At 41.8% G+C, this 144,179-nt stretch overlaps 1 protein-coding gene and 1 pseudogene across 24 annotated transcripts; one reads left to right on the forward strand and one right to left on the reverse strand.

Annotated features, from left to right (window-relative positions):
* Positions 1-25,870: 25,870 nt before the first annotated feature.
* On the forward strand, positions 25,871-99,495 carry LOC140688680 (uncharacterized). 24 transcript variants are annotated; one of them, XR_012063391.1, is made up of 8 exons: positions 25,871-26,054; positions 64,594-64,706; positions 67,975-68,046; positions 68,223-68,313; positions 72,129-72,178; positions 94,966-95,118; positions 98,543-98,739; positions 99,051-99,495. XR_012063391.1 is itself a non-coding variant. In XM_072948291.1 (7 exons), exons 2-6 carry the CDS (start codon positions 64,665-64,667, stop codon positions 81,776-81,778), a joined length of 525 nt encoding a protein of 174 aa, XP_072804392.1. In that variant the 5' UTR covers positions 25,871-26,054; positions 64,594-64,664; the 3' UTR covers positions 81,779-81,804; positions 82,997-83,237. The 24 variants fall into 24 exon arrangements, 6 of the variants coding, with proteins under 6 accessions (XP_072804392.1, XP_072804387.1, XP_072804388.1 ...); XR_012063382.1 differs by lacking the exons at positions 64,594-64,706; positions 67,975-68,046; positions 68,223-68,313; ... (2 more) ...; positions 98,543-98,739; positions 99,051-99,495 and adding exons at positions 30,931-31,067; positions 36,750-36,887; positions 37,436-37,526; ... (2 more) ...; positions 47,825-47,995; positions 54,067-54,879; XR_012063392.1 differs by lacking the exon at positions 25,871-26,054 and adding an exon at positions 63,115-63,203.
* Positions 70,590-71,052, reverse strand: LOC102526020 (elongin-B pseudogene; annotated as a pseudogene).
* Positions 99,496-144,179: the final 44,684 nt, after the last annotated feature.

A 144,179-nucleotide genomic window follows, 5' to 3' on the forward strand; every position in this document is an offset into this window, starting at 1 on the left:
CAGGGCCTTCCATTAGAAGTTATCAGGTCCACTTAGGACCCAAGGTCCTGGGAGTTCATCTTAAATAGAGCTCTTTTACAAATAAATGGGAGAGTAAATTTGATATATCTCATCATCATTTTTCCAACAGATCTTATTCTACTTAGCGAGGCTTTTGAGCCCAGGCCATATTCTAGGGATCAACAAAATTTATGATATGATGCAATTCCCTAAGATCTTTCACTGTGGTGCCACCCCCAAACTCTGCAAGTCATCTTTAATCAATGTAGTCATGTCAGAGTAGATGGAAATGCTTTTGTAAATATGCTTCTCACTAATTGAAGCATAACCATATACCTCAAATCTAAATGTATAGACCACATATTTTAGTAATATTTAATAAATAAGGAGAAGCTTTCCTGCCACAAAGAAACTCTCTTCCCTACATAGGACATTGGTCTACTTTAGTGTTCAGAAACTTGTATTACAAATATGACAAAGCTAAAGTGGCTAAAAATTGACATTTTTAAACTGACATAAAAAATAGGAACTCAGGTTATTTTGCATATTACAATTCTATCCATGTTCTTAAAACAACAAAATAGAACAGTCTTCCACCTAATCCTTTGCTAGTCCTGGGAAGGTTATTAGGTCTACTCACAAATCTTCCAGTATTCTTCTTTGGCACATAATTAATTGCATCTCCTGGACCCCTTGTTGAAATATATGATATTATTTTTAAAGCTTAATACTGCCGTATCTTGCAAACTATCAGTTACATTCATTAAAGACATGTTTTAAAATGTTCATCCTTACTGTTCATAGTAGTCAAATATTCACTGGCTGGATAACAGATAAACACATTTTGAAATAATCACACAATGGAGTATGATATAGCAGTGAAAATGAATCTACAACTATATTCAGTAAGCAATATAAAACTTAGTAGGGTAGTGTTGAATGAAAAAATAAAAGCAATTTCTAGAAGTTTGCATATAAGATGCTAACTTCTTTAAAATTCAGAGCCAGGAGAAAAATACATATATATATTATATATATATATATATATATAATATATATATATAATTTTTAAGATAAAATCAAGATATTGGTTACTTTTAGCATGAGGCAGGGGCAGAGAAGAAAGGGGTTATAATACACTTAATTATTAGTAATATTTTCATTCTTCAGATGGTGTAATAGAGGAGAACAAATCTGACTCTATATTGGATCTGCTCCTTAAGTTTTGACCACTGTGCCCTGTTTCCTAGGCTCAGTCTTGCCAGCTCTGCACCTTTTGGGAAACAGTGTTGCCTTTAGCCTAAAATAGACAGGACAGCCTATTCTGGGGGCTCTGGCCTTTAAGAATCTTAGCACTAATGCACTCCTATAAAGATAACAAGTTGCAGAATGGAGAATAGTGTTTGTTTTGTTGGAGGTTTACAGGGACACCATGGCCTGACCCACATGGAGAGCTGCAAGAACAAAGCATTCCTGCAGCAAGAAGTTTGCAACAACCAACAACATCCCCTCTGTTTTTTGGGGTTTTTTTTGTTTTTGGTTTGTTTTTTGTGTAAAAGGAGCCTGTATTCTGACTGGAGTAGGATGGTTCTCCAAGACTTTAGTCTGCCATCCTCTCCGTCTGCTGGCTTTCCAAATAAAGTTGCTATTCCTTGCCCCAACATCTTGTCTCCCAATTTATTGTCCTGTGATGCAGCAAAAGCAGAATGAGTTTTGACTCAGTAACAATGATAGCAAGTTTACTGGGCTTCACTTTATTATTTATATAAATATAAAAAAGCAGTAATATAAAATGAGTAAAATAAAAGATGTTAAAATAGTTCAGAAATGTGTGAAATTCTTGAGTTGAAAATTTATTATCAGAATAGGTTTCTTCTGTGTATTGGTCCTACTTACTTTTTTGTTGAGTCTATTTTCAATCAGGCTCTGTCCATGTATAGTAAGATTAAGCAGGAGTTCTGAGTCTGTACTTTCAGAAATTATTAAAGGAAAATAAAGATTTTTTTCTCAACAGTCCAAAGTATTTAGTTGCATCTCATTTGCTAATACATTCCTGATCCATCATTACAACCTGGGGAAACACCTTCTGCTCAACCATGCAACAGTCATACCCTTGAGAGAAGCACTCACTACTCCTACCTGTATACTGAAAATGGAGAAGTTCTAGATTCTCAGAGGAAAATCAGGGTTCAGAAACACAAAGAAGAAAAACTGGATTCCTGTCAGGACAAAAAAAAAAATCAGAGCCCACTAAGAGTTTTTACTGAACATAAAATACAAAACAGAAACAGACTCATAGACATAGAATACAAATTTGTGGTTGCCAGGGGCGAGGGGGGTGGGAAGGGACAGACTGGGAGTTTGAAATTTGTAGATACAGACAGGTATATATGGAATCGATAAACAAGATTATACTGTATAGCACAGAAACATATACAAGATCTTGTGGTAGCTCACAGCGAAAAAGAATGCGACAATGAATTTATATATGTTCATGTAAAACTGAAAAATTGTGCTCTACACTGGAAATTGACACAACACTGTAAACTGACTATAACTCAATTCAAAAAAAAGACAAACTAAAAAAAAAAGACAGTTTTTACAACTCATCTTTAATATTCTTATGAGGCAGGCTGGATATAGCTGCAAAAGCATTTAGATATTTTTCAGCAAAATAGCAAATGTCCTCCAAGGGTTGACTGCATCTTCCTTATTGATGCATTGATTCCACACCACATCATGAAAAAATCATACTCTATTTTGGGAACAATATGACATTTTCAAAGTCCCATCTGACATTCATTGGGAATCAATGTCCTAGTTCTGTTGATTCTAAGTACTATTGAGGCACCTCAATGAAAGAGGCTCCTGGAGGACTATGTGTTGTGTCCCAAGACCTGAGCTCACCTTGATCTGCTGTCCCAAGTTAGTAGACATAATGTAGTGCAGAAAGAATCTTCTTTGCCATTACAAAGGTAATTTTTCAGAAAAAGTAATTATACATTGTTACTCAAATTTTTTTAATTTAATTTAACTTGTTTTATTCATTCAGTAGCTAAACAATTGGTAATTCAAACAGATTTTCATAAACACTGTAGTAGATATGGTGGAGAAAAGGGTAGTCATGTTTCCTACTCAGTGAATATTTACAGTCTACAGAATGTGCTAAGAGTTTGAGGAATAAAATAGGAATTCTCTCCTGGTTTCTCACCCTTATACAAAAGGTTCCTATTTTTAATTTCTCAGTAACTGATCATTTGAATCAGGATTTGCATGTGTATGAATTTTTGACACTAGTGTTCAGGGGGCCCTCTGGTGCAGAAATTCACTCACTTCTTCCTGAAAGTCTACTCCTTTGGGGTCCATATCCCTGTCCTTCCATGATTTATTAATGATTCTTTGAGCATGCTTCTTCAGAGTCTTCAGGGATTCTTTAACTGTTGATGTAACCCTACATTTTATTGGTGCCAAACTCTCTACCTGTTTCCTTTGGATAACCTCAACTGATCTCATGATTTAAACTACTACTCACAAATAATGATTCCCAAATCTAGTTCTATAGCTCTAACTTGAAATTAATATTTAAAAACAAAACCCAGCAGCCTGCAGAACATTTTTATTTGTGTATTCTCTGACTACCTGAATTCCAACCTGCCCTCGATGTCTCATTATGAATTCTAAACTTTTCAACCTGAGATGACATTGTCAGCCATTAAAACTTTCTTTTCTTATCATCATTTTCTAGTACCTCGTGGTTTTCAATTTGAGCTGGTGTCAGGAAAATATGTGGAGAGAGGATAAATTAGAAAAAAAAAGAGTCCTTAGTACAGATAACCACACTGAACCTAGCAAATTGCCGATCTGGACAGGCTGCTTGACTTCTTTGAGTCACAGTTTTCTCTCATATGAAGTGGCGTTGTTAATGCCTCCCTCATGGAATAGTTGTGCAAATTAAAAAATATAACTTATGTGAAGTGGTAAGCAAAAAGCCTGGAATATAAAAGGCATTCAATCAATACTCAGAGGAGTAAAATTACTTCAATAAGATGTATACCTTAATAACTGTCTTTTTTACTAACATTAGTTGGCAAAACAAATGAAAATAAATTAGAAAAAAATATGAAGTATCTATTCAATATTCAGCAGACATTTTACGCCTCAGACCACTTACTACAGTCCTGTGGGTTCTCAGTGAGGGATGGTTATACCACGCAGAACAGAGCATCTGGTTTCAGGCACCACGCCTTCCCGGGATTGTCCTTGCAATTAAATGACAAGAGCCAGTGCGAACTGTCTCCTGCAGCACAGAGGGGCACCTAGAGCGCTAGGTGGGGCGGAGAAGCTTCCTGGTGATGGACTTCTCCTTTCCCCAAAGAGAATGCTGTACCTTCTTCCTGTTCTCTGTCATCCTCTCTGCCTCCCATTTGTGTTTTCCTCTTTATCTGCAATACCTCTGGTCAGCCTGAGGCGCTGACACCTCCAAAAGATTGTCTGTATTTGTTTCCTGAATACAAGGATGGTGAACTTGCTTTTCTACAAGCTGAGCGGACAAATCAAAAATTAAATTTATTACAACATCTGGATGTTTCTGATTAGCAAAGGAAGGGAAACGTTAGGGAATATACTCTCTAGGATGCTAATGTTTTACATTATTAGGTCTCAAAATATTCCCTTCTGAATGCAGAGAGGTATGGGTTTTTTTCAGTATTCTAGGGGAAAACTGCTTTCGAAAAGGGATAGAAAGATTTGACACTAATGTAGAATGTTCTGACAGGTGACTGACAGAATACTTACTGACTATATTGCTCCTACTTTCTTTCAGAAAAAAAAAAACAAAACAGAAAAAATAGACTTTGACTTCACTTCTGGAGGACACCAGCTTTTCCATATCTGAGAGACAGCTTTAAATAGATGGCTGCATATCACAGATTAAAATTATCATTCTTTGCATGTTTCTAAAATACTATTTTAAAATATAATTTGCAGTTGACACACATATGAGGTTTAGTTTGAAAAGCTGAATAACTACTCTTGATGGAAAGTTCAGAGGAAACTAGACAATGTGGAGGCCAAAACTGTGCACTGAAGCTGAGAGGGAGTGTGTGAGACATGTGGGAAGGGAGTTTATCATTCTTTAACGTGGACTTCTGAGAGGTAAAGAATCTTGGGACAATCTGTTAAACTTCCCACAGAGAAAGGTACATCTTTTTGTAGAAATAAAATTAGTGCAAAGATCCTCCCAAAGATAGAAATGTAGAGTAATCCAGTCAGGGAGGGTTGGCTAGTTTAAGGGAGTCCTAAGGAAAGCAGTGCTTCTCACTGTGCCTTTTGTAATAAAACAGATTTTTAGGGTAGAGGGATCCACCTAACAGCTTGTGGCCCACCCTCGTCTATTCGCCACCTTTTCTGTATGGTTTTCTTTCAGCTCTTCTCTGTTGGCTCCCAACTCAACATCTTCTCTCTTCATTATTGTCTTGACAAACTTAGCCATTCTAAAGTTGGCTAAACTTGTTCAAAATATTGCGATAAGTACAGCAGTTGTTAGCAGATGTGCTATCTTACCAGGGCTGCTTTGTGTCCAGATCATTGCAACACAGTTTTGTGTGTCAGATTCCTTTGAGGGCCTAGTGAAAGTTGTTAACACAGCTCTGAAAAAAGTGAAAAAATAGATATATGGTCATAGACAGACGCATGTACAAAAACATGCATAAATATTAGGAGGACAGGCAAAATGCCAAGACTTGGAAGTCATAATTACTTCTAGATCCATGGGCTGCAGAATGGATGTCATGTTAAGCATGAACACAACATTCATCTCATACATCTCCCTCAGAGCTCCTGGGTGACCAGGTCATTGTCAATGAGCAGTAATATTTTGAAAGAAATGTTTTGTTTTTGTTTTTCAAGCAGTAGTTCTCAACAGTGGGCTAAAATATTTAGTCAAGCATGTTGTAAAAAGCAACAACAACAGCAGCAAGTAAAGAAGCAATGACTTTTAAAATCACATCCAGAACAATAAAACACTTAGGAATAATCTGACCAAGGAGGTGAAAGACTTATACATGGAGAACTATAAAACATTGATTAAGGAAATTAAAGATGACCTAAAGAAATGGAAAAATATCCCATGCTCCTGGATTGAAAGAGTCAATATTGTTGAAAAGGCCATACTGCCCAAGGCAATCTACAGATTTAATGTGATCCCTATCAAATTACCCAGGACATTTTTCACAGAACTAGAATAAACAATCCTAAAATTTATGTGGAATCACAAAAAAGACCCAGAATTGCCAAAGCAATACTGAAGAAGAAGAACAAAGCTGGAGGAATAATCCTCCCAGACTTCAGACAGCGCTACAGGGCTACCGTAATCAAAACAGCCTGGTAATTGGCGCAAAAGCAGATATTCAGATCAATGGATCAGAATAGAGAGCCCAGAAATAAACCCACAGACCTACTGTTAATTAGTCTTCAACAAAGGAGGCAAGAATATACAATGGAGAAAAGACAGTCTCTTCAGCAAACAGCGCTGGGAAAGCTGTAGAGCCACATGTAAATCAGTGAAGTTAGAACACTCCCTCACTCTCCACACAAAGATAAACTCAAAATGGCTTAAAGACTTAAATACAGGACAAGACACTATAAATCTCCTAGAAGAAAACATAGGCAAAACATTCTCTGACATAAATCCTAGCAATGTTCTCCTAGCACAATTTACCCAAGCAATAGAAATAAGAGCAAAAGTAAACAAATAGAGCCTAATTAAATGTATAAGCATTTGCACAGCAAAGCAAACCATAAGCAAAACAAAAAGACAACATACGAAATGGGAGAAAATATTTGCAGAAGATGAAACCGAGAAGGGCTTAATCTCCAGAATATATAAACAGCACATACAATTTAATAAGAAAAAACCAAGCAAACCAATCCAAAAATGGGCAGAAAACCTAAACAAGTAATTCTCCAATGAAGACATACAAATGGCCAATAGACACATGAAAAAATGCTCAGTATCATTAATTATCAGAGAAATGCAAATCAAAACTACAAGGAGGTATCACCTCACACCATTCAGAATGGTCATCATTCAAAAACCCACAAATTATAAATGCTTGAGAGGCTGTGGAGAAAGGGGAACCTTCCTACACTGCTGGTGGGAATGCAGTTTGGTGCAGCCGCTGTGGAAAACAGTATGGAAATTCCTCAAAAAACAAAAAATAGGCTTACAATGTGATCCAGCAATCCCACTCCTGGGTATGTATCTGGAAGAATCTCTAATTGGAAAAGATACATGCACCCCCAAGGTTCACAGGAGCACTATGTACAATAGCCAAGACTTAGAAGCAACCTAAATGTCCATTGACAGATGACTGGGTAAAGAAGTTGTAGTATGTTTATACAATGGAATACTATTCAACCATAAAAAAGAATAAAATAATGCCATGTGTAACAACATGGATGGACCTGGAGATCATCATTCTAAGTGAAGTAAGCCAGAAAGAGAAAGTATAAAACCATTTGTCATCACCCATATGTGGAATCATAAAAAAAAAAAAGAAAGAAAAGAAAAAATAAGACACTAGTGAACTCATCTACAAAACAGAAACAGACTCGCAGATATAGTAAACAATCTTATGGTTACCAGGGGAAAGAGGATGAGAAGGGATAAATTTGGGAGCTTGAGATTTTCAAATGTTAAGCACTATATATAAAAATAGATTTTTAAAAATTTGTTCTTTATAGCACAGTGAGCTATATTTAATATCTTATAATAACCTTTAATGAAAAAGAATATGATAACAAATATATGCATATATATGCATGACTGGGACATGATGCTGTACACCAGAAATTGACATATTGTAACTGACTTTACATCAGTTAAAACAAAAAAGATTGTGTCAATCCCTAACTAAAAAAAAAAAAAAAGATTAGATGACAGTCTATAGGTGCTCTAATAATTTCTAAATCTGTTACTGAAATAAGTAAAATAAATGAATTACATTTCCAAAACTTATCACTATGAGTCTTTCTTCTTGCCTACAAATTTAATTGAATATGAATTTACTGTTTTCATAGGGTCATTAGACATTTTAAATTAAAATTTAATTTTAGGATTGTATTTTATGACTCACTAATATTTATTACTGAAACCAATAACTCTTAGAGACATTTAGAAGATCATATACATGTTAGATTGTCAATTCCTTACATGTGAAATGCTTGCCTTTGAAATATTTGGAGGCTCAGTACTGAACATGTGCCTGGCAAGTGTTGAATGAATGATTAGTAAATTAAATTGGTGACAATGAATTCCAACATTCAGGAGGTTAGAGAGTTTTAGTTATAAAAATTACAATCATTCAACTAAAAATAAATTGAATCAGAGAATAAGTAATCATTAATGGTTAGCAATATGTAGATATATATCTGCAAATCTTTTCCTTTCCTTTAAAGTCATAACTGGAAATAACTTTATAAGTGGTAAAATCCTATTGAAAAGCTGAGTTTTATTCAACTTTTTATTATGCAATGTTTTCCCCAGTGAACAATGTATTTCTTAATACTGGGAGCTGTGATTGGTCTTTGAGTGTAAAGTTGGCTTCTCTGGCCCAAGCAAAATCCTAGCAAACAAAATCCAAAAGCATATTTAAAATATTGTAAACCATTGTCACCCATGTTATGCAGCCCAGGCCTCGGGTGCAGAAACTGCTTCTAATCATACAGGCTAGTTGTGTTTTATCAACAGGATGCCACAAGGACCCAGGACAAAACCAGGCTGAGCTGGCTCTGACTTTACCACAGGAACACACCTGCACAGATGAAACCTGGAGGCGTCTGAAAGTTACTTTTGCTTCGTTACCATGTAACATGGCCCCCAAAGGGGGATTTGTATTCTGCTGGGCACAATCTGTGCCACGTGCAAGGGAGCCTGAGGGACCACGCATGCTGTGCTGGCTGTTCCCAGAAATCTCTGCCCTTCTCCCCAGTTTCTGATGAAGCATCTGCCCCTTATGCCTTAATGTCCCCCACTTTCCTTCCTTTGGGGAGAAGGTACCTTTAGAGCATAAACTCCCCTTCTCCATTCTCTGGCTACTGAATAAAAGCCTGTCTTGCTTACACCAAATGCAGTTTCATTACAGGCAGTGTGAACTGGAAGTAGGAGAGAACTCCCTGACCGAGCCAGAGGGGCTTCAGTCCGGCCAGGGCCCCGAGAGCGGGGCCTCGCACCTAATGTGATAACATCATGACCAAGTGGGATTTATCCCAGGAATGCAAGATGGTTCAACACATGCAAATCAATTAATGTAATAAACCATATTAACAGAATGAAGGGGAAAAAAACCCATATGATTATAATTTATGCAGAAAAGTGTCTGACAAAATGCAATACTCTTTCATAACAAAAACATCCACAAGCAGCTGTAGAAGATAACGTTGTCCACCTGGCCCTCACCAGGCTTCTATGGAACAGCCAAGGCTAACACCACACTCAACGGTAGAAGACCGAAATCCTTCCCCTGGTATCAGTAACAAAGCAAGAAGCAAGAATGTCTGTTCTTGTCTGCTCTCCTTGAGCTGTGAGCTCCCTGAGCTTTCCGGCCCTTGGCCTTGGCTCTGGAAGCCCCTCCCCATCTCTGCCAGTCAGATCTCAAAAGTTGAATTCAGCCTCAGAAATCTGGGGTTGGCCCTCTGAGTCCCACTGCCCTGCCTCCCCCAGGACCTTCTCTCTGGGCCCTGGATCTTGGTCTGGTCTCCTCTCTGGGCAGCTCGATCAGGCAGGACCAAGCCTTTCTCACCCAGCAGGGCCCAACCAAGAGGCCTGGGGTCACGGTGATGTTGGCTGATGGGCTACATCATTGCCTCCTGAGATCCACCAACCACGAGGCTCCCCCATGGGGCACAGGTGGACTCACCGACTTGCCTGGCTCTGTCTGGACCTCCCCCCTCCACATGGCAACAGAGCATCAGGCCTCCCGGGAAATGGCAGGTGGATCACCCCCGTCACCCCAGGTGAGCCAGCCTGCACCCAGCAACAAAGCTGCCTTGTGCCGCCCGCCCCAACCCACGACCTCAGTGGCTAATTCGCACGCCTAGATGCTCTTGAAGCATTTCTGGGGCTTGTCTTTCACGTGAATTGCAAGTAGGAACCTTGGAGCACAGAACCTCCTGGTTTCGGCTCTCGGCAGGGACTTCCGTCTGGGTCCCAGGCCAAGTGCGGGCTGATGGGACGGGTGCCAGGCTGCTCCGTACCAGGCCACCCCATGGGTTTGCAGAAGCTAAGAGCCCAGCTTCAGGGAGCCTTTGTTTGGGGGAAGCCCAGGGGCCAGGGGACCTGTGCAGCCTGTCTGGCCCGGGGCAGACGATGTCCCTCTCTGAGCCTCACGCATGAATCGCGGGGTAGGACTCCCTTCATGGTGTTCCAACATTCTGAGTAGCAGAGCCCTTTTGTCAAACTAAGCCTTCTGTGGAACCCCAGCTTGTAAAACCCGTCACAGCAGTGCTGCTCCGCAGAGGTGGGTCGGAGGGTCAGGAGCCCCTGCCCTGAGCCCAGGGCCACAGGGGACACATCCCGATGTCCTCCCTTCTCTGCCCCCACCTGGAAAAAATGTGTGAGTGGGAAAGCACTGCTGGTCTGCGGCCGCCCCTCGAGTTGGCCACACCAGTGGTTCAGGCCCCACACCCTCCTCCCTGCAAACACGCTGGCTGTCGGGGGAAGAGGGTTTGGGATTCAAACACTCCCTGGAGTTCTGTGTGGCGAGATCTCGCCTGAATATTCTGTTTGATTTGACTCAAAAGTAATCGCTGAGCCCTAGGCTGTGCTTGGCTCCTGGACGTGACAGAAGGATGTCCGGCCTCGTTTCCTCTCCCAGAAAGACCTTGTGGACCCTGAGGACGGGCTGAGGGCCTCGCCAGGGTCCCCCAGCCCAGAGAGTCCCTGGAGCCAGCACTTACTGCTCTGTTCACAGGGCAGCCGGGCAACAGCGGGAGCCCAGCAGATGCACTCGCCGGACAAAAGCTCCGCCCGAACTCCTAGTCTTGTAACAACCTGAACCCAGCCAGGGCCTGGGCCCGGGGGAGGGGCGGACCGTGTCCCAGCGTCGCTGGAACGGTCTGGCTGGATTCGTCCCGCTCGCCGGTTTGCTTTTGCTGTTGGGTGTTGTTTTCTGTTATTTGCGGCATTTTCTCATTGAACCAATGTCTGGAAAATATCCATCCATTGACTGGGTCAGCAAACATCACTGTATCCTGGGCTGTGGTGGTGACAAGCCAGCGGTGGTCCCCTCTCTGGGGCGTACGTGCCAGAGGAACCAACCAAAAGCCTGGGGGACAAGCCAGGTCTGGGGACGGGACGGACAGTGACTGGGTGGCCGCTGCAATTTAGAGCCTGGGAGGGTCTCTCTGAGCTGGTGACCCCCAAGCTGAGACTCAAAGCAACAGGGCAGCCACTCGGAGGTCTTCAGGAGACTGTCCCAGGCAGAGGGCATGTCCCCCACCCCAGAGGCAGATCGGAGGACAGGAGGGATTCCAGGGGTCTTGGGCAGCCCCTGAGGAAGACGGAGGTGAACCAGACAGTCCTGGGCAGGAAGGGCTGGGCAGGGACAGAGCAGAGTCAGGAGACTGGTAAGAGCCACGGCTTACTGGACGTTCACGCCTCACCAAGGCTCTGCTGGCGCTCAGGATGGAGGGCCCTCGGAGCCGGGGACCATGCTGACCCCGACCAGCCTCAGGCAAGTGCTTCTTGGTTGGTGCACAGCCCGCAAGTGTGAACCGAGGTGCCAGGCCCACTCCACCCCAGGGTGGTCCTCACCAGCCAGCCAGCAGTCACATCTGGTGGCCTGGGACACAGTCGTCACCTCTGCACTTCTCCCCCAAAACCCAAATTCTGGCTGCAGCAGCCGTGCTCCGCCTTGTGCGCCCCAACACCCTGCCCTCTCCTCAGAAGGAGCTGCCTCTGGGGAGCGTTGAGAAGTCCGGTGTAGCAGGATGAATAGAGGCCTCAGAGATGTCCAGGTCCTAGTGCCGAGCTCATAAGTGTTTCCTTAAACAGTACGTGTGATTAAGGGAAGGATCTCGAGATGAGAGACTACCCTGGATTGACTGTGGGCCCTAAACGCCATCACAGGTGTCCTTCTGAGAGGGAGCAGAGGGGCTGGGACACACACAGGGGAGCAGGCCACCTGAAGATGGATCAGAGAGAGGTGGGAAGATGCTGGCCTACAAGGCCAGTGTGATGTGGCCACAAGCCAGGGATGCGGGCAGCCACCAGGCACGGGAACAGCCAGGAAGCATCCACACCTAGACCCTGCGAGGGAGGCAGCCCTGCCCACACCTCAACTTTGAACTTCAGGCCTCAGAAGTGTGAGGGGCTAAATGTCTGTTGGGTGAAGCCACCCAACTGTGGTCATTCAAGCGGCCCCAGGAGAAAGGGCCCTGCCCCCTTCCCAGCCGCCAAGGAAGCCTGGGCGGCATCCTCAGTGCAGTGCAGACGTCCCTGCACCTCCCCTAGGGTGTGAGCACCTCGAAGTGTGTTCCTCATGCCCGGGACGCAGCGCAGGAGCCAACCAGACCAGAGTGGACCCCCAGATGAGGATGTCTGCCTACGACCTGGCTGATGGAGGGCCAGCCTGAGGGTGCCAGGGGATCCTGAGCAGGGGAGACATCCACAGAGGAGGTGCTCCCAGGGTCCTGCGGCTGCAGCAGGGAGAGTGGCGTGGTGCCTGGACAGGAGGCTGGAGGTGGGAAGCTGCGAACTCCCCGGTTCCGGCTCCGGAGGGGACCGCGCTGGTGGGTGGGTACCTGGGAGGTCCGGATCTCAGGGTGGGGGCCACGGAAGGGAGTGCTGGCTGGGGTGTGTGGGGACATGCAAGGCTTCCTCTGAGCTGGAGTGGCTCAGCCCAGCGTGTGTGGCGGGCCCCAAACCCACCAGCCGAGCCCTCTGAGGAATAAAAACAGATGTTTGTGTTGCCTGTTGTGTGTGTTGGGGTTTAGTTTTCTCCCAGAGGCTAAAAATAGGAGCATCTCATGTCCCCGCGGGGATTCCTGCCCCACCCGCCTGGTTGTGCCAGGCCTAGCCTGGCGCTCCAGGTCTCCTGACAAATTCTGACTTAACTGCTGGGGATGGGAGCACAGAGGTATCAGAAAGTGATGATAGAACTGATGCCAATTACAGGTGCCTGGGAGGAAGGTCAGCGCTGGGCTGGCCAGGCAAGGGGCCACATCAGGGGTGGGGGTACCCAGAGAGGCTTGGACACCGTCCCAGCCCCCCTTCACCCAGTGGTGATAATAACCCCCCTTCACCAACGCACAGACAACACTAAGACAACCAGGGGGTCCTAGAAGAAGCCACGTCCCAGCTGAGGGGTGACAGAGGCCAGTGGGGGAGGGGGAGAAACAGAGGGTGCTGGGCCTCAAAGGAGGGGTGAGGGAGGGGCTGGAGGTGGGCGAGGGTGGAGGGCAAATCTGGGAAATATGATCGGTGGGTTCAAGGGGTCTGTGAAGTTACGAGGCGTGCCGCCAGGTGGCCTGGTGCCCTGGTGCCCTGGCAGCACCAGGTGCCCTGGGCAGCGTTCCAGGGGAAGAGCTGGGATGTAAACTTGGGGGTCCGCAGGGAGGGGGGCCTGCCAGACTGTGAGGAGGAGCCCAGTGGCCCTGGGGAGTCAGTGGGGAGGGGAAGTTTGGGGGAGATACTGGGTGCCACCTGCAGGAGCCGGGGAGTGAAGGAGGTGGATGGCCACCCTGGCCAGGGAGAGAGAGATTCAGAATCACAGACACCTTGTGAGCATGAGAAGCCAGAGGAGGGAGACAGAAAGGACCCCCGGGGCCCCTGAGGCCCAGCCTCAGTCAGGGGCCAGCAAGGGGTGAGGAGCTCCCTAGTAGGAACCAGAGAGGGGGAAGGGCCCCAGCTGAGGGGGACCCCAAAGGTGAGGAGGAGATGGGGATGGGGGCTCCTGAGGCCTGAGCTGAGCCAGGTAATGGTCACAGGGAAATCTGTACACTGTAAGGAGCTGTGGGCACACCAGGGTGGGGCTTGGTATCTTTCCAGGGCCACTGGGACCTGCTCTGGTCGGGGCTGGCAGGGGTCGGTCGGCAGGGAGAATTCCCCAGGGAGATGACTGCCTTCATGAGGGGGAGGGTGGCGGGGAGGGGCCCACCCACCCCTACAGCATCCCCTAACCTTCCCGTGAGCCTCCCCAGCAAGGAGGGGGCTAGCAGGGCGAGTGTCAGAGGGGTGTCCCAGGGCCCTTGTTTGGCTGCCAGCCTTGGGGGCACATCCACCCTCTGCCCCTCACTTGGACTGGATGGTGGGGGTGAGGAGGAGGGAAAGGCTGACGTCTTCTGTGCATCACAGGCCATCTCCCCGGACCCTCCTCTCAGCCCGGAGACAGGCACTCTTGCCTTGTCTTCCAGAGGCACAGAGAACCAGGGTCACAAAGCAAAGGATCAGCCAGCCACCCACTCCACCCACAGGCCATAGGGGTGAAGAAGTGCCAGGCCCACTAAGCAGGAGGCAGGCCTGTGCCCTGGTCCCTCCCCAACCCTATGTGCCCTGGGGCAAGTCCCTGCCCCCTGCACCTGACGGGAAGCTGGGTACCCAGCCTGGCCAGGCAATCCTGGGCCTTCTCCAGCCCTCCCCTCCCCAGGGTTCCTGTCTAGGGCCTGATCAACTACAAAAATACACCCAGAATCCACGGCTTCTCCCATGATTGCAGCTCTCCCGGACGGATGCAGTAGCTTCTTGACCCGTCTCCTTGCTTCCACCCCCATCCCTTACTTTTCCCTGCACAGCAGCAGAGAGATCCTATTCAATCCTGTCAGAGATGAAGGTAGACCATGGCACTGTCTGCAGAAACCCTCTAGTGCCTGTCACCGGGGGGATGCCCAAGTCCTCACGGTGGCCCCTGGGTGCCCCAGCCTGCTGCCTGTCTTCCCACTTGTCCTCTGCCCTCCCACCCTCACTCTGTTCCGGCCTCTTGCAGCTCCTCTAACCCACCGAACATTCTGTCCCCTCCGGGCCTCTGGCCTGGCTGGTCCCTCTGCCTGGAACATCCTCAATGTCTTCCTCCCTTGTCTCCTTCAAGTGGTAGCTCAACCGTCTCACTGTGGTCCACCCTGACCACCCACCCAGCTTACATAACCTGCCCTGGCTCTTCCTTAGCCCCGATTACCTTCTTCCATGCCAAACACTTTATGGTTTATGATGTTTATTGCACTTCTAATAGATGTTTGTTTTGTTATGCCCCTCCAAACTGTCATCTCCACGTGGGCAAGACTTTTGCTAGATCCCTGGTGCCTAACATGGGTGGTGTCCAATAATATGGAGTAAATGAATAAGGGTGAGACAAAGTGCTTCTCGCCTCCAGAGGAAACTCCAGGGTCAGGCACAGGAGAAGAGGGCCTGAGTGAGGCAGCCTCCCCAGATCCCAACACCACCCATCCCCACCCAACCCAGGACCCTGGCCCAGAACTGAGAACTTTTTCCAACCACAGAACCAAGACTTCCAGAACCCTAGACAGAGAGCACAGACTCTCAGCATCTGAGAATCATGAAATCAGAACACTATGGGGGCTACACATCTCCTTCTTTATCACATAAGGATTAAACCATGCTTGAATTCCCCCAGTGACAGGGAACTCCCTCCTTCCAGGGGCTGAGGCAGTGAAAAACTCCTTCTAACGTGGCCCAAGGCCTGCCCGGCACTGGACCTCCTAGACCTGCCCTAAAGTCTCCTCAGGGGGCCACACTGCAGACCCAGATGGCCCGCAGTCCCTTCCACTGGGGTGAGATGAGGGAGTGCCCCTCCCATTAGTGGGTGCACTCCCAGCACCTGGAGATGGTCCTGGTGACTCAGATCGGTCGCTGCCAGCTGCCCTCCCTCTCCTAGGGTGTTTGCGTTGCAATTTAACCAATCCTCCTTCCCTGGGAACCCAGGAGGGGAAGGTGGCGTCAGTCACCCCTTCTGTGTCAGGACCTTTCGACAAGGTCATCCCCACTTCCTCAGTGGGCAGGGCGACCCCTTCCCAGTCTGGTTGACCAGGAGATCAATGTCCTGGCATTGGCCTTGGGAGCTCAAAGGAGGACCTGTGGGGAACCCAGGTGGCCGGCTCAGTGCCCACCAGGCCAGGCCCATCTGGGTCTGATGAGCAACTTAGGAGCAGCCAGCCGAGTAGGACAACTGACCACCCAGGCCACCAGGCCCAGTGGAGGGGTGGAGACGGGGAGGAGCAGCCTCAGGAGGGGCCCCAGCGCCCAGCCCTCCTCCCCACACCCCTCCCAGCCTGATGACTCTTGTTTGAGAGACTTTCCTACAAGGATCCACTGCAAAGTTCCCTTCTGTCCTTCCAGAACCTTCTGGAACCTGCCAGACATGGGGCAGGTCTCCAAGCTCCTCTCTCCCCACGACGCACAAGCCAGTGCCCTGCGAATTCCGTGTCCCTCCAGCAGACCCCCAGTCCAAGCCCAGACCCCCACTCTCTTCCATTCCTGAGCCTGAGGCAGCACTTTCCCTCCTGCTTCCTTCCCCACCCTACTTTTTCCTTCCTTTTCTTTAACTCCTCAGCCCAGGTGCCAGCTCCTCCAGGAAGCTTTGCTGACAGCCCCATGTTCCCCCAAGGTTGGTTCCCTGCCTTTCTGAGCTCCCAGCCCCTTCTCCCTCCATGGCAGCCTTGGGTATGACAGGGGTAGGGGGACACGAAGGGACTTGTTATTCATCCTTCTGTTCCCCATCCTGGCCTGGGGCTATGAAGGGAGGACCACACTGCAAACTCAGCTCTGGGGCTCCGCCACGCCCAGCCAAGCTCTGGGCCCTGAGGAGATCAGTGGTGATGGATAAGGGAACAAAGGAATGTGGGGATGGTCGGATGTGCTCTCCCATCCTGCTGGGTGGGAAAGCAGGCTCAGGAGCCTGAAGTGAGGGTCTGAGCCAGAAACCAGGGGAAGGACTTGGACAAAGCCCCCCACCCACTCTGGGGCTGCGGGGTGCAGCACATGGCAGGGCAGCAGAATGTCCCCAGCAGCAGCCCAGCCCCAGCAGCTCAGGCAGGGGGCTTCCAGAGCTGCAGACAGTGGAGACGCATCCACAGGGATCCTGCCCAGTGTTGCCCGCAAGACCCTCCCTCCCACTGGGCCAGTCCAGAAGGACTGGGGTCCTAGAGGCCACCCTCAGGCTGCAGGGTGGGTGGGCTGGCCACCTATGGGGGACGAGCAAGGCCACCTGTGTCCAGCCCCTGGAGGGTGGCCCAGCCCTGACTGCCCTGCTGGCCACCGGCCTCTGTCTGCAGGTGGAGGAAGAGGACTCCTGATCCTGGGCCGGCCTTGCCTGCATCTGGGCTGCTTCCTCGCGAGGCTGCGAGGGCTTTCCGTTCTCCAGCATCCCAGGAGACCGAGGATTGCAGCTGTGCTCAGGGGGGCATGGAGTCCAGACCAGAAGAGGACAAGCCAGCCAGGGGAACGGGGCACGCAGTTCTGGCCCGAGCGCTGCTCACCCCGATACCCCAGAAGCAGTGTTCCCCCAGGGCAAGCTGCAGGCGGGCCCTGAGCTCCCCTCACCAAGGACTTCTGTGGACCAGCTGCCCACCTCTCAGGCCTCTGCTGGGCACCGCCATGGGTGCCAGGCCTGTGACACCCCCGGCCCTCCAAGACCTATGAGTTCTGACTCCCAAGGGTCCGGGATGCCCAGGCAGGCAGCTCTGAGTCCCCAGGTCATGCAAGCCCAGGGGCCTGCTGAGCAGGGAGGTGGCATCACAGAGAAGGAAGGTGGGCACAAGGTCAGAGGGAGAGGAGGGAAGGCCAGGGCCGGTGGTGGGGGAGATCCAAGCTGATGTCCAGCTGAGCGTCCTGGCTCCCGGATGTCCTGCCCCAGGCTGCCTCCCATGAGCTGCACTGGCTATTCTGCCCAGGGGACCACTTTCACCGTTTGCCTGGGGGCCAGCAGCTCCAGCCCCCACTCGCCTCTCGTCCCCGTCCTGGGCCCCTCAGGCCCCCTGAACCACAGCTCCACCTGCCCCAGGTGCGCCCAAACCAGACCACAGTCCCCTCTTCCCTCTACCAGGCCCACAACCCCGTCCTCCTGACCCCTCCCCACCTTCCAGCTCTGGGAGTCATGAAGTTCACCCAGGTGTCTGACCCAGACCCCACCTGCCGACGTTTAACCCCATATTCCCTGTTCTGCCTTTGGTAGAAGATAAGTGTTGCTATCACCCCTCCCCAAGACCCACCTTGGCGGCCTCTGCCCACTCACCTCTGTGCGGCCTCGGACAGAGCCCCGGGGCATCGTTTCCCCTCGGGGAGGAGGCCTCTGACTTGGGTAGAAGGAAGACACCAGAAGGCCTGAATTCAAATCCTGGTTCTGCTTCTCACCAGCTGTGTGACCTTGAACAGAATCCTTTCTTCTCTGTGCCTGCATTTCCCATCTAGAAATTAGAGTTAGCACTGGCCTATCTGAGGAAGGGGTGTTGTGCAGGTTGTGGGTGCCCGTGGACCAGTCCCGGTGACTGGCGTGGTGAGGAGCAGTGCCCCCTGCTCTCTGCCGGGGGCCCTCAGCCTGCTGGAGGCAGGGGCAGGGCAGTCACAGCAGTGAGACCTCTGCCCGTGAGGATGAGAGCCAGGACAGAGGGTGAGGGAGGGCAGGACCCCTGGTGAGCTTGCTGGGGAAGTTGGGCATTAGAGGAAAGAGGGGGGAGGACAGGGCATCCCAGGCAGAGGGCGCAGCAGGAGCAGAGGCTGTGGGGGGGTGAGATGGGCTGCTCGGGAGAGGGGGGGCTTGCCGGCAGGGCCGGGGGCTGAGCGTGGGGGCTCGGTAGAGGTTGGCTGTAGGAGATGAGGCAGAGGGTCGGGAAGGACTTTGAAGGCCACAGCAAGGAGAGAGCTTCTGCCCACCACAGCCACAGGGCCCCCTGTAAGCTCTGGCCACGAGGCAGCAACTGAGTGGACTGCCTGGGTAGCCCTGTGTAGGGACAGGGTGGGACCCCCCGTGATGCAAAACTCAGCCTGACAGCAGAGTGTGGGCAGGGGTGTCCTCCAGATTGAGAAAGAGGGAACCTGGGCCTGGCCGGACAGAGCTTACTCCCCTGTGTCCATTCTACAGAGGGGGATGTTGAGGCTCAGAGGTCCGGAAGAGCAGGTCCAAAGCCCTCTCTTGTCTCCCAGGCTGCCTCAGTCAGCAGTTGCACCCCCAGAAGGGGCTGCCTGCTTAGGGCAGGAGTGGGACAAAGGTCTGGAGCCCCTGGAGGTGCCATGAACACCCCTTGTCCCCAGGGGCCAGACCAGGGCCTGGCCTCCAGCAAGGCTGAATGAGTGAATAAACAAGTCAATGAATGAACGGGTGACAGAGACGCACTCCCAGAACACCAGGCTCTCCGTGCTAGTGTCCCCACATCCTACTGGGGAAGCCCTTGTGACCCTTCCTGCCTCAGTGATCCTATGCTGTCTTGGAGCACAGTGGGAAGGCGAGTCTGGAGGAGGTACATCCTGGGCAAATTCAAGAGGTTGGAAGGCACCTGGCATGCCTGGGGCCAGCTGAGAGCTGAGGGGCCCAGGTGACACTCTGGAAGAATAAGCCACCGTTTTGGGGGTGCAGTGCCGCCTGGGGAAATGCTTCATTAGCCTCAGAGGGCTGGGGGTCGGGTGGGCCCCCAGGATGGGCCAGGCAGTGTAGACTCAACATCTCAGGGTGGACCCCTTGGAGGATGGGCTAGGCGGCCCCAGGAGACCGGGGCTGGGGTTGAACTGAAGCCAAAAATAAGTGCAGCCTGGGCACAGGGGCCGGGGCGTTCTCGGAGCTCCTTCCTCAGTCCTGGCCCTGCGGGAGTGGCCGGATCCCGGTGTTCCGCTGCAGCCACCACCGCGGGTTTGCTCACCATCTCGTGGGGAATAGGGGCCTCCTGCCAAACTACCGGCCCCCGCCTGGCTCAGGCCCCACCAACCCTGTCGACCACCGAGTCCTGGCCCCAGCCACCTCCCGCTCCCAGACGGGAAACTGAGGCCACACGTGGGGAGGGCCGCAGCAGAGGCTGCGGTGTCTGGTGTCAGGGCAGGGCAGGACCTGGTCTCCAAGCCCTGGGCTCTCGTCCATCTCCCCCGCACCGCAGCCTGGAAGGGTGCGACTTCCTCCAAAAGCCTGCCTGGTGGCCCCTCTGCTGAGACCTGGGTTTGGGGCCAGGCTCCGTGGATGCCCAGGCAGACAGGGGCTGTTTGATCAGCGGTTCTGCCTGATGCCAGGCTGCCTGGACAGTGGGCAGTGGCCAAACAGGCCCCGCCACAAGCCTTCCGGCCCTCGGCTGGACTGCCATTCATCCTTCCTGCTCACACGGTTACTGCAGGCGGAGGCCGGGCCTCTGGGGAGAAGCACCTAGGCCTGGTGGTCAGCTAGGGGCCGCTGAGCTCCCAGGAGCCTCCGGCTGCCTTCCCACACCTGGAGAGGACAAGGGGCACCCCTCAGGGGGCACTTGAGTCAAAACCCACCAGCCACAATGGGACAGACCCACAGGGACCCTGAGGCCAGAGCCCAGCTGGGGTCAGAAGGGGAAGGGAGGCACAGAGGGAGACAGCTGGGGCTGGGGCCTCCTGGCTGCGGGTTGCCCACCCCCGGGCTCCCCCTTCTTCTGAGAGCAGCCCCCACCCAGCCCCACGGCACCAGGCCAAGGCCCTCCCATCCCTGCAGCTTGACCCAGGCTATCTAAGGAGGCCTCAGAGTCTGGGCCTAGCCCCCAAGAGTTGCTGGAGGTAGGTGGGATAAGATTTCCCTGTGCCCCCCAAGACCACCCTCACCCATGGGACCTGGGAAAGGTGTGAGGAGTGGGGGAGGGTGGGGCAGAAAGGACCATCAGCATGGCCCAGCCCAGCCCAGCCCACAGAAGGGTGAGGAAGTCAGAAGGGCGGGAGCCACATGAGGGCTGGGGGGGTTGGGGGTATGTCCTGGAGGGAGATAGCTCCTGTGTCCCCCCTCCCAGGGGCAAGATATTGCAGGGGCTCCACACACACTCACTCCTCTGATCCCAGCTTTACTGGAGCTGAGCGCTCCCCTCCCAGGCAGGCCAGACACAGCCCATCAGAAACCCGCCAGCTCTCCTGGAGTGGGACACTGCAGGGACACGCAGCGCCTCGGCCACCACCATCCCGCCTGGACCACAGTGCCACCCCCACCCCCACCCAAGGGAAGGGCCGCTGCTGACACACTCTGCGGGGAGGGTGGGGTCTTGGCAGGGGCACCTGGTGGCCGAGGGACAGTGGGATGACTTGGTGGCATCAGGGGCCCCAAGGGTCCAAGGGTCTGTTTCAGGCAGAAGGAGGGGCCTGGCTCGGGAACAGGGTGGCCATCGCCCCCGCCCCCAGTACCCAGTGTAGGTCACAATGATATAAAAGACACTTAGACATTCCAAAACTATATAATAACATAAGTTAACCAGGTTCCTTGACAGAGGACTCTAGGTGGGGGTGTCCTAGGAGGCAGGGTTGGGGGAAAGAGGGCCCGGGGGGCATTCACAGTGGCCCAGAAGCTCCCAGGACATCAGCTTGTGGAGTGTCCTGGCATCATCAGGGCAGGCAGGGTGGACGCCAGGTCCAAGGCCCAGTGTCACTCACGCAGGCTAATGTCCAGCCCACTTGATTGATCAGTAGCCTGAGAACACATTTCCATGGGCTTCCATGAGAAAATACCCTAAATTCAGGGTGGGGACGAGTGTGTGGGCAGTGCAGGGTGCACCATAAGCTGGCTGCACTCCATCGTTTCTGGCCCCGGACATGTGGCCCCCACCTCCACCTGACCTGGAGCCCACTCCCCTCTTCCCACTGTGTGACCACGCATCAGTGCTTCCTCCTCCCTGAGCCTATATCCTTACCTGTTCAATGGGGCTCCTGGCCATAAGGCCCGACACAGAGGGCCTCATGAGGGTCAGTGAGAAGCCAGTACTTTGCAGAGCCTGGTGTACATTTATCAAATGTTTCACTCCATTCTCACCACCCTTCAGGGACCTGCGGGTTGATGCACTAATAAGGAAACTGAGGCTCAGGGGGCAGTGGAACTTGCTGCAGGTCACAGAGCAGCAGGTGGCAAAGTCAGTGTGTGCACCCATTCTGGCTCAGGGAGGCACCTCTCCATGGCACCCAGCCCAGCAACAGCAGGTGTTTAATACGTGCACATGCCCCACCCATCTCTCCCACTCCGCACCCTCATGCCTGGTGTAGGCCCTGGCATGCAGTCAGCACTTAATAAATGGCCGCTCAGTGAAAGCCCAGTATGCACGTGGAGCTCTGTGCACCTTTGCTGAAGGACAGAGAGGGGGCAAGTGGGAGGTGAGAGCACGGGTTGTTGAGGCCCAGGTGTGCTGTCTGCCAGGAAGCCAGCCTCCAACCAGTGTTGTTCTTTCTCCCCGGCTCCCCGGGGGCCCAGGATGCATGCAGGAGCCATGTATTTTCCTTGAGCCTCCTTCCTTGGGCCCGGAAGGCCGATTCCCAGAGCCAGCCCTGGCCCCAGGCACTCATTTCCCGGATCGAAAGGGCCCTGCCAGCTAGGCCTGACTGAAGCTGCACGAGGACCATTTGTCAGCTGTCCAGGCTTCCGCTGGTGTCACTTTGACAGCCCAGCTCTACAGGGGCTTGGATATCCTCTGCCCCCTTGCCCAGAACCCCAGCCCTGAACCTCGGTGAATGAATGAATGAATGAACAAATGAAATGAAAAGAGAGAGAAACATGCCAGGGGGTCGACAAACTGCCCCAATCACTTTCCCAGCCCCAACTGCATGGGGCCCTGGACCAAGGCGAGGATCTCTGGGGCTCACAGTCCAAGTGGGAAACAGAGAAGGAAACTGGCAAAGTGTTGGGTTTGTGGGAGCCCAGGAGAGCCTGACCCTGACCAGGGGGAGGCTGCCTGGGGTGGGGGGCTTCCTGGAGGAGGTGATCCCTGCACTAGGTGTTGATGGAGGAATAGGAGCTCATTAGAAAAAGGGGGGGTGTACCAGGAGGGGTACAGTATGAGCAAGGTCCAGAGAGCTGTCCCCATCATCACGAAGGGAAGATTCGGCCCAAATGAGCATGATGTGGGTGCTGGGTTGGCCCTGAGGCTGGCGGCCTGGAGTTTGGGCGGGTGAGGCTCTCTACACCTGCATGGATGATGTCCTGGGGTGAAGACAAGGGAAGCTGGGGAGGAGGGAGGACAGAGAGAGGAAAGGCTGAGGCTTCACCACCGGGAGGCCAAGGTGTGTGGGCCCCAATGTCCGGAGGAGGGAAAGGGGGTCAGATTTGGGGAATATTCAGAGTTGGAACTGCAGGGCTTGGTGACCGCGCTGCGGGGTAGTTGGGTCGAGGGCCTTGGCCAGGAGCCTGGTCTGGGTCAGGATGAAGGGTAGGACCCCCACCCCCACCCCCACCCCAGAAAAGCATATCTGGGCCTCTTCTCTGCCTCGTGCCCCTCTCCCCATTCCTGCTCATCCCAGTTAGACGTCTCTGTCCTCCCTAAACCCTGTCCCATATTCATCTTTGCTTGGACCATCCTCTCCCCCGAAAGCCCCTCCCTCCACGAATCTGCCCAGGCTTGGGAGCCATTCTTCCCTGCCTCCCTCACCCCCCAGCCACCATCCAGGTGGCTTCAGACTGCAGTTCTGTGCCCTGCGCAGCCCCCACACACATTTTCCCTCACTCTCCTCCTCCTGAGCTGGAAAGGGGAAGCCTGAAGTCCATGCCTGGCTTGACCCCTCAGCCCACTGACCCCATCCTCCACCCAAAACAACTCAAATTCCAGTGCTGCTCACATGTTCCTGGGTTTCCTGATCTTTTTGGTGGAATTTTCTTCCCCTCCATGCCCAAATTTGAACAAGCTTCCAAGGCCAGTTCCAATGCCTCCTCCAGGCAGCCTGCCCAGACCACCAGCCAGATGGAAGATCGGGCTACCTGACCTCCCTCAATGGCAGATCTAACTCTCTTGTTTCTTTTGACACTGTCCAACTGGTAACCCCTACCCCTGGAACTTCCTGGCTCCACATGGGTCAGAGGCCCCTTAGATGGATGAGTCCAGCTCTTTCTTTATTTTCCACAGCCCCCATCCTGCCATCCTGGCCCTTGTCTCTCGGGCCCCTCTTGCCTTGCCCATGAGCACAGAGGCTTCCTGCAGACCACGGCTAGGTCTGTGTGGTTCCAAGCACCTGCCACTGTGGGTACAGAGCTCAGAGATGTCGGCAGGACCAAAGCCAAGCTCTGGTGAGGGAATCCCACCGCCCTCAGCAATAGCAGGACGTGGCCCCGTCAGTCTCGGGAGGGGCCGCTAGAAACCCAAGACCCTATCCTTGCACAAGCTCTGTGCTTGTGCCCTGCAAATGCCAACAGGCCCTTCTGTGTGCTTGGCTATTTTTCCCTGTTATTGGGGACCAGTGTGATTCCCCCAGATTGCGAGATGGTTGAGGGTCAAATCAGGTCCATTCCACAAATACGCATTGAGTACCAACTGCATGCCCAGCCCTGTGCTGGGCTCTGATTGTGTTCTAGGGTCCACCTCCTCATCCACCAGTTGGCTGAAGGGGGCTCACCTTGATGGAGTCCCCATTCCCTCGGGTTGAGGGCTGGGGAGGGTCTTGGCGACCATCCTGTGTCACCCTACTAGGAGTCTGAGGCCCAGAGAGGGACAGCATGCTGCCTAAGGTCACACAGCAGCCCAGGAAGTGGGGGAGCCCAGGCCTGACATTCTGAAATGATTGACGTGAGATCATAGGTCTGGGGGCCACACAGAGTCCCAGAGATGGGGCTCAGAGACTGAGACCAAGTCAAATCCAGACTCTAAAATTGGCCAGTGGGGTGACCTTGGACCAGTCAAGGGGACTTTCCGTGTCTCAGTGCCCCCACCTTGCAAAATGAGGATAATTGCTCTGATATGGCCATGTTCCTGGGAGGCAGGCCTGGCCCCAGTACACGGGGTCGCTGAACTGTGCTTTATGCCCACATGTGTGACACACACCACACACAGGCTCTTTGCAGGTGTACACAGGTTTGGTCATCCATGAGTCCCTATGCCTGTGTCCCTGGGCATGTACCTGGACTTATGTAGAAATGCGGTTCCCATGAGTGTGAGCATGTTTGTGCACCTGTGTGTGTGTCCGGACTTGTGGCCAACACAGCCCATGCTGTCAAACCTGCCTCTCTACCAACCTGGACTTGCCCCTCTTTTAAAAAACCCACAGTTTTTCCTACAATTCACCAGTAAAAATTAAAATTGGGCAGAGGATCTGCACAGACGTTTCTCTAAAGAAGATATAAAAATGGCCCCTGAGCACACCAAAAGATGCTCAACATCACTGGCCCCCAAGAAAACGCAGATCAAAACCACGATGAGACAGCACTTCATTCCCAGTAAAATGATGGCTAAACTAAAAACGGACAGTAGCAAGTAAACTGTTTTATAAAGTTCTTTAGGACAAAATGTCTAAATGTGTTAGAAGAGACGGGAGAGAAGAACTAGCTGTTTCAGCCATTAATCTGTGCTCTGCCCTCTGCTACAGCACTCTATTTCATTCAGAGGAGATTTCAAATCCCCTCTTTTCAGCTGCATCCTCCGGGCCTCAAGTTCCTCGCTGTCTCCGCGTGATCCGCCGCTCCCCGAGCAACAGTTAGTGGGCCGGCAGGTGCGCGCGCTGCCCGAGTCCTGCCTGCCGAGCTGTGTGGACTGCCAAGGTCAAGGCGCCGGCCCGGGGTCGCGGATCCGAGGCCCAATGCTCCCCTAGGCGCCAGCCCCGCCTCTCTCGAGCTACCCCAAGGCACTAGCCACCCCCACTGTGCACGGTTCGCGGCGCCTCCCCGGGCGCGCAGTGCGCAGGCGCATCACCGGGCGCGCAGTGAGCAGGCGCGTCACCGGGAGCCCAGTGCGCAGGCGCCTTCCCCCCGGGAGCCCAGTGCGCAGGCGCCAGCCATAAAGTTCGCGGTTGCAAGCGGCCAGAACTGGTTTTCGGAGCTGTGGCAGCGGCGAGGAACCCTGGGCTGGAGGACTGAGTCGCGGACTGAGGAGCGGACGGACCAAGTCACCGGGTGTCTGCTGAACTGGAGGGCCGAAGGATGCCTGCAGTGAGGAAGGTGCGAGCCGCCGGGGCCAGAGCCACGCGGGGCCCCGGTGCGGGGCGCGGGAGCCCTTGGGGGCTGGGGGCGCGAGGGCTGCGCGGCGGGACAGACAGCTGGGGCCCGCGAGGGCGGCTGGGTGGGGGGCGGGGACGCCGGGGCAGCCTTGCGCGGGGTCCCGGCACCCGGGGCTGCCGGCGGGTGGGGAGCGAGCGGGTCTTCGCGGAGAGGTGAGATTCTCTGCTCGGCCATGCAAGCTGGGGACCCGAGGAGAGCCGGGAGGTGATTCGGGCCGGCGAGGAGCTGCCCGCCGCGCTCAGGCTAGTTACCGCGAGGGGATGGAGGCGGCAGCAGACCGCCCCCCCCCCCCGCCAGCTTGGTCAGCGGGCTGGGATGCCGACCGACCTTAGGAATGGATGGAAGGCGCCGGGAGTCTGGGCTGCGCGCGGGTGATGCGGGGTGCACGGAGGTGGGGGAGGCGCGGCTGGGAGGCAGGAGCAGTCGCTCTTGCTGGGCGTGGCTTCCGCGGCGACCAGGGGGCTGGCGGACCGCACCGTGAGGGTGGCCAGGGGCTTTCCAAGTGGAAGAGGAGCGCGGAGGCTTTTTAGGGGCGGTTGCTGAGGGAGGCTCCGGATTCTGTAAGGAGCCTCCCCAGGCAGCAGCGGCTGTTGCCGTTCTGGTCTCGCTGGCTAAGAGTAGCAGGAAGGTGTAATTATTGCGGTCTTCCCGGCGACGTGTGGGGCGGCAGGCATGGTGGGTGCCTGCCGGGCCAGGTGGGTGTTCGGCCCCCTCCCGCCGGTCGCCGGTGGCGCGTGCTGCGCGGAGAGACGTAGGGCGGAGTGCAGGCGATCCGGCGGGGTCCAGGGAGAGAATCAGGGGTGGAGATGGGCGGCAGGGCGCAGAGCCCCGGGCCCGCGGGTTTTAAGGGGGAAAGCGTCCAGAACCGGAGATGGGGTGGGGGGCGGGCGCCACCTGCGTCGGAAACTCAAGAGCGGCTCCCCTGGCGCTCGCTCTCCTCCGGAAAGTTTTCCTGCAGCCTGCGTGTCGCTTTCCCCATGAATGGCGACTAGGCCGGTCTCAGGATTTGAAATTTGGGATTTATCGGTGCCACTGGCTCCCCCCCCCCGCCTTTAGTTTTATTATACAGAATTATTATAGTTTGCACATACACAGTATATTGCGGTAAATACATATATATAGTCCATTACACATTTTTTTAGTTTACATATATGTGCTAATTATTGTTTCTAAGAACAGACTAGATCTTTAGCTTTTTAAACTTACATAGTTAGCAAAGGAATAAAACCAACTGTAAAATAAGAATCAACAGACTGCGGTCATCAGTCATAAAGGATGGTCAACTGTGCTTACATGTATTCCAGAAATCAAAATAATTAGTTCATTTGTGTCCTTTTTATTGCCATTATTTTTGAGATTCTTCATGTAAGTGATGTCCTATGGCATTTTTCTGTCTCTTTCCAGTCCACTTTACTTAGACTGACTATCTTCAGGTCCATCCATATTGCTGCAAATGGCATTATTTAATTATTTTGTATGGCTTGAGTAGTGTTCCACTGTACATGTGTATCCTACCTTCTTTATCCAGTCATCTGTTGATGGATATTTGGGTTATTTCCATGTCTTGGCCGTTATAAATAGTGTTCTGTAAACATTGGGGTGCATGTATCTTTTTGAATTTTAATTTTCTCCGGATATATGCCCAGGAGTGGAATTGCTGGATCACCTGGTAAGTCTATTTTCAGTTTTTTAAGGAACTTCTATACTGTCCTCTGTAGTGACTGCACCAATTTACACTCCCACCAACAGTGTAGGAGAGTTCCCTTTTCTCCACACCCTCTCCAGCATCTATGTGTTTGTAGACTCTTCAACGATGGCCATTCTGGTTGGTGTGAGGTGATACGTCATTGTAGTTTTGATCTGCATTTCTCTGACAATTAGGGATGCTGAGCATTTTTTGATGTGCCTGTTGACCATTTATATGTCTTCATTGGAGAATTGCTTGTTTAGGTCTTCTGCCCAGTTTTGGATTGGATTGCTTGTTTCTTTGATACTAAGGTGTGTGAGCTGTTTGTATATTTTGGAAGTTAGTCCCCTGTCAGTCACATGATTTGCAAATATTTTCTCCCATTCTGTAGGTTGTCTTTTCATTTTGTTGATGGTATCATTAGCTGTGCAAAAGCTTTTAAGTTTAATTAGATCCCATTTATTTATTTTTGCTTTTATTTCTAATAGTCCAGGAGCTGGTTTAAGAAATATGTTGCTGTAATGTACGTCCACGAGTGTTCTGCCTATGTTTTCTCCTAGGAGTCTTAAGGTATCTATTACGTTTAGGTCTTTAACCCAGTTTGAATTTATTTTTGTATATGGTGTTACAGAATGTTCCAATTTCATTCTTTTACATGTAGTTGTCCAGTTTTCCCAGCACCACTTATTGAAGAGACTGTCTTTTCTCCCTTGTGCATTCTTGCCTCGTTTGTCATAGATTAATTGGCCATAGGTGTCATATGGTGCCACTGGCTTTTATGGAGCAATAATAAAGTGATGGGCACTGATTCCTTCCTGTGATGAATCCTGCCAGCAGAGGCTGTGGGTGGTTTTGAAGCCGGAAATGTAAAGCTCACTTGTTTCTCTAGTGCTAAGTTGTAAAAGGTGCTCTCATGGTAGACTTAGTGTAAAAGGCTCTGTTTATGTAACATACATCAGTTGTACAAATACAGTGTTGTTTTTTTTTTTGTGGTTGTATGTTACAGCAGACTTGAAAGAAAACCAAAAGCGAAACGTGTGTAGACAGCCCACGAGAAGGTATAATGACCTTCTCCTCGTACTTCGGGGATGTCTGCAGGACCAGATGGGAAACTGTGTTCAGGAGCCAGTCTTTGGACTCTGGCTCTCCCCCAGTCTCCTTCAGCTTAGTGTTTGTGTGTGTCCAGTGGACAACTCGAATTTCTGGGTCTTGTGTTCCTTCTTATTTCCCACGGCGCTTTCAGGGAGATGCCCTGGAACGTGTCTCAGCTGGAGACTGGGCCTCTTGTCCTGAGTGTGACTGTTGTCCCCCCGCTGCTGCTTCCTCCCAGTCCCCCCACCCCACACCTTCGGGAGGGCGGTCCCGGTCCCCACTCCCCTGAGATGGTGCCTGCCTGCTGTGAGCCCTTTGCCTGTCTGTCTTCCCCTTCTGGAAGGATGGTTGGAGGGAGGGTGCCTGGCTGTGTCATCCCTGGGACTCCCTAACCGTCCTTGGCTGAGAAGGAACCGTGAGCCAGGGAAGGGTGGGCTCCTCCATGTGGGCTCCACGTCCCACACTGACCACTGTCTCTCCTCGCTGGTCCCTGCTGCCCCTGCCCGGTGGGAAGACTCCCTGTGTCCTGATTCGGACATGCATTGGCTGGACCCTGTGCGTTCGCTCACTTGTCACCATTTCTCTTTTCTGTGTTTTCCCTCCCAGACCTGGTTGAAGGGCAAGTTCCCTGTGGCATGAGAATGGATGCTTCAGCTTGGTCACCCCGGGGTCCTTTGTGCCTCTGAAGGACACTTTTGGGGAGATCCTGCTCCTGCTCTTTCCATGGAGAAACAGGGAACCGGACAGACTTGCCAACCTCTCCCCCCCACCCCCGTTTCCCCCAGAGTGTTTTAGATCCTATCACTGGATAGTGTTTGAGTGAATAAGCAAATCCCAAACCAGGTGACCCTCCACCCGCCTCCAGAGGTTCCTCAGCCACATGCCTTTCCTCTTCCCTGACTTGTGTGAGTCTCAGCGAGATAGGAGACCAAGGAACACATGAATGGATTTGCCTGTTTTATGAAGCTTTGGGCTCTTTAGGAATAATTTCTATTTTCTTGTGTACTTTCGAGCGGAGGGATGGACCGAGGGCGGGCGGGCACCTGGAGTGGAGGTGCGCTGGCTGCAGGGGGCCTGGGAGGGGAGGGGTGCGTGTCTGCAGGGCTTTTTCTTTCCAAAAGTTTTCTCTTGCTCTCTGCCACTCCTTTTGAACTGCAAAGATGCCTAAAAGGCTCTCAAATCATTTATTTTTCACTCATTGAATAAAGGAAGTTGACTGTATGCTTTAAATAGGTCTGTACCAGCACTATGTTAAATGCAGAGCATGCGATGTTGAATACAGCAGGGTGTCTGCACTTTTAAAGGTTTATAATGTGGCAAACACCTTGATTATCTGTTAATACGTTAGTGATAACATCCAACTCTAAGCATTAACAACAAGGTAGTCCCTTGGTTTTCCAGGAGTATGGAAGGGAATGCTTAAGATGAATTTCGATTCTAGGGAAAATTAACCTTCACCTGCCTCACCATGCTGCCAAAAGCTAGGATGGGCTGGCGTTGTATATCCAGCAGGCAGATTAAACATCCAGTTAAGACGTCAGGGGGCAGGGTCATGGAAATGGAGATACAAATATAAAAATTGATATTAAAATAAAATTTACATTAAATAAATCATATAAGCATGAGAAAAATCAAAATTCAGTTGAAAACCCCTGCAATTATCTTTTGGTTTAATTTCTTTCTTTCTTTTTTTTTTATGAGACACTGAGGGAGCTGGCCATGAGTGTCAGCATAGCACAGTAATGTTGGGGGCAGATTGCCTGGTTTTGAAACTGGCTTTGCCACTTACTGTGACTTTGGGCTTCTAACTTCTGTGTGCCTCCGTTTTCTCATTTGTGAACTGGAATAATGATAGTATATGCTAATATGATAAAGTATTTAGAGCAGTTTCTGGCATCCAATAAGCATATACAAATGTTGGCTATGATTATGACCCCTGAAAATCTTACCTGGCTGTGGCTCTGGCTTGTCACTGTCTTACATGCTATATTTGACACACTTGCTAGGAAAAGACATGCTTAATGTTTTTACCTTCAGACACTAGTGCAGGAGATGCCTTCTTGCCTGGCCCTCTTACACCCGTTGCAGAAGGGCAAGAGATTGGAATGAATACTGAGACTAGTACTTCTGCTAGGGAAAAAGAGCTCCCTCCCCCATCTGGCTTCGCTTTTAAGGTAGGTAGCATGTAAGTCTGGCCCAGCTAAACCAACTTCCTTTCTTTTGATTTTTTTTTAATATGCATGTTGCTAATTTCTTATTTCTATTTTTTTTAATTATGTAAATAAGATCTCTAGTTTTCAAAGTAATTTCTGCTAGGTGTCGTGTCCCCTAATTTTTTGAATATTCAAAATAATTTAAATGACACGTGCTTTGTTGAAATTGCTCTGTCCTATTTCTAAGTTTTAGGGTCTTTCTTAAACAGTATCATTTTTATAAAAGCTGAGATGTGAATTACAGACAAAATTTATTTAGAAACAAATATAGGTTAAAGTGACACCTGTAAAATCATTACATCAAACAGAACCTTGAAGACTCTCCAGTTTGCTCTAAATCATGGTACATCCACATTCTAAGAGCCTGGGCAGGTGAGTAGACTTTTGCTGTCACTTTTAAAGAAAAATGCAGATGTCAATTACCAGCTTAATACATTTTGAACTTTCCTAATTCTTTGCCTTGAAGACATTGCATGTCTGGAGTGAGTGTATACACAAAGAATTGTTATTGTGTTTTTAATTAAAGAGTTGAAGGAGGGAACATTTCCCATCTATGATAATCTTAACAAGAAACATTCTATTCAAAATAGATTTTATTTAGAAATTGTTCATAATTATCTTGAGAAGAATAATTTTCCTACACAGGCCAGTGTGTGTGCATGTGTGTGTATTTCTTGTTAGTTGTATTACAACTACATCAGTCATTCACTGGTAAAGATTTTTAATGACTTTTTTCAAACTAACCCTCACATATGATCTAGCAAATGATTTACTGGATGAACACATGACTGCGCTGAGAAATAGTGCCAAAAAAGTGGCACACACTAGATGACTTTGCAAATAATAAAATATAACAAACTCCCTGCCCCCACCTTGAATACCTGTTTCTCATAACTTTCTTCATCTCATGAAGGTATTTTCATTGTCTTCCATTCAGTAAGCCCATCTGCTACCTTTAGTTCCGAAGTTAATTTTGATGATGGCAGAAGTTTTCATCAATTAAGATGCTTGTGTAATTCTGTACAAATTTCAGACCTGGTCATGTGCTGGTACAATGACTCTTACAGCCCATCACATCATGACTTTTACTGCATAAAATACAATCATTCACCTAAGTAGGCCTATGACTTAAATGATGCAGAACTTCTAAAATGTGATTTCCTCTGGTTAGAAAAATCAGGCACATGAAGTTTAGTTACATTTAGTTTTCACTTTCAGTAGGAATCACTGTAAGCCCATTCTGAGGATCCTGCTTTCTAATTCTTTGGTGTTTTTTTCCTTATTAGTATAACTAGCCAAGGATAGCAAAATTTCATTTTTTTCCAATTAAAATTCATTACCACTATACACAAAAATCAGTCTTAAATTGTTAGTTACATAGCCATTATTCAACATTTGAAATTTGTAATAAATTGAGAATATTTTTATTACCAAAATTTACATAGCTAACTAATACTTAAATACTAGTTAAGTAAAACATTTTCTGTGCTCACCTGTAGTATTCTTTTGTGACTCTGTAAATAATAACTCATTAAATTTCATTGTTTCTCATATTCTGATATTCTAATATTTTTGTTCTTGCAAAATTGTAAAGACAATTTTTCTTCACCTAAAGCAGTTTTAATCAAACTTAAAGACATTTAAAACTTAAAAATTCATGTTAGCTATTTGGCAGTATAGCATTGATGTTTATGTTCAAAGATAATAGGCTTATATATTTTTGATAAGATCGCCAATTTAAAAATTAAATATACTATTGTCAAGCTCCCATTAATTAAAAATAACTCATGTAATATTTTCCTATCCTAATTCTATCTTTTATTCCCAAGTAACCTTTTTCAAGTTCTACTTAGTAATCTATTAAAAATTTAGGTTGAATTGCCAAAGTTCTATGTGTATATATTTAAAATTAGATGATTACAGAATCTTTTTCTTTGTTAGTTCCAGACAGTCATCTCTGTCAGAAAAAAAACACCAGAGCCTCCCCCCATAGCAAGGAGAAAGGTGTGTGAGAAAGCAGAAAAACCAAAGACCAAGGAACAAAAGCAGTCAGTTACTAATGCTTTTTTATCTGATAGGATGTATAAAACATCAGCGGCACTGAGATGCTGAAGGACAGCAGTGGAATTATTTTCCATATTTAGGCTGACTCTGGGGTTGTGACTGATTTGACTTAAGACAATCGAATCAGCTGTCAGCTTGTGGTCTTCTAATTTTCTTGGTCACACACATACCTGTAAATTAAATCGACCATGTACTCTGATTTATTTTTCAATTATTTGTGTATGTCATTGTGGACTTAATATACGTTTGAGGAGAGGTTTATTAAAACTAACTCAAATAGTCTTCTAGAAAAATTTGAAATTAATTCTGACTGTTATCTGATAACACAGATTGATTTCACCGCTTTAAAGTGGTTGAAAAAATCTGGTGTTAGAAGATGTGAGTTATGCTGTTTTCTTGCTGTTCTTTCATATTTAAATTGGCATTATGATTAATTTTGTTGTTGAAATCTTTTAGAAGCTATGTGTGTGTTTTGTGAGGGTTAGTCTGCCTAACAGTATATAATATAATCCAATGGTCCACTTACCTGGGCATTTGTAAATTGCAACACCACAACATGCAGAAAGTTATAAATGGGTTAGAGCCCCTGTATCCTTCTACCTGTGGCACACTCACCTTTCCCTCGGGTCACCTAATGGGCTGCAGATGGCAGGTCGATCTCTGACATGGTCTTAAGTGAGAGTATCAATGGCAATCTCTATTCAAATATTGGTAAAGCCAATTTCTTCAATATTAAATATAAAAAGAAGTTTTTGGGTATTTTCTGTACCCAAATGAATGATCTGATACCATCCCCTCCCCTGTACCATCATGCACACTCTCTACTTCGACCATTGGTTTAACTGCCTTGAATGTCATGGAAATTGCTCTAATCATCCTTGCTTCCTGTATTTAAAGATGTAATTTACCTGTTTCTACTGAATCAAATATCTCAAAGAATAACTTGGAGATAGGGGATGGAGCAAATAAGTAATTGAAAAATAAATGAATTAATCAGTTGAATAAGCAAATCCTTCTTAATCTCTCAGGGTCTGTTTCCTCATCTATAAAGTGAGCATCTTGGTCTCAAGTGTAAAATTGTATAATTTTAAATTTGCCTTGATTTATTCATACTGAGTTTAGATTTTAGCCAACAGAACTTTTTCTTTAGTGCCGTCTTTGGCCAATCTAACACAATCCAGTGGGGGGAAAATTAAATTGTTCAGAGTGCATTTTATCTTATGAAAAAGGAAGAAAGGAAGTAAGGAATTCTCTATTGAGAAGCTTTTTTTCTAAAAAGCATGTTTCTTATAACATTTCTAACAAACAAAAGTCAATTAAAGCCACCTATTTAACTTTTTTTCCTTGTAGCTCAGACTCTGGAGCCTCAGAGGCTAGTCTTTCACCCCCTTCTTCCCCACCAAGCTGGCCCTGTAATGAACTGAATGTTTTTAATCGTCTCACTGTTTCTCAGGGAAGCACATTAGTTCAGCAGGATAAGTAATTCATTATGTTAAAGAGTCCCAACTACGGGTTATAATATTCCTGAGCCTTTCCATACAATCTAGGGAGAACACTTAGCTCTCTCTCTGTGCGGGAGGTGGAGACAGACTTGTGCACTCGTGCTGTATTTTACGTGTTTTTCTAATGGGAAATGAACTATATACACAAAGTTAGATGAATTTATTTTCCTGCTGATCATCATTCCCTGCTGTAGATTTGCATTGCTCCACTGCAGCACTTGCCTTGCCTTTTCCTTTTGCAAGTCAGTTAGAATTGAAGCATTTTTGTGATCACTTGAAGTTGAAATTCCTTGGAATTCTTCATCTTCATTGAGCCCATAAAAGCCTCTAATTCGATAGCCTGCCTTGAAAAGAGGCAAATTATTTTACCTTTGGTGAATATCACAGCTGACAAAGACCATGTCACAGATGTGTAACATGTTATCATTTGCTTGTTCTGCAAATCCACCACAAAATTTGAGTCATTGTGTTCCTGAAAAAAAAAGAGTATGTGTGGAGGGGATAGAACTAAGGGTGGGCTGTTGGGGAAGAAAAGTTGGAGGGGTAGGGAAAATATAATTTTCATCAAAGTTGAAGTGAAAAAATATTCCCACATTGAGCCAGAATCTCTCTTGTAAAAATGTCATACTAAAGGTGTTGCCATAAAGTATTTATTAAGTCTGACTTGTCTGCTTTGATTTTGAATTATAACATTGTGGATGTATGTACTTGATATCCAGCCTCCCACGCCAATTTGTTTTCTATGCTGTGATCTTCCTATACATATCAACGATTTCTGAAATTACAGGATACTGTTTAAGATCTGTCTGGCATGTTTGGTAACGCTAAATGGCTCTGTAGACTTAGAAAGATACACTATTATTTTGAAGTAATCTTTAATCTACTTAATTTATGGATAAAATTCTTGATTAGATTTTAATATGGTTTAATCAGTAGATGATATGTCCTTTAAAGTGATCTAGTTAGGTGATTTTTTTTTAAATTTAAAAACAAGTATTAAAAGATTCTTGAACATTGTTAAATCATACCTCTCATTTAATTGAGAAAAGAGTAGAACATTAGGAATGCCTTTAGGAAGTCCATTTTCACTAGTGATATGAAGAATTACTAAATTTTGTCCACCTTGTATTTACAGTAGTAACATTTTGTCAGTCTTGGTAATCGTGACAGTCTAATCATAGTTCCATGTTTTTTACTGGAATAGTTTATCAGCTACCAATTGTTTAACTGCATTGCCATCTCTATAAATTAAAACTTAGAAGAACTGACTACCCCAAACCCTCACCTACCTTCTGATTCACTTTCTTTGGGCCCCTTTTTGAGACTAGCATATTTCACCTGCTAGAAGTTAGGTCCCACACATTGTTTCTGATGACATGACATGCGAGCACCCACTCTGTTCTCATCCTTCCCAAGCCTATTGTATGACACTACACGCTAAATATTCAGTATCATAATAACCAGCCTTACTGTCAGTCCTGGAGAACTGAGGGTCAGGCTGACAGGAATGGCTCAGCTATTTTTAAAATCCCACCAAAACCTCCCCGCTGTTACTGAGGGACTGGCTAGGCAGAAGGCCTCCATGTTTTTGAAATGAGTTATATCAGAGGTTATTAAGTTTTGACTGATTCGCTCCCCACACAGACATGTATTTGTGTAACTTTCATATGAGACTCTACAGTAATTATCAAGAGGAATGAAATTCATTAATGTTTAGTGAAGTGGGAAAAGTTTCCTGGTACTAGTCAGACTAAATAGCACCTTGAAGTGATGGACTTCATTTACCTGACGGTGTTCCTCTTCAGGGCCTACATTTTAGAAAGCGAGGACAGATAGGTTCCATGAATCAGTAATAGACCCCCCCAAATCTTGGTAGAAAACATAAGAACAAAATATTTTAGCTAATTTAGGTGTCTATTGAACTTGCTGATATCCAGCGCAAATAGGAAAGCAGGGCCCACTAAAGGAAATGTTTGCTGTGTTTCTATTATTCATACCATTGCATCAGCTCAGCCTCAGTGTCCACCTGTTACCATCTGCAGTCTTTCTCCTCACAGTTCTGACTCTTTCCCTGTAGGTCTGATGAGAGTGACTCTTCTCTGTCGGAGGTACATGGGGACTTTCTGCCTTTCCTACCTTCTGACCTTTCAGTGATGTTCTAAAATGCCTTCCTAGAAACTTTAAGCAAGTCCCATTTTCATTGCATTCATAACTGGTAAGTGTCAATGCACTAATATTTTTAACCATAAATTTTAATATATATATAATATATTTTTGTGATCATAACTCTCCAAGTAGTGGCAGAGTTTTTTGTATAATAACATAAAAAATTGTGCTACTTGTTTTCTGTCTATAATCTAAAAGTTTTCTTTAGAAGAAATTTAGTTCTATGGAAATTAATTTCCTCAATGAATATTGCCCCCTCAAATTGTGGGAGATGAATAAGGTAGTTTTTCATGTTGGTTTATCGATTTTAAGTAAGAAGCTTATGGCAGGGTTTGTGATGAAAAAAGGTATGCTGGGGAAAAAGGATACTATGGTACCTGAAGTATAGAAAGAAAAAGAGGTTTTAAAAAATAATAAATATTTTTAACTAGTAAATGCTATTTTAGAAACAACAATGTTGCATTTTTTCATGTTACAGATTTTTTTGGACCCTTAATTTCTTTTTCTTTCTATCATTTCCTCTTTACACTAATCATTTTGTCTCCTTTCCCTTTGCACTTTCCCCCCATGTCTTATGGCCATTTTCCTGATCATCAGTAGATCCTCCAGAAGTCAGGCAGGGGAAGGGAGAGGAAATTAATCTCATTCACAGCATTGCAAGACTTTACTGGTTTGGCATGGAACAAAAGTAAGCATTTTTTTTCCTTCACATCAGGTCTGTTGTGTAAGTTTGCAGTACTTAACCTTAACTTAAACAATTTTAAAGTTGATTTATATATTTCAGAACGTGAATAGATTAATTTTAATAGGAAAAAATAGCATGGATGTATGTTTCCAATTTCTGTATTTTTTCTATTATCTTTGATATAAGGTAATCTCTACAAAGTATTAACCCTAATATTCTGAATATATGAGAGCACTTTTAAGTATCTAATGAATAAAATTCTTTATTTAGTGCTGAAATTCTTTTTCTTCAAAGGTCTGAAAAAATAAAAACAAGTAAGAATGAAAAAAAGACATCCTGGTCTCTAGGCTTTGCCATACATTGTCACTGGAGGCAAATATTTACTTTTGTAATATTACAACCTTTGACATGACAGAATTGTGTTGGATGTTATGTCATGAGGGGAACATTTAATAGCTGCTTAGGATAAAGAGAATGATCTGAATGGAGGCAATTTTTTGGAGACATAGTATTCTGTAACTGAGAATAGTGTTTAGTTTTTTTCCCCCTTAGGGTGATTTGTGTCATTAAATGCAGATCATGCAGCTCTTAGGCTGTTAATGTGGTTTTTTTTTTCTTATAGTCAGCTTAGAATATACATACATACATACATACATATTCTGTTTTCGAAGTAACAGTAGCAGTTGACTGTGTATTAGACCATAGCTTTCAACATGTGAAGCAATAGTTACAATTTGATGGCTTCAGTTCATAGCTTTTAAATCCCCCATCAGTTAAGATTTTGAAATGGCAGATTCAGACTTTTGAGGAGGTTTTGCTCCCATTTCAGTTCTGGTTAAATTCTTAGATTACCAACAAGTTACTGAGCATTAGTTTCAAAAACCTCAAATCGATGCATGTATGCAAGTAATACTTTGGATTTTGTCATTACACGTCCATGTGATTACAGTTCCTGGTATTATTTTCTAGTAATGAGGAACTCCCTTCAGTTTGTGAAATCATTATAACTAAACCCTAAAAATAAAGGATTTTTAAAAATCCTGAGCCTAAATTTACTTCCTTTAAATTTCTATTCATTGGCCTGTCATCAGCCTTCTTGAGCCGTAGTAGAATTAATCCAGTACATCTTTTTGTAGGTATCTGACAGATCTTTTAAATATTCAGGCATTTAACTGTGCTTTTGTATGCTCTCTGTAATGAAAGCTCTCATATCATCTCAAAAGTTTTAGATTCATCTGTTCCTAATAAGATATAGTCTAGGATCTGCTTCCACAGTTTTGGAAAATCTCCCATTTTTCAGAGTTCTTCTTAGAATGTGGCATCCAGAGCTCAACCTCACTCCAGATGTGGCCTCAGCAGAATATAGTAACTCTCTTGCTTTCTTCTGAAATATTTACCTCTATTGCACAAGTCATTGAAAATGTTGGTAGGGGAATCAAAAATTGTTAAGCCACTGATCTCATATCAATTAACAAGCTTCTTTAGCTTGTAAATTGAGTTAAGTCCCTTTCCTACTTGGGGCATTCTCTTCTCTCTTCAACTTAAATTTTATGTTTAAATTTTTTCCATTGAATATTTTAGTGCTAGGTATGTACTTAAATGACCTTTGTTTGTAATTTTTTCTAGGCAGTGCATTGCTTTAATATATCAATTTAATACACAGGCCATGTCTGTCTTTGTTTCTGAGGACAGATTGACTAGGCATTGAAGGCCTCTTTCCAGACTGGCAGGAACATGGACCCTTTAGGTGTGGTTCTTCAGCCACTGGTGGGACTACCTTCCTACAATAGGGTTTTACTTACTCACTTCATCTGCAAAGATATCATTTGAAAAGCTTTTTGTATGGACCTTTTTGGAGTCAACATACGTTGTGAATATGACATTCCCCTAATATGCTGCCTGTTAATTCTACAAAGAACTTCCCCATGAGATTAGTGAGCTCATGTTATCTTATAGATGAACATCTAAGTGTTTATAATTATGTAATGTTTTCCTCTGTGAGACTCAACAAGAGTTACCCATCTGTAATCTCTGAAATCCACTATGTTTCTCCTTTCTAGAAAACTGGGTCTATGTGTTTTATCCCCTTTATTGATCCTTTTAGTGTCCCAACAATGATTTTGCCTCCACAATGGTGTATACTTTCAAAACCTTGTGACATAATGTTTCAGAAACAGAAGTACTGGAACTCATTGAACAAGTCTTCATTATCAGTTCTAACTTATCTTGGGCTTATATTTCTTCTGAATTATCCCTGCCCCTTGCATCATGAAGGTTGTTCTCACTCATCAAGAAGAAGGAAACAGACAGCTTAGTTTCATGCCTGCACCTGCCCTCATATTATGCCACCTGTCTTAGATGATGGGCATATTTCAGCATAATTTTTCTTATGCTCTGAGCAAAGTTACATTCATCTTATATACTTATCATGTCTTAATTCACACTCATCTTTAGTCTTCCTCTTACATTTATTTCAGTTCAGATCCTGTCTTAAATTCCTTTAGGATAGGGACAGTGTTTTGATAAACTTTCTATTTCCATAGTTCATAGTCCAATGGCATAAAGCAGAAACTTCAGAAATATTAAATTTATCAGAAAACTCCCTAAAGAGCCTCACTGTTCTCTTAAAATTTTACTCTTAAAATTTTTTTCTTTTACACTTTTAAGAGTTTTTAAAGTTTTTGCTATTTTTGAGCCATTCTCCCTTTAGAATTTCTGTCTATGTAAATATTCATATATTTCTTCAAATTGGTTTGAAATTTGCTTTCTTAGTATTTTAGGTGGTATGTGTTATGCTTTCTCCAGGATGTCTTTTTGGACATAGAATTATATTCCAACCTGACAGAGAGTCACATCTTCCAGTCAGCCATCATTTATACTTTCATACCTGTCAGAATTCACTATACCTGAACAGCTCCCAATATTACTTCATGAAATTTGAACAAGATGAAATTACTAATAAGAAAATCCAGATGCAGCACTGGCTTTGCTCCTTGCAGAAGGCACCTGCTAGCTGACACCTGATTAGTCAGTGCACGCCATCACTGCTTTTACTGTTTCACACTGTGTCCCTTTGCTTAAAAAATGAGACAAGGAGCAGTATGGATTTAATTACTATTACTTGGAAAGACTTCTTAAAGTCAGAGAAAAAAAATTAAAGTAGTTTCATGATACAGCTACTGAAGTAAAGCTTTGGTTTTTTTTTTTTCTCCCATCTCAGAGGCATGATCAACCCACTTCCAGCTTCAAAAGGAATTGGAACGCCCCACTTCTGTGTGGGCACGTAGCTGAAGGGCACACACAGCTGCGCTCTGTGTGAGGGCTACTGATGCTCTTCTCTTCACTGGATCAAAGGTACTGGTTGTTGTGTCATGTGGGTACATAACAGATCTTTTAAAAAATGATTACGTTGAGCTGGTTTTGAAAAAAAGTCAAACCGCTTAAGATTCATAAGAATCTGAGAGATAATCTGGTTCAATCCCTGAATTATATAAAATATAAAATCACTGCATGGTTGGTAAGAAAGTAAAACCTCTTTTGATGCACTGTGAGTAGAATGGCACGGGGATACATCTCTCTATGGTAATTGAGCATGTAATGTGTGCAACGCCCTGAGCTTAGTAATGCAGGCTGCGTAAAAATCTATGAAAGGCCATTGCAGCATACAGTGTGACAGAGAGAGTAAAGTGGGTAGCGGCCACCGTTTCTTCCCTGTATGTCAGAGGCTGTACTGGACAGTATGCAAATTACATCTCACTTATTTCTCACAACAACCCCAATGACGTACATATTGCATCCTCATTTTACAGATGAAAAAACTGAAAATTTAAGAAGTTAAATAATTTCCCCAGCTACACTTAGAAAGTGGAAGAGCCAGGATTGGAAACCTAGATCTACTCGTCTCCAAACCTGCACTCTTAACCCCTTTGGTAAAATGGCAGGCAACTAAAAAAAATCAACTATAAATGATTTGAAAATTTATAGACTAGGTTTTGGGGTTTCAGAAAAGGGAGAGATTATGCCAAGCTGTAAAAAATAAGAAAAGCTTTGATAAGGAGATGTTTAAGATGAGTCTTACAGGATTGTTGCTATTGACAGGTAAGGATGGGCAATCAAGGTCAGAGAAGAGCAGAAGCAGAGACGTGGAGGCAGAAGTGGATTTGGGGGGAGGGGGGTTGTATAGCGCAAGCGGTAGAGAGCATGCTCAACATACACAATGTCCTGGGTCCAATCCCCAGTACTTCTCCTAAGCAGAAATAAATGAATAAATCTAATCCTTAAAAAAAAAAAGGAATTTGCAAACTAAATCCAATTGAGTTGAAATGTAGAATATACATGACAATGGGCAATGAGACTAGGAAGGTGAGAAGGAAGCATGTATAAGAATTTGGGGAGCTAGTTAAAGTTTTTTAGCATTTAGGGATGTTCCAAGACTCAGTTTAATCAGAAAAATTTTTGCTCATTTTCTATGAGGGAAATAAAAGAGTCTAGCTTATGCGATGTGAATAATTGCAAGCAATTCCCCCATTAAAAAAATTTACTCTACCTAAACATAATTTTCTAATGATTCAAGTTAAATTGATTTCTCCAGTATAATTACACATTTAGCATGTCAGAAAAACAAGATAAAATAGTTTTGTGATTATGTTTTTTGAGTCAAAGATAAAATCCATCCATCAGTGACTCCTGGAAAGAAACGTATGTGTATTTATGAGTATGGAGTGTTGTCAGGAGGTAAGAGCAGATTTTGAAATGGCTGATTTAGGATGGCTGTTTAAAATTCAGGGGCAATTTGGAGCAAGACTCTTTTCACATATCTATTTCAAAATTTTGTGTAATTACTTTTTTAATACCGTGTGATGCATCCCTAGCTTTCATCCAATCCTTTACACCTGCTTTGCCCTTGAACCTGTGGCAAGTTAGAAGTTAGGAGTTAGGATGCCTGTTTCAGGTTAATGGAATAATTACTGTTCCCTTATCATTGTTTTCTCATAGAAGTCTAATTTAGTTCATATTGACAGTATTTCCTCTTTTTTTGTTTTAGATTGTACTTTTAAAGTGTGGAATCTGGTGACTGGGCAGGAGATAATGTCACTGGGGGGGTCATCCCAACAATGTCGTATCTGTAAAATACTATAATTATACAAGTTTGGCCTTCACAGCGTCGGCATCTTATATTAAGTTGTGGGATATCAGAGACTCGGCAAAGTGCATTCAAATGCTAACTTAAGTAACTTAAAGAGAAGCAGCATAAGGGGCAAATAGCCCTTGTTTATAAATATGAGAAAAGATAGGTCTGTGAATGCATTTTTGTTTATTTATACCTGTCTACTTGCAAGGAACATTACAGTGTTTACAGTAAGAATGCCAATAAAGTAAGGTGAAAAAACCTATTGAGAAAATAATATATAAGAGTTCAATATTAAACAGAAAGGGAGAAGTCCTATTTGATCTGTGACTAAGTACACATTTCATATTTCCTCCCTAACCAAATAACTAAGGAATTAAATTTTCATAGTATTTATTACTTATATAGTTACATGCTTCAAATGAATACCACTCCTTGAAAAATGGCTCAAATCACCATAGTAGATGGTGAAGAAGTACTTTCAACACTTAATTAGCATGTATTGAGTAACTGAGAGGATTTTTTTGTTGTTTTGTTTTGTTTCATTAGGACTTAACACTGCCTTGGGGTTAGCCCATATTTTATAACTTTAGGTTGTGTTGGGTGATTGGAAGATGAGTTTGTTTTCTGTGTTTCTTATCATATATGTCTTTACAATGTAGAGCAGATGATTCTTTTTGTCGTAAGATTGATGAACTGTTCTACATAATTAAAATTAAGGTGAACTCTGTTGGTAATAAGAGCAGGGAGCATAGGAGTGGTTAGTTTTTACAAATTCGTAGAGTGGGGTTATTAACATTAAATTCTATTTTGCATTTTGAGAATTACTAATTATTTGCTGTATTGAATACAAGTCTCTTGAGGGAAGTTTTGTAGAAAAAGAACACTGTTATCTTATGTTAGAAATTTACCCATCCAGTTGACTCAGTAAAATCTAATTTGAAAAGATTGATTATAACTTGATATTTTAGAAGTTTACTGAGAAAATGTTCCCAAATTTAAAAATACATTTGCTGCTTAGAACTTGGCTGAGGAAATAGAAGTAAGTTATGGTTAAGCAATAGTAACTAATCCATATATGATTGGGTTAAAGTAAACAAAAACTGAAAATAATTTTTAAATTCCTCAGTGTCTTTAACTGAAAAGGGCAAATCTTACATATGAAAGGAATATCAGTAGGCTCACCCCTCAGGGGGCTTCTGGAAACTGCAGGAGAATGAATTACCTTTGTGGCGCTGCATCACCTGTTGAGTTTTTAAATCATTGTCATCTAGTCTTTTCTGAATCATACTGAAGTCATCCTTAACTCAGGACTCAGAATTCCTAGTGTTTAAGAGACTTGCAAATTAGGAGTTTAAAGCCATGTCATCTTGTTTTCTTCATTCATTCATTTATTTATCTGTCAAAATGTTTATTTATAAGTGCCAGTCACATGTGTGTGAAGTGCTGTGCTAAGTAAGGTGCTTACAGTAACCAGATCTTGTCTGCAGCCAGTTTCCTAGGAATTTAAGGAATTCTAAGCCTAACTGTTATCCAGAAGTGTGACTTATCTTGCTGTTTCATCTCTGTTAAGGTCTTCAGGTCAAGTTCCTCTTGGAGACGCTTGTTCTGCAAGTACCAGCCAGACAGTTGCTATTCCTTCTGGGGAAACCAGATCAGTCAAGTTGCACTGAACCCAGCTGGCACCTTCCTCTATGCAGCTTCTGGAAATGCGGTCAGAATGTGAGATCCTAAAAGGCAGAATTTTAAAGGAAAATGTATTTTTTGCATACAGCAAATGTATTTTTCACTCATCATTAGTGCATGTTAAATCTAATTTTTATAACCCCATAAGTTAATATAAAATCTTAGGCTTTTCTGTTGAAAACAACAACTCCTAAATGTCTCTTCTGTCCTCACTAGCAAACTCATGATTTTCCTTCTTTAATCTCCATTGCTGGGGAAAATGTATATGAAGGAAAACAACCTTCCTTAATACATGTCTCCCAGTTGTGTTGTTTACCAAGAAGAGACCCAGACTCTCATCCTACCGGCATCAGCACCTTTGAAAGAATTATTTTTTGTAACATCAGTCATGCATCTTATATCTCAAGTTTTTCAGTTTATAAACTTTACAACTTTGCACATAAATCCTCACAGGATTTTGGTGAATATGAAATAATATATGTAAAAAATGAAGTATTAAGAAGATGAAGTGAGTAAAAAGAGAAAAAGGATAAATTGAAGTATGAACTTTTATCCTTCATTTGAGTGTTTAGTTCTTTAAATCTTGGGAGCAATAGAATATCAATTTATTAGTTAACAAATAGTTATTCAAGATCAATTATGGCAGATGCTGTACCAACACCATGATAGACACTGGGGATAAAGACTAAGCCAGACAAACGTGGGGTCCACCTTCTTAGAACTCATCTCATAATGGAGGATAAAGGCCATTGAACAAGCAATTACAGGATACTGAGTTAAGTTTGCAATTCAGGAAATTCAGGTAATAATCCAATCTAGAAGGAATTTGTTAGTGGTTAATAAAAGGGAAATTTATTTTAGAAATTTTCAGAATAACTAGTTATAGCTTGTAATAATTTAATGCATGACTGAAAAGTATAATAAACCTAATTTATATATAAATAAATGAGAGAGAAAGAGAAAGAAGAAACACAGCCCTGAGTACTGTTTTAAAAATGAAAAGTAGAAAAATAAAGATTGCTTGTTTAAGAAAATTAGGAAAGAGAGGAAGACTTGGTTTATTCTTGGAGTCAGAGTACTGTGGAGGAAGAAACTTAGTCATAACATGAGGCAGAGAAGATCAGCTTTTGAAAATCTTTACAATTTCTTTTCTGCTGAAGAGTTAGATCCTTTGAAACCTGCTTGATTTCAGCAACATGATTAAATACAGATTCATCTTAAAAAGTAACTAAGAAAAAAGTTGTCAAGAAATGGTAATGTTCTGGAAGTGAAATATATCTCTGCATCCCATCAGCTTGATTTGAGGCAGGGCTACGAAACAAAGTTTCACTGTCACCCCTGGATAATTGACATCATGTGTTTTCCTACCAGTCAGATACATTCCTGGTCATTTTCATATCTTTAAAATAACTGATGAAATGGACTACCTATTTACTGCTGCACATGTGTACACACATAATGCCCATACATGTGTGTGTATATGTGTACACATGTGTATATAAGATGGGTGTACATATACGTGCATGTGTATATATGAAAATATATGTGTGTAAAAAATAACCTTACATTTTCCATATTGTTATTTTCTAGTTATATCAGTGATGTAGTTGTTTTAATCCAATTTCACACTGGGTCTGATAACATCAGTCATATGTCTATAACATGTGTGGACATTTAACTGGTTAAAGTTTACCTGGACTTAGGTGGGAGTTAAAATTAACCTGTAGCAAGTTTTTGGACTTTTGGTGCCTTTTTGTTTACTACCTGAATCACATTAGTCACTTTGGAATAACTTGTTTAGTACTCCTGATGCTTCCATCATAGTTTGGCCAGTTTTTGACTGTTAATTTGAACAGAGTTGTATAGAGGTGGAGTTAAATCAAGTAGAAAATGATGAGCAGTTTTATCAAAGAATATAGATTATTTTTGTTGAGGATTAGCCTTAGCACGCTAAGAAATATTTCCAAACAAAATTATTTTTATTTTATTTTTTAAGGTCTCAGTCCACAGGAAAGTTACAGGACACCTAGCCCTGTTACATGTCTTACTGTAGATCAGATTTCCAATGGACAAGATCGAATCATCACTGGCTCCAAGGGTCATTACATCAAAGTGTGTGTGATAGAGCTGTTGAAATATATTCTCCTATTAAATGATAGAGTTAAAGTATTTGGATACACCTAGGACTCTTTTTTCTTAATCAGTTTTCTGTTTTCTCATTTCTAGCCTTTGCTTCCTCTCCCTGATCTTCCTCACTCATAGTTCCTGATTTTGTTGTCTTAGTATTTATACATATATGATCACTTGTCATAGAAGTGGGAGGGATTTTAAAGACTTGTTGGCTCAGTCATCCAAGTACTGCTTAAGTCCCATTATCACCATCTTTTATATTGAACATATTATGGGCTTCAGGTTTTACACAAGTAGCAGATAAGATGAGGAGAGATGCATAGTTTTATTCTGGAGATGGTAAGTTTGAGGATTTCCTTGTGAAGCCCAGTAGGCCATTTGAAAGACAAGTCCAGGGCTCATGATAAGCTATAACTAGACTGTGTGTTTCAGAGCCAGTCAGATAGAAGCAGGTGTTCAAGGAGTTAGAGTAGTTGACACGGCCAAAGGAGCAAGAAGTTGACATGACTCAGCCTTGGGGAATCCTACAAGAACCAACGGGAATAAAAGAGAATACAGTGATAGAGCTAGGAAGCATATACGTGCTCCTTTTCAAGGAACTTTGATTAAGAGATGAGAAATGGGTTAGTGACTTGAAAAGAGAGTGGTTAGGGAGAGAGGATTCTGTATTCTATAGACTTGAGTGTGTTTAAATGCTTAGGAGATGGGCTCAGTGGAGAGGGAAGGTGTGAACAGAAAAGGGGTGGCAATTGATGAATCAGACAAAAAAGAGATCAAAGATGTGAACCTTGGAAAGAAGTAAGGACACTTTAGCAACTGAAAAGAAGGAATGAGTAAAAAAATGTTTGAGGATAAAAGGAAATTTTTTAACTAGAAGGAGGGTCCAGAAAGTTTATTTTTGATCACACTAGCCTTTGCAGAACATTACAAGGTCAACAGCTGAGAGATGAAGGCAACTGAAGGGAGTGAAAAGTTCTTAACAGCAGCTCTGGGGTATTTGCGATGACCACCAGGAGAGGTACCTAACAGTGGTGAAATAACCATCATGTCACTTATTTGAACTGCAACTGGATTGATATTCAGTATTTTTAGAATTGAACATACCATTTGTGCACTCATACATGAAAAAAATTGTTACCTTTAAATGCCTAACATGTAAGCAAAAGTAATGTGAAAATGGGCTCAGGTTCATTCTGAGTCATTCTTAGCAGGTTTTTTAAATTAACTTAGTCAAATATCACAACAAAACAAATCATGTCTGGTTAATATGCATCTCATGTATCTCAATAAATGAACACATATGGGTACTTATTTGTAAGTTAAATAGGATGACTGCTTTCTTTCTGCTTTCATTTAGATGTTTGATGTAACTGAAGGGGCTCTTGGAACTGTGAGTCCCACCCACAGTTTCGAGCCCCCTCATTATGATGGCATTGAAGCACTAACCATACAAGAGGATAACCTACTTACTGGGTCCAGAGACAATAGAATCAAGAAATGGAATCTGGCTCAAAAAGACCTTCTACAGGTAATGCACTGGATAGACTGGGTACTTCAAATTCACCAGTATTCTCTATAAGAACTTGAAGAGCCTCTAAGTATAACTTCATCATTTAAAGATGATATCAGTCAGGTCTTCCTCTTCAAGAGTGTTTCATTGTTACCCACCAGAGTTATTAATTATGAAAAGGGCAACATTCAACACTTAATGATAACCTCTTAGATAAGAATAGGCCCTGATAAGAATTGGGAGATCTGGGATTGCCCTGTGCATTTGCTTATTAAATTAAATCAGTCTCAGAGCAAAGCAGTTACAGTTTCTCATTTTGTTTTGTTTTTGCTTTAGGTATGCACAGTCCAAAGAAATCTAAGTGTAGCTCAAGTCAGAGCAGTGTAAATGGTGCCTCCTCTGCAGGAGCATGTTCATACCTCCACGAGTGGTGGTTCTCTCACTTCCTGTAGAATGGTGGTTGGGTTGAAGCATTTTGTCAGTAGAATCAAATATTAGTGGCTTTCCTTAATTCCCAGAGGAAAAAATGATTTAACACATGAACTTGTTCTCAGGTTCCAGTTTTCTCTTCTATTCATGTGGGCACGTTTGTCCTGCTGTTGCTGTCACTTTCCTGTGACAACCAGATGGAAAGCAAATGAACAAGTAGCCTGAATGTTGATAGAAAAAACCTGGCAACAGATGCAGACATTACATTCAAAAGCATTTCTTTTATAGATATACATTCTTGGATGTAACTTCTATATTATGCATAGAAATATATTTATGCATAAAGTATGATCATAATGTCTGAGCTTATAATTATTGTCTACTCATTTTGAAATGTATAGTTTAGCTGCAGCCTTCAACAGAAAGTTTTAGGCCTCTATGTTCTTGCTCAAAATTTAGGGCAGTGATTTTATGAGATAATCCCTAGAGCATACCAGGTTAAAGTGTTCAAACGTGCATAAACTATGTGTTAGAGAAAGGTGAGATAGTTACTCCTTTGAAGAGGAAGTGATATTTGAAAAATCCTGTATACTTTCCAGGTCTTTTAGATTCTATAGATTTTTAATATTCTAGCTCTTTAATACTGATAAGACTGATGATAACTAGTGAGGCAAATTGCAGAGCAAATTATAGATTTATTTCTTTAAATCACTAAGAGTGATTGCATATCAACTGATTTTTATAGTTTCCAGGCCAATTCAGTGTTCCAAATATTGAATTTTGTCAGTAAAAACATTTGTAACTTGTTTTCATACAAAAATTTTGTTTGGGAGGCTCCTCTTATGCGGATAATTTTTCTTTTTTCTCTCAGCAAGTTCCAAACGCACATAAGGATTGGGTCTGTGCCCGGGAATGGTGGCAGGCCACCCGGTTTTGCTCAGTGGCTGCAGAGGGGGCATTTTGAAACTCTGGAATGTGGATAACTTTGTGCCCGTCAGAGAGACAGAAGGTCATGATGGCCCCAGCAAAGCCATAGGTGTTAGTTCCACCCACACTTTTACTGCAGCTGAGTCACTTTTTCTGTGTGATCTTTCTCTACATTTGTTGCTTGTGTTCAGATTTAATAAATTCTGTAAGTTGTCAATATCTGGGAATGTAGAACATGCAAAATCCTTCTTTTATTACAGTCACTCTAATGGCTGGCCATGCTGTCTGATTTCTATTTTCTGAGGTCCATTGTGGGCTCTGAGTTCAGGCTCCCCAGGCACATGATAATAATGTTACTCCTGTATCAGCTCTCTGCTTATACTGTGAAGTCTACTGCCAGATCTTCTTCTGGTGATTTTAGTATTTTTTAGTCATTCATAGGTGACTAATTTCTACAGATTTTTTTTCTGCAGAAAGTTGACAAACTTGCCATTCTTCATATTTAGAACAGATTATTTTTTAAAAACCTCTTTTTACCTCTCCCACCTCTTTTAAAATACATGGTATTAATATTTGCTCCCTCCCTCTTAGGATGGCTGGATTGATTAACTTATTTGCTCTTTCATGATGAGTCTCCTGTGTGCCAGGCACTGTCCTAGGCTGTTGGGAATAGCAAAGTGAGCAAAACATAAACAAACCCCAGTTTTATTCTAAGGAGATGAAAAGAAAATAAATAAGTAAAATACGTCAGTTGGTGATGGGCGCTATGGGGAAAAATAAAGCAAGGGAGAGAGTATTGGGGGGGCGGCGGGATTGCACAGTGAGAGTGGTCAGTGAGGACCTCACTGGGAACATGACATTTAAGAAGGTGCTTGAAGGAGGTTTAGAGATGAGACTGTACATATAACATCATATGTGTATAAGCACTTTGGAAAGGAGAGCATATGTACTGTAGCATGAGGTGCTTGTCTCCTTCAAATAAAATGTCATTTCCCCTGAATGTCTATCTTGAAAACCTTCCTATGTCATTCAGGCACCAATCACGTTACTTAATTTAACTTAAGCACCTTCTTGATTCTTTTATCCTAAGTGCATGATAACTCTGATTTTATTTTGAAGCCTCTTATTATTTGTGATGTTTTCCTCAAATCCCTCTTCATTTAGATTTGCTTTCTCTCATCTTTAAAGAACATCAAAGCCAATTTGTTTTGTGTTTCTCTAAGGTGCTTACTTTGGTGCTTCACTGATGCAATTTCCAAGATGCGTGACTTTCTTAAGAGTCACCACTTTTGTTTATCCCCTTGGAAACTTGTTGTGTCCTTGACAATTTACTGGAAATAACTTAATACCCCTCAAAGTCATAGGACACTTAAGATAAGACTATAGAAGAATTGTGCGTCCCTGAGGCCTGTCCAGTGAGGTGTGAGAGTGCTGCAGTTCCTCTCCTCCATGACCCAGTGTTATTTTTGAAGAACTGAAATTTCCCTCAGTTTACTCCCGGTGCATCCGGTGCAGATGCATTTACCACATAACTTCAAATCAGGAAAACAGACAATAAAATCAGATTGGCTATTTTCAAATTAGTTCTATGTGTTTGCTATTTAACAAACATGTGTACAGGGCTTAGTATCCGCCAGGCATTGTTTTAAGAGCTTTCAGGTGCTAACTCATTTTGTCTCCATGAGAACCCTAGGAGGGGAGCATTGTCATCATCCCTTTATACAGGAGGGAAAACTGAGGCACTGTGTAATCCCCAGTCCTTGTAGAAGTGATTCCACCATATCTGATTCCTGGATCTGTTGTCAGTGATTTTTCTTAAGACTATGGGTCTCATTTTTCCTCCTTTTCAATGTCAAGTAATATTTTATTGACTGTTGAGCATGACAGTGTTGTGTTGGAGCATCAGGACTGTATTTTATTCCTTTAGAGAGGGTTGGGCTTTGTCTGCCAGGCACTTAAGTTACTTGTGGCTCAGCTTCATCTTTCTGAGACTTGTTCTGAGCTCTTCTTGGATCCCTATTGACTGTCTTAGGTGTGTGATGACACTCTCTGCTTTACTGGTCAGAACCTGAGCCTCTCCCAGCCCTCAGTGCACCTTGGGAGTCGTTTGACTTATACTTACTAGTAACTGGTGTTTGGCCTGGCCTTACAGTTGTTGCTCATGTGCAGCTTCGCCTTCAGTCAGAGACATTGGAGGCCCTCTATGTATTTATGGGAGTTTTTCCCCGTAGCTCCATAGTTGTTTTTGCATGCTCTCTCCTCTTCTCTACTTGATCTTGCAAATTCCAATGACTTCATACTTCCCAGGTGTTTCTTACTATTTCTTCACCTCCCATTCTGTGATTTTTCTGTTTGGTTCCCCTGCCCCCTGATGCAGTCTGGAAAGTGCTTCCAGGACCAGAACCAAGTCCATCACAGAGCTTACCTTCTCTGTTCCCCTTTTCTCAGGGATTACATGCCTGAACTACCCATTGCCCAGTGTCTGAAAATAGTTGTTCCATTTTTTCAAGTTTCCACTTTGTTTACAACAGGAGAGAGAACCTGGCACAAGTTTTTCTCTCCTGACTAGTAGTGGTGATTATCTTACATTTCATATGCCAAAAATTGAACTCCCAACCTTTCTGAGGGTCACTCTGTACCCTTCTCCATCTCAGTTAATGGCTTCTGTATCTTCTCTGTTCCTCAGACCTGAAACTTTCATTCCTCCCTTTCTTTCACACTCCATAACAGCAAATTCTGTTGGTGTTGTCCCTTTAAATTACATCTAGAATCCGACCACTTCTCACCATGTCTTTTGCTGCCTCACTGACCCTAGTCACCATCAGCTTCTGGATAACCACAGCGGCCTCCTAAACACAGTCCCTTGCCCATATGTGGTCTCTTCTCAGCACAGAAGCCAGAATAATTTTTCTATAACACAAGTCAGATCATGTTTCTCCTCAGCTGACAAGCTTGTGGTTGTTGTCCATCTCATGTAGAGACGAGTCCATACTGGGCCTGGCCCTCTGAGCATCTGTTCTCTCTCATGCCACCTTCCAGTGCCCTCTGCTGGGCTCCTCCTCTGACAACACCAATCACCTCTCTGCTGGTCTTTGAGCAGAGCAGGCACATTCCAGCCTTAGGGCATTTGTCCTGGCTGATCTCTTTGCCTGCAATGCTTTGCCTTCAGACCTTCTAAGTTCTTACTTACTCAAGAAGAATCACCTTGCCATTTTATTTAAAACTGTGATTGTTCCTGTGACCTGATATTCCTGCTCCCCTTTGCCATGCTCTTTTATTTTTCTATAACATTTATCACTTTCTAATATACTTTATAATCTAATTATTTATTGTTGTTTATTGTCTGTCTCCTTTTGCTAGAAAGTATGATCTATAAAGGCAGAAAATTCTATTTTTTATTTATTTGTTTATTTTATGTTTATCCCAGGCACCTAAAATAGTGCCTAAAGCACAGCAAGTTCTCAGTGAAAATGTGCTGAGTGGATGGTTGAATGGGATAAATGAGATGGATAAATGGGTAAATGAATGAGCATAGATAGCCCCTTACTGTTTTCAATGTGCATGTGCTGTGTAGGTGGATGAGATTATTATTTGTCCCCAAGTTTTATTGAGATATAATTAACATACAGCACTGTATAAGGTGTACAGCATAATGATTTGACTTACATGTATGATGAAATTATTGCCATAATAAATTTAGGAGTTAACATTCATCATCTGATGTAGATACAAAAAAAAAGAACAAAGAAAAAAGGGTGATTTTTATTCCCGTGATGAGAACTCTTACAGGAGAGAAGACTATTGATTAAGAACTGGAAACCCTGGATTCTAGGCTCTGCTCTGTGCTCCACTGTGTTACACTGGACAAGTCATTAAATGTTTGTTATCCTTGAAATGGACTGCATAACATTTGAAATGCTTTTTAACTATAAAATTCCATGGCAACCCTTTCTTTTCTGCTTTGGATTTATTAGGAAATCAGAGAAAAGCAACTCTCCCTTTTTAGAGCCATGAGAGACATGGCAGAAAAATGTGACTGTCTAATGACTGGTCCCCAATACCCACATGTTGGGTGAACAAAAATGAGTTTTCTCAGAAAAAATTTGCATCCTCTGTGTTCTCTGATAGGCAGAGTGGTGGTCCACTTCTTAATAGCCTCGTTTTCCCTGTGGGCTTCTGCTGATTCCACCAGAACATAACCCTTCCTGACTGTTGACAGAGTCACCAACTCCCTGGAGTCCCTGCCCGGCCCCCGGACTCTGACCTTACTCTGGGCTCTTATGCCTAAGAACCTCTGACCTTGTCATATCAGTGTGATATTTAGGAGACAGGGTCCTGGAGCCAGACTGCCTAGATTCAGATCATGCCTTTATCACTTACTTTATGATCTTGGGCAAATTACTTAACTTCTTTAGACCTCAGTTTCCTCATCAGTAAATAGGGGATAATAGCATTATCTGTATCTTATGGTAGGCAAGGAGAAGTAAATTCATTCGTCTATGTAAGGTGCACATAGTGACAATGCTGGCACATAGTAAGCCCTTGATAATAGGAGCTATTTTAAATTTCATTATTATGGGTAACTGTTTGATATACTTATAGGACAATGTATATTTTACTTACATCTATTAAAGAACTTTTCAGAAGATGTTTCCATGATAAGTAAGTCAAAGAACTTGTTTCTTTATCTTTCCACCTCTTTTCATGTTTGTTTTTAATTTATTATTTTGTAGTCATCGAACTGTGAGAATTTGGAAGGCTCAAAATTTGCAAGATGGTCAAATGTCTGACACAGGAGATCTGGGGGAAGATATCACCAGTTATAAAACATGAATGAAGATAGTCATTGAATACTGTGATAATACACTAAGTTCTTTACAGAAAATGTCATCTTGCATTTATTAGGCCAAATTGTGAATGGGATTAACTGGGAAATATATTTGAGTCCAACTACTGAATATAAATGGTATTCTAATAAAATTGTATACTATCCTGTGTGCTTAATTTTAATATTCACCAATGCATATATAGCCTGTAATTGATATACTGCTTGATTCACATTTTTATTGTGGCTGGATTTTTGTGCCTAGCTATTAAAAAACACCTTCAAATTAAGATGTCTGCTTTTGTGACAGTCAGAAAATACACCTGGAATACAATGCAACCCACTGTTTACTGTTCAGATGATTTACATATTTAAACATGTCAAGAATGTTAGTCAAACTGTGATCTGTTTGCCTGGTATTTGTATCAGTCTATAGAGGGTTCCTGAATTTGAAAGCTCTTTTAATGTAATGGAAAAGAGATGTGAGAGGATTATTAATACTTTTTCAGAAAATGGAGTTGACCTTAATCTACTAACAAAGAATGGTAAGCAGTTTGTGCTAAATGCTGCTGTTTACTTGTAGTGACCAAAGTTGTGCAGCTGAGCTCTACTCTGTGCTCAGGACTAAACTGCGGTTACATTGTTTCATTACTGCTGTGCATGCATTCTGTGATGGGAAACTTTTTTGATGTCCTAACAGAAATATATTTTGATCTATTTATCTGTGGAGTTATTTCTATTATCACCTTTTAATTTCAGTTTTATTAAATAGGAGTATTTCTTTCCCTTTATATCTTAATTGTTAGGGAGAGGCAGGCCTGTCTGAAGCACTGGGACCTACAGACCAGTGACCCCCTTGGCCCCCATCATCCTGGCTCACTGTTCAGAAAGCACGTTCATCACACTGGTATCGCCTCCAAGTTCCAGGTGGCAAAGGGGAGGGGTTGGGGGCGCACACTTAGACACCAGACTAGTTACCTCCAGACCCAGGCCCTCCCACCCCCTGGCTCTGTGGCCTCCAGAACTTTGTTCTCCCTGCCCATTTCCTGATTTGTAAGTGGAGGTAAATGCGGTGCCTCTTTCAAGAGCTACTGTGAAATCAAATTAATATTAGGGCGATCAGCTGCCCTGCTTTGCCCAGGACTGTCCCAGATTTAACATGGGACATCTGGCATCCCAGGAGACCTGAGTTCCCGGACAGCCAACAGGGAGGGTCACCCTCATCAAAAATCTATTCATGACCTACACGTGGTAAGTATGAAACAGTATGATTTTCTAAAAACTTGAATTGGTACCAGTGACAGCACTTGCCCAGATATGCCACCAGCTTGCCCTCTCTCTCACCCCTGGCAGGCTCACAACACTGAACAGGGAAAGGGTGCCTGGAGAAGGTCTTTCCAAGCCCCTGTATGAAGCAACCCCTTCCCACAATGGCCAGGGATGCCTGGAGGGGCCCCCCACCTGGAAACATCCTGTCCTGTGTCCCCTCTTCTGGTGCCAAAGTCTTTCTGCTCCAAACATATGGCCCCTGGGGGGCCACCCTCACATCCCTGGAAGCCCCAGGAGCTGCTGCTCGGCCAGGCCCCCGTCCCTTTCACACTCAGGTAAACCTTTACCCAGAGGCCTTTGGCGGCAGCACTGGGCCCTGAAAAGCCCTGCTTTCTGTCTCCCTCCCTTTCAGGCCACCAACTTCTTCCCTCTTAAGCCACCGGGCATCACTCACATGTCACCCTGTGCTGAATGCCCCCTAGTCAGGAACCCCTGCTCCCTCTGCCCCCTGCCTCCCACCTGCCCGTCCCCTCCCCCTTTTCCTTGGGTCTCTTTCCTCACCCCCTCCATCCTCTCCTTCTTCCCTCTTCCTCCTCCCCAAGTTCTCTCCTCTTCCCTCCCCATCCCTTTCCTCTCCTCCCCATCCCCCATCCTCTAGCCCTGCCTGACTTGTCCCATCCCAGGCTCTGGATGAGGGAAGCTCATGCTCTGGTCCCTGTCACCTGTGCTGTCACCACCAGGATGGGGGATCACAGATGGAGGAACTGGTTGGTAACCCCTGTGTCTCACCATCACTCTGTCTTGGGCATAGGCACGAGTGCAGCCCTAAAAGGAAGGAAGGCAACACCAAACAGGGACCCCAAAAAGGAAATGAAAAGAGAGCCATCTCATAGTACCCTAATCTAAGGGGTTTTACCCCAAATGCCAGGGATACTATATCTGTGTAAGTGTGGGTTGTGTTTCTCTGGGAAGAGGAATCAAAGATTCCATCTGGCCCCCAAAATAGACCAAGAACTGTCACTCAAAGGCTCTGCTCATCCCAAGGTGGCCCAACAGCCCTGGGAATCCCAAACTAACTCCACACTGTGGGTACCAAAGCTGTGCGGCTGGGACAGATAAGCCCTGAGTCTGAAGCCTCGGCTCAAAGGTCTTCCCTTCCTTCACCCACAGCTTTTTCTGCCTTAAGAAGGAGCCTCCCAAAACAGAAACAGACTCACAGACATAGAAAACAAACTATGCTTACCAGAGGGGGAAAGGGGGCAGGAAGGGATAAATTGGGAGTTTGAGATTTGCAGATATTAACTACTATATACAAAATAGATAAACAAGTTTCTAGTGTATAGCACAGGGAACTATATTCAATATCCTGTAGTAACCTATAATGAAAAAGAATATGAAAGGGAATATATGTTACGTATATGTATGACTGAAACATTACACCAGAAACTGACACAACATTGTAAACTGACTATACTTCAATTTAAAAAAAAATGGGGGGAGGATATAGCTCAGTGGTAAAGTATGTGCCTAGCACGTACGAGGTCCTTGGTTCCATCTTCAATACTGCAATTAAATATATATATGTGTGTGTGTGTGTGTGTATATATGTATAAAATAAATTAATACATAAATAAACCTGATTGCCTCCCCCCACCAAAAAAAAGACAAAAACCAAAAAACAAACACACAAAAAAATAAATTAACTAAACTTGTTGTTAGCCCAGGAAATTATATTCAATATCTTGTAGTAACCCATAATGAAAAAGAATATGAAAAGGAATACACACAACTCACACAGGGCAGGAGGAAAGGTGGGGCCCCACTCGCTGCACAGGGCCTGCCCTCCACCTCTAACAGGAGAGGTGCCAGCCACGGATCCACCACAGGACACGGGTGGCCACATGTGGCTCCCCTAACACAGACCTAAGGCAGTAGACACAGGCCCATAAAATGCCCTCCAAAGTAGGACTCTAGGGTCAACGATACCAAAGAACTCCCACTTGATAATATGCCTTTCTTAGGTGGGTGCAATAAGATTAGCTTATTCAAGGCTCTGAGGAATCCTACAGCCAACCAGCTTAACTCAGAGCTTCCCAGACTTACTTGGCCAACAGCTGAGTCCCTGTGAGTGCAGAATTAACATTCCTGGAAACACTGTCTTCCCTGAGGCATGCTACCTGCCTGACCTCACTCTACTGATAACAACCCCAGGAGGTGAGTGTGATTATTACCCCATTAGACAGATGAGGACCATGAGGATCTAGAGGAACTTGCACTCAAGGACAGGGATTTATTCTCTACCTTTTGAAGAGAGGCATGCCAAAGAGTTTCCATTCATATTTTAAAACCACTCCATCTCCTCTTTCCCTTGATTGCACCTCTTAAACTCTGAGATGGAGTCTAGTTCCTTCTAGCTTTTCATCCCTTGACATAAGCAATTTCCTCATCCAAAAAGCCAGTTGGAATTTGATTGTTACTTGCAGCCGAAGGACTTCTTACAGACACAGATTTTTAAACAGATTATTATGACACAATGTGGCAAGTGCCTTAATCAACATATTCACACTTTTCTGCTGGGACAGAAAAGAGAGAGAGAGAAAATCAGCTAGCTTGGCTTGTGGGAGGACCACAAAAGGTGATCCCTGAACAAAATCCACAAAGGTTTGTTCCCCAAACAGCAAGGTGGGGAAGCATGAACCACGACAGGAGCAAAGCACCCTGGAGCATGTGCTAGATGTAACACCTTCAGATACATCCCTCTGATGGGAAAACAGAGTGAGACAGACAGTGCCCAAGGGGCCATCTCTGCTGATTGGCTGGGCCCAAATTTGAGCCTGGGTCTGTTTTACGTCAAAGTCCCAGTAAGTATCCCCAAAGCGTGCCACCTCATCGCCAAACACCTAGCAACAAAATGGACACCTGCTGCCTCTGTGAACAGACACCCCTTCAGTGGCCCAGAGCTGTGGCTTTTCCTGGATTTAGTAAGGAGAATTTAACTCTAGTGGCACCAGAGGCTGTAACAGCAGGAGGAAAGGCCCTGAGAAGCTTCTGAGAGATCTGCGCTTGCACATAGAAGGCGTCTTCCACAGGCACAGATTCTCTGAGCTTTGAGGGACTGTGAGATCTTCCGTTCCACCTATTACTTAAAGAGCTTCTGTGATTTTTATTATATTCTCAATGCCCAAGTTTCACCCTGCTCTCACTGAATTTTAGTGAATAATTTCCATGTCTTCATTTAACCCTTTGTGCTGGGGGAAAAAAAAGGCAGGAAATTTAGAAAAACAAGCCCTATGCTGAAGTTCTGCTCCACCACTTGATAGCCTGGGGAACATCTCTCACTCCCAGTTACTTGGTTACTTGATTCTACACACATTATTTTATAGCTCCTGGTTTCCTCAGCTGGGAAATAAGGGTAATATTCCCAACCTTGTATGACTTGGAGGATTCACTAAGATAACAACTAGTCTACATAAGGTTCCAGAGGCCTATAGGTTCCTACCTTCAATCCCTACAGTCTTTTCTTCTTACTTTCTCAAGACTATGTCAAATCAAAGGCAAACGATCTTTTGTTTGACTCATCAGGAGTTCTCCACACAAGGGCAATGTTAAAAATGCTTAACAACCAATACCACGCAGGCATCATCAATCACACTACAGATAATCGATCAAAAGCCAAATTACAATCAAGACTGCTTAAGTATTTTTTCCATTCCTGGAAAAGAAAAGGAATTCTCCCTCCTGACTCTACACTCTCCAACTAGAAATGGAAAACTGGCCACCAGGGAGACAATGATGCTGGCACACACAGTTATAAATCTGGGATAGAGCGCAAGCCAAAGAATAATAACAGCTTGAACCAAACCATAAGCCAGGCCAGCACGCACTGGGTGCTTGCCATGTGCCAGCACGTACCCAGCGCTGCACACGCACGTGCTTCCTTCACTCTCATCACTTCACATGCACGTGCTTCCTTCACTCTCATAACCATCCCATGGAGCAGGTGTGACCATTATCTCTATTTTTCAGAGGAGAAAACTCAGATCTAAAGAGGGTATGCAAATTGCCCAAAGCCACAGGGAGAGGGTAAGTGACAGAGCCGGGACAGCAACATGGGTCTGCCTGATAAAGCCTGTAACCACAGCCATCAAGTTCTAGCATCTGGATTTTTCCATGATGAGAAGCTGAGGCTTTTACTTCCCCCCTCCCCACCCCATGGCTGGACACCTGCATCTCAGATAACACAAACTCTTCACAGAGGCAGCCCCAATCCTCCATCAATGCCCATGTCTTAGGTCAGGTTCCAAACAGGCAGACCTCAAGACAAGGATTTGGGTGCATGTGACTTATTAGCAGAGTGCACCCAGAAGAAATCCGTAAAGGACAGAGAGAAGCAGGTCAGAGAAGGGCAGGAAGCCACTCAAGGGTGTGATCAAAGACAAAGGCCCCACCAAGGGTAGCGTTGCCCTGACTCTATAGGGGCAGAAGTTGCATCTCAGGGTGGTCCTGACCCAAGACAGGCGAGCTCCACCAGGAGAATGATGAGGATGTAAGCTGTAGGTTCCCAGGAATCTTCTGCTGTCTGTGCACTTGAGCAAAGTGGCTCCAGGAGCCTAAAGGCAATTCTCCAAAGAAGAGAGAAGAGACACAAGGGTTGGCCTTTGAAAACACACCCAATGGTCTCGGGGGGCAGAAGGTTGGGATTAGCAATGAAATAATAAGAAAGGTCCCAAAGGGATTGGGACAGATCTCAAAGCTGCTGCAGGTGGGGCTGACGATAGATCCTGTTCTTTTGAACTCTGTCAGCCATCATGACCGCATCACTTGAGCTGTGCTGGAACAAGGAGGTGGAGAGCAGACAGCTTTCAGGCAGAGAGCTGACTGCAACAAAAAAGTATGTCTCCTCTTTCTGAGGAAGTGACGACTCTGGGCCAGGACAGCACATGGGGCTCCTCACTCAGTGAGTGGGTGCTGAAGGACCAGCCAAAGCAGACTGGTAAGTGTGGATGCTTTTAGGCAGGCGCCCTGAGACTGCAGTCAGACTCGGGGGCTGGTAGTGCTGACTGATTTTATTTTACAAGAAGAGTTGGCTTCTATGTCTAGACTGTGGCCTTAAGATGAAACATTCATGGTCTATCCTATTGTCATTGATCTGCAATATATATTTTGTTCAAAGTCAAGTTTCCATACATGCATGGGATATTTCTAGGCTATTTTTTCAGTTCCATTTATCTTTTAAAATCTATTGTCATACCAACAGCATTTTGTCTCAGTCATCATTTCTTTTTTTAAAATGAGTCCTAAGTCTTTGTATCAGATAAGTTTTGATTAAAACTCCATCTCCATCTTTCTTTTAGGATTTCCTTTGATTATTTTGGCATTTTGTTTTTCCATATAGAGTCTATCTATGGTACTTTTATTATTTATTCCTAAAGGACTTATTTTTAAATTGTTGTTTTAACTGATTTTTGCTGATGTAAAAAAAACTACTTTTTAATATTAATTTTGTATACAGTTCCTTTCTAGATTCACCTATTAATAGTTTATCATCTCAGTTCACAAAGCAGATAGTCATATCATGTATAAATGACAGATTTGTTCCTTTCTTTTCAATCTCTGTATCTGTCCAAATCTTCTAATATGATGTTAAATAAAAGTGGTCACAGTGAAAACTGTTTGTGATCTTAAAGGATTCTTTCAATATTTTATACTAAATAAGATATATACACTATTCATTTCTGTGTAGATACTCTTAATAGATAAAGTGGTGCTTTTCCAATCTTAATTTTATATTTTTTAAACCATCATGAATCATTAGTCAGTTTTATCTATTTCTTTTCCTGACTCTTATTGCAATAGTTTTCCCCCCCTCCTTTAATCAGTCAATATTGTCAATTACTTAAACTAATTCTTAAATATTAAACCAACATTGAACTCTTGTGATAAAAGCAAAATGGCCAGTTTAGTTTTACCATTTTTCTACATTATGAATTCTGATTGTGCTTTGGTTGGGAAGTTTGCATCTATTTTCACAAGTTAGTTTGGATGGAGATTTCCTTTTTCAAAGCCCCTGATTTCATACATATCAAGCCATATACAATTACTTGAGTAGTCCTCATGATTCTGTTCTCTGGAAAGCTTGTGTAAGATTGTGGAATTTTTTAAGGTTTAAATATCAATTGAACTCAACTGTAAACAAAATAGACCTAATGTTATCTTCATGAGAAGATTTTTTTTTTGGACTACTGATTCAATTGCTCTTAAAGTTCATGTGACTTTTAGATTTTTTCTCCTTGGAATCAATTTTATTAATTTTCATTATTCTAGAAATTTACTTATTTCTATAAGTATATTCATTGTGTGTCAAGTTTTCATTTTTCTTATTTTTTAATTTTCTGGAGCAATTTTAGTTATATTCAAATTTGTACTTCTAAAATTATGTGTAACTGTATCCACTTTTTTCTCTATTAATCTTGCCAGAGCTTGTAATCTTTATGAAACCAAGTTTTTGGTTTCGAGTTCTCTGTATTGATATTCATTTTATGTTTCCTTAATTTGCATATGTAGAAATTCACGTCTTTGTTGATGTCTTTCTTATGCTTTCTTCTGGCTAAGTTGTTCAAGGCTTTCTATTTCAAAGCTAAATGCTTACAAGAACTAATAAACATAATTAAATGAAAAAATAATTAATGAGAAATAGCTAGAAGCATCTGAATTCGTCATGACTCTATCTCTTACTAGTTGGTTTATCCTGGTTAGCTGATGACTTGGTAATGTATCTTAACCCCAATGAAAACAGAAATTCACAAGTAAGTTGAATATTTTAGGTGACCTGCTTTATGCAGAATCTGTATAACCATTACCTCCTTGATCTGGCCAGTAAATTCTTACCACGGTAAGCCTAGATTATGTTAGTTTTGTTTGCAACCACACCGCAAAATCAACTCAGATTTAAAATACTGTTAAGCAAATGCCTCAACTTTTTCCACCAAATTGTTGTTAGCCTGAATATTCCCCTATTTAGTACTTTTAAAGTCATCAACTTTAAAAACTGATCTTTGTTCTCATTGTACCTTATTACAAGGCATTGCAAACAGAATAACGCATATGAACATGAAATGTTCTTTTATATAATTTGCAAAATAAAAATTAGCTCTGGGAGTTACTTCCCCACGGAGCTTCACCAATAACTGTCACAGGCCATGAAGAGGGCCTCCAAGGCGGTGGAGGCAGGGGCCTGGAGAGAGCGCGGAGGCGATCCATGGAAACCCCAGACCGCACGTCCATCCACCACCTCCATCAGGCTCCGCAGACACTCCTTGGCCAACGTAATTCTAAAGTCCAAATAAAAATTTTGAAAGGGGTGGGGTTCCGGGTGTACACTCTTCGGCCATCAGAAGGTTTTCATGAAGTCTTTGGTTGCGCAACCCCCTCTTGCAACCACATTAACTGGCCACAGCCGCCGCCCGCTCCAGCCTTCAGGCGGGCGGGAAGATGCGATGCCTGGGGCCGGCAGAACTGTGCCTGGACCACGACCGGGCGACGATGGGCCGCTGTCAGGTCCTGCCTGCCCCGGACCCGCACCAACCGCGGAGGCAACACCGCCGACACCAGGGCGGGAAGCCCCCGAGAAGAGGCGGGGGGACTGAGCGGGCGCCAGGCGGGGTGGGCGCGTCCGTGGGCGGGGCTCTGGCGCGGCAGCGCGGGCGGGGGAGACCGCGGAGCCCACGCCGTAGGGGCTGTGGCACCCGGTACCGGGGTGGCTGCCTGAAGCTTTGGGTGAGCGCGGGCGCCAGGCGGAGTGGGCGCGTCCGTGGGCGGGGCTCTGGCGCGGCAGCGGGGGCGGGGGAGACCGCGGCGCCCATGCCGTAGGGGCTGTGGCACCCGGTACCGGGGAGGCTGCCTGAAGCTTTGGGTGAGCGCGGGCGCCAGGCGGAGTGGGCGCGTCCGTGGGCGGGGCTCTGGCGCGGCAGCAGGGGCGGGGGAGACCGCGGCGCCCACGGCGTAGGGGCTGTGGCACCCGGTACCGGGGTGGCTGCCTGAAGCTCTGGGTGGGCGCGGGCGCCAGGCGGAGTGGGCGTGGCCGTGAGTGGGGCTCTGGCGCGGCGGCGCGCAGGCGGAGAGGCCGCTGCGCTCGGTCCCCGGGTCGCTGCCTGAGGCGCAGGCGCGTGGACGCAGCCCGCCGTGGCCTCTCATCGCTGGGGGCTTCCCCTGACGAAGCAGCAGAGGCCTTTCCGCCTGGCGGTGATCGGCCCCTCTGGCTTCACCGGCCAGCCCATGACAGAGCGGGCGTCCCGGAGCGGACTTCCCACCTGCCGTGGGCCGCGCGGGCCGCTCCCCGGAGAAGCTGCGGCGAGTGCCGGAGAGGCTGCCGTGAAGCCCGGGCTCGGCCCCGCCGCCACCGCCGCCGCTCGCTCCCAGGGGCCCCCTTCTCGGGACTGAGGGGTTCAGGGCCTCGGAAATGGGCGTCCCTCCTCCCGCGGCGCCCCTCCAGCTTCCCGGCCCTGCTGGAGGCCGGGAGGAGGGGAGCGGTGCTTCAGTAGTGTCAGCTTTGTTTCGCTCCCTACATTAAACAGAAAAACAAATTAAATCTCCCAGCTTGAGTTTCTCCTTTACTTGGGGAGCCCCACTGGGGAAATAGAACTTTAGGTTTTCCTCTCCCAGCTCCATCCCATTTAGTAACTGGTGGGGCTGGAGTTCTCTTGACGTTTGATGGAAACCAAAGTGGAGCGCTGGCTTCTTTGGAATTGTTTGTACTTTGCCTTGTGTTTTGGAGGTGGAAGAGAATGCTTCAGAGTTTTACTGATAACATTCCTGAAGCTTTATTTTTAATTTATTTTTTGCTTGTAAGAAGTCTCCAGCAGACCCACTGTTAGCCGATAGCGAGAGCTCTAAATTAGAAGGCCCGTCATTTACATGTTCCTTGTGTTAGATTTTCTTTTAAAGGTTAGTAGTGTTTTTTAGCAATCCTTAGAATTAACTCCATTTTCCTTATAGTCTTTTTCTTTTTTATTACCTGGTTAAAAACCCTTTCGTCTTTTGTTTGAGAGGAAGAGTTAGCTTTCAATATATTTAGTAAATTTACCATCACTGGTTACTATGAAAAGAAGATCGGGGAAATGTAATACTGTATCAGGATTTGCTTAAGACAATTTATTTCTTATTTTAGGAAGACCAACGCTGTCATCTGAAGTTGGAATAATAATTTGTGATGTCACTAATCCAGCCTCACTTGATGAAATGGCTAAACCGGCAACATTTGTCCTCAATTGTGTACGACCGGTAAGTTATCAGCCTCTCTTTGCATCAGAACAACCTATTCATTTCTAGCAGAATCTGGTAATTTATATTCCAGAGAAATGTAAGGGCAGGGACAGAAGAGTTGATTCAGGGCCATAACCCCATATGGGGAATTCTCACTTCTTGTGACAAGCAAATGGATATGACCAAGGTCTCCTGAGAGAGAGAATGACACCAGACTCAAGGAATGCATGCTGGTTTATTTAGTGGTTACAGCTATAATTGCCAGACTTTTTAAAAACTGTATGCTCCTTAAAGAAAAAAGTTTGAGCATGTACCCTTAATCTAAATTTATTTGTTTTTAATTACATTCTGTATTACTGTACCAGTATATATGTTAAAACTTGTACAGAGGTTCAAAAAGGACTTGTTTATTTATTCAACAAATATTTCTTGAATGTTTATTATATGAACACTGCGTGAGTCTAGGAACATCATGTGCCTAAAACCAAAAGTCCCTCACAGAGCCTTCAGTCAGTGGGAGAGACAGAGAAATAAGGTTGAAGCTGCAGGTAGTGACAAGTGCTTTGGAGAAAAATAAAACAGGGAAAGGAGGTAAAGAGATTGGTGCATCAGTCTCTGTAGATGGATGGTCAGGGAAGGTCTCTGTGAGGAATTGAAATTTGCATGTGGACCAGAATGAAGTGAGGGAGAAAACCACCTGAGTGTCTGAAGAGAAGGGTCTTCCAGGAAAGAGCAGATACAAAGGTCCTGAGGCGAGCATTTTCTTGGCAAGACCGAGGAATGTGCCAGAGGCCAGTGTGGTTGGGTGAGCTGGGCAGAAAGGTGGGAAGTTAGATGGAGAGGTACCCTGGAGCTAGGTCATTAGGTCTGAAAGGTCAAGATCAGGGTTTGAACTGTCTTCTAAATATGACAGACTCATTGAATGGTTGATGCAAGGGCATGATCTGATCTACAGTTTTGAGATTCTTTGGCTTTTGAGAGGAAAAATAGATGGTAGAGGACCAAGAGTGGATAGTCGAAGCAAGCCAAGCACAGGGTAGGAGTGTTAGAGGTGCTGAGAAGTGGCTGAGTTCAGGTGTTTTGAGAGGACAATCATAGCTTCTGCTATTGGACTGGATGTGAGGGGGACACTTGGTCCATGGAACAGGGTGAATGTTGGTGACGTTTACTTTTCTGAGGAGGCTAACACAAGTGGCAAAACATTTGAAAACTAAGCATCTGAAAGTTATTGATAATTTGAAAAAAGTAAGCAGAAAGGTCTTTATGATTGTTATCAAGTAAAAATGTATTTAAATTGTTGTTTACTTTGATTTATTTCATTCTTAACTAGTTTAGGCTGTGATTCTGTAGTTTGTTGCTCGAATCACTGTCTTACGTACCTTCTCAGCCAACTCCCTAGTCCTTCCCTTCCCAGTGCCCTGGAAAAGCCCCAGACCTGGTTATTCCAGCTCCCTGCTCACTCTGTACCTGCACATCCCCCTGCTGACTGGCCCCACTTTAAATACGTGGGGACAAGCCTCCCCCAGGGCCTCAGCACCGCCAGCAGTCCTGCTCTGTTTCTCTAGGCGATTCTCCCCTACTCTCTGAAGCAGCAGTTTTATAACTTCTTTTCCCCACACTTTTAGCATCCTGTTTCTTTTTCTGCACTCTTATCCGGTGATTTTCTTTCTTTCTTTTCACTGTGACAGTAGAAGCTGTCGGAAGAGACCTTCTTTTCCCACCACAGGTCTTCCTACACACCCACTTGCGTCGCACCCTGACTCCTCTCACCTCTCATCGCAGGGCGCTGCCCCTGCTTCTACTGGGTGTGGGACTCAAAGCCTTCATGTTCACAGGTTTACAGTTATCATCATGTTTTCCCTCTCAATTGGGTTATTTCCCTCAACATACAAACATGGGATTATCTCTCCCATCGTAAGAAAAACCTCCCTTAGTTCTCCATACTCCTTCCACTGCTGCCATCTAGCAAACACCTGGAAAGAGCTCCCTTTACTTACTGTCTCTCCTTCCCCACCTCCTCCATCTCAAAGGAGTCTTGTGAGGCTTTTTTCCTTCCTCCTCAAATGAAACTGCTCTTCCCAGGTCCCCCTGTCACATCCCATCAGCAGTTCTCTGTCCTCTTCTGAGTCCTGTCTCCTCACATTGCGCTCGCATTGCGCCCAGTCCATCACCCTCCCCTTTCCTCACATGGCCCTGAATTCTCGCCCTCTCCTAGCTATTTTTTATCCACCAGCTTTGCCTCAGTCTCCTCTTTTGGATCTTTTTATCCTCCTCCAAATGCCGGAGACTTCAGAGCTTAAGCCTTAGAAACTCTTCTCTGTTTATATTTCCTGACCACTTTTTTTATATTATTATTATTACTATTATTGCTGCAGTAAAATATATATAAAACAAAATTACCTTTTTAACCATTTTTGAGTATACACTTCAGTGACATTAAGTGCATTCATAATGCTGTGTTAACTGTCACCACTTTATTTCCAGAACTTTTTCAGACAAAGAAACTGTAACTGGGCCAGTATTTTTAAAAATTTTTTAAATGTTTTTTTCCTGAATGGAGGCACTGGGAATTGAACCCAGGACCTCATGCATGGTAAGCACATGCTCGATCACTGAGCTGTACCCTCCCTGCCGAGCCAGTAATTTTTAAACTGTGAAATCAAGTCAGTGGGTTGAGATCAGGCATTAAAAAGGAAGTATCAGATAAACTGAAATAGAAAATAGAGTGAATTACACATAATACTGGTAAATGACTGGCTCATGAACACTTTGTTTCAGCTAGGTATAGTCGTGCATGGAGCTGCTATGTGAAATGCATTTCTTAGGATTATGTCAGAAAGATCTGAAAGCCTTGGCTGTAAATACTGTATGTCAGTGAGGCCACATTAAGTTATTCCCAGTGAGAACCTGCCCCCTAAACTCCAGACTGGTGGATCTAGCTACCGTCGTCTGGCTGGTTCCATGTGGATGATTCATGAGCATCTCTAGCTTTTGCCCCCTAAATCTGCTCACCCCTAAGTCCTAGTTGCATGGCTGTTTTCACTTTGTGATATGAATTATACTCCCAGGGGTAGATGTGCTAACTTTGCCAGGTGGGGGCCATAATTTGGTTTTTTGCAGATTTTTTTTTTTACTCATTTCTCTAATCTGCAACAGTTTAATTAGTGAGAATCAAATGATATCTGTAAACCTGGTCAGGCATATGTAAACAAGCATTCTATCACAAAATACAGAAATGATTGAATGATTGCTTTTAAACATTATTCTTTATTGTCTCCTATGCCAGGAACTGGAGGAGAAAAAAACTGGTTTTGAGAGAAAGATGATGAATCTGATTTTGGACTGAGGTGAAACTGAGGTATCTGCTAGATATTTTTGAATTAAGACAGGAAATACTTACAAAATAGTGGAATTATTTTTTTAAGTAAGTGAGGAAATCCGAGTGAAGAGAAAATAGTGGAGGGAAAATGAAGCCGAAGTGAAGTTGGTTTTGCCGCATGTCCTGTGCTCTGTGTGTCCTGACTTTTATAACAGAGGCCACAGCTACAGCACCTGCATCCCTGTGCAGCTCTGGAGAGAGAAGCCAGAAGCCATCGGCATGATGCAGCTGGAGTCAGGACAGTAGGTGAGGTTTTCCAGGGAGCATGTCTCGGGGGGCAAATCTCCTCCTCTAATGGACAAAGAAGCACCTGTGGGGCCCACTGCACATGCAGGTTACTGGCATCTACCCCAGAAAACCTGTTCCTGGGGAATCTGGGGGGACTGAGTAACCAGCGTGTTTAATGAGTGGCACAGGTGATTCTAGCACAGGCGGACTGCTGGCCAATTTGGGATATTTGGAGGTAAAATGACCAAGAGAAAGGCCAAGGAAACCCCTAAATGAGTTTCAAATGGTTCTGTGTAAAGATTACCCAAAGGGATCTATTGGGTACAGAAAGAAAATAGAATTTTGAGTTGTATTTATTTTAATCTCAACTTTGTTTCCATTATATGTATGTTTAAATGTATATTAATATAGTAGTCCATGTAAGTGATTTGTAAATAAATTCTATAGTTTAGTAGATGATGGATTTAAGCTGTGAACTTCAGTCTTGCTACCTTGAAAGCCCTTTTTTTTTTTTTTTTTGCTGCAGAGCCATTTTGGTTAGCATTTTAAAAGTTTAATTGCTTTGTTCTTAAATATTTTAATATTGGTCTAGATGTTTCTGTATAGCTCTGACTCAAATTTTTTTTCTTGAATGTTTAGTTTCTGGAACTAATATATTGAAATTATCATGTATCAGTATCATCAAGCTGCAGAATAGGAGGTTTATATCATTGGAAGCAGTGGCTCTGACTGCATTCCAGCAGATCTGGGAGTAATAGGTCCCAAAAATAGAATGAATGGTAATTATTGATTAATAAGCAGTCACGGAATTTGAAATAGAAAGACTTCATGTTTGTAACTGTGATGAAATAAAATCTGCTTGGCAAAAGAAACGTAACTATAAAAGGGGAGTGTTAAACACATGCTCTGTGTTTAATATAGCTACACTTATTAGAAATACTATTGACACTATTGTTTTTTGAGATATGGTTAGTCCTATAAGTGTTCGAATTAAGGAATTATCCATTGTTTCAATTTGGTTGTGGTTACAGCTGTAAAGTTTCTGGAAAAAAATTCAGCAGAGATTATGAATTCTAACTTGCTTTGTTTAGGAATTAATACATCTTAAAGTATACTTTATATAGATACTATAATTAGAAGTTTTAGTTTTTTTAGCCAACAAAGCTAGAAAGTATTGAACAAAGTTTTTGACATCTTTTTTCCTCATTTATAAAATGGAGACAATTTTAAAATGGAAAAAATCAAAACAGAATGAAAAAATTACTATGACAGTAAAAATAATGGATATTAGTAATGTGCATATGTAAAAAGTGTCCATCTAGAAAATGACTTGAAGCAAGAAAGTCCAGCTCTGTATAAATGATACTAGAGCTTGAGAAGATGATAACTGTTCCAATTTATATTGAAAAGACTGGCAAAGATAGCATGGTACACACGCGCACATGCACACACACACACACACGCATAAAGAAGAAAGCCACAAATCAGTCTTGCTTGTGAAATTAATAGTAAAAAGAATGTGCTAAATAGAATTTTAATAAATTCCAATGGCATTTTAAAAGAATAATATATCAAGGCCGAGGTTTATTAGGAAGTTACATAATCACATCAGAATATCAAAGGCAAAAAGCTATATGCACATTTCAATAAATGATTTGAAAATTCATGCCATTTGCTAACTTTTGATTTTTAGAAATTGAGTAATAGAATACTTTCCTAACACAATCAATGTCAGAAAGTTGTGGCCAAGATCATACTTAATGAAACACTGCAACCATGCCCAGTAAAGAGAAGGGCATGAATTGAACATCTTTAAAATATTTATTTAGTCTTCCAATCCATGGATCTGGTATATTTCCATTTATTAAAAATCTCCAATTACTAAAAAGTTTAGCTTTTTTTCATGATGGTCCTATGTATTTCTTATAGAGGTTATTCTTAAATATTTGACGGTTTTTATTTTGAATAAGTCATTTTCTTTTTAAGGGAGAAATACTACTTTAAGATTTGTTTTCCCTCAGAGAAGCAAGATGGCAGATTTAAAACTTTGTTTCCAGATACTGAAACTTAAGAGTCAGCATTTTAACTACCCCAGCTGATTTGGGGGAGGGTCCTGCAGACTGTTTTGGGGGGAGGAGCCACTTGGGGGAGCCACTTGGGGTGGCTCTAGGCTGTGGATCCCCCATGGAACCCTCCCAAACCAACACACTGGCTCTAGCTGGGAACCAGCCTGCTGGGAGGGGGCCATTCTGAAGGCTGGCCTGAGAGATAGCTGGATCCAGAGGGCTTGTCCATCAGGCCAGCCTGGTAGGCCTGAGGAGTGGGCTGGAGTGGGCCCCATCCCAGTGAGGGTGCGCAGAAAGAGGAAGCAACAGGGCACACATCCAGATTTCTTTTATTGGGGGAAAGGGGGGCACCGAGGCAGCCCACTCCCTGCACAGCTTGTCATTGGCTCTGCTTCCTGAGTCCTGTGGCTTCATCACGTCTGGCAGCTGGGGCAGGCTGGAGAGGGGCTCAGTGCTCAGGACCTCAGGGGCATTAGCTGCCTGGAAGTCTGGCCTCATGGCCACTGGGGCCTGCAGCCATGCTGTCTGGCTAGTGAAGCCACACTTCCCCCAATGTCTTGCTGTCATCCAAAAGCTGGTCATCTAGTGGCCGCTTGAGGATGCCCTGGACACTGCACTTCAGCTGAAACACGATGCTTGACTCCATAGTGTCAGTGAAGACGGCAGTCTTGTGGCACCGGATCATGAGAAACACATCCTGGGGGTGGCAGGCCATGTGAGCTTGGAACCTGGGGGGTCCCCCAGGTGGCTTGGTGCCCCCCAGCTGATGTCTGATGCAGGTGGTTCCCATCTGTATTGTCACTGCTTTAGGTGGCGCATGTTCTTTCTGTGGAGAGCCTTAGCTCACAAAGCCGTATTCTGTTAACCCTCAGAATCATCTCTAGTGAGTTGATTTTAATCTAGGCTTAAGTTTTCCTCAGCGGTCAGACTAGCAGCATTTATGTGGCTTTGGTTCTCTTCTACTGTCACATCATTGTTGATGATGTGGTCATTCATTACCTGGCTCAGTGTGAACTTCCTAAGGCCCCATGCTTTAATTTTCTCTTGGAATTAAGAAAACTAGTAACATTGTCTCTTAAGAATTTGATATATTTCATTTTACCAGATTTTGAGAGTTAGCTAATCCATTATGTTTTTCTTTTGTCTTACTGCTCTTGATAAGCTCAAAAATTATTAAGTACTTAAACCACTATCTCTATATATTAGTCCCCATGGTTAATTGATTTCTCCCCTTTTTTCTGGTCTTGGTTTTCTATTTTTATTTTTTACTCATTATATTTTTATTTAATTAAAACAGCCTTCCTGTAGCATTTTATAAGTCGTCACAAAGGCCCATTTTGGTAGGTTTTCTGTACATTCATTGTAAGTCACTACTAATAAGTCTTGAAAACTCATATTGGAAAATAGAATAATTCCCATGGATGTGGTTTTGAGAACCTACGGCCTTCCAGAATGAGTGAGCTAGATTGTTGCCTTACTGGAAGAGACTTTCAGCACTGTCAGTCTGAATGCTAGAAAAGATGTTGTCAGTACCAACTGTCAGTTTATGCTAAACTACTCTCCTTTTGACAATTTACCTGGTTTTAGTTCCTTAAGTCTGTTTACAGTAACCTATTAATACTGTTATATGTGCAGATTTTTCTAATTATATCAGCTGTAGGCTTAATAAAAATGTTCCTTAAATAAATGGGAATCAATTATTATTATTTGTCCTGGGTCAGTAGATTTTTATTTGATTTAACTTTTACCATTTTCTCCCTCTTTCAGGCACACTGACTGTTATGGAAAGTCTCCTGACTTTACATTCAGGACCTGAGGTTAGTTTTGGTTTGTCCCATGTTTTCTATGTTAATATTGAAAGTATTTTGGAAATGAAACACTCCTGTTAAATAGGATTTAGATTAAGTTTTATATATAGTTGTAATTTTTAGTGTATGAAAGTCACTGTGCCTAATTTTAAAAAGATGGCTGAGAATTATTTTGATTTAAAATAGACTTTGTTGGGCCCTGCATCCGCCTCCTGCCTGTTTTCCTGCCGCTGCACTGGGGGCCTGGAACTGGGATCCATGCATCCTGGGGACAAGGGTGGAGACGCCAGGCTGGGGTGCTGGATGCTACTCTGCTTCAGGCTCCTGCTCGCTGGGGGCAGCGTTGCGTGGCGCGTAGGGGACCGCGTTCTCTGCACGCAGGAACTGGTGCTCATTCATGGTGACCTGCGCCATCTCGTGCCATGTGCAGAATGGCTTCTACCTTCAGCGAGTGCCGCAGAATTGCCCTTGGCCTCTGAGCTGCCCTGGGAACAGCTACAGAACTGTGGTGAGACCCGCACACAAGGTGACATACAAGACAGTGATGGCCTGCGAGTGGAGGTGATGCCCTGGGCACATGGGGGTGAGCTGTGGGGCAGTTTCAAGCTCCTCAGGCCCCGTGGAGCCCGGGTGGCTGGGCAGCACCGTGCAACGGATGGCATTTTGGCCTGTAGCCTTCTCAGGTTGTCTCAACTGCAGCAAAGTGTCGGAGCTGATGGTGTGGCTGAAGCTGCTGGAGGCCAAGGTAGCAGTGCTGACTGCCACCAAGTGGGCAGTGCCCCTGACCCCAGTTGCCCCCGACCCCAGTTTCTCCCAAGGACCCCGCCCTGATCTGGGGCTCCCCAGCTGTCCAGGGCAGCCCTGGAGATGGAAGCTTCCAGAGAAAATGTGAAGGCCTCACTGTTCCTGGAGATGATTGAGTTGGTGCCTGGGTGCTTCATGGGCCCACTGGCCCAAAGGGAGACCCTGGCAGCTTGGGCCAGTGGGGATGAGGGACCTGCCAGGTCTGCAGGGCCCCCAAAGGAGCCCTGGCCAGGCCGGAGCTGTGGGTGCCCCTAGAGAGAGGGGACCTCCAGGCCTTCCAGGGCCACTTAGGCCCCTGGACCCCCAACCCCTGTTAGACCACAATCCGCCTGGATCTCCCAGCAAGAGGAACCATTTCTGTCCCACACCTTCACTGAGACCAGCAGCCACTGGCTCATGGGTCCTCCTGGACCTCCTGGTCCCATTGGCATCCCTGGGAGTTTTGCACACATGGGACCCTCAGGCCCCTCTGGACTCAAAGGAATCTTCAGCCACCCAGGAGGGAAGGGCGAGAGAGGACTGTGTGGGGAGCTGGCTCCTCAAGGCTCCATGGGGCAGTGGGGAAATCCCGGCCCCAGAGGAGACCCTGGTGAGAAGACCCACTGTGGAGAGGGGCTGCACCAGCTATGTGAGGCTTTGAGGATTTTAGCTGAGAGGGTTTTAATCTTGGAGGCAATGATTGGGCTCTACAAACAAGAGGTGTCGGGGCAGGCCCTGCCGGCACAGGCACCCCCAGCCTCCTGCAGGGCAAGAAGGGAGGACACACAGCCGACTACCGTATCATGGCCCCCAGGAACCAAAACAATAGTGACTGAGAGTGGCGGTGGGCCCTCGGGATTGGCTGGACCTGGCTTCCCTGCCCAGCCTGGGCTTGGCCAGCTGCCTCCAGGGTCCTACTGTCCATATTTATCAATATTCTCAGGGTCCCTTCTGCCGCCTAGGCCTTTGTGTTGGGCAAGTCTTGGTTCTGGCACCCTGTGTGTGTCTGCCTCCCATGGGGCTGAGCAGGGACTGGGGCCTGAGAGGGAGGTGTGGCCCAAGTGAGATGTGAGGCCTGGCTCAGGGCCTAGGCCTCAGTTTCCTTCTGCAAAGGGGTGATGCAGGCCTGTGGGGTGGGGATGGCTGGTGTGGAACTTCTGTCTTCTTATCCACTGCCTGGCCCTCCAGGCCCCAAGCAACTGAGGGAGTCAGAACTCCCTCCAGCACAGGCAGGGGTGATGAGGGAGGGCAGTGGCAGCTCCCTCTTCTTCCCAGCCAAACCTGGGGGTGTGCCTTTACTTCTCTTCTACTTGTTTTCCTGTGCTCATTTCCCTGAGGTCAAGTGACCTGATCTGACTGGACCTTCAGGGCTCCTAGTCTCAGTCTCAGTTCTGACCCCTGAGCCCTCAGTCCCTCCCGTGGCCAGGTAGAGGGGGGTATATGGAGAGGGAGGGGCCCCCTACTTCCAGAAACACTTGTGACAGACACCAGGAGGTAGATGTGTACCAGCCAGTAGAGGCCCCCTGCGCAATTTCCCCCAGAAGAAAACATAAAATAGACTTTGTTTACAAGAGCTGCACAATTCATTCTATCAGAATGAATTACCATCACCCTAACACTAACGATCGCCCTTTGTTATGTGATGAATGTGGTCAGTCAAGAGCGTTGTCACCTTTGTGCAAATCAGTGCATTTTTATCATGTGCCTAACTTGGAGCTAGGTGCTCCTGTGACCACACAAGAAGTGTATGATGTAAATGAAACCTTATTGAATATACGGTCTATTAGAGAACATAAGGTAGTTGTACTTCTGGGAAAGGACCATGCTTTATGATAGCATTTTCATGGCCAGTACTGTCTGACCCAATTTGTGTTTGTAGTTGAGGCTTCATAAGTATTTGTTGTCTTTAAATACATTCAGTATTTCAAATATTGTGTAGTAGTGCAAGGTAGTGTGGCACATAATGAGTAAGATGCAAACCCTGCCCTTAAAGGGGTAATGATTTGGCTCAGCAGGAGATGAGCAGGCTTGTGATTAGAGCGGCAGGTGAACCACTGTGGGATTCTGAGAACGGAGACAACATCCCGGTGGGGAAGGCTAGAGGCGAAGGGTGTTTGGTAGAAGCTGAGATATAGACTGATTTTTAAAGATTGGTGCTGAGGAGCTGTGGGTTAGGGAGAGGAAATAGTTTAATAAAGATGAAACTGGGATGGTGTGGAGCGTGTTGAAGAATGGTTCCGTTTGTCTGGGTTATGGGTTCAGATTAATGAACACAGAGAACTCTAAACCGTGCTAAAATGCATGGGTACAGAGAGTATCCCCGGGAGCATCAGAATAAAGGGAGACACTGGTGGGCCTGAGTCGCTGGGAGTGTCTCACAGAGGCCTTGTTAAGTTTGACCTTGAACAGTGACCAGTTTCTGGAAGGGCAGAGGCAGCAGCCTAAACAGTGGCTTCAAAGTAAGTCCAGGAGACGTGCGTGGACCCCGGGCAGCGCGTGTTAGCAGCTCAGCTCCCTGGGAGGGGGTGTGCACTCAAGCCGCAGAGCACGCTCAGCACGTGTGAGGGCCTGGGTTCCGTCCCAGCACTTCCTCTACATACAAGTGAGTAAATACCCATTAATACCTCCCCCTCAAAAAGCAAAGAAACAAACAAACAACAAAGAGAAACTCACCTGGTTTAAACCAAGAAAACGAAAAGGAGTGTGTTGATTCACATAACCAGATGTCTGCAAGTAAACAGTGCGGCTGGATCTAGATGTTTAAGTGGTATTACCAGAAGCCTTTTTTTTTTTTTTTTGTCCCTTTTCTCTTCCTGTCTCTTCATTTCTTCTATGTTCTGGGTATGTGGGCTCTCTCAATGACTGGGAAGGTGCTGGTAGCCCCAGGTATATACATTGTCCTTAAAGTTCACGATTTCCTAGGAACAGCTGCCAGAGTTTGTATATCCGATGATGGGGAGGTGAGTCAAGCACTGGGTCCTCTGGTCATCCTCAAGCCTGTCAGTGCAACCTGGGGTAGCAGAGTAATCAGATTGCCCTGGCCTGAGTCATGGGCCTCTGGAAGGGGGATCATAGGGCCAAGCCCTTCTGAACAACAGGGAACAAATTCCAAATAGAAAAGAGTTTTGTAAGCAGAAGATGGGGCAGGGGTTATAGGGAATTAGTGCATTGCTGACAAAAAACAGATGCCCACCCCGAGGAGGCAGGGAGAAAACAGGTAGAGTGGGAGAGGGGCTTCCTGGAAAGAGCAGCAGGAGGCACTCTACAACAGGAGATGGTGGCCGTGCCCACTTCATGCAGTTGTTGAGGATTCAATTAGTCATAGTCAGTGAATACAAGTCAGGACAGTGGCTGGCACATAATAATCACTCAGCAGGTGTCATTAAGTATTATTATTATAAGGGCTCAAAGCTGGGGCTTACTTCAGGACCAGGTGGTTGAAGCATCCACATCAGCGCAGCTCCCTGATTCCCCGTAAAGCAAAGTACAGAGCCTTCATCTCACAAGGGTGGGGCGGAAATAACTCCCTTGAATCTCTACATCCCTTGGAACTGGGTTGCTCTCCTGCCCCTTCTTATCCTCCTTTTCCCCTTAAGCTTTTTAATTTTGCATGAAAAACTGAACCATAGACTATCTGTTAGACCATGAAACAAGACTCAGAAATTCATGGTTTGAAATCACGTAGTCAGGAACAGTGCTGTGCAGTAGCGGTCCCCACGGTGATGAAGGTGCTCCGTGCGTGCTATGTGATGGCTTCCGTGCTGCGTGGTGTAGCTGGAGAGCGGGGCTCAGCCCGCGACCCATGCTTACATGGCTGCAGGGAAGGGGTGGCTTACACTTGGACAGGGGTGTGCGGCAGAGACCACATGTGACCCGCACAGCCTGAAAATCGTAGTTTGGCCTTTCACAGGAACAGTTTGCCGGTCCCTTTTCTAGAGTGTTTTAAACTATAATGCAGTTCTACTAGAAATCAGTGAGGAGACAACAAGAATTCAACCTCTTCACTTCTCACAGGTTCCTGGGGTTTTCTGCTTTTTAAGTCAGTTTTGGTAGTTTGTGTCCACATTAGCTCTCTAGGACTGCTGTAATAGGGTACCACAACTTGGGTTGCTGAAACAACAGATGTTTACTGTTCTCGCAGTTCTGGAGGCTGGAAGTCCAAGATCAAGGTGTTGGCAGGTTGGTTTCTTCCCAGGGCTGTGAAGGAGCATCTGTCCATGTGTCCTTCCTGGCTTCTGGTGGTTTGCCGGCGGTCTTTGGCGTTCCTTAGTCTGCAGATGGTTTGCTCCAACCTCTCTCTCATCTTCCCAAGATGTGAGTCTGCGTGCAAATTTCCCCTTTCTGTAAGGACACCAGTGGGTTTGGATTAGGGGCTCACCTGCTCCAGTATGGCTTCAGCTTACATCTATAGCAACCCTGTTTCCAAATAATGTCATGTTCTGGGGTACTGGGGGTTGGGTCTTCAACATACGAGTTTGAGGGAGCACGCAGGTTAATCCATAACGGTGTCTTTCTAGGAATTTGTCTGTTTCACCTAGGTCGTCTAACTGGGTGACATACAGTTGTTTGTCGTATTGCCTTGCACCTCTTTCTATGTCTGGAAGGTTGGTAGTGCCCCTTTCACTCCTGGTTTTAGTGGTTTGAGTTTCTCTCTCTCTCTCTCTGTCTCTCTCTCTTTCTGTCTCTCTGTCTAGCTAAAGGTTTTGAAATTTGGTTGATTTCTTCAGAGAACCAATTTTTGGTTTTGCTTTCTCTGTTGTTTTTCTGTTCTCTCTTTTGTTTATTTCTGCTCTAGTCGTTATTGTTGCTGGTTACACCAATAATACAAAAATCAGTTGCATTTCTGTATACCAGCCGCCATTAGAAAATGAGTTTCTTAAAAAGAGAGACTATAGGAGTTTTTAAAAATTAAGTACTTAAGTAAACAATCTTATGGTAACCAGGGGTAAGGGATAAACTCAAGATTTGCAAATATTAACTACTATATATGAAACAGGTAAAAAATTTATTTTGTATAGCACAGGAACTATAGTCCATTTCTTGTAATAACCTATAGTGAAAAAGAATATGAAAACAAAAATATGTTTGTATATGTATGACTAAAACACTATGCTGTACACCAAAAATTGACACATTATAACTGACTACTTCAATTTAAAAAAATCAAGTACTTAAGAATAAGTGATATAAAATATACAAGATTTCTATGAAGAAAACTATAAAATGTTATACAGAGACCTTAAAGAAGACAAATAAATGGAAAAATTCACCATTATTCATGGATCGGAAGACTTGATGTTGTTAAAATGTCAGTTTTCCTTAAATTTATTTATAATCCCACATAATTCCAGTCAGAATCTCAAGCAGATTTTTTTTTTGTTTATTTGTTTTATTCTGGTGTGCAAGTTGACAAGCTAAATCTAAAATGTCTATGGAGATGCAGAGGGCCCAGAATAGCCAAGATGTTCTTAAAGGAGAATAAGGTAGAAAGATGCTCTCAAATATCAAGACTCCTTATTAAGTCAGTGTGTTGGCAGGGGCGCACTGCTAGCCCAGGGGACAGGATGAAGGGCTCAGAGTAGTTCATGCCTGTGCGAGTACTTGACTTATGGTAAAGGGGCTTTTCAGGAGATGATGGGCATCCATATGGAGAAAAAATGAAATTGGACTCATACTTTGCACCATGTACACAAATCAACTTTAGGTGGATTATAGACCTGGAGGCATAAGGAAGAACAGTAAGCTTTGAGAAGATGACATATTTCATGGCCTCAAGGTCAGGAATGGGGAATGGCTTCCATTTTTCACAAGTAAATTTTATTAGTTTATTTTTATTGAGGTATCCTTGACAGATAACAGTGTACTATTCAGGTGTACAACATAGTGATTCCATATTTGTGTATATTACAGAATGATCACTGCTAGTTAGCACCCATCACCACACTTGATTACAAATTGTTTTCCTTGTGATGAGAACTTTAAAAATCTTCTCTCTTAGCAAATTTCTAATATGCTGTATAGTATTAACTGTAGTCACTAAGCTGTACAGGGAATGACTGCTTAAAAAAGACACAGAGGCATTAAATACAAGGAAACATTGATACATTTGTATAAATTTAAAATTGAAAGTGTCTGTTTATCAAAAAATGCCACTGAGAAAATGGAAAGTTCAGTTGCACAGTAGGAGGTACTCTAACAGATGATGAATCCCAACAGCACAATTTTGAGCAAAAGAAGCCAAACTCAAAGAATATACACAGTATGCTTCCATTTCTGTAAAATTCTGAAACAAGCAAAGCTCACTGTGCTGTTTAGGAATGAATACTTACTTAGATAGTAAAACTCCAAACAAAGAAAAGCAAGGATTTTTCTTGATTACCACAAAGGCCTTCTGGGCTTACATAGAAGTTTGCCTTATAATTTCATTAAATTATACATTTGTATTTTAAATACCTCTCTTTCTATTTTTCAATGAAATCAAGTAAAAACTGTTTTTAAATGAAATGTAATGTTTGACTTTTTGATGGCTTATATTTATAAGAAATTATCCTTAGATTTTCAAAAACTTTTCTCCTGATTTTTGGAAGTCTTTGCAAATAGGTCACATTAGCTAGGCACAGATTTAGGATAGTTTCACAAATTCTTAAGACTTTTAGCTCTGTTTTAGTTTTAACAAAACAGAAGAAATTAATCTGCACCAAAATGGAAATCAGGTTGGTGTCTCCCTACCTTTCAGTTTCACCAAAGCTGTGAAATGAAATCCTGACTCTTTTGATGGTTTTATTGTTTCTTTTATTCTGCTTAAAGCAATCAGTGGTGTCTTCACACCTGCCTTACTGGTACTCCTCTTTCAAAGCCTTGTGATGAAGTTGGTTTTGGATCTTTCTAAATGACTTAGTTCATTCAAACAAGGTAGATGGTATATAAGGCAGGACATAACACAGTCATGTACAATCCAAATTATAAATGAAATTTAAAATATTTACATAATAGAGAATTAAAAGGCCCACCTGGGAGTTAGGTAAAGAAGGGACAGTAGTAAGGCAGTACTTTCTGAGATTACAACCTCCCCTGTGCTGTCCTTTCTGCCAGTCATATATTTTCTTTTTTTTTTTTTTTTGGCAGTTTTTTTTTTTTAAATTAATGGAGGTACTGGGGCTTGAACCCAGGACCTCATGCATGGTAAACACTCACACTACCACTGAGCTAAACCCTCCCCTCTGCCAGTCATTTCTAATTAGAGTTGGAGGTATGGGTTGTGGGAGGTGTAATAGTATTGGAAGGAATGGAAAGCACCAAGAGCTAAGAATCTCATCAAAGAGATGAAAAATAAATGGATAAATGAGGGTCCGGGTAAGATCCAACAAGGATTCGATGCTGGATACAGTACCAGAAAGAAATTGAAGTAGAGAAAGCAATTAAAATATAAATCATACTAGTAAGCCTTAAAATTAAAAAAAAAAGTTTTAAAAAGCCTTCTGTGGAACACATTCATGTAACTTGGGTCTAGAATGAGGGGTGTTGGGGGCAGGTGGGGCACCAGATTCACAGGGAAGGACCAGATGGACAGTGCGTTATTTATGCATGCGTAATTGTGCTCATGAACATAGCTTGAAATTTTGAAGAATCAACATTGGGAAAGGGACTAGAGAGGCTAATTTTAAAGGTGCGTGGTCAATTAGTTGAGTGAATATGATGAAGGGAAACTCACTGTCTTAAAGAAACAGAAATAATGGTATAAGGAAAGAAAAAAGGGCGTATGTTGTAAATATGTAAATGGGGTGTAGATAGTGACTGTGATCAGAATAATGAGTGTTACTGCTGCCTCACTGGTCATGGACATTCACCTCAGGCTTGTTAAATAAAGGATTGTGCCTTGCTCAAATAGAGGTGAAATGTTGTTTGTATTAATTATGTTACTTGGTTTTACATTTGAGTAATTATCCCTTAAGATATGTTTCTTTAATTCTTGAATTATTTCGTCAGGGGTTATGCATTCATGATGGTACCTGGAAGTCAGCAGTTTATGGTTTTGGAGATCAGAGTTATTTCAAAAAACTGAAATGAGTCAAATCTGAAGCCTGTCCCCATTGTTAGCCCCAAATTGAAAAGAAAGTATGTTATCTCAAAATCTGTTCTTTGGTTTATCTAATCTAAGCGTATTGTTGTTGATCAGGTTGTTAATAACATACACTGTTAAGAAAAGCTGAGAGACTTTTTTTTCTTATATAGCGGTCGTGTTTCTAGGCACCATTTCTTCCTAAGGGCACGTAGCTCTCCTTTTACAATGGAAACCACCTGGAGGCTGTGTTGAGCATCAGTCCCACTTTGGCTGCATACACTGTGTTCATTTTTCTGTTGTGTCCAGATGGCCCAGGAGATTGCAAATGCCCCAAGGACATGTGCCTCTCATCACATTGTCCTCCTCAGCGGGGAGCCAGCATCTTCCTCACTCCCCAGCTGGGGCCTGCACTGAGCAGGACCCAGGGCTGAGCTCCTTAGGGCAGAGGCTAGATCTGGTCTTCTCCCTGTCCCCAGTCCCCAGAGGGACTGGCATATGAGACCTGCCTCCAGGGAAGTCTGAGGGATGGCCCCTTCTGCACCCCTGCAGCCCCAGCTTCAGAATGCAGTCACCATGATCGGGTCCTGAGCCTTGCTCCGTGCAAATGGGAGCAGCGGATCTACACGGAGCAGGGCAGGAGGAGACTGTGCACCGTGCGCTGCCAGCTGGAACACGAGAAAGAACCCTGGAGCCCTGGTGGCCTTCCCCTTCATGAAGGAGGGGGCAGCCCCAGCCTGGCCGCACAGCGCCTTCATGAGCATTAGATGAAAGCACTCCCATGTGTGTGTGGGTAAGGACAAGGGGTCCCTGCTGGGCACATGCCACAGGAGCACAGCTTGGTGAGGGGACAGCCGCTGTGGGGAGAAGAGGTCACCATCCTATGGACTGATGCAGCCCAACTCCAGGTGGCCAGCTTGGTGCGTGGAGTGTGGGCTGGGTTTCGGCTCCCACTCACCCTTTTAGAGCCACAGCCCTGGGCAAGAATTAACCCTGACAAAGGCAGAGATCTTACCCTGAACCTGTGAGCCTGGCCCCTGGCCTCCCCTCTTCTCCCCGCTGTTGGATCCCAGCTCACCCCACCTCCCCAGCCCTGGCTACCCCCTCTAGGTATCAGTCCCTGGGGGTCTAAGCTGGAGGGTCCACCCCCCGTCCAGGCTCTGGAGGCTATGAACAGGTGGCTGTGGGAGCTGTACCCAAGAGTGAGGTTGTCTTTGACATCGTCTTTGTGACCAACAACCACGCTCAGGTGGGCATCCGTCTCATCAACAGCATCAACACCATGGGGAGCATGAGGGGTCTGACCAATGACGTGGCCCCAGTGAACTCCCGGGGCTGGGGCCGCACCTCTGCAGGGCGCAGGTGCACCCACTGGAGCCTCAAGCCCAGCGGGGAGCTGGTGAGCTGGCTCTTTCATAGGAGACTTTTGTAGTGAGTTCAGGATTGTTTTCAAATGTAAATAAATTATAATTAATACCTTACCCTAAACTTAAGTATTTCATCTATCATAATATATTTGGACTCTGGGAAAAATTAATTTTATGAATTTTCACTATCAAGATCAAAATTAAACATCAGTTAAATTTTATGCAATAAGACTGTGATTATCTTATGTAGATTAATCAATCAATCTCCTAATAGTATTTATGTGTGAGAGCTCTGAAATCAGAGTTCAGCTATTGAAATGAGTGTCCTTTTTGTCATTATCTAGGGAAATGGATGGGGTGTAAAGTGGTTAAACTATCTGTGTTAAGTGCCCATGGTGTGAAGGGTACTACATTGTTCCAACTTGTCACTTGCTTGGGTGTGAGTGTAGGTGTAGAGAACAAAGGACAAATACTGAAGTAAATTTTAATTAAGAGTAGATCTGTCATCTTCATTGCTTTTACTGACTCAAGAAGAGTTAAGATTTTTATTCAGAAACTTACCAGTTAAAGCTGTGGGCACTGTAAGTAGAGAAGGTGTAACGTGGGTCTGTCTTGCAGGTGGCCGCCAAGCTCTTACTGCAGAGAACTCACCGGTTATTCCAGTCCTTTCTTGGGAGCAGATGTATGTGTTGTGAAGTGGACTCAGTGTTACTTGCGTGAAAATTTAGAGCAATCACCTGCAAGTGTATATGATTCATTTTTTACCAAAGAGTATTCTGTGTTTATTTCAGTTCCCTTATTTGTTTAATGTAGGATTGTAATATTTATGAAGCAATAAAAGAAAGAGCTAAATAATGCATGTTTTAGTTCCTGGAAGCATAAAGAATTAGTAGCATAGAGCATTTTGCATTTTGTGGGGGTGGTGACAGCCTCCTCCTGTAATTCAAATCTGGCCTGCTGAATACCTGTTCTGGCAGCAAGTTCAGTTTGGGAGATTCTGGTGCTGTAAACACCTGACAATCCTGTTGAGAATTTCAGCTGCTGGAATCCCCTGCCTGTGGCTTATGGAGCTGTCTGCCTTCTCTCTTCTCTCCTTACTGCCTCTGAAGTGTCCTCCTACTCCTTTTTCTGAGGGAAGTAATTACTCGCACTGCCGAGGCTTGAAGAGGAAGCTATCTCAAGTTAAAAAATAGTATTTTCTCATTGAAGAGGTTTTAAGCGGAGCCTACATTCTAGAATGTATAGTTGCTAAACTCTGGTATATTATGGAATTTTTATAGATGGATTATATGGACTTTTGTGTTCGAGTAGGGGAAGCTAATTAGCATTTGCAACAATTTCTTTTCAAAAATGGCTTCCCAGTATCTGGTTTCTCAGCTGGCTTTTAGAACATAACACATTAATAAAGTGGAAACTGCTTTTGTTTGATATTTATGACTATAGAGTAAGTTCTAAGTAGGTAACATTCTTGTTTTACTTAGTCTAAGAAAGTAGGGAGTGACATCCTGGCTTTATATGCTTTACTTAGGTTCAGTATGCTGCTGCTGTGACTATGGGAGGCAGCACTTCTGTAATTTTATTTTCTCAGTCGAAGTACAGTCAGTTACAATGTGTCTGTCTCTGGTGCACATCACAACGTCCCAGTCGTGCATATACATACATATATTTGTTTTCATATTTTCTCCATTAAAGGTTATTACAAGATGTTGAACATGGTTCCCTGTGCTATACAAAAGAAACTTTTTTAAAAATCCATTTTTATATATAGGGGCTAACATTTGTAAATCTCAAACTCCAAATTTATCCCCTCCCACCCCCTTTCCCCAGTAACCATAAGATTTTTAAGTCTGTGAGTCTGTTTTATAGATGAGTTCACAGTGTCTTTTTTTTTTTTTTTTTTAGATATCACATATGAGTGATACCATATGGTGTTTTTCTTTCTCTTTCTGGCTTACTTCACTTAGAATGATGATCTCCAGGTCCATCCATGTTGTTGCAAATGGCATTATTTTATTATTTTCTTATGGCAGAGTAGTATTCCATTGTATAAATATACCACATCTTCTTTATCCAGTCATCTGTTGAAGGATATTTAGGTTATTTCCATATCTTGGCTATTGTAAATAGTGCTGCTATGAACATTGGTGTGCAGATGTCTTTTCAGTTTAGAGTTCCCTCCAGATACATACCCAGGAGTGGGATTGCTGGGTCGTATAGTAAGTCTACTTTTAGTCTTTTGAGGAATCTCCATACTGTTTTCCACAGTGGCTGTGCCAAACTGCATTCCCACCAGCAGTGCAGAAGGGTTCCCTTTTCTCCATGCCCCCTCCAGTGTTTATCATTCAGGCATTACCTCTGTTATTAAGGTGATGTTTGCTGCACTTTTCTTTTTATTCTTTATGAGGTTTGGCATTGGAAGGCAACTTCTCATAAAAGTAATATTTTAATGAAATTAGACCTTTAGAAGTATTTTCCATGAATTTTAAAAAAAATCACCTAAGATTTTTTTCTTCCTTTGGCTCTTCTCCTTTGGTTATTTTTCAAAACAAGGTCCAATACAAAACTAGGTAACCTTTTTCTTGTATCCAGGTGTCTGAAGTAATACTTCTCTTTATTTTGTTTGTATGTTTACTCAGTGCAGTGACAATTATAGCTAAGACTTGCTGGAGCACTTCCTGTGTTTCAGATACTGCTTTATGTCCTTTACATAAATTAGATTACTGAATCTTTCCAAATATTCCTTGAGGTAGGTGTTCTCTTCATTTTACAGATGAGGAAAGTGAATCACAGGGATGCTAAGAGCTTTGCCAAAACCCTATAGTGTGTAAATGACCAAGCTAGGAGAAGAAGCCAGCCTTCTGGCTGCAGGAATGGTATTCTCTTTACCTCACAGAGATTTCAAATATTTTTATTCTTTTGTTTTTCTCCTTTGTTATCTCCTCCTTCTCACCTCCTCTCTCCCTCTCTCCCATGCTTCCCTTTCCATTCCTCTTCCCCACACCCTGGATCCCCATGGTAGACAGACTGAATCACCACCTGTCCAGTATCCTCCATGATGTGACTGCTTCAGGCACTTCAGATTTAACACATCAAAATCTAACCTTCTTTCCCCCAAACCCTCTTCTGCCTTCTCTGTTTCCCATCTCAGTTGGTGACACTATCATCTGCCCAGTCATGAACATAAACAACATTCTAGAGTTTTCTCTAGATCTGTCACAACTACCTTCGTTCAGGCTCTTAACTCTCTCTCTCTTTTACCTTCTAATTGTGGTAAAATAGATATGACATAAAATTTACCATCTTAACCATTTTAAGTGTTCAATAGTACCAAGTTTACCCATATTGTTATACAGCCGCCACCACCATCATCCATTTCCAGAATTCTTTCCATCTTACAAAACTAAAACTCTATACCCATGAAAAAAAGAACTCTCCTTTACCCCTTTTCCCCAGTGCTTGGCAGACATCATTCTACTTTGTCTCTGTGGGCTTGCGCACACTACCTGCCTCATGAGTGGAATCATGCAGTATTGTCATTCTGTGATTGGTTTATTTTTCATAGCATGATGTCTTCAGAGTTCATCCATGTTGCAGCATGTGTCAGGATTTGCTTTCTTTTTGAGGCTGAATAACATTCCCTTGTATATACAGTCATCCCTTGGTATCTGTAAGGGGTTGGTTCCAGGATCCCCCACAGACTCCAAGACCCATGATACTCACATTCCTTACATAACATGGCATAGTATTTGCATATAACCTGTGGACACTGTTCTGTATACTACAGATCACCTCTGGATTACTTTATCACACCTGATACAGTGTAAATGCCGTGTAAATAATTATAAATGCAATGTAAATGCTATGTATATAGTTGCTGGCATGAGGCAAATTCAAGTTTTGCTCTTTGGACATTTCTGGAGTTTTTTTCAAATAATTTTGATTCACCATTGACTGAATCTGTGGATGTGAAACCATGGCTACTGAGAGCTGACTGTATATACCATATCATGCTTGTCAATTCACCTGTCCATGCACACTTGGGTTCCTTCCACCTTTTGTCTGTTTTGATTAATGCCTTTATGAAATTGGGTGTGCAGATTTCTCTTTGAGATCCTGCTTTCAATTCTGTGGGGTAAAAACCCAGAGGTGCAATTGCTGGATCCTATGGTAATTCTATTTTTAATTTTTTGATGAGTCACAAAACTGTTTTCCACTGCAGCTGCCCCAATTTACATTCCCACCAACTGTGCACAAAGTTTCCAATTTCTCCACATCCTTACCAACACTTGTTGTTTCCTGTTATTTATAGTAGCCATCCTAATAGGTGTGAGGTGGTTTCTCATTATGCTTTTGATATTTGCATTTTCCTGATGATTAGCAATGTTGCACTTTTCATATGTTTATTGTCTATTTTTATAACTTATTTTGGTAAATGTTTACTCAAGTTTTTTGCCCGTTTCTAAAATTGTATTGATGAGTTGGAGGGCTTCTCTATATATTCTGTGTATTTATCCCTTACCAGATATGGGATTTGCAAATATTTTCTCCCCTTTGGTGGGCTGTCTTTTCACTCTGTTAATAATGCAGGCCCTTATCTCTCAGCTGAACTGTTCATGTCCTTCCTATGAGTTCTTTCTAATTCATCTTCCCACTGCTGTACAAGAGAACTATGATGCAAATCTGATCCTGTTCAGAAAGATGGCTCAAGATATGCAAGTCAACAAAAGACAGAACCCATATTATCATCTCAATAAGATGCAGAAAAAGCATTTTATAAAATTCAACATCCGTTCATGATAAAAACTCTCACCAAAGTGGATGTTGAGGGAACATATCTCAACATAATAAAAGCCTTTTACTACAAACCCACAGCTAACATAATATTCTGTGATCAAAAACTGAAAGTCTTCCCATTAATTCAGGAGAAGGGTAAGGATACCTACTCTGCCCACTTCTATTCAACATGGTAGTAGAAGTTCTAGGTCCTCCTGTCAGATAAGAAAAAGAAATTAAAGGCATCAATACTGGAAGGGAAGAGGTAAAACTGTCATTATTTGCAGATGACATGATACTCTATATAGAGAACTCCAAAGACTGTACACAAAAACTGTTAGAACTAATGCATGAATTCAGCAAGATAGCAGGATACAAGATTAATATACAAAGATCTGTTGCATTCCTTTACACTGACAATGAAACATCAGAAAGAAAAAGCAAAACAAAAAATCCCATTTAAAATTGCATCAAACAAAGCTAAAAATAAACTTAACCAAGGAGGTGAAAGACCTTTAAGCTGAAAACTGTAAAGAATTGAAGAAAGAAACTGAAGATGACTTACAAAAATGGAAAGGTATCCCATGCTCTTGGATCAGAAGAATATTGTTAAAATGGCCATAGTATCCAAAGCGATGTACAGATTTAATGTCATCCCTGTCACATTACCCAGAACATTTTTCATAGAACTAGAACAAATCATTTTAAAATTTATATGGAACCACAGAAGACCCAGAATTGCTGAAGTAAACCTAAGAAAAAAGAACAAAGCTGGAGGCATAACCCACCCAGACTTCAGACAATACCACAAAGCTACAGTTATCGAAACAGCATGGTATTGGCACAAAACAGACATATAGATCAGTGAACAGAATAGAGAGCCCAGAAATGAAACCACAAATATACACTCAATTAGTCTATGACAAAGGAGGCAAAAATATACAGTGGAGAAAAGACAGCCTTTTCACAAGTGATATTGGGAAAGCTGGATGGCTTTATGTAAATCATGAAACCAGAACACTCCCTCACGTCATATAACAAAATAAACTCAAAATGGTTTAAAGACCTAAATATAAGACACGATACCATGAAACTCCTGCAAGAGAACATAGCCAAAACATTTTTCGGTGTAAATTGTAGCAATATTTTCTTAGATCTGTATCACAAGGCAAAAGAAATAAAAGCAAAAATTAAAAAATGGTAATATTAACTGCTATATATAAGATAGATTAAAAAACAATCCAAAAATGGGTGAATGACCTAAACAAGCAATTCTCCAAGGAAGAAATACAAATGATCAATATGCACATGAAAAAATGCTAATTATCACTAATTATCAGAGAAATGCAAATGAAAACTTTAATGAGGTATCACCTTACGCTGTCAGAATGGCCATCATTCAAAAGTCCACAAATGACAAATGCTGGAGACAGTGTGGAGAAAAGGGGACCAACCCTCATACACTGCTGGTGGGAATGCAGTTTGGTGCAGCCACTGTGGAAAGCAGTATTGAGATTCCTCAAAAGACTAAAAACAGACTTAACATATGACCCAGCAGTCCCGCTCCTGGGCATATATCCAGAAGGAACCCTACTTCAAAATGACACCTGCACCCCAGTGTTCAAAGTGGCACTATTTACAATAGCCAAGACATGGAAACAGCCTAAATGTCCACTGACAGATGACTGGATAAAGAAATGTGGTATATTTAAACAATGGGATACTACTCAGCCATAAAAATGATAAAATAATGCCATTTGCAGCAACATGGATAGTTCTGGAGATTGTCATTCTAAGTGAATTAAGCCAGAAAGAGAAAGAAAAGTACCATATGATATCACACATATGTGGAATCTAAAAAAAAAAAAAGACAAATGACCTTATATATAAAACAGAAACAGACTCACAAACATAGAATACAGCCTTGTGGTTGCTAGGGGGAAGGCCGGTGGGAAGGGACAGACTGGGAGGTTGAGATTTGCAGACACTGACTGGTATATAGAAAATAGGTAAACAAGTTCACACTGCATAGCACAGGGAAATATATTCAATATCTTGTATTAGCTTATGGTGAAAAAGAATATGTTAATGAATATATGCATATTCACGTATGCCTGAAAAGTTGTGCTGTACAGCAGAAATTGACACAACGTTGTAAACTGTCTATACCTCAATAAAAAATTAAAGCTTTGTGGGAACAAGTAGGGAAAAAAAATGTTCCTGTGATCCTCTTCAGTGTGTCCAATCTTGGGTTTTTGCTGCTGTTGTTCTAGTGGTGTGCTTTAGTTTTTCCACTTGACTCCTGGATTTCTACAAAAGGTCTCTTATCCGTGGGAGATTATTTAAACCAGTGTCCTTTAGGGGCTCCCAGACCACAACCAGGAGGGGCAGGAGCTGGTTCATGGGCCATTTATGGTGCAAAGCTGAGACCAAGTCCTGTATGTCTATTGGCCAACACCCAGTGGGTGTGACTCCTCATAGGTCCCTTGACAGATGGTGCTGGTGAGAGAATCAAAGCCAAACGGGGCTGTAGCTGAGTCCTAAGACAAGCAGAGCTGTTTTTAGGTCTGTGGCTGAGACCACAGTCAGTGAGTCTGCCCCACGGGTATGGATTTGGTTTCTCAAAATGACGCTCTTCATTCTGCAGCACAACCTCCCATCTGAGCCCCACAGCTCCCACAGAGGCACTTTGGTCCCTAAATGGATGCCAAGTTAGTGTTACTGAGGGAGGGCTGTGTCTGAGGGGCAGCCTGTTCGGTTGTTCTGCTGGGTGTCCCTCTCCCTTAGTTTTCTATTTCTCTGTAAGAGGTTGCCACAACTTTAATGGCTTAAGACAAAGCACACAATTATTCAGCAGTTTCTGTGAGTAAGTGAGTGAGGAGTACGGCTTCTCTGGGCCCTTTGGTTAGGCTCTCAAAGGCTGCAGCTGAGGTACTGGCTGAGCTTCATTTTCACTGGAAGCTTGACTGGGGAAAAGCCTCCTGATCTCATCAGGTGGTTGTCACCATTTGCTGTTTGTAGCTGCAGAGCTAACGGCAGCTTCCTTCTTCAAGACCAGAAGGATAATTTCTCAACATGAAAGTCCCAGTTCTTCTTTTAAGGATTTTGCCTGTTTAAGCCAGGCCCACCCACAATAACCTTTCTTTGGATCAAATTTGAAATCAGCCAATCTACAAAATCCATTCAGTTTTTCCAAATGAAATGACCAAATTAAGGAAGTTCTGTTGGCCAAAGTTGCTGCCTAGGTTCTCAAGAGAAAATTGTCCAAATATGTGACTGATCAGGGGCTATTTTAGGGTGTGCCTCCCAGTTTTAATGGTTAAGATAGTGTGGTAATTGTGCAGGAATTGGCATGCAGAAACAGATCCACACATACATGGACACGTGAGGTGGCACTGCAGATGACTGCGGGTAGCAGTAAGTGATGCTGTGACAACTGATCATGGAATTTTTAAAAATTTAATTTGAAGAAGAATCGACTGCATAAAAATAAGTGGAGAAAAGCCAAACTAATAGAAAAAATAGCACATATCTTTATAACCTTAGTTTAGGGAACACATGCTCAAGGATGACACAAACAGCACCAACAATAAAATAAAAGGTTGATACATTTAATTTCTGTAAAACGAAGAACTTTTTCATAAACTGATGTCATAAAGAAAATAGAAAAGGACAAGTCTTTCCAGGGCAATCTTGACTTGAATGGAGAAGGTTAGACTTTCGCTGCGCTGAGCACTACTTGCCAGTTACCAGGCCCTGACTGGCTTTTGAGGAGTATTAATCTTAGGATGTTTTCAAAGGAGGCCAGAGAGTGGGTACCTCTGTGACAGGGAGAGAAGACATGGCCATCAGAAGGAGAAGAAATCTGGGGAAGTGACAACTACATTTAAAGGCAGTCCAAAGGAATGCTTTGGTGCTTGGGGTGCAATGAAGAAATGCGGGCATCTACAACATTGAGTGAACAATGATTTACAATAATATTCTCTGGGAACCATGGACGTTATGGAAGATGCAGCTGGTCTTTAACCTTGAGGGAGATTTTGTATCTTATTAATCTTTGTAGCTCATGGAACACAGTATTAGCTTGATAAGTTTGTATTTTATCTATATGTATTAAATGCCTGCTCTGTGCTGTTGTCCTGAAAACTAGTAGCACACTTGTTCCCCCAGAGGGTTTCCAGTGCTTCTTACTGGCCTAGAAGGAACAAAGGGTCGCAGAAATGAACAGTTGGCAAAAGGCAACTTGCTCTCGCTATTCCACCAAGCCCAAGATAACTTTTTTACCTTGACACATCAAAGAGAAACTTCTCCCTCCCTCCCCAGCAGTTTTCATTCCATCTTCCTCTGGGAAGTAGGTGTCAAGCACATTCCAGGGTGGGCTCCATGACTGCCGTGATTCCCGAATCACCGATCCCTGTTGCCTGTCATAAGAGTCAATTGGAAACCCAGGTCTCTAGCTTGGAAAGAACCAACCACAAAGAGCAAACACCACTGCAGTCTAGTTTATGAACTGCATTAGGAGCGCTGAATGTTGATCACAGTGAATAGCTTAAACACCTCGGAGAAGGAGGCAGGGCCTCCAAGGAGCGCGCACCTGGAGCTGAGCCTCCGCACCCTCGCTGGAGCCGGCCAGGCCTGCGTGTGTAGAAGGAGCAGGTGTGCAAGTGTGTGTGCACGTGCTGAGGGTGGGAGCGCAGAAGGTACAACGTTTCCTTCTCAGTCAGAGTCCTGGAACTAACGGCAAATGTAATTTAAGAATGGACTTCCCAGCCTCATATTTTCAGAAACAGGGAGGAGATTTTACTTCCTAAGAAGATAACGTTTTACTTCAGGCCTAGACCAACAAGTTACATATGCACAGAAAATGAGAAAATGAGAACTCCATGGCCTCTTCCTTCCTATTTGGGGTGAGCGGCACATTGACTTTGTGTTGGCCTTCCTGTGGGGGACCGGGCAGCTGGAACCCAGAATTCCCTTGCCGCTGCTTCTCCAGGTGTTTATTCCCCGTGGAAGCTGGAAAACAAGATCCATAGTGCTCTCTGGAACCACTTTTTGGGGCGTGTCCTAGAATTTCACCAAGAGCCGGCTGAATTATAGAATCAGACCCCAGAATGTAGCCCTGATGGCTTCTCCTCACTTTTATACCTGGTGGTGGCGCATCCAGGCAGACCTGTGAGCTAGGCAAAGGGGTATTCTGAACACAGGAAATGGGGAACCTGTTCACCTCAGGTTGGGGCAAAGCAGGTAGGTTTGCTGAAATGAATTGTGCCTGCTCTGAAGTTGTCCTTCTGCTTATTTTACTGAGGAAACTACAATGGCTGTTGAAGAAATTATTCAACTCTTTGGATATTCCCTTGGGGTTATGTTCATAACTGCTAGGGTGATTTATTGTGTTTTGTTATTCTGTGTACTGTTTGTTTTCTACTCAGTTTTTTAATCGAAATTTATGAAAAAATTAATAGACATTTAAATATCACACATAATTCAATGATATTTCCATAGGAAATTATGTAACTTGACATTCATATTACCTAGAAAAATATTTTTGTGTTTTTGATTGCTTCAGGTTTATTATTCTAATTCCTTTGTAGTGAAAGACTAATTTGCTAAAAATTTTAAATGTTTCTTGGGAAATGACCTCAAAATTAATGTGTCTATCAGTCATCCTAAGTATTGGTACAACCAAACACCACATCCTGCAAAAAACATTCTGATTTATTGAAAGGCATGATTTTCATATGGGCTTAATATCGTTTCCCTGTAGATTTTAAAAATGGGACTCCTCATCGAAAAAATATGAATTGATTGCTTATCAAGTTAACATTGATAAACAAGACATATATTCTATCACCTACCTCACTTGTTGGTTTTAAGGCAGATATTATATTGATAATTATAGAAATAAATTAACCACCATTGTTAGGAGTGTGTAGGGAGGACTTCTTGGTGAAGTAAATGATTTCCAAGCTGAGCTTCACAGTTGGGTGGGAGCCATCTGGATGCAGGTGGAGGAAGAAGAGCACCCTAGGCAGGAGGGCAGAGATGCGGCAGCTGTTGGGGGAGACCTTGCGCATCTGAGCCCCTGGGGACCCCCCACGGACCTAGAATGCGGGGAGTACAAGGCATGGGGTGTTCGTGCAGAACACTGTCGATTGTCAGTGTGGGAAATTCCCCCCTCCCCGTCTTGATTTCTTCTGGCTATGCTAATAATAAAATTGACACAAGACAGATTAACAAGAGAAAAAGAAACCAAATTTAATTAACACACATGGAGGTCTCATAGAAATGGGACCTAAGAAGTGGCCAGACAGCTTTTATACTTTTTAGACAAAGAAACAATAATTTGTGAGGAATTTACAGGAGAAAACTTGGGCTTTGCATGCTTCATTAGTAAGGAATCCAAACGGGGCATGGACTTGGGGTAGTAAACTGAAGTAACACAGTATGTTTATACAGGCTACTTGGAGATAAGTTTGTCCTCTACCTCTAGTTGCAAGGAGTGTAACTTTCACATTTTTTCCTACTTTCAGGGGTAGAGAGGAGGGTCAGAATGTCCCTCTTGGTAGTGGCCATTTCTAAAATAACTCTAATTCGAAATAATCAATATGCCACTGAGGCACGCGTAGGGATGGCCTACCCTGGGCTCCAACAAGGCCATGATAAAGTTGTGAGAATTGCACAGGGGGCGCAAGATGCTGGTGAAGGATTCTTAGGGGAGGGATATAATAATGTTCATATTCTAGAAAGATCCTTTTGGTGGCAGGGCACAGAATGGTCTGGAGCAGAGAAGGTTGTTAGAGAAAGTGGGGGCTAAGATAGACAGTAGCTGGATTAGGCAGGAAGAGGAGTTGAGAGCAGAACAGGAGTTGGAGAAGGGAAAATGAGTCAGAGATGGTGTGTGAATAAATGAAAGAAGGACCTAAGTTAAGAGCAGGTGTTGGTGTGATGGAGATGATAATCCAGTTCTGGTCACCTGAATTTTGAATTTGAGGTGCAAGAAGTTTGAATCCAGTGGGCTTAAGCATGAAAGTCAAACAAGAGGAGGAGGAGAGACATGATCTGAGCAGCAGATCACCTAGGAAAGGTACGAATAGAGATGATTTTGGAATAAATGTACAATGTACTAGGCATGCGCCTTCTCCCAGTCCCTCGTGCAATCTTATGAAATTTCCAGTAACATCCATCTTCATCCCAACTCTGTTACGTTGTGGCTTTGCTTTAGTTAGGAGGGAGCAGAGTGCCGCAGAATGACTTCTTCTGTTTGTTTTCTGGGTTGGCACAGCCTAAGTGCCAGAGCCATGAAAGGGTACGGTAAATATAAAAATAGAAAATAAAACATAAAGTAAAAGGTTGATAAGCTTAAATTCATCCTACTACAAGAATATAAGTATAAATCTGTTACACAAGTTTCGACGTGAAGTGTATGTATACGTCTGTTACTATTGAAAAAGCCAAATGACAATGATTCTGCTTGGGGGTTGAGTTTGTGACTTGCTACCCTTGATTTTCAACAGGCAGCAAACAGATAAACACAAGCAATATTAGCTTATTGAGTAATGGTCTGGCATGTCTGCCTCCTCTGTTAATTAATATGTATCTTTTGTGCCTCTTACAGTAAAATGCCTTGCACAGCCATGGATACTATAAAAATTAAGTTTAAGGGCACCAGCAGTTGGAGTCTTTTTCCAGTTTGATGTTGCTGTACTTGTGTATTTTTATCCAAGTTATTCATTTAACAAATTGTTTTAAATTATTTCCTCAAATTATTTTTAAGACGTGAAGGTTGTGTTAATTTTGACAATACTTTATTACAGGTGATTATGTTGTCATGACTATATATTTTGAATTGAGTAGAAGAATGGGCTACTTCACTATTCAAACATACATTCCCTGTATGCTGACTGTAGTTTTATCCTGGGTGTGATTTTGGATAAAAAAAGATGCTACACCAGCAAGAACAGCATTAGGTGAGTTTCAGAAAAACTCTTGTATTGATTTGTGTAACTTTAATATAGAAAAAAAATACTTTCAATGAAAAAGACTTAGTTCAAAAGTGACTGATCTAATGTGAGGGCTGCATGAACCATGGTTCTTTAAAATAGCCAAGGTATGTTGCTCTTCCTCACAGCAGAATTCCCTGTGTACCACTTAATTAAGTTGAGGTTAGGGATTCAGAATAAGTCAATTGCATCATCCGATAATAGGCTCTAAGGATGATATCATCATAAAACCATAGTCATGCCCTGGAACCTGCCGCATTCAAAAGTGTCGTTATGCCAATGTAAAGAAATAGAACTTACTACACGCCTCTGAGGACTGATGATACAAATTAGTAAAATAGCCTCTTAATAAAAGTTCTGTTTGTCTGTAGTAGCTTTCCCAGCAAACAAGAAAATGATCATTCTTTTCAGCTACAATTTACATATTAAAGCTCAAAGTGTTTCATGAATTTATCTCTGGCCCTCAAAGTCCTCTTAATAAAACATTAAATTCCAGTGATTTTATGATTGTGCAACATGTATTATAGCGGACAGTTTTTAATTATGATAAGACTTTTGCCTAACTTTCAGTATTTTGATTTGTGAATACAGGTAATGTGTAATACAGAGGTTGTTTCCCCCCCAAAAATTGTCTTTCAAAAAAAGGGAACTGCCTCAGTTTTAAAATCTTTGCAAAGTCTCCTGTATTACACTGTATCTTTTTTGTTTGTTTCTTAATTCTTCATTTGTTTAACAATAAAGTACTGTTTGAACATGATAAATTAGCCTTTAATATCCTCTGCCAATATTAGTTTTGCACGCTTATAGAAAATACATGATAGAATTGACAAATCAACTGGCAAAGGCATAACAGATTTAGTAAATATTCTTGGGGTTATGACCTCATGACTACAAATGTCAGGTGTCATAGGGAGCATGACTTTAAAGATCAGCTTCTAAACAAGATAAGATATAGTTATGCTTGCACAACTTGAGACTGTGAAAATCTTATCAAAGAGTAGCCACTGCAGCATTAAGAGGACAAGATAGTAGAAATACACAGGGCTGGCAGATAATAGATTTACATACCAGAAGGGTGGAGAAATGTCATTAACACCAGGATATTTAGTTGATTCACCAGAAAGGCTGTGCCTAACAATAAAGAGGTACTCCAGATTCCTTTAAATAAAGCTTAAATCATGTAATGACAAGATCAAGGGAAATCACCAAAAAATTAACTATTTATTGTAAGAAAGCATTCAACATTATTTTTTAAAAAGATAACAAAACGGAAAAGGTAATGTAGTCCATACTGTTTGTAATGTGTCATCCATAATGCAGTACTATATATTTACTCTACAGTAAAATATTATTAGACTTTCTAAGAAGAAGGTAATGGGTAATGACCCATTATCAAGAAAAAAAAAGAGTCAATATCAAAATGGAACTCTGATGTTGAACAAGCAGACATGGGCCTTAAAGAGCTATTATAACAATGTTCAAGGATTTAAAAGAAAATACAATCTTAATGAATGAACAGATGATAATTCCAGCAGATAAAGTATATGAAAAAAGGAAATTATAGAATAAAATGTATAATAGTCAAGTTGAAAGTAAAATGCTAAATGATCTTAGGAAGAGATTGCAGATAGCATGAAAAAAATCTTGTATAGTTGGAGATCATCATATGAAATGTACCTAATCTGAAAAGAGAAGGGTAAAAAAGATTTTAAAAGAATGAACAGAGCCTCAGTGATCTGTGGGACATATAAAGATGTATAAAATAATTGTAACTGGTGTTCCAAAACAAAAAGAGAAAAAATGAGGTTAAATAGTTGTGAAGAAATTAGGTTAAAATCCCCAAATTTAGTGAAAAAATACCTATTTAAAATCCCACAGACATAACATGGTCACCACATTAGAAAATAGTTATATTGGACATTTATTGCAAAATCTTTTTTTAAGTAAAAATACACTGCCATTGGTGTAGACTTTTCAAGTTTACGATGCTTTTTTACATGAAGCATCACAACTTTCCCACTTACAATAAGGAGAGGCTGGCACTCTGTTTTCACTGTGCTGATTAAAGAAACCGATACAAAGAAAGTAAGTGACTTGGTATGTCCAGATGCTGAGAAGGCCCAGAACAAAGCTGAAGGCTTTGGCTTCCAGGTCAATATCCTTTACACCTGGCCAAGCTGTTCATGCTGTACTCTTTGACTCACTCTACAACTGGTCTTTGCTGATTTCCAGGCCAGGGAGGCACACCAAACAAGAGCTCTGATGCTGCCGCAAAGGTGGGAACCAATGGTCATCCATCCGTCATGGCTGCCTGATTCCTGAGCAGTACTGCTGGACAGATAACTTTACAGCATCCCCAGTGAACCACAGAGGTGGGAGTGTCACAGCCTGTGATTCTGGGATGCGTGTTACTAGCCCACCTGTCTGACAGCTCCAGCAGGTTCTAACTTCCTAGGAGCTCATCTAGGGGAAAGTCAGCCTTCACTTGTTTCACGTGATAGTCATTGAATCATTTTACTCGCCTTCATTTTGGTAGACTCCATTCCTTTTTTCATTCGTTTTTCCTTGTAAACTATCCATCACATGTGCATCTCTTGCCTAAATATTTTCCACAGCCTTTGATTAAGTCTTTAGTGGTGACCCATAGGTATAAAATAAAGTCAGATCAGTACTGGGTATGATTAGTTAACTAATTAGTCAGCGAATCAGTGCACTCCATACAAAGTATTTATTGAAATGTCTAAAATGCTACGCACAATGCTAGGTAACAGACAAGCAAAGATGAGGAAGATAGTTTTGCTCTTAAAGGTCACATGATCTGTTCAGGGAGAGAAACTGTAAAGACATAGGGAATTCACTGTGATAATGCAAAAAAATGAGGAACACAGCAGGTACAGAGATTGTGAAGACGTGTGTGTTGCCAGCTCTGCCTGGGTTGCTAGAAGCAGTCTTGCCTCAGAAAAAGTGGTATCTCAGCTAGGCCTGGAAGAAAGACGGGAGTTTACAAATTGCACAGAGGAGGAGAACTGAGCGTAGACATGGTTTAGCCAGGCAGAAGAAAAGTGTGAGATGAGGAACAGATGGAAATTATTGGAGATGGCAAACTGTATTCTCATTAAAAGTATTTTAAAAAGACAAAGTGTCAAACAATAAGAGAATAACTGAATAAACAAAAAGATCCAGGTATTTTAATGTTATTGTGAAGACTATGGTAAATTTTTATGGAAATGTTGCTTATAAAATTATATAGACATTAATTACAATTATAAGTGTTATTACATTGATGCAATATCAAGAAAGGTTCACATTAAAAAAAAATAAACCACACTGTGTTGGAGTGGAGGGATTCTGTGTGGCTCCTTTTACACCTCGGTACCTGTCCCCCGTGCAGGCATCACCACAGTGCTGACCATGACCACGCTCCGCACCGTAGCCAGGAAGTCCTTGCCCCGCGTCTCCTACGTGACTGCCGTGGACCTCTTTGTGACCGTGTGCTTCTTGTTCATCTTTGCTGCTCTGATGGAGTATGCTGCCCTCAACTACTATTCAAGCTGTAGAAAACCAACTACCACCAGGAAAAAAACATCGGTGAGGTTCAGCAGCAAAGATTTTCTAGGAAGTTAGGGGGAGGATAGTTCGAGGTAAACAATTCTTATTTGTAAGGACCTTATATAAAGCAATGTAAATAGTTAATTTAACAAGACTTGGAAAAAAACAAAAACCAACAAGACAGGTATTCTGAAGACAGGAATGGGACCCTCAGACACTCTCCAGCTTCCCCTACCGGCGGCACTGATTGATGTAATTAATCATATCTTAACGATTACTCTTTAGCAGGGTGACCTGTCATGCAGATTTCCATAGAAGTCTTCTAATTACTTTTTCTGCTTTTCTTGTAGTTATTACACCCAGATTCCTCAAGATGGATTCATGAAAGAGTAAGCCTACAGCCCCTTCCATACGTGTAGCGTTGCAAGTGCAAATGGTTCTGAAAACTCTGAAAAAACTAAGATATTATTGTTTATGTATGTACATATTGAAGACCATGGAATAATGCATGTACGCCCTTCAAAACTGTATTTACTTTTTGTTTTAATGTCCAAATTAGAAAATTTGGAAAATAAAGGAAAAAATAATCACTTCTTCTACACAGGGGTTAGTGTATAGCAGACATATTTCTGTAACTGAGGAATAGGTTAGAAATAGGTTTCTGAGTCAGAGTATTAATTTATAGGATCATTTTAATGATCAATTTCCTCACATGTTCATGACTGATGCACAGTCTTGGCTTGGCACCGGGCTAATTCACACCTTTTCACTTTTAAATATATTTTTATCACTACAGTTTCGTACATACTTGTGACTATTTACTTGAATTCCTGGAAGCAGAATGGGTGGGCCAAAGAGTTGCATGATGTTTGCCAAATCACATTCCACCAGCTTTGTTAGCCGGGTGGGTCACGCGCCTCTCAGAACTCACTCTGCATTTGGCTGCAGAAAAACAGCTCTGGCAAACTTCCCATTGCCATTTCTCTGATTATCAATAGTTTAATATTTTTCATTTGTTTATTTTTGACTTTCATTTGTTTTTGTGAATTGCTTTTTATGTCTATTAGCCTTTATTAAAGTTTTTTATACAACTTTGATAATTGTTTTAAAGTGACATCTGCCAGTTATGTTATAAGTTATGTGATAGTATTTTATATAATATAAAGCTTGTATAATCACATATAGAATATATTAGGAATATTAATCTGGTATTTGTTATGCAGTTTTTTTTTTTTTACTGAAGTACATAGAGTCAGTTACAATGTATTAATTTCTGGTGTGCAGCATAATGTGCCAGTCATGCATATACATACATATATTCATCTTCATATTCTTTTTCACTAAAGGTTATTACAAGATATTGAATATAGTTCCCTGTGCTGTACAGAAGAAACTTTTAAAAATCTATTTTCATATATAGTAGCTAATACTTGCAAATCTCAAGCTCCCAAATTTATCCCTTCCCACCCCCTTTCCCCAGTAACCATAAGATTATTTACTAAGTCTGTGAGTCTGTTTCTATTTTGTAAATGAGTTCATAATGTCTTTTTTGTCTTTTTTCTTTAGATTCCACATATGAGTGATATCATATGGCATTTTTCTTTCCCCTCCTGGCTTATTTCACTTAGAATGATGATCTCTATGTAGTATTTATTACAGTTTTCATTAGCAATGCTGTCACTGCAATTTCTTGTGCCTTTTCCCCCTTACAGTGTTTTCAGTCTCCTGATGTTAAATCTATTAACCTTTCCTTCTGTGGTATCTGTCTCTTGTGTTCTGCTTGCAAATTTCCTCCCCACCCTCAGAATGATATACCACCCCCCTCCGACTTTCTTTCTGTTCTGTTTGACACTATATTCTAAGTGTCTTCATGTATCTACTCATTTAATCCTCACAACAACCCATTCTACAGACAAGGACACTGAGATGTGGGAAAATTAAGCCCTGTAAATATTGACCAAGGTTTCACAATCTAAAAAAAATTATACCATTTAATTATTAAAGTACCTGAATTTTTAGTATGTGGCTCGATGTAAGTATCAGTTGAAAAACTGAGAAACATTTTTAAATCAGTGATGTGAACTATCCCTTAAGAAGGTTCTATTATACGACAATTTTTACATGTAATTATTTGTATTCCTTTATATGCATCAATTCACAAATTGCACAGACTGGATGTTTTGTGCCCACCTATACACCACAGGTGATTTTCTGACCACTAGTCAGCACCTTGTGTCTAGTGGATTTCAGCCAGTTTTCATAAGGAGGCTGCGTAGCTATCTGCAGTCTACAAGTGTGCATCGTGGTAGTTCTGACAGAAGGTGAGTGGTGAAGCCATTTTTACAGCTGTGGGAAGCCACAGCGAACACACAGATTTTGCCAACAAATGCTGCCTCATAGCAACAGGTAATGGGAAGGGGTGGGAGTGGGGACGCTGAATGTCAAGTCAGAAAGTACAGCTGAGGCCCAGAGAGCACATTGTCACACACGGCCGGAGGGCCGGGAGTGGAGGAAGAAATAGGGACACCTTTGGTACAGAAATGATGCCGTCAAAAGAAATGATGCCGTCAAAAGAAATAGAGAATCTTTTAACATAGAGAAAAAAGAAATAGCCATAAAACTCGAAGAGGTGTTTTTTTTGTTTGGTTTTTTTTTAAAGCAGGAAAGTTTAATGACCCCGAGGAAACTACATAGAAAAACAGTTCCCAGAGAGGAGGGCTCCAGGCCGGGTGGAAAGGCACAGGCTGAGACGTCCTCAACACGAGATGCAGAGCCAGGGGGGGTTTCCACTGCTGGGTAATTGTTAGTGTCTTCAGCTCTGTCCTGAGAGATGCACGGTGTTCGGTTCGTCAAGGGGCGACTCTCCCCAACGGGGAGAAGCCGACAGGGGCAGGGGCCCGCCTCTGCCGGTTCTCCTGTGCTGCTCTGGGGCCGGTTGCCCAGTCACCTCTGTGTCTCGATTTCCTAACCCGTGAGATGCAAGGTTAATCCGCTCCAAGCGTGCAGGGGGGCCTGCCGCCCAGGGAGCGCAGAGGCCCAAGGAGGCCCCAGGGCTGCGTCACACAAGCGAGCAGGCAGAAGCGAGGCAGAGACCGAGCCGGGCCGCAGATGCCCCCCACCCCCCGGAGACCCATTCATGAAAACCCCCATTCTGGACACAGTTTGAAGTTTTCTTGATAAATGAGAGGAAAGCATTTAACATGCATAACATACTCCAGCAATTTAATATATGGTTGTTTAGGGCGCTTAACATCTTAAGTTTGATTTCAATGTTGTAAAATGGAATTAGTGTCATTTCAAAACAGGGAGCTAGAAAGCTAAACAGAGGCTCTTAATACGTGTTTCAGCGGTCATGGGTGTTTAGCGCCCTCAATAAAGAAGTCAAGTGGAGCCTTCTCTTGCCTCAGAAACCTTGTGCTTCTTAGCCTGCGTCCTTTTTGGTCATCCTTTAAATCCAGAGTGAGCTGTTTCCACCCTTGCAGACACTTCTGGTGCCCACTCTGAGCCCGTCCCTTCTTCTGGGCCTGCCCTGCCAGTGATGGCTGGGTTTCTCCCCTGTGTGACGCTACATAGGTACACAGGGGTGAAGAAATGAGAGGAGGACTAGATGGCTGAAAACTGTCAAAACACACATGTGATTCTTATTCAATAAAAGCTCGTGTTTCCAACTGGAGATCCTCAGAAAGGTATAAATTCCTCAAATGCAGTGGAGTCAAGTCAGGAATCTGCTTCTTTTTTTTTTCAGCAAACCTCCAGGTGACCTTTACACCCACTCAGGTTTAAGAATCCATAGCCTGGAGGACATGTGTCCACATTAGAACCTGAGGGACAGCAAAGCTTTCATATCGCCCGTCGCCCAGAATCGTAGAGGAAGGTGGACAGCTGCACCAGGGTGCCCTGACTGGCCACTGGCATGTGCAGAGGGGCCCAGGACACCTTGAGTTAGGACTGCCAGCAGTGAGGATGGGACACACCCGCAGGGTGGCTCTGAGCTCAGGCCCAGAACAGGTTAGCAAAAATGCACAGACTCTGGAACCAAATGGCCTGGGTTTGAATCCCACTTCCACCACTTGCTGGAGAAGTTATTAATTTTTGTCTTAGTTTCCCCATCTATAAAATGGAGATGAGAGAGATTGTTTTGAGATTAATTAATACATGTAAAGCACTGTGAGCAGTGCCTGCACATTGAAGCTCAGCACAGCACACACATCATCAGCGTTGGGGGTGAGGTGGGTGCAGTGGCGGCGATTAGGGATGAAGACAGAATGCTACGGGGTTTCCGTTATTTCACTGGGCTTCGCATAAGCCTGTGTGGTGCCTGGATGGGGTTATGCTAACTTTTTCCAAATTTAATTTTAATTTAAATTTTTTTTTTGTAAATGAGCTTCTCCCTCAATAAAGGGTTAAACAAAAAAGCATGTTTAGTTCAAGACCAGCCATGCTTCAGGCCAAAAGCACAACAGGAAAACTCTGCAGCCCCCCTTCCTGCCCAGGTGCTCCTGCCTGATAAACCCTCCCAGGCCCAGGCAGCAGGAGCTGTGGTCACTCTTCGGGAGCCGCTGGGCGTCTCAGCCCTGGATCTGCCGGTGCTTCCGAGGACAGTAAGTGGGCAAATAGCCGCTTCCCCTGGCCTCCCTCTTCCCCGCCCTTTCTCTTTCTTTGAATCCCAGAAGTTCTACATCTGCGAGGAAGATTGAAATACTCTTAATTCACGCAACATCCCTTCAAGGCATCCAAAAAGCTTGCTGCTGAAAGAAATGTGATTTGTGCCAGAGAGAGTTCCCTGTGAAGAGCAGTCCACTTCCTCAGTATTCGGGGTTGAGTTCAGGGTTCTCAGTCAAGCCCCTCAGCTCAAGGAACCCCAGCAGAGGCAGCCACATCCTCGGTCTTCAAGGGCAGTCAATTCAGCTACCTATCCCTAGCAGGGGATTCATGGTCTTTGTGCAAAAGAAGCACAGACACTCTGGATTCATACGGTTGGGCCACAAAGAGCTTTGTTGGCATCGACAGGTCTGAGGATGACTAGAGAAGTGTTCCATTCATAAACGGAACCAGGAGCCCCCTCCGGGCAGCCTTCACAGAACCTTAAGCAGGAGAGATTAGAAAAATGAGAGCCAGACCCATCATAGGAGGAGGAACAAAGAGAGAAAACACATGGCCTATGGCAGCGGTGAACTGGAGAATTTAGCCCAGTCTTCCATGAGAGCAGCTAGAACAGTGAGCAAATATTAAAAAAGAAAGAAAGAATTTGCCTGGAGGCACGGAAGATAAAACCAGCCAACAAGGAATTAACAAGGAAGGATTTGGGAGCTAAAGGAAGGACTAGGGTGGTGAACCCAGTCTTCCCAGAGATGTTTACCAGCTGCAAAAAAAAAAAAAGGCAGTTAAGAGAGGACAAGAGGGATCAAGAGCTCCTGGCAGCCTTTCAGTGGAGGAGATAAAACCTGGAGCCCAGTACCAACCAAAGGGCAGGACAGAGTCACAGGCCACCCACACTCCAGGTGGGGACCAGGAAGGGCTACATCCTAGGAATAAGGGTGACAGAGATGTTACTCATCTCTCAGAGGGACTGAATCCCAGCTTCCAGTCACGTGTAAAACTGGATTGTGGTGAATGTTCCAGCTGACAGCCAAGAAAAAGCACAAATCCTTCCTCGGGGGAGGTGACAGCAGACAAGGCCTCAGGTGACTCCTACTACTTGTCATGCGCAGCACTTGGTCCTCAACTGCAAATACCAAATACCCGTGAGACCAAAGTGAAGGAATGCAAGCCAAGAAAGGCAAGAGAAAATAGAACAAACTCTTAGGAACTCCCCCCCAAAATGGAGTCATCAAAATCAAACTTTTTAAAACCTGTTTTTTATTTTGGAAAGTTTTAAGCATACATCACAGAAAGAATAGTACAATGAACCCCCAAGTATAAATTATTCATCTTTAACAATTAAACACACACACACACTTTGGGAGCATTTTCAAGCAAATCCTAAACATAAAATCATTTCGTCTCTAAAGACTTTAGTATATAACTCTAACAACCCAATTATCAGACCATTATTACATTTAATAAAATTAATAATAATTTCTCAGTCTAAAATCCAGTTAGAGTCACACATTTTAAAATAACTACTCTTAATATGTTCAAGCAGATTAAGAATAAAAGTAGAAATTTCCAGCCGAATGCTGGAAAATTTTAAAGAAAAACAATGAACATTCTAAAATAGAAATAAAATTATTAACATTAAAGCTCAATTAATGGACTTGGCAGAAGTTTAGACACAATCAAGGAGAAACCATGTGACTAGGAATACAGATTAACAGAAAAGATTCTGAATAAAACACAAAGACACCAACAGATGGAAACGCAAAAGAGAAGGTAGAAGACCAGAGAATGCAGTCTCCTACCCAGAGGTAACAGACTGGAGCAGAGGCAGTCTGAACAGCGACAGGATGATGGTTTACTCAAATGGATGAGAGACATTTTATTGAACACATTCGTTCATTCCTGACCCCAAGGACCTTGGTCCCTTGGTCATGGACATCCCCAGCTGCTGCCACCACTGCTGCAGCTACAGCTGCCACCATGTCACATCCAAAGGCCAGGCTGCCTTTGCCTCACTCCTCCGTGGGGTAAGGCCCAGCTCCTCCATGTTCTGTTTCGGCAGCTGTGATGGTGGGAGCTGCAGCAGCTCCGGTGCACAGGCATGGCCTGACCAGGCTGTGAGGCTCCTGCTCCATCACCATTTATCCACTCAGCTGATGCTTGGGGTCTGGCTTCTGCAGGGCGACATACTCAGAAGTATGGGTGTGCCAAACCTTCAAGGGGAACTTTGATAAAGGGAGACAAGACATAAGAGTGCCAGCAAGAAAGTTCTATCTTCCTTCCTCTGATGGACCGTTCTAGACAGTGTTTTGTGTTCAGCCTGCCCAAAGATCCCTTAGATAATAAGCACCCTGCTTTGTCCCTCCAGTAAGCTGCAGTCAGCACTTTCTTGCAGTTGCTTCTCTTCTACTTTATTCATCTTTCATTCTCACCATCCTGTCAGACGTCCTTCACCTTTAGCAGCAACATGCGTGTCCACAGCATGTGTGTACCATAGTGTCATCAGCAAATCCACCACAGATGGACATTCAAATGGTTTCCTATGGTTTGCTATTATAAAACTGTACAAGAATATCTTTAGACATATATTTTGGTGTATTGCTTTTAATTTTTATAAAATACATTGTTAAAAATGAGATTTTATCATCACAGAGTTTAACAGATACTGCCAGATTGCTTCCCCTAAAAGCTGTAGCAATAGACATGCCCATCAGTAAAATTACAGAGTGCCAGCTTCTCTAATCTTTTTTACATCTTGGACCCTATCAATTTTTTTACTTGTTAAAATTTGCTAAGAAACTTGATTTTTTTTGCTTTAATTAAAAATTTCCTGACACTAGTGAGATTGATGGTTTTAATCTTTTGCCACTTTTTGTGTTTTATCTTGCCTAGTCATACCTTTTGACATTTTTTTCAACTAGATCTTTGTTTTCTCCCTTTCTGAGGAAGTTCTTCATGTAGGAGCAATCTTAAACTTTTGTCCATGTATATTGGAAATGTTTTACCCTGTCAACCATTTATTTGATGGTTTCTAATATTCTTTGCCATATAGAAATGTTTAACATCTACAGTGAATGTGTCACCATTTGCCTTTATGATCTTTGAGGGTGGTTTTTTTAAATCGCTTGCGAAGGCCTTCCTCACCCTAAGATTAGATGAATATTCTTCTCAGTCTTCCACTAATATTGTTATGGGTCTATTTTACAGTTAGCTATTTAAACCTTCTAGGATTTATTTACATGGAACAAGGTAGGGATCTGTCTTTTTTTTTGTTCTTCCAGTTGAGTAACTGTTACTCACCCAACCATTAGTCCCTTTTCACTTCGTGCTTACCAGCATAATTCCAGACTTTTTCAAGAAACAAGTTCTGCCATGTTCTTCATGGGAAGCTGACTCCACTCTACTCCAGACTCATGCTAACTTGTCTAATCTTTTTCCAATGGTTGGTTCAAAAGTAGGCATGTGGCCCAATTCTGGCCAAAAGGATGTGAGGAAAGTCGTGCCATCTTTGGGGTAAGATCTGTCTTGCTCATCAGGTTAGCATCCAGAAGTTACGGGCTGTCTTCTTCCTCTGGAAGTGGTCCTGAGTGGGAAGAGGCCAGGGCACCCTACAGCATCTGACCACCTGTAGGGAGGCAGGTGACACAAGAGGGTACAGCCAAGAGACTCACCCGGAAGTTCTAAAGAAGGTACATCTCTAAGCTCATCTCATTCTGCATCCTCCCACAAGACTGTTTAGTGGTCTTCCTTTGTGTTCTATTAAATTCATTATTAAATTCATTTCCATTTATTTTCTAGCTTTCATTTATTTTCATTTTTGTTATTAAATTTATTTCTACTTACTTCCTAGGTTTTATTTTTATTATAAGTGGGGTAGTTTTCCATTTAATTTCTATTGATTGATATTTTTAAAGCTATTGATTTTTATTTATTTTGTGTGAAAAATTCTTTTTTATTCAATAGTTTTTTTAAAATTTGGTCTATGTTATTTTCCAAGCCTGTAGCCCTACCACCTACAAATATAGATAATTTGATCCTTCTGTTCTAACATTAGTATAACTTATTTCCTCTTTCTTATTTTTTACATTAGCTAGACCTTCCAAAATCATGTCATTTAATCATGATGATAGAGGGCACTGAAGTCCTGTCCCACATTTTGGTTGCTTAATAATTCACAATTGGACATGTAGATTTTTGATAAATTCCCTTCATTGTGTTAACAGTAGTTTATTCCTAGTCTTTTTACTTAGAGCTTCTGATACAAATGACTAAAACTTTAATGTTATTTTAAATCTGTTGATATAATTGTATGGTTCTTTAATGTGCTTATGTAATGAGTTTGCAAAGCATGTTGAACCATTTTTACATTTTTTTGGAGTAAATTCTACTTTGTCAGGCAAGATTTTTTTTTAATTCACTGCTGATTTCGATTTGCTAATATTTCAGAGTATTCTGGGTTTTCCATCTACATTTACAAATGGAATTGATCCATAGTTTTCCCTCTTATTTTATTCTCTTTAAAGTCAGATTTTGATGTTAAACTTATAATGAATGAAATATAAAACAAATGAGAAGTTTTCTTCATTTTCCATAATCTGCCATATTGAGTAATAAAAAACTACATTCTATCAATTGAGACATGTCCTCTAGCGTCACCACTCCCTACCAAATGAAGTGTTGTGCTTCCTATTATACAGAGTACCACCAAAGTGTTCTCTTGCCTGAATAAATAGCTTCTTTGAAGTCAGAGAAATAACATTGACTTATGAGGCCCATTAATTTTAACATTTAAAGAAAACGTAAATTTAGGAAAAGCATTCCAACTCCTCTAAAAATCAAATAATATTTTATGCCCGTTATATTGTCAAATCAATATTGCTCTTCATGAGAAATTTATTATTAAATGGCTTCACTGACACATAAAGACACTCTTTTGAGGTGATGAAAATTGTAACTTGCAAAGGGTTGACATAGACCATCACAGTGACCAGAACCACAGAAAAGCATAAAACTACAACTGTCCAGCTGAAATGGGTGAGAACAGCCCAGTTCACTGAGCCTAAGGAAACGGTCATTTGATACCAACAATTACTCATCCCTTTCCTACTTTACAATGATACAGTAAAGATAAAAAGGTTTCCATGAGAATGCTTCAGAGTGTTTCAAAGGAAGCTGCATTTGCTGTATAATCACCATTATTTTTCAGACTGCCAATTTAAAAATGACCTATCTCTGGGAATGCAGTTTGGGGCAGCCACTGTGGAAAACACTATGGAGATTCCTCAAAAGACTAGGAATAGACTTACCATATGACCCAGGAATCCCGCTCCTGGGCGTATATCCAGAAGGAATCCTACTTCGAAAAGACACCTGCACCCCAATGTTCATAGCAGCACTGTTTACAATAGCCAAGACATGGAAACAGCCTAAATGTCTATAACAGATGACTGGATAAAGAAGAGGTGGTATATTTATACAATGAAATACTATTCAGCCATAAAAATGACAAAATAACACCATTTGCAGCAACATGGATGTTCCTGGAGAATGTCATTCTAAGTGAAGTAAGCCAGAAAGAGAAAGAAAAATACCATATGAGATCACTCATATGTGGAATCTAAAAAAAAAACAAAAAAAAAACATAAATACAAAACAGAAACAGACTCATAGACCTAGAATATAGACTTGTGGTTGCCAGGGGGGAGGGAGGGTGGGAAGGGACAGACTGGGAGTTCAAAATTTGTAGATACTGACAGGCATATGTAGAATAGATAAACAAGATTATACTGTATCACACAGGGAAATATATACAAGATCTTGTGGTAGCTCACAGTGAAAAAAAATGTGAGAATGAATATATGTATGTTCATGTATAACTGAAAAATTGTGCTCTACTCTGGTAATTGACACAACATTGTAAACTGACTATAACTCAATTTAAAAAAAGGAAACAAACAAAAAACAAAGTAATTCAGATCTAGCCACACGGGTCATCCCACTCCCCGAGCGTGGGGGCTCCCCACTTTCTGCTCCCTCCACCTGAAATCACTTCTCTCCAGATCTCATATTCCTTACCTTCTGCTTCACTAAAGCCTCAAAGTAAATGCTGTTTCTTCAGAGAGGGTGTTCTTGTAAAATAGAGTCCTCTTCACTGTCCCCAGGAAACATTTTTGTTGCATTTAGCTGGAGCTCAGTAAGTATTTACTAAATGAATGAATGTGCATCTGAATCCAGTACAGTTACTTAATTAGGATGACAGGGCTGTCCCACGGCTGAGCAGGAATCTGACCAAATCTAAATTAAAAATTTATTAAAAAAACAAAATATTTTACAAATAAAAAATAAACATGGCCTATCTCTGGGATGACAAAAAAGTATAGCCATTTATGTTATTTGCAAGAACTTCAACTATGAGAAATGATTATGACTCTTGGCTCCATCACAGAACAGAATTATTCAATAGGTACCATGTGCCAGAAAACAGTAGGTTTTTCCAGAGAGCTCTCAAGCTAAAATTAGATGATGGTTGTCCAACCTTAGACTGGTTTTTAAAGGATACATAATCATGTTACAAAGTCATCCCAGTTGAGAAAAATTCACATAATTTTACTAGAACTTGAAGGCTCACATAGAATAATGTTGTCTAGATTTATTGTTTTATAGAACATGAGCTGATTCTCAAGATGAAATGATTTGCACAAAGTCTCCTTTCTTCTACAAATAAACGAGAAATGGTACAAGATGTTCAAGAAACTGTGATGAGTAAATAGAAATGGTACTTGTTCTCAAACTGTATAACTTCTGTTACAGCTTAGCAGAAGAACGTAAAGATCTAAGTGGGTAATCAGGACTGGTAATCATGTGAGGAGACAATGTGTTGATTACTTGACTGTAGTCATCACTTTGCTGTCTTTTCTATATCAAGTCACATGTTGTACACCTTAAATATATATAATTTTTGTCATTAAAAAAAGAATTGTTGGGCTCCTACCTCATCAAATACAAATACAAAATTAACTCAAAATGGATAATAAACCTGAATGTAAAAGCTAAAACTGTGAAACAAAAGAACTGTAGAAGAAAATACAAGAAAAAGAAAAACCTTCCAATTTACTAGGACTTATTAGTTTTAGAGAAAAAAAGAATACAAGAGTAAATCTTCATTATCTTGGGTTAGAGAACACTAAAATTACAAAGAAGAAAAGAAAAAAATAAAGGAATTAGAATCCAAAATTTAAAACTTCTGTGTTTCAAAAGACACTATCAAAAGTGTAAAAAAAAAAAAAAACCAACAAAAGAGGATAATGTATTTGCAAATCATACGCCTGATAAGGGACTTGTATCCAGAACATATGAAGAACTCTTACAACTAAACAATAAAGGGAACCTCAGTTTAAAAGTGGGTAAAGGAGCTGAAATCATTTGTTTCCAAAGAAAACACACAAGTGGCCAATAAGCACGAGAAAAGATGCTCAATATCATTAGTTATTAGGAAAATGTTAATGAAAAACACAATGCAAAAACCACTTCACAGCCACTGGCACGACTCTTAAAAAAAAAAAAAAAAGACAGACAAGAAGTACAGGCAAAGATGTGGAGAAACCAGAAAGCTCAAACATTGCTGGTCAGATTATAAAATGGAATAGTCACATTGAAAAACAGTTTGTAAGTTCCTCAAAAAGTTACCATTTGATCCCTCAATTCTACTGCTAGATATATGCCCCATAAAAATTGAAAACAGGTATTCAAACAAATATACATACATGCATTTTCATAGCAAAATGGTTCACCATAGCCAAAAGGTAGAAATGGCTGAAATATCCATAGAGGAATGAATAAACAAATTATGGTAAATACATACAATGGTATAGTATTAAACCATGAAAATATTAAAGTCTAATAGATGATATAAACATTACTCTAGCTAGATGAACCTTGAAAACATTAGGCTAAATGGAGAAGAAGCCAGTCACAAAAGATCTTCCACTGTACCAATTTCACCTACATGAAACGTTCAGAAAAGATAAATCTATTTGTGCAGAACTCAGGATGTCAGTTGCCAGGAAGTGGGGAGGATGAGAGTCACTGCTTAATGAGTGCAGGGTTTCTTTTCTTTCGTGGGGGTAGGGGGGCAATGAGAATGTTTAGCAATTAAATAGAAGTAGAGATTGCACAACATTGTGAATATACTACATGCCACCCAACTGTGCGCTTATCAGTGGTTAATCTTATGGGATGTGAATTTCAACTCAATACATTACTTTAAAAAATACAGATAATCATGTGACGAGTTGCTGCTGCTCCTACTGTAGCACCTGCTTTATTTAGGTGGTCAGAGCCCTCCCTCTTATGTTTGCTCCTCTCTTTTCTCCTAAGTTGTATTCGGTGGACTCAGCATGTCCACATAAAGGGAACACCTTAACCGCCTGCATACTGGCCCCTGATCAGCAGCCACTGGCCAGCACCAGCAGAAGAGGGACGGAGCAGCAGAACCCGTTCCCGGAGACCAGGTTAAAGATGAGTGCTGTCACCTCCCAGGTGTGCAGTGCCCTTGAGGACAGAGCCCTTCACATGGTCTCTGCTTCCCCCTTCATAAACAAGGGTCATAACAATGCATTACCCAAGTCTTGAGACCACAGGGTGTGAGAATTATATACATGCTCGTGTAAGCTATGAAGCACCAGGAGGGTGTAAATTTTGTATTTGATTGCGCCACATGAAGTTGCCAAGAGTCAACCATTTTGACCTCAGTTGCTGTCTTTTTTTAGGTTGAAAATGATTAACATTTGGCAATTTCATGTGATTGAGCCTGATGTTTAGTCCACTATGTAGCAACAATCTCTTGCATTAAAAATGCAAGATAATAACTCAGTTTTATAGATTCTCAGGTAGCACTTCATCCTATCCCATCACGGACCCCTTAAACATGCTAATCTACACACCTTACAGAGCTCAGTCACATACAGAGGTTTAAAGAGTAAAGCATGTTGTCACATAGAGGTTCAGAGTACAGGGGATGGAATCCCATTGCTACAGTTCTAATCCTGTTCTAGTATGCCCTGTGTGCCCTTGAACATGTTGCTTAACCTCTCTGTGCCCCCGTTCCATCATCTGTAAAATAAGATTAACAGTAATAACTACTGTTGTAGTTATTACTCCACAGAGCTGTTGTCAGGAGAACATGGTAAAGACTATCTAGTCATTCAATGTTATTATTATTGACTTTCACATTTTGGACTTAGTTCCACAAAAAATAAGAATGGAAGTCACCCTTGAAATGTTCTGTGAATTTTTATGTGCCTATAGGTCTATGTAATTTAAGAGGAATAAATGGCAGTCAATTTTGTAGAGATTCAATAAATCATTTGGCCCTAAAAACTCCAGAATACATGAAATTGGAATTCTGAGAGTCTCTTTCTGTGCTTCCATAGGAAGCCTGAGTATTTCTAGCCTACTAGCCATAAACTCTAACTTTTGATCTAATTTTACTACGATACTACATAGGAGTTCGTATGTGACACACTGAGGGTACTTACCAAAGACAAATTTTGCCAGCGTGTTAAGGAGAAGATTCTAACATTTTTCTTAATGTGAAAAGCCTGCCTTTATTCTTTAATTCTCTTAACAGATCATTTTTTTCCTATTAAATTATGGGAAAATTTGATGAGAAAATCCAGTGAATAAAATGGATATTTTTACCTTTCTTAAGTTATATCCATGTTTCTCAAGGAATGTTCTGAGGAACAGTTGCATCAGGGTCACTTGGAATATTTGTTACAACTGAGATTGCTAGAGCCTACAGGTTTTGAAGTGAACAGAAACTGAATTTAAATTAATTGTGTTATTAAGTAATTTTTAAAGGAAGCCTGAAAATATAACCAAGGAACAAGACACTATAAATAATACCTGCATAGCCATAAAAAGCACAAAATAATTTCTAGATGTAAAAAAGCTTGGCTTAAATTAAAGCACAGTGGGCAGATAAACATTAGATTATAGACAACTAGAGAGAGAATTGGGAGAGGGCTGGAGGGTAGAACTAGCTCAATTATCTAGAATACAATCCAGAGAAACAAAGAAACAGAGAAAAACAAAAGGTAGTCGAGATGTGGATGCTCAGTGCAGCCATTAAGGAAAACAGTAAGGCGATTCCTCACAAAGTTAAAATTAGATTTACCATACGATCCAGCAATCCCACTCCTGGACATACATTTAGAGGGAACTATAATTCAAAAAGATATATACACCTCAGTGTTCATACGTGTATGAACTACACCTGTAGTTCAGTATACAGTATACAGTAGTCAAGACACGGAAACAACCTAAATGTCCATCGACAGGTGACTGGATAAAGAAGGGGTGGTATATTTATACAGTGGAATACTACTCAGTCATGAAAAAGAATAAAATGACTCCATTTGCAGCAACATGAGTGGATCTGGAGATTGTTATTCTAAGTGAAGTAAGCCAGAAAAGGAAAGAAAAATACTATATGATATCACTCATGTGTGGAATCTAAAAAAAAATTAGAAAGAAAAAGGAAAAACAAGACATTAATGAACTTACCTACATAACAGAAACAGACTCACAGACATAAGAAACATACCTATGACTACTGGGGGCAAAGGGGTGGGAAGGGATAAATTGGGAGTTCAAGAATTGCTAATATTAACTACTATATATAAAATAGATTAAAAAACAATCCAAAAATGGGCCCAAGACCTAAACAAAGAATTCACCAAGGAAGAAACACAAATGATCAATAGGCACATGAAAAAATGCTCCATATCACTACTTATCAGAGAAATGCAAATGAAAACTACAATGAGGTATCACCTCACACCAGTCAGAATGGCCATCATTGAAAAGTCCACAAATGACAAATGCTGGAGAGGCTGTGGAGAAAAGGGAACCCTCCTACATTGCTGGTGGGAATGCGGTTTGGTGCGGCCACTGTGGAACACAGTATGGACATTCCTCAAAAGACTAGGAATAGACTTACCATATGACCCAGGAATCCTGCTCCTGGGCATATATCCAGAAGGAACCCTACTTCAAAATGACACCTGCACCCCAATGTTCAAAGCGGCACTATTTACAATAGCAAAGATGAAGAAACAGCCTAAATGTCCATTGGCAGATGACTGGATAAAGAAGAAGTGGTATATTTATACCATAGAATACTATTCAGCCACAAAAAATGACAACACAACACTATTTGCAGCAACATGGATGCTCCTAGAGAATGTCATTCTAAGTGAAGTAAGCCAGAAAGAGAAAAAAATACCACGTGAGATTCCTCATGTGTGGAATGTAAAAAAACAAAAACAAAAATCATAAATACAAACCAGGAAAAGACCCATAGACATAGAATACAAACTTGTGGTTGCCAAGGGGGTGGGGGTTGGGGAGGGAAAGACTGGGATTTCAAAATGTAGAATAGATAAACAAGATTATACTGAATAGCATAGGAAAATATACACAAGACCTTGTGGTAGCTCACAGTGAAAATCATATGTGACAATGAATACATGTATGTTCACTTAGAACTGAAGAATTGTGCTCTACACAGGAATTTGACACAACGTTATAAAATGATTATTACTTAATTAAAAAAAAGTTAAAAATAAGTACAGTGTACAATTAACTATGTAAAAAAAAAACAAATTTCTTCTGTATACCACAGGAAACCATATTCAATATCTTATATCATGTATAATGAAAAAGAATAGGAAAATGAATATATGTATGACTGAAACTTTATGCTGTACACCAGAAACTGGCACTTTATAATTGAGTATATTTCAATAAATTTTTAAAAATGTATATATTTATGTGTGTGTGTATATATATATATATATATATATATATATATATATATGATGCAGATGCTCAAATGAGCAGGTCAATTATATGTCTAACTTGAGTTTGAAAGGAAATAATGGAGGATGAGGAGGAATGGTTTTCAAGAGTTGGTTGCTGAGAATTTTCCAGAATTACTGAGGGACACCAATGTTCAGATCCAGGAAGCTGAAGGATCTTTCAGTATAAACTTTAGAAAATCCTCTCCAAGTATAGATACATCGTAGTGGCATTGCAGAACAGCAAAAGGAAAGAGAAAATTGTATAGGATCTCAAGGAATGAAACAGATCATCTACAAAAGAACTGATAGTAGCAACAGGATCCAGAAGACAGTGGAGAGGAATTACCTAGGTTGGACACATTGGCAATAAGAGATCTTGAGATACCACCTCACACCTCCCGGATCGGCAAAAACATAAAGCCTGACCACACCAAGTACTGGAGAGAATGTGAGTCAATAGAAACTGTCATTGCTACTGGTGAAATTGCAAATCTGTTCAAGCAGTTAGGTGTTACCTAGTCCGGTAAAGTGCAGCATGAGCACACTCTCTGGCCCATGCATCCTGTTTCTAGGGCAGCACTGACAAACATGCTCCAGAAAGCATACACAGAAGCTTCTAGCAGTGCTGCTGATAATACGAGAAATATGAAAATAACCAAAATGTCCATTGTTACTACTAAGAAAAATACATCTTGGTTATCATTATGGAAATCTGCAATCAAGTGATCCATAGCTACCTGAATCAAAGTGGATAAATTTCAACAACATGATATAAACAAAAATAATCACATAGAATATATACAGTAGGATTGCACTAGTATGGACTCCGAAAGCAAGAAAGCTTAAGGATAATGATTAACGCAGTGTTAACTCTAGGTGTATGGATGTGTGAGTGTCTGCGTGAGTGTGTGCATGTGCGTGTGCGTGTGTGTGTAGTGAAAGAACAAAGCCATAGATACACACCAAGTTCAGATTAATGTTTACTTTTGAGGAGGAAGAGAATTAGAGAGGGGTAAGGAACGGGCTTCCAATGTCCCTTATCTGTAAGATTTTATTTTAAAAAATAAAACCCAAAGCAAATATAACAACATGTTACCATGCATTCACTATGTGTGACAAGTTTATAGGATTTTTCTAGTATTATCTGTAATTTCCCCCATATTTGAAATAGTCCTCAGTTTTAGAAAGAAAGCAGACTAGTGTACGTAATACATAAAGAGCTCAGAAAAACTACTGAGGAAACAACCAACCATAAAAATGGACAAAAGATGTGAACAGATACTTCACTAAAGAAGACACATGGATGGCAAATGAGCACACGGAAAGCTCAACAGTCAGTTAGAAAATGAACATTAAAACTACAACGAGACACCACGAGTAGCGACGATAAAATTTGAAAGACCCTATCAAGGGCTGTTAAGGATGTGCAGCAGCTGGAACTCTCTTTCGTTGCTGGTGCAGATGTGCAATGACAGCATGTTTTTTGAACCTCACTTAGGTAGTTTCTTAAAAACTAAACTTAGAACCCGTATGAACATACAAACTCTGTAACCCAGTCATCCCACTCTTTGGCATTTATCTAAGGCAAAAGAAAACATATGTCCATAGGAAAACTTTTACACAAATAAGCACAGTGGCTTTATTTGTAATAACCCCAAATTGGAAGCAACCCAAATGTCCATCGACAGGTAAGCGCACAAACTCTGAGACAGAATATTATTCATCAGTTTAAAAGGAATACATTATAGGCTACAACAAGAATTGCTTTCAGAAACATTACATCAGGTGAAAGAAAGCAAACAAAAAGAGATACGGTGTGTAATTCCGTTTATTTTTAGGAAATGTAAACCAGTGCATAGCAACAAAAACAGCTCAGTGATTGCCAGGGGATGAGGTGGTGGGGACAGGAGGGCTGGACTGGAAGAGAGCGTGAGGAGACCGCTAGGGACGATCCGCGTGTTCATTACCTTGACTGTGGTGACGGTTTTCCGAGTCTATTCCTACGTCACAATCTGTCCAGCTGTACCCTTTAAATATGTGCATTCTTCAATATCACTTATATCTCAGGAAGTTATTTTAAAATAGAAATAAAGCATAGGGAGAAGTAGTAACTGACTACCAAGGCAGATGAAGGCACAAGCCATAAAGACGCAGAGGATCCCAGCAAAACTGAGCAAATTCTCCTCAAAATACCAGAAAGTTTCAGGAATTGGGTGGCCCAGGGATGTGGGAAGGTATAAAAGAAAGTCACTGGACCGAAAGGTTTGCAAACCAGCAGGTCACTTTCCCTGCTCAACACTCAGACACTGACACACTCCCCACCCCGCTCTGCCCTCTGCTGCAGCACTGCCTGCCACCCCCACCGCTCTGCTCCTGCAGCGCTGGCACTCAGGCTCCTCCCGGCTCACTGTTGGTAGATTCGACTGCAGGGAGAGGAAGGGCCCCCCGGAGAGAGACACAGGGAATTCCCTGGTCATGTGATGCCTCCCGCAGGGCAGCCCTCATGGGGTAAACAACCTGCCCCTGAAAGTCAGCTTTCTGTTTAACACAAATAGATAAGGGCTTCCCAAGCTTGTAAGGCAACTAACCAATATGAAAGAGAGAGCCAAAAGAAAGAGAGAGGAGAGGTGGGGAAAGGAGGAGGGGGAGCGAGGAGGATTCAACCAGAAGAAAATGGAGACAAGACAGAAAACAAAACACAACCTTAGAAAAACGGTCACTACTTATTTAGAGAAATAACAGAAGACACCATAGCCATAAAGGAAGAACACTTGGCATACGAAAGAGCAATCACAGATGAGGAAATGATCCTGGGGATTAAATCTATGATAGCTGAAATAAACGGAGAATTTAGGGAAAGGGGCTTTGGAGGAAGAGTGTGGAAAATGAGCAGAGCTGGTCTGAGCTGGCCAGGAGGGAGGAGGAGGATGGAGAGCAGCAGGTCAGCCAAGAGCTCCAAGCGCTGGGACAGCAAACTCAGCTCACGCTCCAGCTTTTTGAGGATTTCATCCTTCGCCCACTTGGGTGGAGGATGAGTGTGCAAGGTACCTGCAGGGCCACCACGCAGGGTGCTCCGTTTCTGCCCAGCCACAGGGCACTGGGGTCTCAACTCGCGCTGGGCGCATGGCTAGGGGCACCAAGGGAGTGAGTCCCCAGGGAAGGGGGCCTTTGTAAATCTGACCCAAAAGAGCACAACGGGCCAGAAGCGCACCGGCGCAGGACAGCTATTTGTCCCACAAGGGAACACGGACCTTTGACAGCTGGCCGCGGCCCTGAAACATGACTGGGGCGCTTGGCTGTTGAGAGGCTGTCCCCTAGCAGGCACAGCTCCCACTGAGCTCTCTCCACGCAGCATCCCCGCATCTGTGTCCCAGGCTCGCCTCTGCAGTCTCCCCACCCCCAGAGCCCCTCTCCCCGCGGAGGCAGCAGCATCCTGCTTCCTTTGTGCTCCCCCCCACAGAAGGACGCTTGGGGGCAGTCGTATGACGCTGCATACACTTCATCCTCTGGGAGGCTGGTGCTCAGGCTCCTGCTACCCGGAGAATGAAGCCTTTATCCGGGGGCTCCAGGACGCTCTGTGACAACTCCGAGTCTAATCCCCAAACAAGACCACAGGTGATGATGCTGGAACTCAGCCGCTGCGGTCCAGCCCCGCCAGCCTGCACTCATTCAGGTCACTCACTAGGGGTGGAACGGAAGGGCTGGACAGCCCCGCTGGCAGGACGCAGAAATCACAGGCCCTGCTCGGGCTCAGTGAGTGGGAAGGGAGAGCAAATCGAGAGATGCGCCATTTTAAGTAAATTTAGAGACACATACCGGTACACAGCTTGATTTCCTCGTCATGCTCCCTTTCATTCCCTTGATAGCGCTGCCACACTTGCGGGACCACTTCCTCTCCGTGGAGACGTGTACACATTGTATGTGATAAAATCATTAGGTCTTAAGCAAATCAAAAGAGGGGCATAAAACAGACTGAAAGTGATGTTGCGGAGCGCGGCGCCGCGATCGCGCCCCCCGCGCCGCTCCCCCCGCCACCGCCCCCCCGCCCGCGGCCCCGCGCCGCCCGAGAGGAAGCCGAGTGCTGCGGGCGGGAGGCTGCGCGGCGGCGGCCGCGGACTCTGCTCGGCCCTCCGGGCCACCTTCGCCCCGTATTTCCCGAGCGTGTGTGCGCGCGTGTGTGAGTGTGTGCGTGCTTTCCTACAAAGGGCGTTTTACGATTGATTCGTAGTCCGCCCCCTTGGTCCTTTGTGCTGCAACCCCTCTCCCGCCACCCCAGGTGCTTCGTGCTTCCTCCCCGCGAGCGCGGGTCGCCGATCGCCGGTCGTGCCTTCCGTTCCGCTTCGCTCCCTCGGCGTCCCGGTGCTGCCCGTGGCCTCCGCGCCCCGCTTTCCCCGCCGCGCCGCTCGCCGTGGCCACCGCGCCCCCGTGTCGCCGCCGGCGGCCCGGCCGCGCCGCTGAGTAAATAATATGCATATTATTTACTAAAATATAAACTCCATGATGAAGGAAGCCAATGTGAAGAAGCTCCCACTGGCCAAAGATGGGACAATTTGAATATCAGTAAGAATAACTAAAATGAACTGAGAGAAATATATTTCAATTTGTGAGTTTATAATGATACTTTAAAAAAGGGAGGGGAAAGGTTACTAGTGAAAGATGCTAGTGAAAATTAACCAATCATTTTGAAAACTGGTATGTAACAGGAAATAAAACATTTACTCTTCCTCTCTTATATAAACTGAACCACCAGGTAACCAAGTATCATATGAAGGGAAGCTTCTTTACAGAAACATTCCAGCAATAAATGAAAAAACAATAATATTAGAAATAATAAAAATTTGCAATCTCTGAAGAGTTAATGAATTTGACCATTGAGTATTAATAGTTCTAATACCACAAAAAGAAAGACCACCAGATATTACATACCTCCTGATTAAAGAACACAACCCTACCTACAAAAGTTTGCCAAAACCATCAAATCTCAATTTGATTAAAACTATTAGAAACTGTAAAAGATCAAACTATACAACTTTCTTCAACAGATACACTGCACAGGGAAGAGTGGGGGAAAAAATTAGCAAAACTAAAGCATACTGTTTAAGAATGTACACTACAGTATTAAATTTTTAAAGAAAAAAGCCAGAAAACGATTATCATTTTCTGGGGAAGGAAGAGGGCTATGATCAGAATGTGGCCATAAAAGGCTTTGGTAGTGGCTGGCAAAGTTCTGCTTCTTGACCTATTTGGTATTACAATACCAACTTTAATAATAATTCAGTAAACTAAATATTTGTTTTATGTGAGTTTATCTGGCTAAATTTTGTGATAATAAAGGTGTTTTTAAAAGGTGGGAGATTGTTTAAAAGGTGGAGAGGTATAACACTAAAAACATGGTTTTTTTCCAACTGCAGATCGTAGGCACATTAACATTTTTAAGACTAAATTTTCTCATCTATTAAAGATGGTAATGTTATCTTATAATTCACTAGGCTGCTGAAAGAAACAAAAAAACATTCACAACGATCAGCAATAAGCTTGGCTCACACTGTGTTCAATAAATGTTTTACCTATTATTATTTCATTTAAATATTATTCCATTAACATCACTTTCAAATGAAACTTGGAAAATCCAGTAGGTTTTCTATATACAACACTGTAATCAGAAAATACAGCCTGGGTATTTATGGAGCCATCCATCATAGTTTAATATGGGATTAATTTCTATATGTTTCATGTATGCTTGAAAGGAACATCTACATTCTATTTTGTGAGAGTAAAGTTTAAACATCTAAAACACCAATTGTTCTAATTGTGTTGTTCAAATATTCTATGCCTTTACGTTTTGCTGGGGGTAGTAGTAGCAGTGGTATGACTTACCGGCTTTTGAAGGAAATGTGCTAAAATTTCCCACTGTCTGTAGGTAGTCCATTTTTAGTATGTAAATTTTTGCTTTAAATACTTTGAGATGTTATTTGGACACAAAGGCTCAAGATTATTATTTCTTACTAATGAATTATTCCTTTTCCATCATTATGCAATGGCTCTCTTTATCCTTAATAATGTTTTTGCCCTTAAAATCTATTTTTGCCTGATATTTTTCCCAAGAGCTTTTTGTTTTGTCTTTTATCAGCCTAGCATTGTTCAACTTTTTGCTCTTGGATCACTAGCTATATTTTAGATTTAGTTCTTCTTAACCATTTGTTATATTTTTTTTCCTTTTCAGGCAAAGCAAGAGTATGTCTAATGTGCTATTTAACCTACCTAAAGCCAATTTCCATGACTATATTTTTAATTTCTGAAAGGTGATTTAGTTTTCTTTTTTGAGTCTTATTGTTTCTTTTTCTTATAGGCCTGTTACTTCATCATCCTTCATTTTCTTTTTTTTTTTAATCCCTTTGATCATTTCACACATATTTTATATTCCTGTTTAAACTGTTCTATCATTGGGCACTTTAAGAAATCTATGTACAATTAGGGAAGGTGTTTCAGGTTCTAGGCTGCATGTGTGGGTCTCAGTGCTAGCTGTATTTTGAAAGGCTGAGGCAACATCTCCATTCCTCATATGCACACTAAAATTCCACCACAGATCTCTTAGGACATACATCCAGGACCAAAAAAAACCCCTGTGCTATTTCACCCAGCAACATCAGTTCCCACATAAGGTTTTGATTTGATTTCTCTCATACCTGGCACCTGCGAATTTCCTTCTCTTTTTTTCCTTCCTTCGAGTTTAGCTATGCATTTACAGTTTTGCTCTTGGTTTGTGTTACATTTCTATATGTTTGTTGTGTGGGGTAATATCTCTATCAGCTTGGTTTATCACGTAGTTAGTAGTCAGTTTCTACTATACTCAAAAGGACATTCTCAAACTTTCCAACCTATACAACCCCTCTTTAATATCTATAGACCTTATTATTATAGATACCCACCCAGACACCACCCTGGAATCCATCTTTCCTTCTCACCACCATCAACACAGCAGATATTAAGGAATGAAAAGTAAGAAATTCAGAGATAGTAACAGGAAACAATAGGTGCTGGTTAATTCAGCTGCAACCTGAAGTTCACAACAAATATATACATGAAGCTACATGATTTCAATTATGTAATACCATAATAACCCCAACTTTCCATTCATAAACAGTGTCCTCTTTTAAAGCAAAGCTCAGTTCTAAAATAACTGTGCTGAACTCTTACTTGTGCTGTGCTAACTTTCTATACAGCTCTCATAAATTACCACTGACTGTTCTGAGAATCACGTGTGGTGCAAGAAAGTATTTTACAAAGAGGTCATTCTAAAAAGATCACTTGGCCATTATTGTAAATAAGAAGCAAAAGGAGAAAAGCTCCAACCAACCAACCAAGAAACAAGAAAAATCTCTAGTCACTAGTATTCTCTTCATCTTTTGAAGAGGTACCGCTATAGTATTGTAATATATACCATATAGTCTACTATATGTACTGTAGCATATACCATATATTCTATATTTCATATAGTGTACCCCTATAGTACTATATTCTTTACCATATCATAGCTGTCTTATTTGTATTTACTTTTTGTTGTATGCCATATTTTCCTAACAAAATTATAAGCTCTGAAAGCAAGGCTCCTTTGTTATATTTTCCCTCCATGTTCAGCTCAGTGCCCAACAACTACTAAATAAATGCTGATATTCATCTATGGAGAACTCTTTAATTTTACTCAGTCAAGGAATTTTTCCCAGAAACCACCACTAGTGGTGGGCTAAGATGACCTTACATACCACTATACAGAAAAAAAAAATCCAAACAGGAACTGCTTCCCTTCTTCCTACCTCCAACTCTGTGAACTCACTTACATGCACATTCATTATTTTTTGTTTCCTCCTGACATTATGATCTAGTCCACAAGACATATTTGGCACATATGAAGCAAACAAAAAAAGTTTGTTAAATAAATGAAACAATGAATAAAGTGAATGATCCATGGTAGCTGCCAAACTGCCTCCAATCCAAGAACCAAGAAATCAGGAAGGACTAGTTATGGTACTGTTCTAACAACAAAGTCTCAAAATAATATTTTGTTAAAAACTTAACTTTTACATCTAATATTAGAGTACCAATATTCAGATGTCAAGCTGTAATCTAAGAATAATAATAAAATAACTCAATACCAAAAATGTTCAATTTCAACAATAACATAGAAAATTAATTTTCAGTTAGAAAAAAATGTTTTTGACTAGAAATGTTCAATAGAAACAGACTGTCATCCATATGTGTAACCATAAATTTTCTAGCAGCTATATTAAAAAGTATCAGCAAAATTAACTTTAGTACAATTTTAATCTAAAATTTTCATCTCAACATGTAATCAATAGAAAATGACTGTATCATAAAATATAAAATATTTTACATTCTTTTTTCTCATATTAAAGCCTTTCATTTTTAACACAGCATGCCTCAAATTCAGACAAGTCATACGTCAAATGCTCAACAGTTGTATGACAAGTGGCTACCCTAATTGGACAGTACACACACACATATACACATCTTTATTAAGTTCTTATCAGTCCTCTTAAAAAAGTATTATGCAACTTAAAGGGATGCTATACACACACGAATATAACATCAAAACTGATTCTGGAATCCTTAAATTTTACTACAAATCCTGTGTACATATACTAGAGTCTCCAGGGCTTCCACCATCAAAAGGACCCACGGGGAGAAGTAAAGACTTCTAGAGAAGAAGCATGCTTTTTAACTAAAAAGTCATCTTTGAAATCTTTGATATTAAACAGCACTAAGAGTTTATATTAGAATTAATGTCAACATAAAGAGACTTAAGTCTATATACCTTCAGCAGAATATTTTGATTTCTTTACATACCTTTATAACTATCTTAAAGATTTACAAAAAACTATACTATTGATTGGCTGGGGTTTAAAGTCTATACACTTTAGGTTTAAAAACTAACCTAAAGTTAAATGGTAGTTGATGGAATCTTTAGAAGCTACATCTTTGATATTATAAAGAATTACTGAAAACTCAAACAAGGCTTCATTTCAACAGAAGAAATTTAGACCACTTCATTCTAAACTGCCTGACATAAAGTGTGTTTCACATGTATTTGCTGAAATGAATGTGTCACGTACTGTGTGAGGTACCCATGAAGCAGAACAACCAAACAGTACTACATTTGCCCTCCAGGAGCTTAGAGACATAACTAATAACTAGACAGGCGATAATAATACAGTGTGTCATATGCTGTAACAGGGATAAGCACAAGGTACTATGGGAACACACACAAATATCAAATCCAATTTTAGATGATGCTGGGGTATTAGTGAAGGTTTCTTGCAGACTGTCCAAGCTGAGATGATAACCAATGGCGGTTAGTTAAGCAGAAGGGAATAGTGTGTGCAAAGACCTGAAAGTGCTCACCCTCCAGCAGTCTCAAGGAACTGCAAGTTGCTCCATATTGGCTGTATCATGTAGCAGGGGCCAGATTATGAAGGATGCTACAAACACTTTAAAGAATTTAGATTTCATCTTGATGGCCAAGGATAGCCACTGAAGGGTTTTAAACAGAACAGTGACATGCTCTGATCTGTTTAGGGAGATTACCTGAACAATGTATAAACTATTGGAAATGGATGGCACTGGATGGAAGAGACCAATCAGGGAATTATGGAGTAATATAACTGAGAGATGAACATGGCTTGAACTATGGTAACAAACATAAAAGACCTGAATAGATTTTAGATATATTCACAAGGTAAATTCATAAAGCTTGGTGACTGAATTGGTGGGGTGTAGAAGAGGATGGTGCCAGGAATAATAATGATTTGGGCAACTGAATGGATGATGGTACCATGTACATTTAATAAGACAGGGACTTTTTTAGGTGAGACAGGGATGCAGAGTAAAAAAGAAAAGGTGAGTTCAGGTTTGGATTTTTAGTTTTGAGGTATCTGTGGGACACATAAGTGGAGACTCAACAAAACTAAATATATTGATCTCAGGCTCTGGTGAGTGATTTGGGTTGGAGATAGAGAATTAGAGAATTTTGTCACTCTGAAAATAAACTATAGTAGGTAGGAGTGGAGAGTTGGAAAGTATAAATTATCTATCAGTATTTACTTATGGTACAGTACTGATGTTTCATGGCAGATACGTCATCCAACTCTTGAGAAACAGCCATATAATGTAAAGTGGATCATCGTCTATTAATTTCAAAATTATCAATACTATACATAACAATATTTATGGGTCCCAGTATTGATGAGAATTCATAACTCCAGCTTGATAAAAAATAAAAGAAAATCAACTGATAACTAGTAACTTCAAGGACTAACATCCTTTAGGAAGAGCTTATTAGCTTCATTTTCATTCTTCCCTTTAACATATCACATTCTGTTCTCCTAAGACGTTTTCTCCCACTGCTTTCAGGGAAAGGGGTATAGAATAGCCTCACCACAAAATGGAACATTTTAAAATTCTTTCTTCTATTCTCATATTTTATATCTCTAGTTCTGAATTTCCAATATTTCCTAAAGTGTCAAAATTCATAAAATAGAACCATTCTTTTCTATTTTATCAAACAAGAAAATTATTTTTAAGTTAGTAACTTTCATAAAAGAAGTCTTTTAAGTTCAATTGGAAAATGTGGTTCAAAGGTGGCATTATATACAAAGTAGAAGCTGATATGACCAGAGTATTACAAGCATCATTAATTCAAGATCAGAATGACCATGGTCCCAAATCGACAATTAAGAGAAACCTAATTCTAGGCTAACCTAAATAAGCTTCATGTAAGTCACTGATTAAAAGTTGTTAATTTTCCTCTATTTGCTAGTCACTATGAATATAAAAATCAACCACTGAGGGACTTGAACTATTAGGAAAGCTAGATATGTAAACAAATAACTGAAGCAATATAATAAGTGTTGCTACAAGCATACATGTGGTGTTAGTAAAATGTAACATAGGACACACAAATTACCACATGCACACAGCTTGAAAGGAAACAATTTAGCCTGTCCCGAGTTTTATTTTCACATGAAATTTACAAAATTTTAGAAATGCCTTTAGTGTAGTTTTCTAGAGAAGGACTAGTCAAGACCAGGAGAGTGAAGTATGAAGATCAAAACAAGAATAAGTCTTACAAGTTTCTTACAAGTATTAAATGCTTACAAGTATTCTTACAAGTATTAAATGCTCAACCTTTGTCATAAATTCACACAGCAAACCACTTTACTGAAAGAAGGAGAATGGACCAAGAGGCTGAGTGTCATCAGTTTTCTTTCTTTCACAGTTCCATAGTTATACCAGAATTTCTGGGACTGCATAATTTTCAGTAATGTTTTACAGATCAAGAGATTAGCTGACAAGAAAGACATTATTGGCCTGTTTCACTGATGGGGCACCTGAGGCCCATTAAGGTTCAGTGAAATGTTGAAAGTTAGAAAGTTAGTAAGTGGTGGCAAAATAGTAGTTTTTTTTTTTTAGCCCAATGGACTCCAAGCACAATGTTTTAATTTATTTTCACAAAAAGTAATTTGGACATCCAAATTACATACAGATGATGATGATGACGATGATGATGATGATAGTGAATGGACAGTAAATAACAGTACTACTACCAACTCATGTACCTAACACTGAAAAATTCCATGTACAGGCACTACTGTTTTCAGTGCTTTATATATGTATTAACTCATTGAATCCTTACATAAACTCTAAGAGGAACATATTATTATTCCCATTTAATAGATGAGAAGACTAGACACAGAGAGGTTAAACAATTCAAAGTATGTGTCACATTTTTTCTAATTATAAAAATGTTCACAACTGCCAAGATATGGAAGCAACCTAAGTGTCCATCAACAGATGAATGGATAAAAAAGACATGAGACACACACTATGGAATACTACACAGTTATAAAAAAGAATGAAATCCTGCCATTTGCAACAACATGGATGGACTTGGAAGGTATAATGTCATATTACACCGTAGTCTTCTTGCTCACAATATCCATCTCTTTTCTCTCTGTTTACATAGTTTATAGTTCAGTGTTCTGTCAAGTCCCACGTTCTCTATAAAGCCTTTCTAAACTTTCACATCTTGGATTGCTTTCTGACTGGAACTTTGCAAAGTCAAAATTTGTATAGTCAAATAAAGAACAGAGTATTAGAAACAGAGCTCTACCTAGTTGAATGAGTTTGGACAAGCCAATTAACCTTTCTGTCTCAATTTTTTTTGCATGCAGAATGAGAGAGATTGACTAGACCAGCAGTCCTCAAACTTTAGCATCAGAATCATGTGGTGGTCTTTTATTAAAACACCTTGCTGAACTCTACCCCCAGTGTCTCTGAATCATAAAGCAGGCAGGGGAGTGATAATTTACATTGCTAACAATCTCCCAGGAATGCTGCTGCTGGGCAAGAGATCATAATTTGAGAACTACTGGGGCCAAAGAAAAGTCCTTGAAGGCCAAAGTAAAGGGTTTGGTCTTTATTTTGTTAAGAAAAAACATGGAAAATTTTCAACTAGTGTTGTAGAATTTCAAACCTTTTGTTAAGAGGTGGATTAAACAGCAATAAAGCTGCTTCAATAATGGCAACAAACCAGGAAGCCCTAGATTAGGGTGGTGGTAGTTAAGACTACAAAAAAACAAAAAAGCCTCAAAACATTATTATGGCTCAGTCACTCTTTCCCACTAATGTTTTTGCCATTATCTACTGGAAAGCTACAAATATACATACCACTGCTACCCATAAAACAACATAAAATCAGGGATCACTTTCTGGTACAGTGAAGTCACTATAATTATTAGAAAGTAACTTAAAACATTAGATCCGTAAGTATATTTCAAATTTAAACTTAAAAAAAAAACCTATGGGAAAATGACAGAATAGGTAGATTCGTTTTATCGCCAAGACCCCTTAACATTATTAGTAAGGAAATAAAAAGATATAAATCCTTACAACAAAGAGAACCAGATGAAGTGGTCTGTACACAAGAGATTTCAATGGAATACCAGAAGACACAAAAATGGAGGAGTGTTGACTAGTGAAGCAAAGTAGAGGAAGCTACTGCCTCTAAAGCATGTGAGAGGCTACAACAGAAGAGAGAGATGTCAAGTTCTCTCAAAACCTCAGAGAAGTCTTGAACTCTGAAAATGCAAGTAGAAAACAAAGGACAACAGTGATATGTGGATCTGAAAACAATGGCATTTATTGCCGATCAATGCAATGAAATCAAGTCTTCTTCTCAAGCTACCAAGTAAGACTGAAGGTAGAATGAAGAAATTTCCAGACATGCAGAGACTTAAAGTTTTTCTCCTATGTAACCTTTCTTAAGAAGTTACTTGAGGACATATTTTAACAAAACTAGGGAGTAAACCCACAAAGGGGAAAACTTGGGATGCAGTAATTAATGAAGTCATCACAGAAAAGCAACAAGCGGAAGATATTTCAAGACGAAGAGGGTGAAGAACGCCCAAAGAAACTAGTATAGATTGGACCAGGGCTCTGAAGGGTTACAGAAATGAAATTTCCTGGAAAAAGGGGGAAATAATAGGTTAGACAGTGGGGAACTGAGAAAAACCTGGACATGATAAAGGCAACAGGTGAAATATAAAAAAGAATCCATCAGAACAGTTAAGAATGATTCTTTTGAGTGGCTTAGAAATATTTCAGGTAGTGGAGAAAGAAATAGAATCTAGCATATACCTGGCTCTACAGGAAAAACATCTCCGTAAGTATAATAAGATGACCACTGTTACTACTTTTCAACGTCTAGAATCAACCTACATACAAATTAACAAAAATACTTCGTTAACAATATGATAAATACGTTATCAACCTTGATAATGAAAATGTAGAGCCATGAGTATTTTCATCTTACAAAGGAGGGAGTCTACCGATATTATTCATAATTGAGGAAAAATAAAATTAAGCTTAAAGTATGTTGTTTAAAGTTATGTAGTGGGAGGATGGTTAGGGTGATAGCTCAGTGGTAGAGCACATGCTTGGTGTGCACAAGGCCCTAGGTTTAATCCCCAGTGCCTCCGATAGGAAAAAATTAAGGGGAAAATAAGTTACATTGATGAGGTGAGTGGAGGGAATGTGTAAGTAAACCATCACAGCAGAAATCAACAGGCAATGTTTAAATCTGACAGCGACAAAGCAGGATGAGCTTTGAGCAGCCAAAAAAGATCTTATGCTATTCATGCACAAAAATTCATCTACTTTACTCAAAGTTCACTGCTCAGGATCCATCTATCTTTCTCTGCACACAATTTTCTTAATTAAGGCATCACATTTCCAAGTCTTCATACCTAACTGTGCAGGCAGGTTTGTTATCTAAAGATTACAAAATCAGCATATAAATTGTCCCAGTCAACAAAGAACATGCCATTTGTTTAGAGAGAAAAGACACATGTGGCAATCAATGAGCAAAATTCTGTGTATGTGTGTGTGTGTGTGTGTGTGTGTGTGTGTGTGTACTTGCTGCACCAGAACACCACCATATCACATGAGGCAATTAGAGACTATGAATATAAAATGTTATCTCTGTAGTGCAAATGATTTTCATAAAACAAACTATAGAAAAGCAATAAAAATAAAAGTAAATGTAGTTCAGAATCATAGGGGAAGATTTCACAGAATGAACATAGATCAGGCTTGATTGATAAGACATGGACAGACAACTAAACTTGAAAAACAAGATGTTCAGAAAGGAAAAGGGATATAAAAAAAAGCAAAGGTAAGTAAGGAGACCAGTAAACCTGTGTTACTCAGGAGCTTTCAATGGGAAGACATAGGGTGCTAGAGAAGGAAATCTTCAGGTACTCCAGAGGCATTGAACAAATATGCAAAAGCGGCAGAGGTAAGAGTACAGGAACGTTTTTAAGACGAGTCTATTTCTTAACACCAAAATTATAAGACAGTCTTGACAGCTGGAAATATAGGCAGCTCTAGCAGATTAAAAGAAAAATCTCCATTATTTTTGTGCTTTTTGTGGGCAACTAGAAAAAATACATATATTTGAATCTATCTACAAGTTTTACTCAAGAAGATGAAATATCACACTAAAGAACAGCAGATGGCGCCAAAATATTATTTTTTTCCACAACTGCCTTCCTTGGGGCCTTCCTTTAATCACATAAATGATTAAAAACTCTTCATTTAGAACTGAAGAGTTAAAAAAAAATACAAATCATCTAGGTTTTCATGTGATATACCCACAGATTGATGTTAATAACAATGTCCTAGAGCATGAATACATATGGAAAAACAAAAGGTTGCATCAAAGGCAAAAACCTGACACAATACAGCTTTTTTTCTTACAAAGGAGTTACTAGTCCTGAAAAAATACTAATATCTACAAAACTAAAGAGAGTCATAGAAAAATTTCCATAATAAACTCTTAATTAATGGCATTAACAGAACTGATTAACAATATGAGTAATTTAAGGCTACTCTTCACAGAAATGTATTTCCTTTCTGATTCTAAGATGTATAAGGGGGAGCATGACCAGAATAAAATATATCCACTGATCTCAAGATCACCCAGAGTTCAAAATATTTAAATGTAAAAAATAAAAAATAAATGGAGGATTTGGGGAACAACTGTCATCATTAATAGTTCACTTTTATGACATCTGGGTTACATTAAGACTAAACTAGTTTAGTCTTTGGGGGTGTTTGTACTGACTAGGGTGAAGGGAGAGGGAGGACATCTTGGCAAGACTTAAAAGTAATAGTCGCTGAATGATTCACAGAGAAAAATAGTATATTTTCACAAATTCATAAATAGATAAGACCTCCAAGAGAGATTCTGGACCAATCTCTTGTGTACAAATAGCTAAAGCTTTGTTTTCCTCTTTCTTATCTATAGCTACTTTTTAAGAATGTCTGGAGGGCTTAAAAACCCTTCAAGTACCAAAACAGAATTTTAATTTCAATCATTTTGACTGAAAATATTTCTAAAGTAAATTACCTTATTTTACCTTTAAAATAATATAACAATTTGATTTTTATAAGATAAGCATTAGGATCATGAAATAAGTCTACCACTTTGTAATATGATGAGACCCTGGAAGACCCACCCATCAGTACAATGCATTTCTTTTCTTTCAGTTTTACTGAATTATAATTAACATATAGCACAGTATATGTTTAAGGTGTAAAGCATAATGATTTGACTTACATATACCATGAAATGACCACTCCAATAAGTTTAGTGAATATCCATCATCTCACAGGGATACAAAATAAAAGAAAAAGAAAAAAATTTCTTCCTTGTGATGAGAACTCTTAGGATTTACTCTTAACAGGTTTCATATATAATGTGAAGCAGTGTTAATTATATTAATCATATTGTACATTATATCCCTAATACTTATTTATCTTACAACTGGAAATTTGTACCTTTTGACCACCTTCATCTAGTCCCTCTACCCCTAAACCCCGCCTCTGAAAACCACAAATGTGATCTCTTTTTCTATGAGTTTGTTGACGTATAATTGACCTACAACACTGTTAGTTCCTGACACACAACATAGTGATTCAGTACTTCTATATATTACAAAATGATCACCACAAAGCTATTTTTAAAATAAGGTGTCCTAAACTGTTGGGTTTCTTGTGTTACTCCTGCAGTTTATAGATTTTTTTCTCCCTTTCTGTCATGTTAGATGTTATTTCTTTCAGGTGTTCCTGAGACTAACTACAGACTCCTCTTTTCTCTGATAGACCAAAGAAGTAGCTTGCTAAACATACCTATTTTTAAAAAGGGTTAACAGACACTATTATAGGAGTTTAGGACACTTATCCTAACATGCTTGTATCCCCCTTTTCTATTATTTTTTGAACTGGAAAGTATAGCAGTGCTCAAACTTAGCTGTGCACTGAATCATCTGTAGAACTTGTAAAAATGTATATATTCACTCTTTACTTATGAGGGAGACACTGCGACTGACTTCATAATATCTATTCCATCACACAAGAATATAGCTATTTATGGTAATTTCATTCTCTTCAAGGATGAGTACAGGCCTGAGTTAATTTGGCCCAGTGAGACACTAGAAACAGTTTGCTTTTTTGACTTCTGAGTAAAAGAGGTCCTTCTTTCTTTTCTCCTAGTAGTTACTAACAAGAATAAATATTGTGGCATTATTGTGGTAGGCAGCCACCCTAGGTCTTGAGGGAAACTAACTTGAAACAAAACTTCCTGTCATGTAAGATAAGTTTTCTGATTGTTTAAGACAGTTTGAGTCAGATTTAAGTTACTCACATCCAAAAGTACCTTGAATTTTGAAAAAGCTCCACTGTTAGTGCCATTGGACTAGAGAAGTAACCATCTGAAATTCAAAAGGAATTAAAGTAGAGTGGTGTGAAGAACTGGGAAGAAAAGGGAAAAATAAGAATCAAAACCTAATCTATGGGGTAAACTTCATCATAAAAATTATGTACAAATCTCAAAATATGCACGTATGTATAATTATTTCTTTAGATCCTCCTTCAACAGAGATGATCATAGCACCAAGCATACCAATTCTGTTTAATAATTATAACAAATCTAAAATAATCAGTCCAAAGACTTACATTAGCTTTACGTTTTCACTCTTGCCTCCAAACCTGTTTCAGTACAGAAAAATAAAACCAAAATACTGTTGTTAAATTATCTCAAAATGAAACTGTCTCAAGTTAAAATGCTATAGATCTGTTGGTATCATAGGAAAGCTACTGAGCTATTATCAAATAATTTTATTCAAATATGTTTGTCAAGAATAATCACTACATAGTTGACCTTATAGAAGTGTTCTGCTATAAGACTAATAGAGAACAGAATTCACTTACACATCTCTGAAATAATCCAGTTACAGAAAACTTAAGTGAAGCCTGTAATCAAATCATAATGGCATTAGTTTAATAAACTGTTTAAAACAAATGGTCTATAAACAGATCCTAATTTATGAAGTAGCTAAGTAAAAGTTATAACATTATTTCAAGTTTCACACAGTTTTCTTTAGACCTAGTAATTTGGGGTTGTGGTACAAATATGTTCAAAGGTATTGGTTGACTTTGAAGAAATACAGCATCTTTCACTAGAGCATAAAGATAAATGAAAAGCTGGATTCACGGTTTTACTTGCTATTTTGAACAAATGGTAACCAATTTACAGCATATTTGCTAGAATTTTACATTTACTTAAATTTAAAAGTTGGTAATTTGGTTGTGTTTACGAAGGCTGTGCTGATCTTCAGTTTATAAGACCACTACTATAACTAGGATAGCTAAGTCAAATCCAACTTCAATAAATGTACCTATTCATTAAATATAAAAAAAATTTTATGTACTGATGTTACTTCATGAGAAATCACACAAAGATAATGACAGAGATAGAAACTACCTTTGAACAATTCATAAAGTCAGTAGTAACATAAATATTCAGTAAGTACCTAGATTTAATAAATTATGTTATACATAAGCAGTAGGGTCTTCAGTCAAGATGAGTAAAAATTTCTTATAAGAAGTTGGGTAAATCACTAACTCATATTCATTAGGGAAATGACATGTATATCAAGTAGGTATTTTGACCAACAAATAGTGGAAGTGAAAAATAAAAGAGGCAAAGCCTTGAAATTTAATTCTGCTTTTTACATCCCTAAATGAATCCATATACATTATTAATCATACTCTGGTGCATGAGACAAGGATGCTCTTTTCTCATTTATTATGCCAATAATATTTTAAAGTAAAATATTAAGCAAACGCTTTCAGACTTTTCTTTCATACATACAAACAGAACACCTGGGTACTCTTTATTTTAACCAATTTAGAGTAAAATTTTTCTAACCTATAAATGAACACAAGAATTAATACAATTTTCCATTGTATATATTTATACGCCACAGTACATGGTACATAAGTGTTCAAAAAGTACCTACAAATAAACCATTTCAAACAAAACTGATTACATCACAGTGACAGAAATTACTGTTACTCCAAATCTACTTATTTCTTCTGTGACAGACCCCAGATTTCTGTCTGAGCACATGACCATCTAGAATATAGCCCGCATTTCTCAGCCTCCCTGAGCGGACCAACTGACTAGGTTTTGGCCAATGGGATAACAGGAGAAGTGGCTTATATGACTTCAGGGATAGGTTCTAAAGGAAAGGAAGAGGGCCATTCTTTATTCTTTCTGTTTACTGCTAGGTAGAATGTTGTAACATAAGCAGATATTTTGAACCATAAACTCATGTGTTTAAGGATAGTGGAGTAATAAAGTAGGAGCCCAGGTCCCTAATGTCATGGTGGAGGCTTCATACCAATCTTAGATGCATACCTCTAGACTATTATCACAACAGAGAGGAATAAACTTCTACCTTTTTAAAACAACTATTGCTTTGGGCTTCCTGTCATTCTGACAGATCTAACTTTAATAATCACACAAAGTAAAAACATTCTCTACATTTGTGTAAGAATCTTAAACACATGGAAGATATAGGTGGAAACAACATGGGCAATCAGAATCAACAGAATTTGTTCAAATATTAGCTCTGTTATTTAGCTATAAGGTCTTGGGCAGGTTACTTTGCCTCACTAAGCCTGTCTCCACAACTGTAAAATAGGAGAAAAATATCTACTTCTTAGAATTACTGTGGGGATTAAATATAATGAAGAAGGGGGAAAATGAGGAAGCAAGAGAAAAACAAATGTCAGCAAAAAGAGCTAAGAAAATTATTAGCTGGGAAAGGGAAATCAAATTGGTATTTTAAAACCAAAAATAACGTACAAAGTAGGTTATTCAAACATGTTCTTTATTTCATCTTTCATAACATATAACATCTATAAAATAAGGGTGTTGTAATACATGATATCTAAGGGTTCTTCCAGCTCTAAAATTACTTCACAAAATTATGTTATGTCACAAATATCTATAACCTATCTAGGAAGGTTGTTTAAAAACTTTCAGGTCCATACTACTCTTGAGAAAACACACACACACCACTGATAGAAAGCAGGATTCTCTACGATAAGCCTTAATGACCATCTTCTATTTTTATGTATAAAACATGGTATTTACTCTGCAAAATGTTCTATGATCTCTGACATAGCTTTTGTGTGTACTCTCAGAGTTGTAATTTCTAAGAATTAAGGTCTTTGATGACACAATTTATAAATAAAAAATTATCATAAAGATTAAGAACAATCTTCTAATAGCTTGCATGATGCAGATTTTGTTTAATATAGCTGCCTTTAATTAACTGCTTTAACTGATTAGTTAATTACATCAGTCTTTCTTCACTTTATTGTTAGTGTAGTATCAGATAAGCTTGGTTAAAACCTGCAGTAATGAACAACTCCAAAAATCTCTAGCTTAAAACAGCAACAATTTATTTCTCACTCACTTTACATGTCTATCACTGGTTGGTGAAGAGCTCTGCTCTGTATTAATTGTTCTCCTCTGGAACTCAGACTTATGGAACAGTCATTCTCTGAACCACTGCTAGTAGCAACAGGAGAAAGAAAGAGCTCTGGAAGGTCTCATATTGACAAATGATTTGTCTGAAAGTGACATACTCATTTCCAATCACAACTCTTTGGCTAGAATTGTTCACAAGGCTTAGTGACAGAGGGATCAGAAAGTGCCAGATGGCACAAAGCCAAAAATATCTAGTAAGCAGTATAAATGACTATCCCAAGTGCCTAGCTTAATGACACAGAAAAAGGTTAAAAAATGGTTTTTTTTTTAGTGATAGAGAGTTGAGAAATCATTAATTCTAATAGTTATATCATCACTTAAAAAAATTAGGACCTTAAACAAACATCACTGAATTTACCAACATTCTTCCTATAGAAACAGACTCCAGGACAATCAACATTAAAAAAGCTTTGAGAAAGTTAATGAAGAATAAATATGTATTATCTATGCATATGTACCTCTACAGACAGATACAGATATACACATACACTTATTCTCCTGATGATATATAGTACAGTTCCAGGAAAGAGATGGCAATGCTAGCCCAAATTCAAGTTTTAAAAATTTTTTTTTTAAATTTAGCTTAATTACTTTCCCATGCTACAATTAGAAACAAAAATTTTAAAAAGACTGCAAGGAGTCAATAAGGTAGCAATGGTCATACACTTAAATGCTCACAAAGGTTACAATTAAGAAAGTGACTGAAGTAAAACTAAATGGTGTGGGATACAGGGAACTGGAGAGTTTACGACTCATGCAATTCTTACCCAGTGCTAAACCCTGACCAACTGTTGCCAGGCTGGAATTCATGCCAAGTGGTATCAGATGATTTGAAATGTTAACAGACCCAGGAATCAAGACTATGTGAAATCTCACATTTAAAATGTTGGAAACCAACTGAATTTATTTTTCAGGAACACTGTGCAGGACAAATAAGACATTCTATTGACCAGATCAGTCTGCTGGCTGCAAGTCTGAAACCTTTGGGCTAGGCAAAGTGAAAGACCTTTTGTGCACACATCTTTTTGGAAGCTACCCAATTCTTGATTGTTGTCTTAGGCAACTTAAAATAAATAAATACATTTATAGTGGGAGGGGGGATCTTGAGGTAAACTAGGGGTCTGACAGAAGAGACCTAAAATACTTTATATAATTCTGCTTTTTAAGTTTTTAAAAATACATAAATATAAAAGTTACTTTAAGAAGCACTTTTAGCAGAAGCTCAGTTAAAGTAGTATTTTAATGTAGACAAGGCATGAGAGTTTAGTTCTTTTGTAGGGATTAAACAAAGTGAACCAACAGACATCCAAGAAGATCTCCCAAAATCCAATTAAATAGTTCAGATTTTTCTGAAATAACTGTTGTCCTTCAAATACAGTGCTAAATTATAGAACTCTAATATACCTTAGGGTTGTTTTGGGAGTATATAAAACATTTTTATAAAGCTAGAGATCTTCTACAGTTCATCTAATAAAGACTGATAGGGAGGCATTTGTGAGACTGCTTATCTGGGATTAAGAGTAGGTCTTTCTGTGAAATTAATTTATATGACTTCTGCTTCATTTAGCACTATGTTCAAATTAAACTTAACTCCCAGACTTATGCTTAACACAACTTTAAAACTATGCTAAAGACACTGTGCTATAATACTTGATTAATAAGCTAGGGAAATAGCTTATTTTTCCCTTTAATCCTATGAGAGATAAAAGTAAAACTGTTCTATGTGAAAAAGAAATTATATATATGGACGGTCTTTGTCAAGTTTTTATTAAGAAACACAAAATGTATAATTACATTACATGTATAATTATATAGTTTATTAGATTATAAATATATATTAAAATGTAAATATGTTTATATTCCATACATGTATATCATTCCCTAGACAGGAATTTCAAACTTAGAAACTTCAACTAATAAAGAGAGAGTTATTATAAGATAGACCTTGCTGGCCAATAAGTCATTTTCAGCAGCTGTCACCCTATTTTCTGTACAGGAGTATTTACTTAATTATCTAATTATTTTACAGTAGAGGTCTTCAAATTGTGCTTAGGGAAAAGTAAATGCCAAAGAGGCTGAAGTAGAACAGAGATGGAAAGAGGAGACTTGGTTTACGTTTAATGTATGAATGATTATTAGTAAAAATTATCACTCTTTATCTGGTATTTCCCCGATTTATCTGATATTTATATTTCTTCATAGCACTTATTACATAATCTAATTTATCATTTGCCTTACACTAGACTGTAAACTCCATGAAAACAGGACTCTGGTTTGTACACTGATACACACCATTAATAATGCCTAGTTCCTGGTAGGTGGTGGATGCTCAACATCTGATCAATGAATATATTAAATACTTTTTTCTCTTCTAATTTGTTAGAAGTGACAGGTTACATTATAAGGTTTTCTGCTAATAAGCTAACTTTGGATTTCTGGGATTAACCCCACTTGACTGTGATGTATTCTTCTGTTAATACTAAGTTGGGTTTAATTTTCTAATGTTTTAAGATTTTTGCATTCCTGTTTATAAGATTAAGTACTACTTTTTCTTGTACTGTCATAAGTTGCTTTGGGTATCAAATATTTTTGTATATAGCACAGATGCTCTGGAATTATTTGTTGAATGATAGTCTTGTAAAATGGAAAAGTCTTCTTGTTCTCTTCTCTGTAACTATAAAATTTGGGGGTTCAGTGTACTTTATGGTGGAGAAGTTGGTAAAAGTGTATTTGTGGTTTCCTATTTAGCATTTATTGGTGATTAATTTATTAGTGTTAGTTTTTTTCTAAGGTTAATTTTGGCAAATTATATCTTTCTAAAACTGTCATCTAAGATTCAAGCTTTACATAAAGCATTCATGAATAAAGCAATCAATTATCTTATGATTCTTAAAATTCTTTTTTAAAATTGAGATATGATTGATACACAGTACTGTATAGATTTAAGGTGTAGAGCATAATGATCTGACTTACATATATTATGAAATGATCACCCCAATAAGTTTAGTGAGCATCCAACATCTCACACAGATACAAAATAAAAGGAAATTTTTTTTCCTTATGAGATTCTTGATAATTTTTTTTAGGATTTATTCTCTTAACAATTTTCATATATAACATACAGCAGTTTTAATCACATTAATCAAGTTGTACACTACATCCCTAGTATTTATTTACCTTATAATTAGAAGTTTGTACCTTGTGAACACCTTCATTCAATTTCCCCCTTCCCCAACCCCTGCCTCTTGTAATCATAAATTTGATCTCTTTTTCTGTAAGTTTTTAAGTATAACTAACCTACAACAATATGTTAGTTCCTGCTGTGCAACATAGTGATTCAATATATCTATATATAACAAAATGATCCCAATGATAAGTCTAGTTACTGTCTGTCACCATACAAAGGTATTATGTTACTACTAAGGATTCTTAAAATTCTTATTCCATCTGTGGTCATATTCTTTTTTGTCTTAATATTGCTTATTTGTATCTTTTTCCTTTAATTCTTCATGTTAGAAGTTTGTCTATTGGTCTATATATATTGATCTCATTATTTGCCTTTTCATTAATTTCTACTTCATATTCAGTCTTAAAAAATTTAAGCAAAGGAATGTCCATTCACATTAGTTGCAACCTACAAGTTCTGACATGTGGTATTTCTCTGTCAGAGTTCTAAATATTTTGTAATTTCTACTGTGATTTTCTCTTATCTCATAAGCTCTCTAATTCAACTTTCAAACGTAATTTTTAAAATTTATTATTGTTGCTGTTCAAAAGTTGTTTAAATATAATTTTAAACTCATTACTGTTGCTGACTTCTCAATTAAACTGAAGTTCAAGAGTATGTTCTAAATAACATTCATTTCATGAAGTCTGATGAAATTTCCACTGTGATGTAATAGAAATTCAGCTTTTGTCACTGAAATCTTTATGCTTAAAAATAATGTATATGCTCTACATGTGTGTGTATGTTTATATATGTATACAGGGTTATATAACTTTTAAATCAAGCTTGTCAACTGTACTGTTTAATCTTCTATATCCTTACTAAGTTTGTGAAGTATGGTTATTTTTGACTGTGAACTTGTTCATTTTTGTATACCTTTAGGCTTTATATTTTTCTTCATACATTTCAAGGGTATTACTTTATTCTACTTCACAATTGACTGATAGTATGCCTAACCAATGAATTCTAAAGTAGACATCATTTTTCATCATAAATGTGAACACATGATGCTCAGGTGTCTTTCAGATTTGTTTCTGAGTTCAATGATATTCTGACTCACGATCTTTGGTATGTGACTCTCTCCTCTCTCCAGACGCTTTTAGATTTTTCCCTTTATCTCTGGATGTCCTGAAATTTCACTGTGAAATACCTAATGTGGGCCTTTTATCATTCATTGTCATGAATGCATGGTGGGCCCTTTCCACCTGCAAATTCTTGTTGTTTTTGAGAAATTTTCTTGAAATATTTCCTTGAATTACTTCCTCTCAAATTTTTTTTTCCCCTGAAACTCCTGGTATTTGAGTTGGGTCTCCCAGACTGACAGTTCTCTTCTTTTCTTACCCATGTTGCATATTTTTGATCTTTTGATTCTAGTTTCTGATTCTTCATTGACTTTAACAATGTTATTTGCATATTTTAAGTTCTTTTTGTACTTATTTTATCCTTATTTTCTATTTTCATTGCTCTTTTTATACAAAGGCAACTATTCTAAAATGCTTAACAATGAATCTTTACTGCAAAACAAGGATTAGTTTGTACACATGGTGTGATGAGGGATCTTGATCATTTTTCCCTTCCGCAAGATATCACATTGATCCACTACACTGGTGATATTACACTAACTGGACCTAGTGAGCAGGAAGAAACAACTTCTTTAGACTTACTGGTAAGACATTTATGTACCAGGAAGTGGAAAAATAAATCAAACAGGAATTCAGGGGAATTTAACATCAGTGAAATTTCTACAGGTTGTGATGTGGGGCATGTTGAGATATGCCTTCTAAGGCGAAAGATAACTGGTTGCATCTGGTCCATCCTACAGTTAAAACAATCAGAAACCAAAAAAGCCCAGTGCCTAGAGACACAATACCTGGTGGGCCTCTCTGGATTTTGGAGGCAACATATTCCTCACTTGGGTGTGTTATTCTCGCCCATTTACTGAGTGACCCAAAAAGCTGCTAACTTTCAGTGGGGCCCAGAACAAGAGAAGGCTCTGCAATAGATCCAAGCTGCCTTGTAAGTTGCTCTGACATGGGCCATATCAGTGGCAGACAGGGATGCTGTTTGGAACTGCACCACAGGCTCTCAGGATTCGGAGCGAAGCCCAGTCATCCTCTGCACCTAACTATTCTCCTTTTAAGAAAATAGCTCTTGGCCTGCTGCTGGGCTTTAGCAGAGACTACATGCTCAACCATGGGTCATCAGGTTACCATGCAACCTAAGCTGCTGCTCATCATAAACTAGGTGTTATCTGACCCACCAAGCCATAAAGTTGGGTGTGCATGGCAGCACTCCATCAACAAATGGAAGTGGTACAAAAAAGAGGGTCCCAAGAATATCCTGAAGGTACAAGTAAGTTACATGAGGATGTGGCCCAAATGTCCATGGCCCCTACCCCTGCCACACTATCCTCTCTCTCAGACTGTACCTGTACAGCCTCATTCAGAGTCCCTACAATCAGCTATAGAGGAAGAGAAAACTCAGGCCTGGCTTACAGATGGTTCTGCATGATATATAGGCACCACCTGAAAAGGGGTCAGCTGTAGCACTTCAGCCTCTTTCTGGGATATTCCTAAAGGGAAGTGGTGAAGAGAAATCCTCCCCGTGGGCAGAACTTCAAGCAGTGCACCAGGCTGTTAATTTTGCTTGGAAGGAGAAATTGCCAGACATGTGATTATAAACCAGTTCGTAGGCTGTGGTCAATTGTTTGACTAGATGTTCAAGGACTTGGAAAGATCACAGTTGGAAAGAGGGTGACAGGGAAGACTGGGAAAGAGGTATGTGGATAGGCCTCTCTGAATGAGTGAAAAATGTAGCTATATGTGTCCTATGGCAATGCCTACCAAAGGGTGACCCTACACAGAGTTGGATTTGAGTAATGAAGTGGATAGGATGACCCATTCTGTGGATATCAGACTCTTTTCCCAGCCACCAATGTCTCAGTCCAGTGGGCTCATGAACAAAGTGATCTCGATGGCAAGGACGGAGGTTATGCATGGGCTCAGCAACATGGACTACTCACAAGGTCAGCCTGGCTATAGGCATGCTAAGCGCTCAAACTGCCAGCAGCAAAGACAAACACTGAGTGTCCTAGATGGCACTACTTCCTACGGTGATCAGCCTGGTTGCAGGTTGATTCTATAGGACCCACTTTTATCACGGAAGGGTAGCATTTGTTCTTACTAGAATATACTTACTCTGGATATGGATTTGCCTTCATTGGATGCAATGCTTCTGCTAAAACTACCATCTATGGACTTACAGTATGCCTTATCCACCCTCGTGGTATGGCACACAGCATTGCTTCTGATCAAGGGAATTTACTTAACAAAAATGAAATGCAGCAATGGGCCCATGCTCATGGAATTCACTGATCTTACCAAGTGCCCTATGATCCTGAAGTAGCTGGCTTGACAGAATGATAAAAGGGCCCATTTGAATACTCAACTATAGCACCAGCTTAGGTGGCAATACCTTCCTTAAAAAAAAAAAAACACAACAACTTTATTATGGTATGGTTTCTGTAAACTATACATATTTCAGATGTACACTTTGATGAATTTTGATGGATGTATACACCAATGAAACCACTACCACAATCAAGATAACTAACATTTCCATCACTCTCCAAGAGGTTACCTTGCATGGTTTGGGCAAGGTTCTCCAGAAAGCTCTATAATATGCTCTGAATTGGCATCCAATATAAAGTGGAATTTCTTCCATAACTAGGATTCAAAGATCCAGGAATCAAGGTGTAGAAATAGAAGCAGCAACACCCACTATTATCCCTAGTGACCCACTAGGAAAATTTTTGCTTCCTTTCCCCCATGACCTCATGCTCTTACTGCCCTAGAGATCTTAGTTCCAAAGGAAGAAATGCTTCCATAAGGAGACATAGCAATGATTCCACTGAATTGGATGTTAAAACTGCCACCTGGACTTTTTGGACTCTTCATAGTTCTGAACTAACAGGCCAAGAAGGGAGTTATATTATGATGATTGGATCAAGGAGAGACTAGACAGCTACTCCACAATGGAGGTAAAGAAGAGTATGTCTGGAATACAAGAGATCCCCAGGGGCACTCTTAGCATTACTATACCCTGTCATTAAAATCAATGGAAAACTACAACAATCCAATTCAAGCAGGACTACTACTGGCCCAGATCCTTCAGGAATGAAGGTTTTGGGTCACCACACCAGGTAAACAACTATGGCTAGCTGAGTTTCTTGCTGAAGGCAAAGGTAATACACAATAGGACAAATGTAGTTATGAATACCAGCTATGACCATACGACCAGTTGCAGAAATGAGGCCTGTAACTGTAATGAGCATTTCTTCCTTATTTTGTTTTGAATATACTTGTGTGTGTATATAAAGTGAACATATTTCCTCTTATCCCTTTATCATTTAATAGAAGACTAATAACTTTATTATATACAGTATATATAAAAATAACATCACAGTATTTCAGTTATGGGATATTAAGGAGAAAGAGTAAACATAATCCAAAGCATCTGCACCCTCTTCTGGGGAAAGGGTTAGTGTGTTTTTGGTTGTACACAAAATAGCTGTATTATGTGAGGTGGAAGTATGACCTTGTTATTGTCTTTACTTGGAGACAATCTGGTTTAAGGAGATGTCTATAGGAGTCAGTTTGACAAGAGAGGGACTTGTAAAGGTTAATTTTAAGTGTCAACTTGGAGAGTGTTTCGGACAACATTAACATTAAATCACTAACTCTGAGTAAGCAGACTGTCCTCCATAAAGTAGGTGGGCTTCATCCAATCAACTGAAGGTTTGATTAGAACAAAAAGAACAGCATCCCCAAGTAAGAGGGAATTCTCCAGCACACTGTCTCTGGACTTCATCTACACCATCTGCTCTCCTACATCTGGCTGCTGGGCTTCAGACTGGAACTGTACCATCAGCTCTCCTTGATCTCTACCTTGCCAGATGACATTGCAGATTTTGATTTCCATAATCATGTAAGACTATTCCTTGAAGTCTTTAAATCTCTCTCTCCACCCTATTGGTTTTATTTCTCTGCAGAGCACTGATGAACACACATAAGACTCTTTTCATTTATGTAAATGTTATTGTTTCTATCTCCTCATTCTGCTTCTTATATTTTCCATGTGCATGTGTACATTTAATCAATTGCTACTGACTGCTATATAATAGTGCGTGTATGGGTTGAACTGTATCCTTTAAAGATATGTTAAAGTTCTAACCTCTGGTACCTGTAAATGTGACCATATTTGGAAATAGAGTCTTTGTAGATATAATCAAGTCAAGATGAGGTCAATAGGA

Source organism: Vicugna pacos, chromosome 23, assembly GCF_048564905.1.
Source record: "Vicugna pacos chromosome 23, VicPac4, whole genome shotgun sequence".
In the NCBI taxonomy this organism is placed as follows: domain Eukaryota; kingdom Metazoa; phylum Chordata; class Mammalia; order Artiodactyla; family Camelidae; genus Vicugna; species Vicugna pacos.

Coding starts and splice junctions, on each gene's coding strand:
- LOC140688680 (XM_072948286.1), top strand. CDS start 64,665: ATGGCTAAACCGGCAACATTTGTCCTCAATTGTGTACGACCG. Junction 64,707..68,222: donor TCCTCAATTGTGTACGACCG/GTAAGTTATCAG, acceptor CTTTTATAACAG/AGGCCACAGCTACAGCACCT. Junction 68,314..72,128: donor AGCTGGAGTCAGGACAGTAG/GTGAGGTTTTCC, acceptor TCCCTCTTTCAG/GCACACTGACTGTTATGGAA.